This window comes from Orussus abietinus, unplaced genomic scaffold (assembly GCF_000612105.2).
Source record: "Orussus abietinus isolate OABI.00-Male unplaced genomic scaffold, Oabi_2.0 scaffold1, whole genome shotgun sequence".
Taxonomy (NCBI): Eukaryota; Metazoa; Arthropoda; class Insecta; order Hymenoptera; family Orussidae; genus Orussus; species Orussus abietinus.
In genome coordinates, this window is record NW_019396017.1 from 2,574,738 (window position 1) to 2,716,435 (window position 141,698).

The 141,698-nt window shown below is 47.9% G+C and overlaps 9 protein-coding genes and 1 long non-coding RNA gene across 13 annotated transcripts; 5 read left to right on the top strand and 5 right to left on the bottom strand.

The window, feature by feature from the left end:
• Positions 1-48,405: 48,405 nt before the first annotated feature.
• LOC105697930 (SUMO-activating enzyme subunit 1) lies at positions 48,406-50,220 on the bottom strand. The gene is made up of 6 exons (XM_012421672.1): positions 50,044-50,220; positions 49,736-49,907; positions 49,400-49,656; positions 49,110-49,282; positions 48,888-49,020; positions 48,406-48,808 (listed from the first exon to the last, which is right to left on the bottom strand). Exons 1-6 carry the CDS (start codon positions 50,139-50,141, stop codon positions 48,643-48,645), a joined length of 999 nt encoding a protein of 332 aa, XP_012277095.1. The 5' UTR covers positions 50,142-50,220; the 3' UTR covers positions 48,406-48,642.
• Positions 50,221-50,545: 325 nt separating this feature from the next.
• On the top strand, positions 50,546-56,356 carry LOC105697976 (mitochondrial carnitine/acylcarnitine carrier protein). Its single transcript, XM_012421746.1, has 5 exons — positions 50,546-50,873; positions 50,979-51,093; positions 51,198-51,512; positions 54,385-54,558; positions 54,785-56,356. The coding sequence occupies exons 1-5, from the start codon at positions 50,778-50,780 to the stop codon at positions 54,970-54,972; spliced, it is 888 nt and encodes a 295-aa protein (XP_012277169.1). The 5' UTR covers positions 50,546-50,777; the 3' UTR covers positions 54,973-56,356.
• Positions 51,540-54,357, bottom strand: LOC105697971 (carboxypeptidase N subunit 2). Its single transcript, XM_012421742.1, has 6 exons — positions 54,084-54,357; positions 53,756-53,890; positions 53,557-53,679; positions 52,656-53,485; positions 52,021-52,570; positions 51,540-51,920 (listed from the first exon to the last, which is right to left on the bottom strand). The coding sequence occupies exons 1-6, from the start codon at positions 54,120-54,122 to the stop codon at positions 51,747-51,749; spliced, it is 1,851 nt and encodes a 616-aa protein (XP_012277165.1). The 5' UTR covers positions 54,123-54,357; the 3' UTR covers positions 51,540-51,746.
• A 103-nt stretch (positions 56,357-56,459) lies between the features above and the next one.
• LOC105697973 (WASH complex subunit 1) lies at positions 56,460-58,511 on the bottom strand. Its single transcript, XM_012421744.2, has 4 exons — positions 58,388-58,511; positions 58,189-58,318; positions 57,574-58,114; positions 56,460-57,501 (listed from the first exon to the last, which is right to left on the bottom strand). The coding sequence occupies exons 1-4, from the start codon at positions 58,407-58,409 to the stop codon at positions 56,671-56,673; spliced, it is 1,524 nt and encodes a 507-aa protein (XP_012277167.1). The 5' UTR covers positions 58,410-58,511; the 3' UTR covers positions 56,460-56,670.
• Positions 58,512-58,786: 275 nt separating this feature from the next.
• Positions 58,787-76,021, top strand: LOC105697974 (28S ribosomal protein S9, mitochondrial). The gene is made up of 11 exons (XM_012421745.2): positions 58,787-58,999; positions 59,144-59,282; positions 59,355-59,458; positions 59,562-59,735; positions 59,808-59,893; positions 59,997-60,072; positions 60,145-60,270; positions 60,414-60,456; positions 60,538-60,653; positions 75,457-75,619; positions 75,728-76,021. Exons 1-11 carry the CDS (start codon positions 58,889-58,891, stop codon positions 75,817-75,819), a joined length of 1,230 nt encoding a protein of 409 aa, XP_012277168.1. The 5' UTR covers positions 58,787-58,888; the 3' UTR covers positions 75,820-76,021.
• On the top strand, positions 60,663-69,098 carry LOC105697967 (transient receptor potential channel pyrexia). 4 transcript variants are annotated; one of them, XM_012421736.1, is made up of 3 exons: positions 60,663-61,894; positions 61,980-63,378; positions 64,762-69,098. In XM_012421736.1, exon 3 carries the CDS (start codon positions 64,802-64,804, stop codon positions 67,739-67,741), a length of 2,940 nt encoding a protein of 979 aa, XP_012277159.1. In that variant the 5' UTR covers positions 60,663-61,894; positions 61,980-63,378; positions 64,762-64,801; the 3' UTR covers positions 67,742-69,098. The 4 variants fall into 4 exon arrangements, with proteins under 4 accessions (XP_012277159.1, XP_012277157.1, XP_012277158.1 ...); XM_012421734.1 differs by having other exon boundaries at positions 60,663-63,378; XM_012421735.1 differs by having other exon boundaries at positions 60,663-62,379.
• On the top strand, positions 70,244-75,375 carry LOC105697968 (transient receptor potential channel pyrexia-like). Its single transcript, XM_012421738.1, has one exon. The coding sequence runs from the start codon at positions 71,820-71,822 to the stop codon at positions 74,724-74,726; it is 2,907 nt and encodes a 968-aa protein (XP_012277161.1). The 5' UTR covers positions 70,244-71,819; the 3' UTR covers positions 74,727-75,375.
• Positions 75,825-78,349, bottom strand: LOC105697972 (probable arginine--tRNA ligase, mitochondrial). Its single transcript, XM_012421743.2, has 5 exons — positions 78,003-78,349; positions 76,687-77,851; positions 76,464-76,591; positions 76,176-76,399; positions 75,825-76,095 (listed from the first exon to the last, which is right to left on the bottom strand). Exons 1-5 carry the CDS (start codon positions 78,036-78,038, stop codon positions 75,945-75,947), a joined length of 1,704 nt encoding a protein of 567 aa, XP_012277166.1. The 5' UTR covers positions 78,039-78,349; the 3' UTR covers positions 75,825-75,944.
• A 1,006-nt stretch (positions 78,350-79,355) lies between these two features.
• LOC105697970 (phosphatidylinositol-binding clathrin assembly protein unc-11) lies at positions 79,356-116,439 on the top strand. Its single transcript, XM_023434705.1, has 19 exons — positions 79,356-79,801; positions 98,723-98,921; positions 99,406-99,423; positions 99,860-99,879; positions 100,575-100,677; positions 100,922-101,130; positions 101,272-101,378; positions 101,457-101,498; positions 101,999-102,093; positions 104,342-104,510; positions 104,692-104,814; positions 104,937-105,066; positions 105,525-105,611; positions 106,296-106,934; positions 107,876-108,059; positions 108,163-108,268; positions 108,899-108,964; positions 110,509-110,763; positions 111,504-116,439. Exons 1-18 carry the CDS (start codon positions 79,672-79,674, stop codon positions 110,752-110,754), a joined length of 2,673 nt encoding a protein of 890 aa, XP_023290473.1. The 5' UTR covers positions 79,356-79,671; the 3' UTR covers positions 110,755-110,763; positions 111,504-116,439.
• Positions 116,440-125,560: 9,121 nt separating this feature from the next.
• On the bottom strand, positions 125,561-125,945 carry LOC111674390. The gene is made up of 2 exons (XR_002762430.1): positions 125,823-125,945; positions 125,561-125,764 (listed from the first exon to the last, which is right to left on the bottom strand). It is a non-coding gene; the product is annotated as an uncharacterized LOC111674390 (long non-coding RNA).
• Between the last annotated feature and the right edge of the window lie 15,753 nt (positions 125,946-141,698).

A 141,698-nucleotide genomic window follows, 5' to 3' on the forward strand; every position in this document is an offset into this window, starting at 1 on the left:
GTAAGTGAATTTTGACATCGGCGGGTGCATCGGGGATGCTGCAGCCCCGAGTGCACGGGGACGTCCGCAAAATAACACGCAGTCCCGTCTGCAATATAGCCCCGCCACGCGGTGTTATAACGCTGTTAACACCCGTGATCGCTTTCAATCCGCGTAGTTCATCATCCCATATTGGCTCCAACACCATAACGGACGCCCTACACCGACTGGCGTGGACAACGGCGGTTTGGCCGGAATCATGGCCTAGGCCTCGGAATCATCGCCCTGGAGAACAGTCATCATCATTAACGGCGATCCCTCCACCCCCTACAACCAGTGATTGCGGTCCCCGGGATTTAGTGGACGCCCTGGATGAACGGACACGCCACTCGTTTTCTTCCGCCCGATTTGGACCAACCACCCCCGAAGTGTCCACCGACCATCGGAAATATGCGATTCCTCATGCGAGGGGGTATTGGGTATTCTAATTCGATCGTGGGAGCTCTAACGGCGTCCCGCACCCTGACAAGTGACGGGGTCGAAGCTGACCAGGGTGGTTTTCGACTCCATGGATGCGGAAGAACTCCAATCGAACTCGTTTCGAGTCTCCATCTCTTCCCATCTCGGCTAAACTGCACCCGTGTTTTCCCGTCCTGGCACTTGTTTATTAAAAATAGAGAAATAGGGAAACACAGGGAAAACAAAGCTGCGCCCCTGTTTGGGGTGTTTTTTGTTTTCCTTCTCTCACGATGCCTTCCGCAAAATGCGCCGCCAGGGGCGGTATGTCGTTGACCGGGGGTCGTGCGTACTCGCGTTTGTACACGCAGGGGTGCGTAGGGAGGCGTAGGGGTAAAAAATTCCGCGAAAAGTCCCGGCAGTTTTCACGCGCCCCCGGTGCCGAGCGGTGGCGGTTTATGGCGTTGCACTTTGGCTCATGGCGCAATCAAAGCGAAAATCGAATGGCGAGTGAGTGAGCGCAATTTCACAGGGCATGAAACACTGACTTCATTACCCGGTTGTTAATTCGGGGCCGTCCCGACGCCCAGGCCGGGATCCGCCCGCGACGCGCCGCGACGCCCATCCCACGTCAACCGACGCCGACTTCTGCGGAACTTCGCGATTGCCACGTCACGTCCAATCTAGATTGCGCATAAACACCCGGGTTATTCACCGGAAATACTCCCGTCGAGCCATTACGCCGCCGAAATTATGCGCCGCGTGCATGGCGTCGCCAAGACCGAAAAGAAAAGGATTACGAGTCTGTCTCGAGGCCGGGGACCAGGAACAGGGAATTTCGGATAAGGCCGATCTAAGGGGGAATTGACAACCGTGGCGAAGAGGCGATTAGGGAGCTGGGTGTCCCTTTCCAGGGTGCTTTCTCAGGCACTGAGTTCTCATCGCTCAAACTAGGATAAGATAGCAGTCGAACGGGTCGAACTATTCCTTGCTCGAACTACTCGCTCGCTCCTGAATTATGCGTTTCAATTTACCTATCCCGACATCGGCACTCGCCAGAAGTTGCCAAGACTTCCTGCAGTTCTCCAACTGCACTTAAGGTCAACGACATCCGGATCCTCGCCGAGGAGTTCGCCTTCGGAAGGCGCCGAGAATGTTTCACTCCGTGGAGCCGGAGAGATGGAAATTCCGAGGGGAATGTTTTTAGATCTAAATTTCTGAAATTAAACTTCATACCCCCATTTACAAATTTCCCTCGATTTTCCTATCACAGCGTCGAAACTCTCGATAATCGCAGTACTCGCTGGCATATCTATAATTATTAATCATTGTCTGGGAATTTAAACGCAGTACCTTATTTGCATATTTTTATCATCCCCCTTGAATTTCTAACCACGTCATCGAAACTCTCGATCACCCCAGTCATTGCTATACCTATATATTTTGAATTATCAGCTTTGTATTTAAACTTAATATATTATTCTTGAAATTTTCATCACCCTCCTCGATTTTCCGATCATGCAATCGAGACTCTCGATAATCACAGTACCCACTGTCATGCCTATAATATCGAGACTGCAGCTCGGCGACCACGGGGTGTTCTCCCCGAACAAAATTCCTGCCGAGTACATGGCCACCTTTGGACCGGCACATAGGAAGTAATAAGCAGGGTGAATGGTGGTGTATTCATAATGTATAGTCGTCAGAAGTACCGTCCCCTGCCTGTCGCATTATCCGGCCTGGCCGCCCCTCCCGAGCACCCCTTTCCGGCAACTTCCACCATCGCTCCCGTAAGACTGCACTTAGTGCACTCGCATTCATTGCAGGGCTCGCATTGACCGGATCAACGCACTCCAATGCCTACATGTGACACATAGACGAGCGTCGGAATCCCTGCACATGCTCCAAATTGACGATCCGAAGATCCATTTTACATGTAATTAACCCTTACTTAAGTACGCCCGGCAAGGTGGGGTGTAAACCTACTCAAGGTGGAATTACATTTAATACACCATTATCGTTCGCATTTTTCTGTTTAAGAGGAAGGAGAACCTCGATTTTCAGACAAATTATTAAATCTGAAAATGTCATATTTGCAAGTGGGGACCAAGGGTTGAAAATTCAATTCGCGGGAAAGAATGGCCGGGGGGAGATATTGACCCAGTTGTCGAGGAGCTGCATGCAAAATTCTTTTACGGAAATGTGTCCTTCTCCACGTGACCCAATTTCCAGGGAACAAGAGCAAAATACCGCTTCCGGCGTTTCTGGGATAGAGGAGGGAACGTCGAGGAGGACTTTCGATTTTTCATCTCGTATCGCGACCGGGGATCAAGACTCGAGTACTCCTATTACCCGGCAAACCGGCACTCGACCTAAATTCTTACAATTCTCCAACCCCGGCGGTGCATCCAAACCTCCTCCATGCATCTACGAGCGACTGCTTTAAGAACCATCCCTTAATAAAATCTGCCCCCGTCCTCTGCAGCGACTTACATGCGAAAATTTCAAGACAACTGGAATATTAACATTTTCAGATATACTCGAAGATCCATCCGATAATATTTTATCGTTCATTAGAAGGTGACATTGGAAGTGATATAAAGTAATCATCCCTTAATAAAATCTGCAGCGACCTACATGCGGCAATTTCGAGACAACTAGAAAATGAACATTTTCAGAGATACTCGAAAATCCACCCGATAATATTTCATCGTTCATTAGAACGTGACGTTAGAAGCTATACAAAGGAATCAGCGATGCAAAAAAAATCGAAGAAACGCATATATTTTCAACGCACAAAGTCCGGTTGTTAATTGTCTCGCCCCAGTTCCGTTGCCCCCCGTTAACCCCCATTTCGGAGCAGCCATGCATCAGCTGTGGGGTAAATCACGCTTCGGAATCGCTCCCACGACTCGTAGATGCGCCTGGAAGTGGGTATATATCTTGACTCCTCGCTTTTACCGTCCTCTCATCCTCCGGTCCTCCCGGCTCTTTCAGCCCTTCCCGGCCCCGCCTTGGAGCTCTTTGCGCACTCGGGAGCCACCCTATGTAAAATTCTCCCCAGGATTGCACGGTGCATTCTGCGGCCCCCACCGCGTTGCCCTCGTCGTCCGTGTGAGGACCTCCATATGTGTCTCACCAGGTCAGGTCAACGTCCTGTCCCTGACAGGAGAGTGGCACCAGGCCCGCAATCCTCCAGATATTGCGCTTCGACTGAATGCACTTCTTCTGCAGCAAAGGGTCCCTCCAGAGGGGCGAGGGAACGCGGGGCGAGGGTGCGATTGCGCGAATCCGCACGCACTCTATTATTCAATACCGAGAGAACGAGGAAGGGGGGCAGGGAATATAGGAGATGCTCGAGGGGCATCCCTCTCCCGAGGGATGAGAGGGATGGTCTCTTCGCACCGACGCGAGGTGTCGAACCGCGAGGATTGGTTCGTAGGGATTTTTTTTCTTCGCCTCGCAAAAGACCATTCACTCGATTTTCTGTAAATGAACAAACGCCCTGAGCCCCTGTACCGGCTTTTTCCACGGAGATGCAGGGGCGCCATATAACCACGTGCCCGTGGGGGTGGAAAAGGGATCGGGGTGGGTGGTAGCTGTGGTTGCTAGGGCTCGCTTCGCGGAGGATTTGTTGGAATTACTGACCCTGGGGATTGGGGATCCAGGAATTTTACGGAATACATATCTCAAGCATCCCTGCGTCCGCAGTCATAAGCAAGGCACTGTATGGACACCATGGAGCCCCGGGTGTTGGGGCACCAATCCCAAAACCGCGGCTTCGGGAAGCGCCCTGATAGGGGGTGACGCGAGTTTGGTCAAGCGCTGGCAACCGGTGGACAGTTCAATCCGTAATTGGTAGGGGACTATTGACGAAGTTGGACACCGACCAGCTCTCGAAACCTCAGGCCAGCCCACAATTTCCTACGAGTGGAAGTTGGGGACCAGCAACGAGCTGCAACTCGGTCGATGGCTCCGAACGCTGAAGACGAAGATGGCGGCTCGAGGTCTTTTCCTGAAATTATTATTATAGATCATCGGGGAAAATGCATCGGTAACGGCGCACTTGCACGTGAAATTAGCTCGTTATCGGAGTATTTAGGCGTCGTCGAGGAAAGTTCCAGCTCAACTTCCTCGTTCAAGGATCTCGAGGAAAGTATGGGCGCTCGGGGTCCTCGTAAAAGGTGTTTTAGGACGCCTTCTCCTGGTCTAGGACCAGTTTCAATGCGATGCAAATGTTTCCGCTCGACGAGTCGTGGCCCCCCCACGAATTCGATAACCAGCAGGATCTCGAATCACCCATAAAACCGACCCGGAAGGACGAGTCGACGAGATCCTCGTGATCTCCCAGAGTGCGCAAACTTTCCGGACCCACCCTGTAAGCCGGATCTCGATGTGTAACCCGTTAGAGTAAGCATTTCCATTTCGCGATTAATGTATAATCTTGCTTCCTTCCAGGCGCCGGGTGATTGCAGGACGACTTTAAAGAGCTTTTAAGAAGCTTTTAAAACATTCAGGAGCGCCGTGGCAGTTCCCGAGGACTCGTAACCGTGCACTCAAGGAAATGTTCGGTTTATGAACTATAATGTTTTACCATTTCGTTCGGTACCGGTACTTATAGTTATAAACGCTTACCGTTCTTATAAACACGCAATTACAAGGAGCCCCGTACTCAAGGTTGACGTGCGATTTTTCAGCCAGGAATAATCGTGCATTTCTAAATATAAAAAATTCAATTCTCATGATTTCCTTTTTTTATTCCCGCGAGAATTAATACCGCGGTCCTTGGTTCGTCGCTCCAGATAACAAATCCCATTTAAATCCTTTGGTGATAACCCAAAACGGTTTGAAGATAAATCCCTTAGAGATCCAAAATTCGTGGAAAAAGCGTCCTCCTCCATCGGACACGTCAACGCTGTCGGAGCCACATGGGTTCCGGAAACCGTGAAACCATGAACCCATGAAACCATGAAACCATGAAACCAGGCTTCCCCAGAATCCGTAGGACGCTGCCAAAGAGGCGGGTGAGCGCTCAACCGTCGGCGAAATTATGCGGATGCCGTTCTCTATGGAAACGGGTTTCTATGGGCTCGTGCGAAATGCCGGGTGTCTTGACAAGAGCAATTTATCATGCCCGATCTATATTTGCATACGTCGTCAAAGGGCTCGTCGTTATGCGCGCGACATCAGATAGTCGAGTGCCTTTTGAAATTTGCGTGTTTGCGAATATGCCTCTGCGGATCCTCTCGCTCTGTCTCGCCTGTCCCTCTCTCCCTCGTTTGCGCCCTTTCTCCACTCGGGCCTCCATTTCGCTTTTCTTTCAGCTTCCATAATTCTATTGAAACGTTCGGCCGTGTCCCGCGGCCGCGTTTCAATGCTACTTTTTGATACATTTCGCCTCCTTTCCACAATGCGGTCTGATAAGGATCAAGTGGCGCCTTTTAATGCGGCGCACTATCGCGACTACCGGGCGCTGCGATATTAAGGATAATGGAACGAGTCTTGAATTAACGTCCAAGTGGCGATTCAATGCGAAACCTGCACAATATCTTGAGAAACCTTGATCGAAACTGAATGCAGAACGGTCAGGTCCAAGTGCGGTTGCAGGAAACTGATTCTCTGTGGTCTGCGTCGCGCGAGATGGACTCGCCCGAACAAGATGGCCGCCGCCGAGATCCCACATTTCGCGGATCGCAAGACCCGTTGCTGTTTTTTGTGGGAAATTTCTCAACTCCCAACACTTACGAGCACGAGGTCGCAAATAAGTACTTCGTACTTCCCTCCAGCATCGATATATCGATACGACGAGCTCTCAGGATCTATTTTCAAGGCCGCAAAGTTCCTTTTCTGCGTCGCGCGAAACGAACTCGCAAAAACAAGATGGCCGCCGCCGGGATCCCACGTTTCGCGGATCGCAAGACCCGTTGAAGGTTTTTTTTACGGAAAACTTGTTAATTCCCGACATTTCCGAGTACGGAATCGCAAATAAGCTCTCCGTGCTTCCCTTCAGCCTCGATATATCGATACGACGAGCTCTCAGGGTCTATCGTCAAGGTCGCCGAGGTCACGCGGAGGTTCCCTTGGAACCGGTGTTCCCATTATTTGCCCTGTGTCGTCTCGTCGAGGAGGACGCCTCGAGAGGCGTCGTCTCACGATACAGATAAGTCATGCCCCGTCGTCCCAGTGCACTCTTTGGGCCTCGAACTCGTCTGGTGACTGTCTCGAGCACGATTCGCGCCGACCTAACCTCAAACCCATAACGGCGCCAACTCGAGCGGACAGACCGAGGAAGAAGTCCTCCACCATGGAAATTTATTACGAAACTATTATTTTTATTATAATACCACTGTAACCATAAATAAAATTGATGCCAGTAATTTCTATTGAATATAATTTCACAATCCTCCCCTTATCGTGTATTCCCCGGCCATTCTGGGAGTTTCGACTTTCTGGCGTCCTCGTGCGAATTTTCAGCCCTTTCAATTACGATTACCTCGCACCAATCGCCCGCTGCAATTAACGGCAATTAATTAACTCTCCCCGAAGAATGCCTAATTAAATGAAATTCCCTTTTCACCCTCTCGGCCTCCAGTCTTCGGGCAAGCGAAGCTGGACCTGTCCACGTACACCCTCGATCCTTCTCCTGAAGTCTTCTCAAGTGAGACCTCGACTGAAAAGGACGCATCAAAGGACTAGGAATCAGTTCCTTTAGTTCTATCAGACATTCTTGCCATAATTCCTGGATTTCCCCTCGTTTGTTGGGTTATTTCAAGCAGAACACCAGCAGATGCGGCCCCGTGCTCGTCGTATCGTCCTTTCGCGCGGAAGGCCAGGACTCTCGTCCTTTCTCACGCGAAAGGGTCAGGAGACGCGACCCACCGGACTTTTCCAGGGGCGCGAGTTTTATCTCGCGCTTCCACTCTTAATTTGATAAATCGAGCGGATTTCCACCCCTGGGGCATCAATCAACGGCACGCATATGCATACATGGGTCGCATTAACGGGCGAGTGGAGGAGAGCCGAGTGGTCATTTATAAAGCGACCTGCGGCCAGGCTCGGGAGGTTTACACTTGGCCCACCTTTCGCTCGGGGATTAAATTAATGGCGGATTAATTCGGCGATCGCGACCCGCCCCGAGGGCCTAAAACCCGCCTCGAGAGAAGGACCTCGCCACCAGCTGCCCGATTCCCGAAGGAAGCGCATTCATCCGCAGCCGATCGTCCTTCCCACTCGCCGGCGCCTCCTTCCTTAGTCCTGATTTACATCGGCTCTCCTTCTCCTCGACTCTCTTGTTGTACATGCATTGATTAGCCGGCCTGATTTCCCCGAGGGCTGAGATTACCACTTTCCACCCGCGAAGGCCCTTTGCAAGGATCTGCTTTGTTGCCGCTGGATGCATCACCCTTTCGCCGGGGAACACGGTCCGACTGCACTAATTATGCGTTTTGGCAGGATGCGGATGAATACCTAACGCGGTATCGAAGTCAGGCGCGGCCATTGTGCGGTGTACGAGTCGGAGAGGGTGATCGAAAATTTGGGAAATCTAGGAAAGAGGGCAGATTTGCATAATGCACGCGCAGGCTCGTCTGGAGGGCTAGACCTAAACCCATTAAACGGTCCAGCCGGACCCTCCAAACCGGAGCTGGCCTTGATTTAGTATCTGTTTGTACCCTTTGCACCCCTGGCCTGCATTATAACCGTATTTATACTAATAGCCTTGCTCGCGTTGAAAACCCCGTTGTGTCTCGCGTCTCGGGTACACCAGTAAGCTCCTCTCTATACCATGATTTATCGAAACCGGTGCGCGAGTGACGCCGACAGAAATGATCCTTTTTTCATCCCGGATCTCTTTCCACGGTCGCGCCCGCCATGGACAATGGCCGCTACAAAAGGGCAGAATGGGCTGCACTTCCATGATCCGACAGCGGACTCTAATGGCGACCCTCTGGACCTTCTTCCTTCCAGTTTGCTGACCAGGGCTTGAAAGACAACTCGTAAACGGGCTACTCCCCTGGCCATGACAATATTTTGACAAACGGAGACAGGGTCGGTCTGTCGATGTTCCGAAGGAACGATGCCGAAAAACGGCTTGCCAATTTTCTCATTTATTTATTTATGACCTCGGGACGATAAGTTAGGACCACGGGTTCAAGGGGAGGTTTCTGGGATTACAAGTCGTAATTAAGAATTCCATTCCATGGATTCGATCGTCGATGGTAATCGGTGATTGAGGGGCATCTCGAATCGGCGCCTCCACCGAGGTAGATAGGTGCCCACGGCTCGTTTAACTAATCGCGTTTACGGTAACAATCCCAGGGCTATCCCGTCACAATGGCGCTATCGACGTCAGGCGCATAACGTAGGAGGTGCATTTCCGTAATGACGAATCAAGCTTCGGCTCGTAGCTCTCCAAGGATCGACGGCATGGTCGCGGTCCCCTTTTCAGGGATGCCGGCGGACCGATTGAGCCATTTCACTAGTCAACGACGTGTCAGCGTCGGTAAATCAGGAGCGGAGACATGACGTAGGGCGGCCAGGAGGGCCGAGTCGAAGGGAGTGGTCGGCCTCCAGGAGGAGGAAGGTGCCCGGCGAGGGATCTCCGGTAACAGGATGTAATTATGATCGGTGAGATACGTCACGCATAGCCAGAGTATTGACGTCTACAAATCACGAGGTCCATGCGGTATCTCGCTACTTCGGCTCCTCTCCTCAAACTCGGCCACCGGGGGACCCACTAAATCAGCATTACCGGGCCTGCCAAAGATGTCGACGTCGATCTGCCCACCGAGGCCTCCGGTAAGCTGGGCTCAGCTCCGAAGCCGCGGATCCGCTCGATCAGCTGATCGGGAGGGAAAGATTCGCGAGAGCCGCCGGAGAGGCTGGAAATTTATGACGGGCATCGATGATCGCTCGATTCCCCGGATTATCGACGTAGCGACGGATAAGAATGAGGATTTTCAGGGGAGGAAAATTTCGGACGGTCCACAGTGGTCCAGGGATGCTGGACGGGGATCCTTTGGAGTCGCGTAGCGCTATGGTCCGATTCGGTGCATAGCGGTGCACGGCCCTGGGCATAATCCCGGACGGTAATTGCATTTCGCGATATGTCGATCTACGAATATGTCCCTGAGCTCTGGACCCAGAGTCGGACAGATAACCGGGGCTTCCAGACAGTGCTGGATGGACGTTCCTCTGCCTTGATAATGCGCGGCCGTGTGTGGGCTTCACCTATTAACTGCGATATAGATCACGCGGCGGTGCCGGTAACATCAAAGCCAAAGGCATAGTTGCACCCCCGGGACGCCCTGTGACGTCCCGAAGCTGCAGCCACCCCTGGAGCATCGTCGCCGATACCCTCCCCCGGCGATCTGCCGAATTTAACCCTAATGGACCGGACCGCGATACTGCCGACTCGTAACGCCTCTTCCATCCTTGTGATTGATGTTATTCTTGATATTCATAAATCTGGGATCGAAGCAGAGGTGAGCAGCGTCGACGTCGGTCTTGGTCTTGCGAAAAGTGCAGGTCGGACAAGCAGAGAAATATCGTTATGGAAACGAAAGACCCCTAATCGGATGTCGCTGGTAACTGTCTCCGGCAGCGCCTTATAACCCTTCCATACTTATTAAACCCGGCACCAGATGTCAAACACACGTGGCCTGACGTTACAATCCCGGTACCTACTCAACGGCTCTTTTACATACCCATTTTGTCTTAGGAGGAAGGAAGTGGTCGCTGAATTGAACGAGACGGTATGTTTAACCAGTGCAGAGGAGCATTGCATTCGACGCGCTCACCTTAGGAAGACAGGAATTTTGTAATCACCCCTTATGCGATGATTTATAAATATTAATCGATGTATGGGTTTCAATTTTTAGGCCACTGAGTGAATATCTAATGTCGTGGCACCCCTTGGGGTGGACGAAAATTCCACCGTTTTGGTGAAATTATCCATGCCCTGCTTCAATGAGGCCCTGGGCAATTAGTTTCGCAAGCCGAGAACCGTGACCTACCCTAAGGTTCTGAAAACGGTCCCGATTCCCACTTCCTGGGTTCCAAAGGCTCGATTGTACCCCAGGTAACGACAAAAGAGTAGACTTCGTTGGAAATGCGTGCCCCAACGAACTCCCGACCTACCGCAAGGCTGGCCTTCAGGGTTGGCCGAGCGCGCCATATTGCGTTCCTGCCTTTCCGGATTTTCGCACGATGTGCAACCCTCTACCCCTTTCCTCGGCACCTACTGCCCCTAGGTAATGTCCACGCCGCTAGAATCGTGCACTTACGCACTTCCGGTCGGAATTGAACGGCGATGTTTCGCGACAATAGGCAGGATGCGCGAAGGGTTACCATTGCAAATCACAATGGCGACCGCAAACGCGAGCGGCAGGTTGAATAGACACCGCTAGACGCGGCCCTATTATTAAGGGCCCTTTTATTCCGATTGTGGGAAACCTCGCGAGGGCGCGAGTCGCGAGCGAGTCGAAATCTTCATCGGGATCGAGAGCTATCCATTGTTAACCCCGTAATTGCCTTGAGCTCCCTTGTTCCCGAAGGAAAGAAAAGGCCATCCTTGGTCCCGGCGATTTGGTCCTATTCCCTTTTTCCTCCATTTTTTTCTTACGCGGTTATCCCGCGTGTTCTCAAGGACCAATTTTGACTATTCAATGCAGAACTGGGAACCGTTCCGCATGGTCAGGGTCTTTCTTCCACGAAACCGCTCAAAATGGAGTGGAAACCGAAAAAGAGATTCCTGGAAACCTTGACAAATTTCCTTGGATATGTCAATCTGGATTTTTTTAAGGAAACCAAAAATTCGAAATCGAATTTTCTCAAAACTCAAAGGGAAAAAGATCCTTCTTCGAGATGGAGTGGAGACCAAAAAAATTGGATCCTGGAAACCTTCGCAAAATTCCTCGGATATGTCAATCCGATTTTTTTAAAGGAAATAAAGAAATGGGAATTTTCTCGAAATTCAAAGGGAAAAGGATCTCAGTCTTTTAGAAGGAATTCTCACATCGAGCATGGAGGTGATAATGCATCGACGCACGCGAGAGTCCTGAAATATTGGTTTATGTACTCCGGCTGATTGCAACCAGACCCAGTAGTAAGGATAAAATCTGTAAGGTAGGCATATTGTAATAACGGGAAGGCCATCGTCTTATTAATTCCCTATCAGGAGTTACGATCGGTGGTGTAGGTAATGAATTCCAGATTAGCGCTAGGAAGCTTCCTGCATCGGATAGCCTCTGCGCACGCCCGTACCTTGCCAATTCCGTGAAGTAAAAATCGTTAATAACCGATGTACCAGTAACGCGAGATCAGGCAGTGGATACGCAGCCGGCTCCATAAATCCATCGAGAAATCGTTACAAATGCGTCGGTCGATGCCGAATAAATGGCCGTCCATGTTTTCGCTCCGATATCGACAGGTACAAAGGCAAACGAGTTCCCTCCAGAAATTAATTATTAATATCCAGATCCGCCAGTAAAGTCGCACTCTCGCGTCTCGTATAGAGATTAGGCTTAGTCTCGCGCCAAGTACATTTCTCGCCGAAAGAGTTTCGCGCCAAGTACATTTTTCGCTAAAAGAGTCTCGCGCCAAGTACAATCCTCGTTTCTCGTGGTGACACCAGGCCTCTCCCCGACCTATACCCCAAGAAATGGAGCACCCAGGAGGGTATTTCTCCGAAACGATCAGAGGTCTTCAATTACGTGGAGGGTAGTGCTCGGTCCTCCCGGAGAAAATTCGAGGAAATGAGTTTCCTCCCGGGTGGATTTAAGGATTTATCGTGCGTCGAAACGGTGGACCGGCCTTGACTCGGGGAGGAATAACATGGCGTACATGTGACCGCACGTCCAATTACTTTTCCCCGAGTGGAAACGCTCGGCGAGGGAGGCCACGGCACGTCGGCAAAGTAGAGCTCTACCACGGCTCTATAGTCGAGAATCCCGCGAATATCTCGCGTCCGGAGTTCCCGAGGCTCGGACTTCTGTTATGTTTTACAATACAACGAGAGCCGGGCCGAGAACGGCGGCAATGGGTGCAACCGCTGCACAGGGGTGCAATCTCGAGGGTGGTGGTGGCGCAATACGAGCCCCGGCAGAGATAACACTGATTTCATTAGGGCAAATGAACTCGCATCACGGCATTCGCCGCTCTGATTAAAAGTCATAAAAGGCTTTCGGCCGTCTTTCCGCGTTTACCCGCCCCCGGTGTCTCTTTTTCCGCCATTGTTTGCCCCTTGTGCCGCACCCCTCCGTTTGCCTTGATAAGGATTGGCTCCTGGATCGTATCGTCGAGTCGCCGGATATGTTCATTTTTTCTTGAACCACCCCTCCTCCCCTACAGGGGATTCGTAAATCGATGGGGAGGTATGCCCTTCCTCCTCGCTATGATTTTATATCAAATGAGGGTGATTTTGTTAGACAATTCTTTTTCCTGTTTATTAAAACGGGGCTTTCAGAGGGTGGACGAGGGGAATTGAGACTTTCCGGGGTTCCTAAACTCTTTAGAGAACAGTCACCCCGTCTGGACGGACCATTCGAGGGGGTGTGCGAATACCCCCGGGAATTCCACCTATGCGACCCCATCGCCGAGGGTCGTAAAGAGTGCATTTCGGAACTCGACGGTAATCGAGTGGCGAGTGTTTTCGGGCTCGATCGTTTCCCAGCATCTCGGAGGAAAAGTAGGTGAACGGCCCGGAATCGCGCGAAACACTTTGAATAATATCTCGATTCCGAGTCATCCCCCCCCCCTACCCCTCCCCTCCCATGGGAAGATTTCACCCCTTTCGCGGTTCGCCGGCACGCCCGTGCGAAACTGCTGCAACGGTGCCAGCCAGACCGTCTCCTGAATTTTTACAACCCTCCTTCATCCCTTCTCCTATTTCCCCGTTGTACCCATATCTCTCCCTCCACCGTCATTTTTCCCCAAAAATTCGAAAATTCCTCCTCGCCAAAATCTTGAGGCATAAAAAACGGGAGATCCCTCGGAAACCTCCACTCAGGGGTAATTAACCACCCCGTAGTTTCACATTCTCCCTTTGCGCCCTTCAACCCTTTCCGCCCCAACAGTGGGATAGGTCAGCACGCCCTTAGCGCGTGTTAATGCCATATTACCGACTTCTCCGAGTAATGGATCCTCCCGTTATCGACGGCAGCTTTACGAGGGAAAATTTTCAAGGGTCCCTTATCCCATCCCCTACCCTTGCACTTAATATCTAATTTCACGACTCCACTCAATTCATAGAGCGGTCGTTAAATCGGTATCTCCGTGATTTCCGGGACCCACTGTTAAGACCCTTCTCGCTATCCGGATAATTTTTTCCATGGGGGCATTTATCATCCCCTGATTACCTAATTACCCCTCCAAGTATATCTCAGAGACTCGCTGTCTACCTGTCCCTGTATCTACCTGTCCCTTGTCGATAAATCCATAAATCTTGTGTCACACCAATTATATAAATTATTTTAAGTATTACGAATTCGTGCATTACATTGTCAGAATTTCCCGTGGACCCAATCGGGCCGAAAGCGCAACAATGGCCGAGATCCGTCGCACTAATGGACAGGTCAGTCCATCAGCGTCGACGATGCGGCGTCGCGTCGGTCCCCTTCGTCGACGCGGCGCCGTCGAAATGACAGGCCTCCTCTCGCGATTTCCATATAGGTTGACACGAAACGCCATTGTCCGGCGTTTTGCTCGATAAAGGCGATCCCGGTATCGGCCGATCCCGCGATAGGTCCCTCTCGAGCCTAATTGAGGCGCGGTCATTTCCGAGAGTGGCCCTCGCTCTTTTTGCGCTGACCTAGGGTGCGCTGCGCGCGTGGGGCAGGTCAGTGTCGCGCCTGCGCACGCGCCGATGCGTGCTGCACGCGCGATCTTATCGGTGCGTCTCCTCTTTACGCACCGTCGAGGCAACGCTCCGTGTCGCCCTCTTGCCCCTGGCAGCCTTTCCAGTTTAATTACTCGCCCAGGGATCGCACGTTAAATTAGTTCACCAGACGCTGTCTTACACCTAACCTGAAATAACGATACACAAAAGGTACTCAAAATATACGCTAACTTTTTGCGGGACTTAAATCTCTCGACTCGAATTTCTATATTGTCACCCCGAGAAAAAAGTATCAACGAACCGGAGAAATATTCTGTCAAGACAAAGAACAATCATATGAACTCGGGTAAATTGCACGCATCTTCGAAATTGTCACAATTTATTTCAGATAGATAATTATTGGTTGGATGCATTTCTTTTTTTATCTCAGGGTAGCATGAAATAACGTGGTACCGATGCGACGTGCGTATGCCATTTGTTTAATAATAGCGTTATTTTACGGATATGCCATGATATAGTATCTAGAATAATCTAAAGAAATTAATTTTGGGTAAAAGTGAAGGATTTCGAAATTTTGACAAAATTTAGGGAAAATTTCGGATGCGTTATTCGGTGCGCTGGATGCAATCAGCACGCACGATTCCATCGACCGGTCCCTTTTTCTCGCCGTCGAAGTCGAGGCTCGTCTCGCCCTCTTACTTCCAGCATCCTTTCGAATTTAATTACTCTCTCCGTGCGGGATCGCCCGGCGAATCTCTCTAATGCTCGGTTAACAATCAAGAGATGCGGTAATTGAAAGACCTGGCACCCTCCGAAGCGAGCAGTCCGCGGAATTGAAAAATTCCAATTGGATTCCCTTTCGCCGCGACCCCGGTTTCTGCTTCAATTGTTCACGGTTCAAGGGGGAAAGAAGGGAGGGGGCAATTGTAGCGTGTGAAGTACTCGAGAGGGAAAAATTCTTGAGGGATGCATTCACGTATTAATTACCGACTTATCATTTCACTCGAATACCCTCAACTGGATTGGATGCAACATTTCTGTGGAATTATGACAATTTACTCGAGTCAACATTATTTGAATCGCCAAACCTCTATTTGGTGCAATGAATTCTGTTTTTTTTTTTTTTATAAGCGTAGTTTGTACGCTTTTATTCCGGGGTCTAGGAAATGCTGGCTCGCAATCTCCCGGGGGATAAAAATCACCGCGGATATCGGGATAGATAACGTAGATGTAAACCCGGGAAAATCCTGTAATCTGGTATATACACCGCGAGTGCGGTAACCCGGAGGCCATCTCGTAAGCACGCGGATTACAGGGCAATCCGCGAAGAGAAGAACATTAGTTAATTACCAAGGACATAAACCATATGATTGGTGATCGCATGGAGCCACAACTCACGGCGCGGTTAAGCTCGAAGTTATTGCCGGGATTACCGTTAAAACGCGAAATGTATCAGTCATGCGCGATCGCGGTGCACGCACTGCAGCGAGTACGCACCTAGATGCACCCGGAAATGACACTAACCGCAGAGGCTCTCGAGGATGCGCCGACGAGATCGATGGCTGCCAAGATGGGAATCTTTTTATCGAATCCCCCGATAAGCCGATCGATCGACAGCCTCCCGAATTGGGCACCGCTGATCGGAAGGCCGGCCATGATCGGCTCGGAATGATCGATCCCGTTGATCGATCCTCGACCGAGATGCCCTGCCGGCCCCACCCGGAAATGGCGTGCCGAGATGCATCTTCTTGTCTAACGAGTGCGCTCAAACGAAAGCAGGTGGAAAGCCTCGGTTTTTACCTTCGCAGCCATTCCGCTCCTTTTTGCCCCGAAGACCAGCCGCACTTACGGCTAAAGATCGGCCGCAACCGCGGATATTCTAATCGACCTAGTCTTCAGGGTGTAACCTTGGTCCCGATAATGATCCAAGGAACGGGTTTAATTTCCAAATGAATCCTTGGAAAGGAGCTAGGAAATTAATCGCCCCATTTGTCCCCTCCCCAGGTCACCTGTAATTACTTCCATACAAGAACTCGTTGACTTTCGCGAAAGTGTACCGCTACCCGTTGAGGCAGTCTCGGTGGAGGCGACAAAACAGGGTCGTTAAATTCCCAGGATTTTTCAGCGCGCCTAGAAAAGGGCTATGGAGTTTCCTGGCTACCCCGGAGATTTTAACGCGCGTAAACAGGATTTTGCACGGCGTAAGTGGCCGACTTTGCATCTAGCTTTTTGCGCGGTCCGATAACTCTTGAGGTCCATTTCCTGTGATCTAAGGCGCTTCTTGCCGAACCCCGGGTCCGTTTTAATCTACAGATAGTGCATGGAAGAAACGTCGGGATCATTGAAAAGTAATTCGACTTTAATTGGCAAGAAATGTTATTAATTGCGGGGAGGTCTTGCGCCTTTCTTGGGGACGTTGACGTTTAGTGTCGCCGGGGTCATTTTAATTTCGTCTACCGATTGCCGTATATTATATGAATTAGTGATAATACGACCTCGCGAGCTGATATATTGAAAGCCGCCCAGGAAATACAGGCTCGTTTAAAGATACTCTGCCTTGGAGCGAAATTAGAGTCGTAATAATTATTGCGAGATGTAACAGGAAGTGGTGCCTGTACAGTGTCATTACCGGCGAGTGTGTGCCAATATGTACGCGTTTCCTATACACGGCGCGGAAGGTAATCTCGCATTAATGGTGTCATTCGTCTTCTACGTCACCTGGAGAATTTTTCTCCTATGCGGAAAACGGGCAAAAAACCTCCAAGGTGTGCGTGAAATGGAGAGTCCCGAGTAATTTACCCGTTAATGAACTCACGAACCTGTCGATGAGTACAGGAAGCCGGCCCAGCACTCTTCTCGGAAGGAACGGTCACATTAATTGCTAAAATGCTGGACAATTTTCAAACTAACGCCCAGCCGTGCCCCATATCGGCAGAGGGAAATTATCCCGCAAAGTCTACAGGAAATGGAACAACATCGCGTGCCTTTTATGGACTATCGAATAACGCGCCACGGTTCTCCAATCCTCGAGTCGCGAAGAAGACGCACGGTATCGACTCTACCTCGTAATAATGTAGAATTTAACGGCAAGGCAAATATTTACCCCGGTAATTTCACAGGCATTTCGCTTATCTGCGGAGGATTTCTCTCAGGTGGCAACAAAACGAAGCTAACACCCGTTGCTCGAGGTCCAAAGAGAGCAACGTGAGGGGATTTCTCTTAGCGTCGTCGAAGAGGTGTCAATACGGATTGTCTACTGCACCGCTGCTCGTGCACCTGCCTAGACATCGTAAAAATGACGAGCCGGTAATTCGCGAGTAGTCGAGGGAAAATAATCCGCGAAAGAAAGGACAGAAATAGCCGGGGCTGTAAATCTCGGGAAAAAATTGCCCGGTAATAATATGTAACAACGCCCTGTTAGGAGCGAACGGACAAACAGCAGTTTCGAGTAAATGGAGTGCAGACGTCTGGTCTCTACCAGGAAGTTTCAATATCCTAGGTATGACTTATCGATGCCAAGTATACGAAACAATTATAAATATGATGGAATATTCTTAGTGGACAAAATAGAAATAAATAAAAATTAATATGGAGTACCCCAGTGGAACCCATTCCGGAATGAATGGGCTCCCTTGAATATCTACCAAAAATCCCTAGGATTCCCACTGATAAGGGCGGTCACGGGACCGTGTCGATGGTCGAGGGTAATCAGGGGTGGTCGGGGATAAAAATGGCGAATCCACAACTTGCATTCGCCAGGGACGGCATCGCGGCCGTAAATCTCGCGAGTAACGAGTTCACCGCGAAACCGACCCGAACCGTATCCGGTATCTTGTGACTTTTCGAGTTATCAAGGGGGTTTTATTAATGACAGCTAGACGGTGCCCGGGTTTATGGTGGACATAAACTCTAAACTGATTAACAGTAGCCAGTAGCCGCGGTGCGGCGATACGTAAGTACGTACGTAATACGTGTATATGTACCCGAGCTCGATCGCATATGTACTAGTGGGAGCCGTATACGTCCCTGTATGTACATATATATCATGTGCACGTGCACGAGTACGCAAAGGAACACGTACACGCACCTCTACTTGCACGCAGGGAGCCAAACTACCCCGTGCTGCGTCTCGTTAGCAATACCCGGTTTATAGGCCATCGTCGCCGGAATTAACATTGCCCAATTAAATTGATAGATGTCTCGGCCGACGTTAAATTGCGATCCCTAAGTAAAATTGCGCGTAAATCACGAATTCCCCCCCCGCGGCCGGGGGAGGGGGTCGAATTTTCCCCCGCGACGCCTCGCGGTAAAAGGGAGGATATCGATATTTCGCCCTCGATTATCGAGAATGACACTTTTGCGCTCGTTAAACCGCTCGATCGGCGATTTCGGTGTCGCTGTGCATCCGCGGGATTAACTATATTGTTTTCGATGCCGCCACCCTTTTCGCGGGGTTGAGTGGCCGCGAGAGTGCACCTCGAATTTTATACCGATTATCGGATTTTCGAGTCATGGGGTGAATTTTAGGGAGACTAAAGAGGGAGGCAGGTCTTCATCGAGTTGGTCCTCGGTCGCGGATATCTAAGTTTAACTCATTAAGAGATGAATCCCAGAATTTTGGGGGCTGTGGGGGTGCGTTTCGACGCGTCAGTTGGATGTTCGCAGGAGTGCACCTGGAATTTTATACCGATTATTGTATTTTCAAGTCGTAGGCGGAATTTTAGGTGGACTGAGATGAATTTCAGAATTTTTGGAGTCGTGAGGGGTGCGTTTCGACATGTCGGAACGGTCGGACGGTAATCTCGATCCGCCATCTTTCAGCGACCCGACCACCCCTCGGGCCGTCGCGATAAGCCGGACGGGAATAAATAATATCTATTAATTATGTTTGTATGCCGGAATCATCGCGCGTACGCGGACGGAGAGCAATAAACGACGGCACGGTTTATCACGAAACGGAATTAAACGGTTTACGACTGGACCGCAGATTAGTGCGGGAGCGATGGACGGACACGAGGGTGGACGAAACCCCCGATAGTGCGGCATCATTTGTGAATTCGTGCCTGCCAATTCCGAGACCCAGAATCCAGCAAATTCTCCTTCGTTAACGCCCCCCTGTCGCCGTTTAATCTAATTTTATCTCGATCTCCTTTCGACAAATCCACCCTCTCGCGACCCTTCCCCCCTAGACAGGTTAAAAAATGGACGCGCTCAAATTGACTATATTACCCATTCGCGTCGCACGATCCCACAAGTAAATACGGTAAAAATAAGGGTGTCTCTTTTTTAAATAACGCTACGAGGTTTCCCTTTCTCGAGGCGAGGGGGAAATTGCTACTCGGGGTGTAAAAATACCCCAGCTATATCGGGCCACCCTGGGAGACGCCATTCCGGGCGCCTTGAGTGTGCATCAAACGGGCACAAAATAATTTCGCGTTTTCCCTCCCTGGTAGAGCCACCCTTAGCGATAATATTTACTCCTGTCCCCGAACTCCCGACGCAATCTCGGGCCTCTTTTCAGGGACTCTTTTTGGCACGGGAACTCGCAACCCTCCCGGGGTCTCGCCGATTCGATTCTCCTACGGATCCGGCGAGAATGCTCTCATTATTCGCGGATTCAATCAGCGTTAGAGCACCGCCTTGGCGAGGAGTCATCCCCGCGCGATACCCATCTTCCATTTTCCCTAGTAATTCCTAGATCCCCGCTGATTGCGCTAGGCAGTTTGGCACGGTCTAGTGACACCGACGCCCGCTGCGTCCGCGAATTTCAACCCCCGAAATCGGGGCTGCAATCTGCACGGCCACACTCGCCGATCGTAAACGATCCCCGTCCAATTCCGATCCGAGCTTTTTACCCTCGCTACTTTGCGTTATCGTCAAGCCCACGTACACTGCCGAGTGTAATCCAGGGGGGTGACAAATTTTCGCACCCCCGGAAACACCCGAAAAATATCCATACTGACCTGGGCCACAGAACGGGTCAAGAAAAATTAAATTTCAGAGTGGAAATAATGATTAAAGGTAACCAAAGCACAAAGTCGGGCATGTGGCAATTTAGGTACAATTTTTCGATATCGAGGGATAGATGGGTAGGAGGGGGAGAGGGTGTGCGGTGGCCGCGAAAAATCGCTAAAACTCGCGGAAACGCGTTTGGCAACCCTTTCCGCTCCGGCTGCTTCCACCCCTCCGAGGGTGGTGCAGCCTCGTTATTCATAAATTTCTCCGTTTTACGAAGCACTTGAAAAAGATTGCGCGGTGCTATCACTCGTTCGATACGGTCCTCTCTCTCTTGATCGTTAAATTCGCGCCTCGCAACCCCCTTCGCGCGCATTTTTACTCCCGCCCCTAATTCCGGATCTCCCCACGGAGCGCGAAACGAAGATACGCGTCGCTTCGTCGGATTTTAAAATTCTACCTTTCGGAAAACGCCCCCTTTTCGGGTGCGCCCTCGATCAAACTTGCATCTCGCTAATTCACCCCCTTCGATCCAATTACAGGGGCGTAAAATCGCACGCCTCGCGAGGCTAGCTGCGAACTTGGCGAAGTCCCTCCTCGGGAGGCACGCGATCACGAAACGCGAAACGACGGGGTGAAAAGAACCGAAAAAAAAAAATGGTGATTTATTTTCAGGCCATTTCCCGAGTTCCTCTAGGGGTTACATACCGCGCTAATCCAGGGAAAGGTGCGATTTGTGAAATCATCCCCCTAATAAAATATAAAAATAAATAAATAATCCTGCAGAATCGCAGACGCGATCGCGGCGTCATATGTCGCGGCTCATCCCTTTCGAGCTAATTTCTCCAGCGAAAAGGAAGAATATTTTCTCATCTCGAGTTTCCCTCCAGCCCTCGTTTTTAATACCCTCGAGAGAAGTGCACACGTCACTTAGGTGACGTTACTTTAACGACTCTGGGTATCCTTGAAATTGCAACCTGCTCGACTGTGAGACAAGGACCATATAATTCCAGGAGTGGCGAGAGGCCGCAGGGCAGGAGGGGGTGGCATATTATATCTCGAGGCTGTCAAGAGGAGGTGGGGTAGGTGGAGGTACCTTCGGGCCATCTAGGTATATATTAAATTAACCCTATCGGGCTCCGTTGGCTGCCCTGCGTGTCGGCGGGAACTAACGTGGCCGCTAAGAATCCATTAGCCAATCCGCCACCCCCGATCCCATTAATCCACCCCTTCGACCACTCTTATCCTAAATTGCCTGCTATCATTTTACCTCGCAGTGCCGTCCAAATTCTCGAAAAAAAAAGAAAAAGAATCCTCTAAACCCTGTCACCTCCCTTACCTCCTTCCACCCTCCGAAGTTGAAACACCCGTTTTCAAATTTTCACGAGTATTCCCATATTAAATAACTAGCGGATTGTTGGTCCTTCGTGATTTTTTTTAACCGTTTAAATAAAAATCCTGATTTTATTTTTTTAATCATTTAAATTAAAATCCTGACTTTTCTCATGAAAGACTTTCAATTCTGTTGCAGATTCGAGGCCAGGAGGCTTTATCTCTTCGAGAGAGAGGTGGGATGAAGATGCCGAGGAACTTCGAGTGTTCCGATGGCCGAAAGCAAATTCGACTTGGTTCCTTTCCCATTTACTAATACCGAGGATGCACCGGTTGCACTTAGCTGATGAGCGCGTAAAATGCGGCACGCAACGCCACGCTGCGTGGGAAGCACGCGAGTGCACTCGCGCAGTTTCGCTCGCGCTAGTCGGGCCGAAATTTGAATCGACCGACCGTAAATTTGTGCGTGCGACGCTCTTCGCCGTTCCACGTGCAATATGCAGCGACGCAATTTGCATAGAGAACGGCGCGGGGTGCAATCGATGCATCGGCGCAGCGCGGAGATGGCTGACCCCGAAGACGGTGAATTTCGACGTTTGCTCTCGAAATAATTTCTATATTCACTCTCTGTAATCAATTTTACGAAAAGAAAGTACTCGAAACCTCCAATAAAAAGAAATCCTCCTGGATCGGTAACTGCGCCACGTGCGATGCACCAATTAATGCGCCGAGAGGTCATTATCTCGTCACTGGCTATAAGCGTTAATAAGTTCAAGGCCCAGAGCCAATAAATCGACCGGTAATGAAATTAATAATCCATATCGCTAACCATTAGCAAGTCTCGAATGTCACAGACGAGCAATTCACCAAGAATGTGCATCGACGCATTTAGCGAGTGGACATTAAAAGAAACTCAAGACTGAATGATTCGACGATTTGGGAATAATTCGAGATCTATCACGCTTACTGCCGATTATTAATCTGTAATATTAATTACATGCGAGGTATTATGCTTAATGCCGATTATTTACTTGGAATATTAATTACGCCTCATGGGAAATGCCGCTCTCTCGTTACGTTTCGTTTGCCGAAATCGAGCGGGTCAGGGGGTCACTTATGGGGGTGGCCAGTAATTATTGGGCATTGCTTTCGTGTAATCGCATTACTCCCGGCGAAAGCCAAGTGCGGGAAAGCGTAGTCGGAACCCGTCGTTAACTTCTGTCCGGTCACGTGCTCGCGGTGTTAACCCGCCCATTACCGAGCACACCGGCGAGAGCGCATCATAGTAATTTATTTCCAGGGATAAAACGCGGCCCGATCCATTGTCCGCGGCGTGTTCGACATAAATACCCCATGCCTACGATATTACGTTACACGGGGGGCACGAGAACACCTATTAGCCCGGTGGGCATGGTGGGACCCCATGGGCTCCGCGATTCACTGGCTGGGAACCCCATATCGGGACCTGCCCCCAAATCGCAGGAAATCAAACTCCCCACCGATTCGATTTCGATAAGTCCCCATATAAAAATTCCATGAAATAAATAGAACGCGATATAAACTCGAAGAAAAAAAAAAGAAGGATTGCCAGTGTTCGTCAAGCAACGCACCGAGGAAACGTAAATCCTGTCCTGCTGAAAATTCCCAAGTAACCCTGGTAATATATCACCTGCAAGAGCAACTCTCGCTGTTACTTTTAACCATTAACTGGTTGTTGTTGATATTATTTCCATAACCGAGCCATGTTCAAGCTCGGTTAACGCGTTCGGAGAGTGGCGACCCAAGTTGATGGGTGTCTTCCATCAGCATTTGTCCCAAGACAAGGTGGAGGAGCCACTTCGCCCGCGGACGAGCTTCTTCCCAAGAAGAAATGCCATGATGCTGACTTTAGCAAATCGCCGACATCCCAAGTGGCCGAATATGACACAGAAAGGGCGGACCTCACCTATTTTCGAGGAGAAGGGGCCCTGGGTACACAATATCGACAAATGGGGCACTTAGACGCCAGGAGTCATGGGCCTGCATCGATGCTCAAGAAAAGAAGGGGAATCTCCTCCAGCCCTCGGGAGACCATCGGACCTCCCTTGTCACGCATCGGGAGATTCGCCTTTTTCTAAGGACGACCCGGAAGTAGACCAACGTCGTCGGCGGTGCGTCGTTACGCGTATCCGTCACCCCGTAAGCGAGCCCGGGTATGGTAAACGGGGCTAGAAAAATGATGGGCCGCACAATGGTCACTTTATCCGCGTAATTGACTCAATGACCATTTAGCCGAGGCCGGGGACGACCACGTTCGCCATCGGGCGCATCATCGACGGTTTCTTTATCCGGCTGACCCACTCAGATTGCGCGAGCCCGAAGATGCGCGACGGCGGTGTCACACACACGACGCGTCGCCGCAGAAAAGACGACTTGCACCCGGGAAAGAGAGGGAAATAGGAAACTGCGTTATTATTACCAGGAGAAATGACTCATTCCGTCCTCGAGGCTCGCGGTCTGCCGGTTTGTTTTGCAAAAACGTCGCGATAGCGCTATCACGCGTGGTCGCCATTTATTCTACGCACTCGCTACGTATCGCGCGGCGATGCGGCCAATGAAATTCGATCTCCGATAAGTCGCCGGAAAGGAGGTGATAAGGACTGGCCAGCGATGATGGAGAAGCGAATTCCCCTTTAGCCGTGCTCCATGAGTCAAAATTCCCTCGAACCTCATCCCATATCTGTTGAATTATTTTCTGTTAATTTTTTTTATTCTTTAAATAGTACATTTAAAGTCGTACATTTAAAATCGAAAAAATGGCCACCCTCGAACTCATCATGTTTTTTCGTGTCAATTATGGCGGACCAATTTTTGGTACCGATGTCTATTTTGGGATTGGAGAAACTGTGTATCCAAGCAAATCGTAACTTCTCGGCGAGGTTCGATCGAGCGAATTTTCTGACATCTCGACGACACGTGTTCGCGATTCGCCAAGCTCTTTCTTCCTCGGTGCAAGAAACGCGCGTTACGTCTGTTACATCTCAGCGAGTCTCCTTTACGACTCGCGTTACTACGTCCTACGCGTTACGCACTCAGCTGGCTATTATTACGCGCCAGTGTTTACATATCGCAGAGCGTGCACGCGCATACGAGACGACCGTACGTAGGATCGCAAGTACGCAAGAGCACATACGCGTACCTCCCTCTCTCTCTTCGTAGCGGGTTCTCGGTGCTTTTCTATCGGTGCAACGGAGAGATTAGAGTGCAGTAAAATACGGCAAACTTGGCAGGAAATTCCCCCGCGTTACGGCGAGTCGTTATTGCGGTCATTTGGGCGCGTTTTGCAGGAGGCACTGCCGTGATAAAAAGGGCCGAAAGAAAAAAAGAAAACGACTTAAAAGTGGCCAGTAAATATTTCGCCACGACCGTTGCATGAGTGCAAACACTGTTGAGCAGCGTTATAAAAAAGACGAGGTTACGGTGCACGTTGAATAATTTGCGCCACTGTTAAAAACGGTGTTAAGGAAAAACCTATTTAACCAAAGAAATATTATATTAATTCAAGGAACAATTATTGTACTGAAATAAATCAAAATAAATTCTCATAATTGCGAGGAAACGTTGCATCCAATTTATTAGAGTTGATTTCAGTCAGATAATTATTCTTTATATTAACGAGATATTTCCTTGGTACCATTCGAAGACCGTTCTTTGGTTCAATGAATTTTCTTTCTTTCTACTGTAAAGAGATCGGATTTTATTGCGCAGCGTGACGATGAGTTATCGTTAGGCTCGGTGTTATAAAAAGACAACGTTGAGAAATCACGGGACGAGCGCTCGTCAACTTAATTCGAGCGGTGGCGGTATTATCAGGCGTGATAAGGCGAGTTAGAAAAGCAAGCCACGGTCCCCTGCGGATGGTTTATCAACGACACAGCTGCAGGATCGTATAATCGGTGCAGCAATGTTTTGCTTCTGACGATACTACATTTTTCTAGGATACGTTATCACACGCGGTTCCGTAAATCGCGATTGGGGCTCTGCGTCGTTCGTAAGACATAGCCATTCATGACGGAGCGATCCGCACGCGGTGTGCTCTCGTTACTCCGTTGTGTACATGGTAATTCTGCAGGTCAGTTAAGGTGTCATCGTTACTCCATGGTGCGAAGATAAAGAGACAGCGCGATGAGCGAAATTCGAGGCTGTTTGTCAGGAAAGCCGAGGCCCGAACTCGATCCCCCAACAGTTGAAAATGTAGTGCGATACGTTTGCCCTCGACCGGCGATTAAAGCGACTCTATCAGCCCAGCAAACATACAATAAAATCTGATCGCTTGTTTAAACACTTTTCGACAAAACGTTCGTTTCATTTGTCGACCAGATCCTGAGACTCGATCTTGATTAAAAAAGTCAATGACTCGGTCTTGCATCGACTTCACTCCTTTTCGTGCATGTCCTTAGATTAATCTGAATGCTCCTTTCAAGGTCTAATAAATTAATTGGGAATGCTAAATCGAAGTATCGAAGTTAGGGGTGTTGGGTATCGTTTGGCATCTGCAGGGAGAATATCGGATCCCATTATCAAAGAAGCCTCAAGGTATCTAGGTCGGCTCCTGGTGGGATCCTCGAAGTCCTTCGGCCGAGAAGGAGATCCTTCGGTTTTGCTGGCCCGATGCTCCTCGATTAATGGAAACGTCAAAATGTAACGGAGCTACGGGGCTCGGACAATGGCCGGTTGTTCTGTAATAACGCGGGTATTGTTGAGCTTATCAAGCGAGGCTAATTGGACGCGAACAGCTGGCCTGTCACTGGCGCGACTCCGCGTCGCTTCTACTTTACACTGATAATGTAATAGGCCTATCTAGAACACAAAAGCCCGTAATAGATTAATGGATTTGTCTTAAATTGTACTAAATGTCAAAACAAATCGGCGCCAATAAAAAAAGGGGGGGTCCCGCGGGGAGCGGCAACCCCAAGGGGAGCCGAGTTACCAGCCAGGATTTCTTTTTATTACCCCGAGGGAAGGACCCGTTAATCCTTCCAAAGGAGAGCTCCCCTACGAGATTCGTCCTGCTCGAAAATCCAGCCCCCAGGATCCTCTCTATCCTTTCCTAGGACCAATGGACCGAGAAAACACCCGATAGGGTCTCGTCCTTGATCCTGAAATTTTTCGAGATTTTACGAAATTTTTTAAAAATGTTTATAATATTTAAAAAAATCCCCCATCAGGAGCTGGACTTTAAAAAGATCTCCTTCGTTCAAATGTCTCCCTCTGAAGAGGTCCTCTCGAATCTTCCCAACTTCCAGGACGAATTTCCTCGATCCCGATACGTAGGAATCACTCGTGGCTGCATCCTCGCAAATCGCAACGACCGTTTCGAGAGCATACATACGAATCGCCCCCAATGTCGCGAGATACGTCGAGAGATCTCTAGAAGAGGCAGAAAATCCCGGAAGCCTCGTCACCGGGATCCCATTACTCGCGTTATCCCGAGGGACCCGTCACTCCCCGGGGAGGCGTCAGGGATCGTGCGAAGTCTCTCCGAAATTCAAATCGAGTCGATCGAGCGTTGTCTTCGAGAGACGAGGACCACCCACGTCCGGGTGACATCCTCCCTCGATATCGGTTATCAGTCATCCTGCAGAGGCGCTACCCCCCTTTTCGCGACCCCTCCTCCTAGACGCATTGGCGCAGCTCCGATTCCAAAGAATAAACCAATTTCCAAACCACTCGGAAGCAACACCTACCAACCCAATTCCTAAAAAGACAGTGTATTTTCCAATAAACAATAATTTTCTGCGACCTAATCCCTGAAGGAAAAAAAGAAAACACCTCTAAAAGGTCCGTTTCAAAACCCCAGATTAATAAAAAAAATTCCAAGTTAAGGTTGAACATTCCTTAAAAAATCACCATCATGGATCGGAAATACCTATTAATGATTTTCAACTATTTTCGATTAAGGTATCTCAGAAATAGTTTCATATTCTTCCTCCCCGAGCTTGAGATCGAATCCGCCAATGGCCGACTCGCGCCTCCTCTATCTCCTTCGGCACTTTTCTCCCCCCGCGCTTTTTCCGCGGTCTGTTACGTGTTACGCAGATATAAACTATTATTGTGTTCTCATTGCACCGCCGGCTCTCATTGCGGCGGCCTCGGTGTGTGCGTGGCTAAGTGCGTGCGCGCTCGTTATCGCTCGTACATACGCACGTGCGTGTAGTACGAGGCGTAGTACTACGCACCCTTCCCCTCCGAGTGCCGGTCCGCCCCCCTCGGCGGCCCGGCAGTGACTGCGCCCCTCCGCCCGCAGCCGGTTACCCCCACTCCGGCCACCGCGATTCGCGCTATAGCGGATCCTCCTCCCCTCCCCGACTATATCGGCCGGTCACGTGGTCAGTGACGTCGCGCGGTCACTAACCATGTTATGTCCGCGGCACTGACCTTACCTCGCGGTCTTTTCAAATGTTTCCGATCTTGATACGCGCTTTATGCCTTGGAACGCAGTACCGCGAGATAGCGCTCGCGCAGGTATCAGTGCGCGTGCGCGCCGGCGAGTCGGCCATCTCGCTGATACCGCAACGAGGTGAGAGGCGTCCTCTTAAAAAAACGCGATGGATGTATATATAAAGGATGAGCTATGAAAATGATATGCTAACGCGCACGCGCTTTTAGAAAAGCGGATGGGAGATTGAAATTGAAAGTCGAAGGAAAATTTTAAAGAATTACTGGGATTGGACATCGTAGGGAGATCGCGCTAAAAGGGTTAATACCAGGGACTTTTCTCGCAGATAGCGACGAGCCGATACGAAATGAACTATGTTAATGAGAACGCGCCTAAGAGGCGAGGGGGTCTTTTTTTAATGCTCCTTTTCGCCTGTACGGATTTCACGCGGCTAATGCCGGCCTAAGAGGCGGGATAGAGTCTTATCGGGAGTAAAAAGCTCTTATCCGCGACACTGACCTAACCTCGCGATCGTTGCGAGGCACTCGACGCACTTTTCATATGGTGCGGCTGCAATCGCCGAGTCGCTGACTCGAAATGCGAATTCCTGAGAGAGTTTCGCCGCGGGAGAAAACGTAAGACAAACGAAGACGGAGGAAGAAACGACAGATAAGTGGAAGAGACTCGCTGTCGAAACTGGAAACTCGTTAAAATGCGACTCGGTGACCGGGGTCGGAACTCTTCCTCGGAGAATTCGTTCCTTTGGCCGGCTCGAAATTGTTTCCCATCTCGGGGGGTTCTTGCGAAATGAGAGAACTCAATTGACGCGAGAGCTTCGAGCGAGAGGAGAGAAAGAGAGAGAAAAGCCCATTGTAGTCGACGTTCGTTGCACCGCGCTATAAACCACCGGCACTCCCTTCCGCTCGGTCGTCGCTTTTTAAGACTGATAAAGGAAACACGCCAGATGAGCGGTTATCAACGAGGCCGAAAAATACCAGAATCCAGAGATAAACCTAAACCCCACCTCTACCCTCTCGCTCTACCAATAAAAATCTAAAAAAAACAATACATTAAGAAATAACCCCGACCCACCCACCGACTTATCAAACCCTTGTATCGCGATATTTGGAATGAAATTGCCGAGGTCTGAGGTAAATTGCGAAATTGCATAATCTTTGGTAGTTCTCTTTGATAACGAACATAGTCTAAGAAACGAGTCGGTCGTTCGGAATTATCACCACTCGAGGGTCTGATGTAACGTATGTATAATATTCCCGGCTGACCACGGCCATTCTTCATCTACTTCCTCGGCATCCCTGTCGGGCCGTAACGGCGAAAATTATCAGCCGATCCGTTTAACGTCGCGGATCCTTCTCGCGGCACGGAAAGTAACGCGCGGAGCAAGCTCTGCCGGGCAGGAAACGATTTATCAGGAAGAATCGCATCGCTGATAAGGCTTGACTACCTCTCTCTTTCTCTCTCTCCCTTTAGTTAGCGACTCCCGGGTATCCGGTAGCCGGGGCGGGATTTAAAATATAAATATCCTGGACGTAGGCACGGGGTAGCCGGTGGCGAGTCCAGTCGGACGTTTATCGGCTCGATATTACCAACGGTCGCCGATAGACCGGCCAGGACGAGGCCGGGGACGTAAAGTGCATGCGCGATCGTCCGCCGGGGTAATGAAGAGGACGAGAAGTACCCGGGGCCTCTCTTCAGCACTCGGCCAATGGCCGTTCAACGGAGTCCCTTTACTCCCAACCTCCTCCTCGAGCTCTTCCTTTTATTCTTATCCCGATCGCAACACACTGACAAACCTGTTTCGTAATAAAATAATAAAAGCTCCCCCTCGGCCGAGGCGGGAGCAAAACAAGGAGGACGAGCTCTCGCGTACTATACTTTACGCAAGGAGAAAAAGAGACCGTATAACGGGGCCAAAAAGAGAGCGCGAGCACTCGGTGAGTCAGGGCGCTTTGGAAGAAATAAAGAAGCCGAGCTAGGGGTCAGAAGACACGTGTTCGACGAACACGTGTCTTCGGGGCTGACTCTCCCCCTCTCTCTCCCTCTTGCGCCTACTTTCCTAGGGACTCCTCCACTCGTCCTAGAAATAGACACACCCACCGGTCGACGTCGACTCTCGTCGTTATACGGGCTCGTTTCGACTCCTCGAACACCTTGAACACCTTGAACACCTTTCCCGGCGAAACGCACCCGCAACGCGTGGGACGGACTCGGCACGTGCACGCGGAAACGCGCTAAACCCATCCGAGGTACTAAACCCGTTCGGACAGATACCTTTATGATCACAATTCCGTTAATTCTTAATATATCTATATGAAAACCTTAAATTACGTAATAAAGTTAACCACCTTTTCTTTATAAAATACACATACATATATATGAAATTAATGATAGTTTCAAGTGAGACTGAATTATGAATTTTAATACGTGGCATTTTATATAACAATTTATAAAATATATATATTATATATGATACGTATCTCTAAATCACGCGCTAAAAGTGACCTCCATCCTCCAAAGAGTCTTCCTAATTTCCCCGCAACTATTCGCAACAGGACTTCCGGTTCGGCGGTTCCGCGGATCAAGTGGCAGAAACCAATCAGCCGATTTATACCGATCCGCGCGCCCGGGCGGTAATCCTCCGATTATAACGCACGTCTATGTCGGACGACGTGCGCTCACGGTCGCGCGGGCCGGAATGAGCGGACGCGGGGCGCGCGGTGGGTATATAGGTGCGCGGCCATGGGCGTAGGCTGGCCGGCGGTAATTGCCGTGGCGGCCGAGGTCCAGATGCGCCCCAATCAGCATCCCGCCCGATAAGGGCGTCGAGTGGGTTTCGGCGACGCGGGTGCGTGGGCGCGCACCGCGACGCCCGTGACCGGCCCGAACGCCCGGTTAGCTCCCGGGCGCACGCATGGCGGCACCGTTTAATTGGCACTGGACACAATGGATTATGGAACGGTAGGACGAGCCACTCGGCAGGCAGGAGTCCGCCACCTTTCCGGGTCTGAGCGGAACCCCCGAATTCCTCCGACGCCCCTTTCCCCGCACCCTTGGCGCCCCTGGTGCTCTCGTTACTACAAATAAAACATACTAGGCTGCCCAAAAAGTAACCACCTAGGGTTATTCCCTCGGGTAAACATGGATTTTAATGCTCGAAATAACGTGGAAATCACCTGGAAATCGATGAAAGATCCCAGACACATCGCTATAATTTAAAGCTCCGCCACTTGTTATAGAATTACGTTGTTTATCATATGAATTTTTATTCCGTCCCGTCAATCGCCATGGGTGATTCCATTGTGGGATCGGTTGAACGGACTGTGGACAAATTGGGTATTAATGTTTAAATTAGCCATGTCAATTGTTAAGACGTTGAGGTTAAGGGAGAATGATTTTATTTGAAGAGGATGCGTTTGAACGGTCCTAATTCGAATTAGCCGCGAAGTGGATTTCAGGGAGAATGGAGTCGCGGTCCCCTTGGTGCATGGCCAAGGAAGAGCATCTCTTCGCACAGGTGTCCAGAGGTGGAGTTGGGGGGTCCAGGGCAATCCCGAAGAGGCGCTCCCGCCTTCTTCTGTCGCGCCCCAGGCGTTTCCTGCCGGGGCTTTTCTTCGGGGAAAATCAAGTTGCACTCTCTCTAATTGCACGCGGTGCGTTGGCCCCGTCGAGGCGAGCATTCAGCGATTTCAAAGAGGTGCCCGGGTCCCGTTAAGCGAGATTGTCGGGAAATTCGAGGGAGTCCTCCCATCCTGCGAATCGGAGCTCCATCTCGCACCTCGCGCCTCTCTGGATTTCCAATCGGCGGTGACGCCATGACTCGCGTAGTACCCGCCCCTAGGTGAATAATTTCCTTCTTATTGTGCCTAGGAGCCGTCGTTCGCGTTAATGCACTCCAGTGTGCACTCCGATGTGCATTAATGCGAGTCCAGGGGTCGCGGGTTGCGGCAAAATCGACGGCGAAGTCTGCGTCGACGCTGACATAACCTCCAAAGACCCGACGTAACCTCCGCCCGGGGGCGGACGGCTTCGCCGAGAGGACGACTCGTCTCAGGGTCATTGCACCGTGCATTTGTGAACGGGGAAAATGATAAGTCATCTACGACAAAGGAATATCCATAAATAAGATGTCTATGGGTACCGTATAAGCGGGGCCTCGTTTTACGCGGTATCAAAGGGCTCTAAATTGCGCGTCTCTTGCCAACACTTGGAAGGCACTCCACGGAATAACTCCTGGTCTGCATTTGAATTGCAGCGGCTTGGGCGCGACATGACCACCTTGGCTGAACTTAACCTTAAGTCGGCGGAAAGCTCAAACTCAACCTCGCGGCCCGACTTAGCGACTTCCCAAAGTACTCGAACAAACGGACCGAGCCAGGCTTTGTTGGGCGATCCTCGTCCAGTCTCTGAAGGACCCTGGGAGGAAGATCGACCTCCTGGAGGCTGCTGGATGCTCGCGAGGGAACTTAAATCCAAAGGATGACCCTACACCTCCTCCTGGAAGAACCGTTTCTTCAACCCTTTCCTCACGGATGGAAAAACCCCGACAAAAATCCCCATAATATACGGCCCGTTCTTTAACGACCGAAGTCGCTTTTAGTAAATCTCTGGATTCACTTGACGCTAACGCGGAATATTGGCCGGCAAAGATCTTCCTTTTCTAGGATCCTCGACGGTCGGCGTCGTTCCAGCCACTCAATTTCGTTCCCCTGCATTAAACCATCGAAAAGCAGTAACCGTCTTAAATTTATCGCCGGCTATTCCAGCGTCGCTCTATCTATCGAGCTGAAAGAAAACCCGAGGAAAGGAGCGAGCGACCAGAAGAGCCGGAGAAGGGAGGAAGGAGAAGGAAAAAAAGAGAGAAATAGGAAGAACGGACACTTGCAGTTAAGCCACGCTAGACTGGCCCTCGACAATCGTCGTTAGCTATATTTTGAGAGTCTCATTACAGGATTCCAGGATACGTTCCGGAGGCTCCCCATCCTCGAGCTTCGTCGCCGTCCGGGATCGCCAATAAAACTTGGCCCTTCCTGTCCACGACGTCGCTCGTTACCGGGCCCACCCCCTTCAGCTCCCGCTAAAGAACGGAATAATCTATCGAGACCTCGTCGACGACCTTGAAGAATGTCCCTCCCTTCTGCACCCCTCCTTGGAGACGATGAAACGAAAGAACACCTAATAGACCCGATCGATCGCCGACATAGGAACTTCGATCGGCCTTCGATTAGACCTATCGCCTCTAAAGAGCACCCAAGAATGCAAAATCCTCCCTATCAGTGATAAAGAGCTCTCTTAAATTGTCAAAGAAAAACATTCCATGAACCAAAGAAATATTTTGTCAATTCATATCCAATATATTCGAGGTTTGGTTGGAATTCCTCGAATCGGTAAATAATTTCTTTGGTACCATTTTTCTGGTTCTTTTTCTCGAACGGAGCGTCCATATCGATATCTCATGGATCTCCAGAAATGTTCTAACCCGATAAAAGAAATATCTAAGTTTAGGGTAGTTCCAGGATGTCGACAAATCGAGGCGATTGGCCCTCCGAAGGGTCATCGGGGTGCGTCGAGACGTCGAGGCGTCTCATAGTTCAGAGGCGAGCGTGCATGCGAGAAGTAGCTCGGAGTAGCATTGGACTCGGTCCTGTTGGAGGCGAGACATAATTTAGCGTGGCCGTACCCTCCGGGAGGACCATAACTCGAGGCCCGTCCGAGTCTCGGTTCCATTTGGGGCTCCCTTATTCCCGTCCGGGATTTTCTCTCCCGCTCCCGCCGCCCTCTTTCGCCGCGCGGCGTCTCTCTCTCTCCCCCGCAATATCGCACGGTCAGACTGCGCCGGACAATGCTTCGCATTCAATTCCGCGCCCGCGGCCCATAGGATCCCGAGAACGGTCCACGGGCTCTCCTATAGGACACTCATGTGTCATTTAACTGAAATACCTCCGATGCGCCGAACTGATTTACAGCCGGTGACGCGTACGTACGCACCGACGCCGAATATGCCTCGAGTGAGCCGTTTTGTCGGCCAGAACGGCCAAGAGTTGTGGCCATCGCGTGGCGAATTTATTTATCACCCAGGATAGTGCGCAAAATGAAACCCCGAGCGCGGCGAACCGATCTCTATGCGTCAGCCGCATGCGGAACCGGAGACCGCTTGCGCGCCCCGTCATGGGGTGTTCCGAACATGGCTCCATGGCCCCATAAATGCTCGATCGGATTCGTTCAGATCGGACCAAAGAAATTCTAAGAGTTACTTCCGAAGCTATCTGCACTTTGTCGGTATTTTAACTTTTAATCAAGGAAATCAAGGATCCTTAAATAATTCCAACCCTTAAACAGGGGAAAAGAAGCATCACTCTAGTCAGTTTTCAGTTCCTGGTTTTTAACTCAGGATTTATGGATATAGATAAACATGAAGCAGATTTCGAGGGGGTCTCTGCCCCTGCGATTATGGGGAGAGTCAAAGTAGCACGTGTCTCCTTTAAACCCCCGACACCAGATTTCGGTTTCGCTTAAAAATCGAGGGCACCGTGGAAATCCGGGACCTATTGCGGGGCGGGAAGTCGAAATCAAGTATTTATTGCTATTTACAGAAGTAACGAGCGTAAGGGTCCCCAATCGGGAGTTCAGACGGAATTGCCAAATCGATCGGAAAGGGTTGCATCCTGGACCACGATCGGTCGAAAGTCCTTGATAAATCGGTTTTCAATTACAAAACTTATTACCCTAGGGATTAAAACGCCTCTTTATCGATTCGATGATTCGAAGATTTGAGATGTCGAGGATACGGTGGGGCCGGAAGAACCCACGAAGAACCCCATAGTTCCCTGTCGGCGCTCCCCGCATTGTCAGTAATACCCGTAATCAATATCCAAGTAAGCGCGCACACACGAGACCCTCGGGTTGCACTTAGCATTAGGATACATAACTACAACTCAGTTTGATGTTGTAATCAATTACCGGCACCTTAAGCCAGCGGCTATTTGCTTTTAGTCTGCTCGCGGGTCGGTAGGTGGTGAGGCCCCAGTAGGCAGTACGCGAGTACCCCGCAATACCGGTGATATCAGTCGGCTCGTAATCACGATACTCTCTACTTGGAAACCACCGCCTCGACGAGCTGTATACGTGTTCCTCCGAGGTGGAGCACGCGATCCCGGGTAACAATCCGGGGCTAAACTTGCGGTTAAGACGCGGTGCCAGGAAGTGAGTTCCCCCTTCGCGGAAAGGCGCGACCGTAATTGCCCGATCGGCCATTGCCGACTTGCAGGGACTTGATGCACATTTTTATTCCCCGACAATGCGAAAAAGAAAATATATCGTGATTGCCCGATCGACCATTGCCGACTTGCGTAGGGCTCGGTGCACACTTTTATTCTCAAACACGAAAAACGGGGTTTATTTTTATCTGCGGTTAAGTTCCGTGCACTTCGACCTCAGGATCGATTTAGAGTCGTAATATGAAGGAACAGACGTAAGTATTTGTGGATAGGGAATTATAATCCGAGGGAATATTCTTTTCATGAATTTTCTAGGGGCACGCGAGGGTGTAATTAAGGTATTATGGTGATTTCGAGGAGTCCCTTGAGTGACGGGCGGAGCTTCTCTTCGGCATCTCTGACAAGGGGTGACAAAGGTGACACGGATGACTTTTTACTGGCCCACAAATCATCTCGGAAGGTCAGATTAGGCGGAATCGAAGGAAAGTCACCCAAGTCTTCGCTGTCATGTCTCGTCAGGGTGAATAGACGTCAAACCTTCGAGTCGAGTCTCCGTCGAGCCCTGAAGAGTTATCAGAGGAGATAATCACCCCTTTCGAGGGACAAATTCCTATCATGTCCACGATTACCAGCACTTTCAAGAAGTCGAAGACCCTGTCCAAAATCTCCCCACGGGCGCGAGCGATACAAAGGACGCCTTTTACACGTCAAAGATTGATAATAAAAAATTATCACGGGTATAAAAAGTCTCGAGACAATTACTCCGATCTCATGTCTAGAGAAGTCTTGAGGGGAGTCGAGCGAAAATTCTCACATTTCTTTCCCGGTGGTGAACTTGACCCTCGACCTCGCTCCAGCGGAGGGCCATCCATTAGAGGGCATGTTTAATCAGAACTCTAAAGTTTCATCCCTGGGCAGAGAGATAATTGGCTTCGCTCCGCCGTAGTATTTGCGAGATGCTTTCGAGAGAGAAAAAGAGAGAGCCGGGGGGTGGGTGGGGGGAGAAAAAAAGGAAAAAAGAAAAGGAAGGAGCAGGATTGTATCGCCCTCCCTGAAAGAATAGAGAGCTCAAGGGGTTGTACCAGGGTAAACATGTCAAGCACAGTACTGCCATTAATTAGAGCCCTCCTTTCTCTCTCTTTCTCTCGGTGGTCCTTCGCGAAAAAAGATTTAGCCTCTCGCTCCCGCCTCGCAAATATCCCGATCGCAGGGACTCGCGTACTCCGGGAGCCCAGCCATTCGAATGCACCGGCACTCGAGGTCGGCCTGTGATTTAAACACGGAATCGTGTAAACGAAGGGTGAACGGCTCGAGAGTCCAGGTTTTATGCCAAGAAACCCATTGATCCCGACAGACATCGACTGGATGATCGCTGGATGCCCCGAGCCTCCCTCCGGTTAAAAGTCCAACCCCCTTCTCAAAAATGAAACAATTCACGTGAGAAAAAATGTCCATTAGAATGTCCAGATTATATAAAAAAATTACATTGAACGTTTCCAAATTAGCGGTAAGATTTTTTTCTTTTCCATCCACTGGAAGGACGTGTTTGAGTGGTGCGCTTGAAGAGTGGCCTGGATAAATGGTGGACTACAATTGGTACCTAGGATGAAATTACGGTAGATATAAATACATGTGCAGGTATATTTACATATAAATTATTGCATTTGCATATATTAGGCATAACTAATATATGGACGTATTATACAAGTGTGGTCTTAGAGCGCAACCCCCGCAACAAGTACCACAATGGACCTTGGCAAGAGTCGGGAGGGCAAGAGGCACGGACTTGGAGCATCCCCCAAAAGCAAGGGGGCATTGTGCCCGGCGAGGGCTAATAAATAATAAAGAGCGGTAATAAGGAGAGGGCGATTCGCGACCTCGAATCGACCCGCCCCGATCGTACTCGACTCGCAATCGCGGCCGAATTGCGGCACTCCTCGAGACGGAACAATCGAGACCGTTCTGGCGATCAGGAACCGATTGGGCTTCCCACGCGTCACCTGTCGGCAGATCGGAGTATCCGAGATCGTTTCTGAAGTGGTCCGCGGGAACAATGGCGGCGTAATCGACGGGCAGCGAAACCGTGCCGTCCCGTAATCAAAGGAGCGGGCCGGCGCGCGGAAAGCGCTACAAACGAAAGGTCGATAAGTCGTCGGGGACAATATTAGTCGTCCATTATTCTGGAGCACGTAATTACCACTCACGAAGGCCCTCGTGAAGGCACGCGACCGGGCCGCGACATATGGCGAGCCGGCCGGCCCCGTCGATGTCGCACGATGCACGGTTGACATTATCAAAATGGCCGCGGGCCCTCCATATCTGGGACAATCCCGGTATACGGCGGACCCGGGGTCGACGTCTGCCCCATTGTCCAGGTCTTTTCAAACGAGAGCCACGCGATCGCAAACCTTCGCGGACTGCCGTCCCCCGATCGGCCAATTCAGATTTCATGAGCCTTCGCGAAGCGGCCGCGTGGGCGCCGCCATCTTTGATCGGCCGAGACGCCGCGCGGTCTTCGGCGCGAGCATCTTGATTTGGATTATTTATAACACCGCGTGGCACTCTATAACGCGACTTCCCGTCGCTAAGAAGGAGTGAGACTGATAGATTGAATTTTAGGTTGCTCGTGCAGGGGAGGATTCCATCGCGAACGAGTTGCGCCGCGGGTACCTCCTCCCGAAAGATGCCGCCATTTTGGACCATCCTACCCTTCACTTTCGGGAGCTCGCTAGGGATTTTCCCAAATAATCTGGAAACGTTAGAGGCACCTAACCGACTCGTGATTCCTCGAGAATGCCGGGGGTGGAGTTAACGGAGAGGACGTGAGTCCGCCGGACAATAAAATCTTTGAAGCCGAGGAGCAGAGGAGCGCGAAGGAGCCCGAAGAAAGGGAAGGGCTTGTTTTAAGTCTAACAGTCGCCGGCGCGGGATAAATTCCTTGGAAGGAACCCTTTGGACTTTAAAGCGTCACAGCTCGCGGCTCATCGCTGTCTTCATTACTTCAATGGAGTGCGAGTGGAGGAGCGGACGGGAGGGTCGGGGCGGGACTCGGTATCGCTTTAAAGGATGTTATGAAATCGGGAGGATAATACTCCTCGTGGCACAAGGCCACTGGAAACGCGGCCCGAGGGCACACAGGGGGACGACGGAGCCCCCGACTAAGCGATGCCTCCTCTCCGTTCCTCGGGATTTCTCTCCTCTCCTTCGACGGTCCTTTCTTCTCCAGCTTCTTCCGTTCCTCGTGGAAGGGCATTTCCCTTGCAAGGGGACCTTAAAAAGAACCGGAGCCGACCGCGCGTCACGTCCTCCTCCGGCGCCACCCTAACAGCCTTTCTGCGAGCTTTCTAATATTTTCCTCCTCCCCCCCTCGACTTTGATTTTTTCCTCCTTGGCTCGCTGCATCTCCTTCCTTCCTTCCACCGTCCCTTAAAAGAAGGACCCTCTCTTTCCCGTCCTCATATTTTTTTTTCTTCGCTTTCCCTTCGCCTCTCCTTTTCGTTCCTTGTACCTTGGAACCAGGGCAGTTGTACCGTGCAGGACTTGGTTGAGAATTCCGAAACCAGGATTTTTATTCTAACTCGGGGTAACAACAACGAGACAGTCCTTTCCAGTCGATGGGGTCTCTGTCGGTGACATATTGCCGGCATCGCACTTACACCCAGAAAGTGAAGTCCCGGCTCGATCTCCCTCTTGCAAGCGCTGCCCTCGGCGAGGCGCCATTTCGATGACAGCCTCTTCTGCGAAAATCGTCTCCATTCGGATTCAAATGAGGCCTCGTTCGCGTCGTGCCACGCGTCATGTACTACCCTACATGGCCGATTTCGGAGTTCGACGTGACGGAATCCTCCACCAAGGGAATGGCGTCCTCCTTGCCCCGACTTAAGGTGATATGAAAGTTCCGTCAAAGAGGTCTTGTTTATCAAACTTCTCCGAACAGGGTGCACCTAATTATTTCAAACTCCACAACGTGAATACGAAGGCCGCAAGGAAAGTCCTACCCCCCGAGAAATTTCAATTTTCTTTATTCCTAGACGTTTTTATCATTTTTCAAACTCGCGCTTCTACTTCTGGGCATTTTTAAACACTCGGGCGTTTATGTTTATGTATGATTCCTAGAGTCCAGAAACAATTGAACTTCATGACGCTTCGTAGTAAGCACTACTTTAGAGCCGACCCAAATATGGACGACGTCTTTATATAGGGCTACTAATAACTTTGCGGCATTCTCCGGGCTATATCGTAAGGAGTAACATCAGATGCCGGTAATTACTGACCGGATATTGCGAGCTGCAATCCAGATCACAAGCATTCTCCTCTAAATTGCAGTCTCCGCGTCCTTTGTGGCATGAACTCGAGCATACACCGAGCATTACTACCATCTTACCACTACGTACCATACTTCGTGTACCTAAAATGCGACATGCCCAAGATTATGACCAACAAACTTGCCAAAAGTCTCATATCCATCGTAAATCTTTCCTGGAGAAATAAAACATCTAAATAAATATTTTGTACCATTTTTACATACTAAAGTTAATAATACCCTCTTCGGGCAAATACTATGTACTGCACGTACTGTATAATTGCCGTCTCAGACTTGACAAAGCAGCGAATCAGGATATCACGGTCCCTCAATTCGTAATGGCCCTGTTAACGCGATCCCAGGAGTCGGTGCCTCGGCGAATATCGACCTGTTAATTATTTAGTTAATTTCCGGTAAATTCTAAATTGCGGAATGTCTTTGAGATAGCTCGTACCGCACTCCGCGCCGGTTCCGTGTGCTTTCCGCGTGCATGGAAATAAGGCTTTAGTTAGGACGGTAACGGATCAGGACTAAGTACGTACTTAGCAAACCCCAAGCACAGCCGGGGGCGTCTTAATCACGTAATTGCTTGCGAAATCCTGGAGCTCGTAACTGGAAACAGGAGGAAAGCTCCGGCGAACTACAAAGTGCGCGCAAACAGCCCACGGCTCGATATCTTCTTACTTATTCATCCGCATTTCACCTCCGAAATCGAAAATTACCGCCGAGCGGGGAGAAAGACGGAGACTCTGGGCCTCGCCGGAAGGGCTTACTTTTAAGGGTGTAAAAGCTTTCGGCGGACGAATCTAATTCCGCCCATGGCGTCGCTACCAGCTTCTCTTCTTAAACGAATAAAAGCCATCGCGGGCACAGAAGCGGCCATTTTACGGCGTGGATGGATTAAATACTTTTGGAATTAAATTAGAAACTCTAGCAGGGCGAGCTTTTGTGAGGAAACGCCTTCTCTATCCCTACAAGGGGTCCATTACAACCGCGACGAGCCCGTAGAAATTTTGATAAACGTTATTAATCATTCTTAGGTCTTTATATTCTATTATCAATTTCTTAATTAAAATATATACGCTCTAATGGGGCATAGCTTAAGGTCTATATGGGGAGGTTTAGTGTTGGGTACCAAGAGGGGCATCCCTTTATTCTTGGCACATAGGGAGGCGACGCGAGTCTCGATGATTCCGAGCGATCGGTCAATATCAATAACCACTTCGTACCAGCAGAATCGATGCCATAACTTCTGGCGTTCCTTCGGTCGAGGGAACCCCCCGTCATAATTAATACCGCACGAATGATTTCCCGTCATCACGGGTGGTCACGGTATGTTGCGCATTGTCTTCCGTCGCCCGAATGGCGACGGTGACCATAAAGAATGGGGGCTACTCAATATTCAATAATTCGTCGGACCGCCGATAGAGGTCGAACCCTCGTGGTCGTTTACTGACCCCCTAGACGGGGCATAAAATATAACCGAATCAAATCGGGGACCATGAGACATTACGTCCGGCCAGCGGGACCAAATCGGGGTTAAGTTCTTCCGGTCCGGCGGAAATCGCGGAAACTCGCCGATGGATAATATTAATGATAGAATATACGCTAATGGCGAGCGCGCATTTTCGTTAACCATTCTCGATTAGACATGGGTGGGATACTATCCGAGACTCTTTTCCGTCGATATCCCGAGGACCTCGGCGAAGCGAACTTCACCGGGTCTGTTAAAATGTCCAATTAATTCGCGATATGGCCTGCGGAGTGCATTTGGTTTTAAACGAGCGATTTACGCGGCCGGGAGGATTCATTTGCGGAGCGTTACAAATTTCGATTACACTCCGTCGTAAACCCCTTTCCGGCTCATCTCTCGTGAAAACAAATTTCCGGCGTAACACGCAATCGTGTCCGCGTTCCCGTCACCTTTGGGCCGGGCAACAACGGTGTTACACCTTCAATTTGGCCCGTTGTAAATTTCGATTACAATGCCCCGGTAATACGCGTGTAAACGATTTTCCTGTAATTTATTATTAACACAGCGGAGCGCACGCGTGTACACAGCCCGTGGCCCGAAATACGCGACAATCGAAAACAACAACGGCGCGCCGACAAAGGAGTGCTCGGTCAATTTCCCGGGTACAATCAACACGTGACGAGCGCGGCCCTCTATCACAATTATTAACACCTCGGGAGAGAGAGAGGTCGATCAAACGGGAGGGTATACAAGAAAAACTCTTATCATAAAAACAAATTTAAATTAATACCCGCCGATCGGTAATTCACCGAACCCCTCTTTCGGTACAATGTTTAGGTACTCTCCTTGCAATCCGACGCCCTGACATGGAAAAGCTTCCGTTGACGATTTTTTTAAATTTTTTCTTCTGATTAATTCAACCCCAAACGAGGCGATCAAACGGATCAGCTGATCGCGTCCTCGTTAACCGCGACGCTCTTCCGTCAACGGCGTTTTCGCATTACTGGGCGAGGTTGGCACTCCAGGTCGGTGCACCGTTTGTCGCGGTATTAGCGGAAACTTACTTAGGCCTACATGGAGCTAGGTTGCCCGCTACCGAAACAAACCACGAGGAGTCTCGTCAGGACTTTAATGACAGGGATGCCGTCCGAGCGGCTGCTAACGGGGACACCAATTTATCCCCGTGGCCGTCGATAAGTTCCCGGAAGGATAACGCTCGCGCTATCCGCGGTAAATCGCCGCGGGTCGCGGGAAAACGCCAATTCCCTCGCGAAATGACAGCACTAAGGACAACGGTATGCGCCTCCACTATTATTCGCGCTCCCGAGAAGATGGACAACGCCCGCCACTTATCCCACCGAAGGAAAAACCGGATGGAACATATCGATAAAACCGCGACGCGGATCGACCGGTTATTACCAGCGGAGGTAATAATTGTCCCGGTCGCAGGACGCTGCTCGATAAACGCATTACGGGTTAATTGCCCGCACCCTCGGGTGGGGAGTAATTCCGCGTAATCCCCATAAACTGGACCAGGACTTGCAGTCGTCATCCACCGAAGTCATCCCCCAGGACTCGAACGCCGGTCCCAGGGTCTTCATCCCCCGGAGGATGACCAACGTTAAGAAGGCGTGATCGCGGACAAACCGTCGAATCGCAGAATACGTAAAGCCTGCCGAACGACCTCGGTAAACTCCACTTTGCATTTACAGCCGGGTATTTGCCCGAGAGGCTATTAGCATGCGAATAGCCTAGACAAACAGCGCGCTTAGCTTCACCTCCTTGGAGGCCATCCTTCCCTTGTCATTTTCCGGGGAATATTCAGGGGGGCCCCGAGGAAAATATTCTTCCCGTCAGTCTTACATTTCAATAACTCTAACGTTATTTCAGAGTCAGATTCGCCTGAAATTTGTTCCTTGCCGGGAACAGAAGCCCATAAATATGTAATACCTCCCATATCGTGAGCGTTGCTCTCGGGTTCCCTCCACTCTCTCTCTATCCCTTTCTCTCCCTCTCGCGCGCATTCGCAACCCCTTACGTGTTTTTGCGGAGCTCTAGCTCGCGGGCATACAAGGGGAAACGCGGTAAATCATTTGTCCCGAAAGAAAACACAATACAATATCCCGGAACGATGGGAGCCGGCCCGGGGTAACATGGGACTCTTTTCGGAGGGAATTGCCGGGGCCATAAGTCAGGGTTATATTACCAAAAATACTTTAAAGTGCCACTCAAAGCGGGCCCTGCGAGCCCAACCCTCGACTCGGGGGTGCAAGGACCCGCTCCCGGGTCGAGGCGTTTTAGCTCCTTCCAGGCGCTCCGTTTCCGGAAAACCGGGCCGATATTTCATCGCCATTGAGTCCAGCGGCATGCGGGGATGAAAAAACTTAGGGTGGAATACTCTCCTCCTGCCGAGGAACGCGAACGCCGCGTCTGCCGACGTTATCGCCGCGTAAAGGATGCGCGCTCTCGCTCGTATCGGCCTCGTAAACTCCTGCAAATTGTATTTCACGTTATTCCCCGAGGTAGACTCCTTGCTCCCGGTGGAAAATACTTCCCTATGCATTGCTTCCCCGAGTCCAGGGTTTAGGAACCCACGGAGACAATTCGGCGTCCGCGGGATCCTCCATTAAGGCCCCTCTTCTTAAGATCCATTACACGGACGGAGTACCAGGATCTCCGTAATAAAAGAAATACCTATAAATTCGGTCCAGAGTCGGTCCGAAATTCGGAGCTACTCCGGGAAGGCCGCAAATCATCTTCCTGCCGAGGGATGATAGGGCAAAAGCGAGTCAAGTGTTAAGTCGAGGCACAATGCACTTCCCATTCCCGGAGACCACCGATTCGGTCCCTTGACTAAGTCGTAGCCCGGCCCGCTTTCCGGAAGCGGAACATATTTCTCCGGGTTATAGAAAAAGGAGCGTGGTAAACCACGATCCCGAAAGCATTTCGCGACGTAACCTAAAATAATGCCCGACAGAATCGAACAAAAGGTTGAATTATGGCCGAACCGCCGCCGTAAGTCTCCTCCGTTCGGTAACTTATGATACATTTCCTCTCCCCGTATGTGGAAAAAAAAAATCCGACCACGCGTCCTCGATGTATCACGCAAAGATCACGTACTATCCGGTACAAGGACGGGAAAAGATAATTACATTAACACTTTTCGGGAAAGCTTCATAGCCCCCCCAAAGAAACAAAGACCGAGTGCAGGTACGCATCTTTGCGTGCACCGAGGCGGAATTACCGCGACCAAGGAAAATAGGGTAAAAAGTGTCATTACGAGAGAAAGCATCGGTCATATCGAAAAGTTCGAGGTTCCTGTGTTTACCCTGGCTCGAGTCACAGGACGTGTCCACGGCTTGCCGGCAATTTGCACCTCGTGCGCCGACAAAGTGGCGGAATTCATGAAGAATTCAGGCCTTGCCACGACTTGCCGGCCACCGCGTTTCAAGTATTCCCGTATATATCCCAGACAAGGGTCGATCGATTTACGTCTGGGCTCTTGACCCCTAACGACGGATTCCCTTAGTTTCTTCTCGTCGGTTTGGTTTCGTCGAAAGAGGGAGGCGAAAGAAAAGGAGAGCCGCCCTCCCGGAGGAGACTCGAGGTAAGGCCCGTAAAGCCGTATCCGCTTCTCGTTTCCACGGGCCGCGGGATTAATTGCAACGACCGTGTCTTAATTGATAACTAGGGGCATCAAGATTTCACATAATGCCCCGCAAGATGGATATCCTGGCGACGACGCCGAGAGCCCCTCGCCTCCCTGGTCCAGGATTCTGGTATAAGTACCCGCTGCAAGGGAAGTACTTCTGAAATAATGCCCGCCACTTGGCGACTACCGTATTTGCATTAAGAACCTCGAGACCCGGCGGAACCCCCTACCCTGAGAAACTCGAATACCCCCTAAAACGAAGAACGACATTTAATGATTAATTTGTAAAATGATTAAAAAACCAAGATCTTGACTAACTCACCCCCATGGTGTGTTATTCTCCGTGTTTATCCCTCTATTTCCTTATGGAGAAGATATCTTCTCCTGGTCGAGAATCGAGAAGGTATACGTCGCGAAGAAAAGTGCATTCGGTTCCGCGAGGGAAACACTTACAGAGACTCGGTAGACAGATTTTTACGAGGTCAATCCTTTCGTTCCTCGCGTGCTCGCTACCCGGTAGTTACCGACATGACGAATACACATTTGCCAGGGGCACAATGTATCGCATTTTACGAGTTACGGGGGCACTCAGATTTTATTACGTTATTTTGTTAATGCACTCGACGAGTCTACGAGGCGAAATGCCTCGGCTCGAAAAGTACCACGCGGGACTGGCGGCCAGAAACGAGCCATGAAATATTTTATAACGTTTCCCTTCGGTCTCCGCGATCTTTACGTTTCGCCCGGCGTCCGCGGAATCCGGCGTACGTGCGTGGCCGGTTAAAGGCCGCAGAAGGAAGCAGCCCAGGAATCACGGGAATTATCTGTCGGCAATAAGGGAGCCCGCAACCCGGGAGCGGAGCTAACCGATGGACCAAATAAACTATGATAAGAAACCGCCGACCAGGCCGGGTAACGAATTAAACGACTCGCCTTATAAGAAGTTCGCTCACGCTCTTCATCTACTTGCCAGGGGGAACACTTAACGCACACAAGAACAGCCATTCGGGCCATTCTACCAGGACTCGGGAGGTTAAACTGAACTAAAACATCCCCGGGACTCCGAATTCTCTCCCAAGGCGCACCGAATAAACAGGACTGATAACAGAAAAGCGACTTACAAAGCTGGCAATTCCCCGTCGCGGTATCCCTGCTCTCCTCCTGAAACACGCGTGCGGCATGGAAATATCAATTGGTACCAGTAACCAGACTTAACGAGACATCGAAATGATATCCCGGATAAGGTGATAAGACCAAATGACCAAAGGTCCAGATAAAACCTCACGAGAAGGTACGACCTGACTTCTGCCATCCTTGCGAAAACCTCCCTCGTCTCCAGGTACCTCCTGCGACGCCATTCTCGGATTAGCTGCAAAAGGACACGTAGGCTCCTTTACTGGGTCCGAACCCTGGGGAGAAAAATGTAATTCGGGGTCGAGCGAGACCTCGAACCGGTTAAAAAATAAAATTCCCCTCGGCGAACCGTGCCCTCGGGATATCTCTCGAACTCCGACCCGCCGAAAAGCTGTCCATCTCCTCGATTTTTTACGGGCGGCGTTTAAGCTCCCACCCTTAACGGCCGTCGTTAAAGGAGGCGCGTTTTCGAGAGGGCTGCGGTTTGTCAATATAATATATCCGAGTTATTTTAACGGCGGCAATAATTCCTGTCGCGAGCGATAAATCACGGTGCCTCCGCGGCGGATGGGCCGTGATATACGCGTGCCTTTTAGTGCCGCGCACTTAGTAAATCACGCGGCGAAACAACGCCGACTGTAAACCTGGAATATGTATATTACACCCTGGTTGGGCTCCGGGTCCTCGTTTCGCATTTGGATATGGAGTTCCTCGTCTCTTCGCCCAGGAGTTCGATCCTCGTCCGTGCAAACCACTCGCCTAATTGCTGCCGTCAGGCCTCGCCGAAGAATTTAGTGGGCCTGGTACCGCTCCACGTTTTGTCCCATGATTAATAAGCACCATTAATATACGGGGAAACTACGCCCTGATATCTCTATCATCTGCTAAAACATTCCGCAAAGTGCGCGCGTTTCCATCGATTCGCGGGTATACCTTGACTCAGCCGCGACCTAGCCCAACCTACCTAAGGTGAGCTCGTATATCCCTAGAGTATGATTCACCGGGAATACCTTAACGCTTGCAGTAATAATGCCTCTACTTGCAGGTCTCTTCCCACCCCCTCCCCGAAAATCACAATAAAAAGAGAAAGAGCAACTTCCACCCCACCCTGACAAAACTCAATATCGAGATCTACATAGATTTTTACCTCATAACCAAAGCTCTTCACGTAGAAAAACATTAAATCTAAAAAATTACAAATTAGAAAATTTATAAATACACCTAATGCCTATCTACCACATTAGTGCGGTTTTACTTGAATTACATGTAACGTTACAATTTTTATTAATCTGAATATCCAATGATAACGTGAATTTACACGGCCACTTTTATCGGTGCATTGTCATTTCTCGAAGAAGAAGAAGAGAAATTGGACATTTTTCGAATGATCGATCGGAAAAGCACGGAAGCGCATCGTCGATATTGTCTGTCATCGAGGAGAATGGCGTCCTCGCGCGAAGGGCGTCCTCGAGTAATAGCGTAAGAGCGAAAGAAAAAAAAAAAGCAACCTTCCAGGATGCCCTGTAAGGTCGATCGGATGGCCGACTGCCTCTCATTTTTTTCCTCGGACACTTCGATTCGATTTGCCCGATCGAACGTGACGACGGCCACGTGCCGCTCGCGCCGCCCCATGAAGGGCCCATGGTGAGGGATTCGGTTCTTCCTTCGGCGAAGAACGACTAGACGCCATGGATGGAAGGGAATCCCGAGGGTGCGTTTTCGCGGGAACGGCCTGCTAATGGTCTTTCGACGAGGAACATCGCGAAGATAATTTAACAACCGCGGAAGCACGTGACCGCGTCGTCAGCTCGTCATTGCGCACTTGTACCTGTTACACGTTGACCGCGAATCTATTAGGGCTTTTCCGCGCGTCATTCTATTTACCATGAATGGAATAAAAGAACGTTTAATAAGAGGGTACGCGGATGAGTCACGAAGCGAATCGAATCGACTGGTATAATTGCAAGTAATGCGTCGAATGGGCCGAATGAAATCCGTTTTTCCAGAGGGAACGCGCCGAATGGGAAGCGCTACGTTTTCGACACTTCGCGAATGAAACCCCCTGCCGGGAAATCCCACTTTTCAATCCGCGATATATAGTAGCTGGGAACGCAGGACGGAACCCTACGAAGTAATATCGGCCGCCCAATAAAGCATAACGAGCCGTGCTAAACCACCGCTCCGGCGCTTTTCAATTTTTCAATTTCCATTTTGCGTTTCCCGCCGTTTTCCACTCGACGGGACGCGAAAAATCGACAAAGCGCCTTTCACGTTGCTTTGCCGCGGCCAACTATTCTGAGTCATATTTCCGTGCACGGGAAATAAACTCGCGACGCAATTCGCGCGACTCTCATCCAACGAGTGGCGGACGCGACCTATGCGCATACATTGTAAAACTCGTGGGCAATTTCTCAAAACATTTAACCCCTTTACGACCCGGATAGAAAATCGCTCAGCCATTCTCGAGAGGCCGTTTGTGTAGAATCCATTTGTTTCGCATGAGATTACGTTATCGAATGTAAATGGCCTCCACGAAAGGCTGCTCTCGGTAGCGTGCGCTTTGCGGTTACTAAAAATATGCCGTAAAACGTGCTCTATCGTGGGCTGCTTTCATGACGTCACAGCCTTCATGCTTGAGGTATAGGAATTTAATGCAACTTCAGACTTCTGCAAATAAATGAAATTCTGTATCTTTACAAAAATATAAAAAAGAATGTATCTTCCGCACATGATGAATTCACTTTTTTTTGCACTGTACTTCAAGGATGTCGTTCAGCATAGTCGGGTCAAGTGTGAAGAGATGGAGCACTTGGACGTTTATAGTTCATTTTATGTAGGAAAAATACTTAATGGCGACGTGTCTTTGAACTTTAGGCATATCCCAGGTGCAGGATTTTACCACACATTGTTTGCGGATTGAATATAAATATATTATTATGAGGCGCTTCCTTCTGTGAAACGGTCTTAATTATCTCTTGTCCCATGACGCCACCAACTATAGAACACACTGGACTGGTTTGACCATAGACATCCCCCCTATGATAAGACATTAAAATTCCATTAACTATTATTGTTTATAGATATAAATATGTATGAACGATAGGAGGATACTTGCTCGGTTAAATAATTAATCGTATCTCCGAGTTCATATTCCTCGATAATAGATGCAATTTCATCCTTCAAACCCTTGCAATCCCGTTCACTTGGCAATGGATCCTTGCCATATTTTTCACGATAGTTCAACATTACTAAAAATAAAATTGAGTAACATATCTGACGTATTAAGAACGTTTTAAAAATCTTTGGTGAACTGAAATACATATCGGAATACACTTACTTCTTAATAAATAATATGTATCGCCATCTTTAGGCACCTTCTCTACTTCAAAAATTTGTTCAAAAGGTACAAAAGTTTCCTTTCTCTTGACCGTCGTAACAACATTTTGATACACGTCTTTACCAAGGGGTTCTCCTGCTCCAGACTGTACTTTCCTTGACTGTACTACGTCTCTTGACATAAAAAAAAAGTGAAGAGATAACGATTCTGGCTTATGAAATTGAATTAACCATATTTAACTGTAACAAATTATGCTAGTCCCAAATACTACCCAAAACTCTTCAACTTACTCAGCAAATTCATGGGTATCTAAATCAGCAAACGTATAACCAAACATGCCCCAGACATCTCCAACGAAAAACTTCACATTGTGTTTTCTGCATGCATTATTAATTCTCCTTGTCTGTGTGATAGTACATTCCGAAACACATACGACATCAAAGTTTGCAAAATACGAGTCCGGTTTATTATCTACTTTAGTGGTATCGGCATTCACAATAACCATTGGATTTAAATTCTGTGCTCTTTGTACTGAAGCTTCTGCTCTCTGAAAATAAATAACAAATATTTTTAATTATATTAGATTTAACTATAAACACCAAAAGAAACCAAGAGGTACAACGTACATTCTTTCCGATTTCAGTCTTTGGTGCGAGGAACTGAGAACACATATCTTCGGCAGTTAGATTTCTATGATCTAAAAAGGTAATTGACTTCACCCCAGCCAGTATAACATTCTTAGCTACTTCCGCAGCAAAACCATTCATTCCAACGAGCAAAACTTTAGCCGAGCGTAATCTGCAAGTAACAAAACAAAAATCAAGACTTTCCTGTTACAAAATTGTTTCCAGCAATGGTGAATGTACTTTTCAAATTCATTTTATATAAGATTGGCGCGTAATGTTAAAATGAGGTTAGAAAATCGTAGCTTTACCGCTTTTGTGAATCAAGACCCCACAGGCGAATTTGTCTATCGTACAACTCGGCTTCCGCATCCGTTAGCTCTGCGACGGCGTCTTTTTGTTCGACCATCTTAAATTATTAATAAATATCAACGACCTGTTAAACACAAAAGCCGGCTCGTACACAAAATTAATCACGTTGATCACGATCAATCACGACCAGGAAGTAGCAAAGAATCTAGAAACTGAGATGAGTTGGAAGATTGCTCAAAATCAGGTCGCGCGATCGCGTCCTGTGCTGCCTCCTGGTGGAGGATGCAAACGGCTAATGCACCTGTTACCCCTCAGTGACAGCGCAACACATTTTAATTTTAAGCGTATCAGGAGTAAGAACTGTAGAAACGTAAAGTGCCGTATTCATGTAATTTACCTCGTGTATGAAATTTGTGAAGTAAAATACCTAGTAAATTACTGTAAAAAACTACGTAAATTACCTAGGGTATTTTACTTACTCGACCCTGGCCACGAGTGCTCTTCTGGTGAGAATGCCACCGAATGGCCAAGTGGAATGGAATGATTTAAGTAAATTGATTGTAAGTGATTGTTTGCCAGAGTGTATCGACTATTTTACCGTGCGGATGATAATTAGATAGCATTGTGTCCGTGTACTTCGACCACGGCCCGTGGCTTTCAGTTGCAAGCAAGGATCGATTTCACGGTTGCACTGATAACTATCGCCGGTCCCTTTAAATATTTATAAATCAAAATGTCAGAAAACGTGAGTCCTATTAAGTATTTTCTGAGCGGAGGCTTCGGTGGAATCTGCACCGTTGTCTGTGGCCATCCACTCGATACCATCAAGGTGAGGTTATCCTGTGTTTCCTAACTATGAATTTTATAAAAATCTGAGGAAGTTAATATTAGTTTTGGCCCGATCAAGATAATGTAATGTTATGATATTCATTAGGTTCGGCTTCAGACAATGCCGAAAGTTGGACCGAAAGAAAATCCATTATATTCAGGCACATGGGATTGTGCAAAGAAAACTGTTACTACAGAAGGTATCCGAGGACTATACAAGGGTACGATGAATTAATTTATGCAGCCGTGATCACAGAATAATTATGAATAACATTTAATTTTGTTTCTATGTTTATTTATGCATGTGTTTGCTTTATTTATTTAGGAATGTTAGCTCCTCTGTGTGGTATTGCTCCGATATTTGCAATGAGTTTTATGGGATTTGGTATGGGAAAGAAGATTCAACAGAGGCACAAAGATGAAAAGTTGACACCTATTCAGTTGTTTTATGCTGGAGCGTTTAGTGGTGTATTCACTACTATTATAATGGCACCTGGTGAGAGGATAAAGTGTCTTCTACAAGTTCAACATGGTAATACGAAGCCTAAATATAATGGTCCTATGGACTGTGTAAAACAGTTGTATCGGGAAGGAGGAGTTAGAAGTATATACAAAGGTACCTGCGCTACATTGTTAAGAGGTGAGTTTTTCATGCAAAATCAATTAATACTCTTTTACTTATATTTTCGAGTTCGTTACATTTTAAACAATGAATTTAATTCCATTAACACGTGGACTTTGGAATTATGGTGTAACCCATCTTTGTAATATATAACTACGATGTCCTAATCTTTTTATGTGTACTTTCATTAATACTAATCTTACTGCTAAATATATAATACTTTGTAATGTAAACATCACCGTAAAAGTACAACTAACTAATTTCATTATTGTCAAACTCAACCGTTTTTGTGTATTTACGGTTAAGTGGTCGCCTTTTGGGACGTCTACACTGGAGCCCACCTTTGCGTAATGCATGAAACACACCCCAATTCAGCAACCTCTTTGGTGTAAAACATCTCGGCGCAGTTTCTCGCACCCTGTTGACCTGTAATAGTGATGCCAAAGATTTATCGAAACGATATTGAAATGATTTTAACGCTGCTGAACAGGGATCCTCAGCTTTATTGTTGCATTACTGTACATACCAAGTTTGGATTCCAATTAGCCATTGCACATGTACAATCCCATGGGTTACCATCCAGTCTCACATTTTGTATCTGTGGTTGCCTATTAACAGGACGCAGGTTCTTAAAGAAATCCCATGGCAATGTAGTCAATCTATTTTTACTAAGTATGATTTCTTTTAATTCCTTTTGTTGTTGCAATGTAAATAAGCCTGGCGGAATGAATTCCAGGTCATTGTAGGACAGATCTATTCGTTTAACTTTCTCCAGTCCATAAAATGCATCCATTGATATTTGACGAATATGACAAATGCTTAAGTCCAAGTCGACAAGCTTGTTTAGATCCAAAAAGGCGTCGAAGTCTATTCTGGTAACGTTCCCTCGCATCTTCAGTTCCAACAAGCTAGGCATGCCTTGCAAAATGAAACGTTCCAGCACAGGTATTTCAAGATTAAACAGATGTAACAATTCCACTTGTCGAAGACCCAGCAGAGAATTCTTCTGAAGTTTAAGTTTCGATCCATTACCGCCCAAGTAAAGCTTCATTGTTGTATTCATAATTTCAAATGTGCTGAAACAAAGATCACGACAAGAAAAATTATACACCTTTGTAGTTTAAAGTTTCGTAGGTAATTAATCATGTACTATTCGTTTACCTAGGAAATACGGCATCCAAAGGATTTTCCCTAAAATCCGCTATTCTCAGTGCTGGGAATGGAGGAAATGAAAGTTCCGACAAGAAAGTGAGATTATTCCCTCGGAGATCAAGCTGTTCCAGCATCAGTAAACCAGCAAGATCCACGCTCTTCAAAGTTAGCAGCTGATTGCTTGCCAATGACAAAGATCTGAGACTCGGAGTGCCATAAAAACAAAATTCGGGAATAAATTTCAAATCGTTCCTCTCGAGTGACAAGTAGACCAAACTTTCGAGGCCATCGAACATGTGCCAAGAGATGTCTTTGAGTGCACAGTCGTAAGCTCTCAAGTGAGTGAGCACGCTCAGACCCGTGAAAAGGCCACCGGTTTCTCTGTAGCCTTCAACCTCTTGCTTGTACACATCATACGGTAGAATTTCTTTGTCGTCATTCTCACCAGAGTTTTGCTGACTCAGAAAAATCAGTCGATGCCCATTTCGATTACTACTGTTCGTGGCAGTGATTGCAATAGTTCTTTCTTCATTGCTTGGTGTGCTCATAGGCTTAATTACCAGATTGGCCTTATTCCGATTAGTCAAGCTTAGTCCAGTGAGTGTGACTCGTTCCAAGTTTAAATATAAAAGTGTCATTCCAAGGGGAAGAAGTGTGTCGGCTGACAGGACGATTCCTCCTTTTTTTCTTGTCTGACTATCAAAAGTGCCAGTTGACGTAGTTGGTTTATATTCGATACCTTGGATGTCCAGTGATATCAGTTCCGTAAAACGCTGTAAATCAACTGCTCGCAGGATGATCTCAGAGTTTCCATTCCCTGACTCCAAGATTGTAAAGACCTAGAATTCGACTCGATAAGAGAAAGAATTCTTCCTTTCGGATACAATTAGATAAGTTTATTCTTGTTTACCTGCACATCGACAGGAAGTTTAGATAAAAGTTCTTCAGGGCTCTCGGACACGATGCAGGTGGCTGATTTTAATAGTTCGGAGAACATGGGATGTTCAGGATCTACGTTGGTATAGGTGTCAACCTCCGAGTTTCGAAAACAAAGGGGTACTCAGTTTTTGTTAAAAATTACTGTCACATAAAATTAAAAAAATTAATACCGGAGTCCCAATTACTGGGTCGATCCACTGATGCAAGGGCAGGTCGGAAAATTGCAAAACTTGGCAGGAACATCCTTGTGGACATTTTACTTCCCACACGCCACCGATATCTATTACTTGACCAGTACTGCATCCCTGTTAATCGAAGAAAAATTCAACTAACTAAAATTAGAAATTGTAAAACAAAACGGACGTAATCTGTCGAGTTTAAATGTTATAGAGACAATTTAATGTCTGGTTTTAAAATGAACTAGCTTCAAACCACTTTTATGGCGGTCTTTTTCAGACAATATTTATGTGCAAAGGATCGTACACCATGTCCACGTACCAAAATGAGAAGAGTCCAGAAAAATGAAACTATTTCCATAGTAATTCACACTTTAAACGTAGGAAATTCTAAGTAGGAACGGTATTCAGGATCTTGATTGGGATGCTGGTCCGAGGGAAACTGAATTTTGTTGGCTGCTATCTATCCAACTTGATGCCTCCTATCAAACAGGATGCATACTATCTTCTCGGCCCACACGCGCTACTCGCTATTATTAATTATTGTATATAAACTAAACTTGCAATTCTGAATTAAGTTTTGACTGTACCAAAGGTATAAACTTATCATGAAATCTTTGCAGATGTACCAGCCAGCGGGATGTATTTCATGACGTACGAGTGTCTGCAAAGAGCGATGACCCCGGAAGGCGGAAAGCTAGGACTTCTTTCCACGATTACAGCAGGCGGTTTGGCAGGGATTGCCAATTGGATCGTAGGGATGCCACCAGATGTTCTAAAGAGTCGACTTCAAACTGGTAACTGTTCAAAACCACTGTTTTAAAAGTTTATCGAAGCCACCTATTTTTTAAATTCATTATCTTTTGAAATATTATTTATCAAAATAATACAACAGAAAAAATAACCTATTAATCACATTTTTAGGTTACCTAGTTTATTGAAATTATATATGTATTAATTTTGTATAGTGTAATGTAATGAATTCTGTTTTTTCTTTTTCTTTTTTTTTTTTTTCAACCAAAGCACCTGAAGGCACTTACAAGAATGGTATCAGAGATGTTTTCACACAATTGATGAGAGAAGAAGGACCTCGGGCACTCTATAAAGGCTTTACTCCTGTCATGCTTCGAGCTGTTCCAGCTAACGCTGCCTGTTTCTTAGGATTTGAAGTGGCCATGAACTTCCTTACATGGGCTGCACCAAACTTATAACATCGATCTGATGTTACCAAGACTGAGAGCTACCTTCGTCTTAACAGACTTACTAACGTAGTAAAAATGTAGCGTAAAGGTGGATCTTGATATCAAGTATCGTCACCGCAATGCTTCTCGATAATACGTGCTTCTTGACCAATTTTAAGAGGATAGAAACATACTGATTTATGAACATTATTTCCACTCAAGTAAATTTGTACAGGTCATTAAATTGTTTCTGTTATTGCCACTGCTATTTTTATTGTCAATTTGAACAAAAATGTACATATTCCCATAATGCCTATTTTTGTGAATTAATATTAGGTGGGGAAATACCTTTAAACGTGAGGTATAATTTTCGTGTATACATTATTAAAATCAGTGTTAATTTTGATAGACTAGCCTTTTGCAATTTTTTACTGATAAAAGTATAACGTGTTGTTGGGTACAGGAAATAATGTTTGTAAATCAATACAGAATTTAACTGCTCTTAATATGTAAGGAAAATATGCATCCCAAAGCTGCCATTAAATTACTAATCCACAGGAACATAGTGATAATATGAAAGTATAGATGTAAGAAGGATCTTAAGTGTCATTCAATGGAAAACATTACATCAAGAAAGGTGTCAGGGGATGTAATTGATAAGCAAAGTTTTCCTAATACATATCGAGGACAAATACAGGTCACGTAGTCGTGTTCAACTTATTGCGTCAAGGAATTACACCTGATTTCATTATTAAAAGAAGTACTTGACTAAGGCTAACTTAAGCAATGATACAGTGTGTGTATTAATTGAGTAAAAATGCAAATACTATAGTGTAGTGTATAATACACGCAATTGTTAATTTTCTACAAAAATACTTTTAATGTTAATATTTTTTAAAAGATTTGTATTTTTGTTGTTGATAGTGAAGAGAGTGAATTATTGTAATAGACTTATGAATACTGGCATTTTATTGTAATAATTAATACTTTTTTCTTATGAACTTGAAAGTGATTTTAAAAATCACACATAAAAACATTTTGTATACCTAATACTTTAGGTATAAAAATTTATTTAAGTTTCAACACTTTACATATCAGCTGATAACAATTAAGTATCATATGATGAATTGTTTTGCGAATGGCAGATATAAATTCCTCAATGGTCTCTGCCGGCTATATACGCACAGAAAATGCATGCAAATAAGTTGTACGGTTTCACCGTCATGTGGGTTATAATCAAAATGTACTATTTTGTAATTTTTATGATAATTGTTTGTGTATGTATTAACGCTCATTAAACTGAACGTTAAAAACACACAGCGATATAAGAAATTAACTTAATTTATTACAGTAACTTAACGAGATAATGTGTAAAAGGACGTTACAGTTGATAAATAAAAAGAATTCCAGTTTAGTCTTCAAGGTTGAAGATCGTAGGAACAAGTAACTCCATGATTACAAAATGTATCTCATGAAAAAAATCAATTTCTGAGAAATCTCTATAAAATCTTGATTTTCCCACCAAATTCCAATGGTACATCAAAACATCTGACAGTCATTAGACTACGGTCGAAATAAAAAATCTGTATGTAGAATAATCTTGGATTTGCTTTTTGCAGAGTACAACTGTCAAGACACATTTTCACAGTGCACCGATAGATAAATACACGACTGGTCTTGGAATGGTGGCACTTTATAACAGCATTTAAAATTATTCTCACATAAACGTCACTCTTCCCAGTCATTTTCATCTGGCTGGGAGTCACATTCGCTCGTGGTGGAGTTTCTGTCAGAGACTGCCGAATCACTTTTCTTTGGTGGGGGTGGAATTAAACTCGCCATTCTCTCGAGAGCTCCAATGCTAGAACCAGCGATACCTTTTCTCCTGAGAGATAATTTCGCATGAAGATCAGCCATAAGGTCACCGCCAACAGAAGCCGACGACCAATTTCTTTCTTTCTTTTCCGCAGGAACAGTGTGCCGTAATTTTGCCCTTCCAATTCCACCAGCATCACGAATTGCTGCCATCAAATTAGAGTGATCATTTCCAGTATTCACTACTTTAGCTGCAGGTTTTGTGGATATTTTTTCTTTAGCTTTTGTATCAGATCCTTCCTGTAACTGTTCAGAAGCTGTAGGTTCTAACATTGGAGCCGGAGGAGGCGGTGGTGGTGGCGGTGGTGGTGGCGGCGGCGGTGGTGGCGGTGGCGGTGGAAGAGAAGGTGACAATTGCACAGATTGCATTGGCTGAACTTGCACTTTGGATGGGGAGGAAAGTGTGGATGGTGGAGGTGGAGGAGGCGGTGGCTGTAACGAAGTTTCAGATGAAGAAACTGTTTCTTCTGGGAGAATTGGCAGATTCAGAGCATTATGCTCAGCCTTTGTAGATATATCTTTCCCATCCGACGGTGGAGATGGTAGATTGACTCTAACCGTTGGGGTAGTAACCGATGAAGAGGGTGCAATCGGACTTTGAGAACTGAGGTCTAATTCAAACTGCTCGTCGTCAACGATGCCTGGTAAATCTGGTAATGTCAGTGGAACATCTATTTGAGGTACCTAAAAGAACAAAGACAAAATTAATGAGTTTAAATCCATGAGACATTTACATGAAATGAACATTTCTGGTACCTCTCCTAAAATTGGTGCATAAAGGTAGGTTGAAGGTGATTCCAGACTTGAAGAATACCAAGGCTGCACAATTGAGTCAGGTGCATCTTCGAGTTTTTGCTTTTCATCTTTTTGAAAAAGAGGCTTAACAGACGTCTCATATGGGCTACCCAGATCATGAAGTGCCAACAACGAACTTAGTGAGTTTATATGCGACGGTAACATATCTTCGACCACTTTATGCATTTCATCTCTCTTGGATTTGGATTTAATATAATAAAATTGCAATTTTTCTTGAAGGCTCTCAGCAATATTGTACTCTCCATCTTTCAGTCTATTGATACTGGATTCAGAGGGTTCTGCAATGGGTGTCGGACTTTTATAAATCGATATAGGCCTCTGCTTGAATGAACGCTGTATCGCTAGTTTGTATTCCCTATATGTATGACTAGCTGGATATTTAGCTGGCGAAATAATCTTCACAGCTTTCAAACTCATATTAGTCTCTAAATGGTTCAACCATCCTTCAAGTTTCACTGCTCTAGTTTTAATACTTGCTAATCTGAAAGTGGTTTAAATTCAACAATTTAATAATTAAAATTAATCAAGGTTCATAATTAAGTGCATTAGTATAACCTCTCCCGATTTTCTGATATTCTAACATCGATGCATTCAAAGATATGCGAGACAGCTGAGTTTAATTTGTCCAAGACTTTGGCTATTTGGATAATTGTTTCCTCCTGCCTCAGATCCTGAGGAATAACATCTAAAAATCAAGCAATATATGGTTTAACTAAGAGAGTAATAAACATTTTTATACGTGAAGAATACTTACTAATTTCAAGGCAGTCCGTCATCTTTTGTTTGGGAACTGGTTAGAATAATCACTGATATACCGACTCGCATTAAGCGATAACAAATCTTGAATAAAAAAGAATTTCCTGAAGCGTGTAAAGGGCCAGTACGTATACATCACCAGGTCGTAACGAAAAGCATTTCTCAAGAAGACTTTCTTGTACTTAAAGCCTTACATGTAGAAATTCGTGGAATGATTAGAAAGAATTTCTCTAAAAGTAACTGACTGAGCATAATACGCACACAAAAATATAATTCCTGCTGACTTTGACAGGTTAGGGATCGTCCGATCCAAGGAGTATTAGATCTTATAGAGTGGAAAACTAATATGACATTTCCATTTTTTAAAATTGACACTTCACAACGCCCTTTGGAAAAACTGGTGGATAAGTTTCGTTAGGGAGTCGTCAGGTCACAGCAACTTGCGCAGACCTTCTAAGCGTATTGCTATTCATCGGTCTGAGATGGTCTGAAATGAAACATGGCGACTCCGGGATTTTGTGTTGTCTTGAATCGGCTATTTAATTTGAGAACCGTTACTGCACGTTTAAATAATGTATGGAATGTGTCATCAAATACAGCCTCTTGCTCGGTATGCCTGCTAATATACTTAATTCAATCTGTCATGCTTGAATATGTTCTGAATATATAATTATCAATTCTTTTGAATAACCTCAACTCTCGCACAATGAAAGATGCGGTAAATTCATTTTTTAAGTCATGTTTGCTTGTTTAGGCCAGCATTCCACGATTGTATAGTACTGAAACTGAGGGCAGTCAAAATGAATCAAATGAAGCAAAGAATCTTGTACAGCAAGATGGAAAAAAGCTCAGTAAAGCGATGAGAGCTTACTTGGAACGAGCGCAGGCACATGGTTTGTTTAAGAATAATTAATGTAAGATAGTACTTATTTTAATGATATATTATATGGAACTATTTCTTTAAGATGAGTTTATACAAAAGGAGAATTATGAATATCAAATCGGTAAACGCCATTTGGCAAACATAATGGGCGAAAATCCAGACTTGTTCAGTCAAAAGGATATCGATGTAAGTAATAGGTATACAGTAGCGTACAAAGATGGAATGACATCTGCTTAACATCCAAACATTTTTATTATACATCAACATTTATCAAAGAATTTTTTTACAGGCTGCAATTGAATATTTATTTCCATCTGGACTTTATATGAAACAAGCAAGACCAATCATGCAACCTCCAGAAGTTATTTTTCCTCGACGAAAAGCGGCTGAATTTGATGAGAGTGGTCGACCATTTCACTCAATGTTTTATACTTGCAAGCCTAACTACTATGAGAGTCTCTATGTAAAATAATTTCTGAATACTTTCAAAGGTAAAGTGATATACTTTATTATAATAAACTTCATTTTTGTTCAGGAATTAGTAGGGCATCTTAATAATCTCAACGCTTATGAAGATGAAATGATAGGGAAAGGATTACCGCCAGTGAAGGAAGACAAAATGTATGTCTATGTGTACATTATATTTTTTAATGCTTGACATAAAAAAATATTTTTATTCATGTTACTATTCAGTTTCATATTAATACTTTCCAATTGTTTTTAGAAACTTGGAAAATTCAGAATGGTTGAGCAAGTCCAATTTGGAGCTATTACTGCTGGAGAATATAAACGATAATCAAGTGAGCATATTTATCTTTTGCGTGTAGTTACAATTCTTTTGCTTATTTATTAATGACTATGTACCATTACAGTACGACTACTTTATAAGTTCAGTCACAAGACTTGTGGAACATCCATATTCTCAACGAGCCAAGGAATTTATCATGAAGTTCAGGAAAATACTGTCATCCGAAACTGATCTTACTACAATTCCTCCGGTATGTATATGTATGTTCCATGATTTTTAGAATCTATTAAATATTTCATGCAAACTTTACTTTGGGAATCATAGTGTACTTCATGTATAAATCTTAGTTTTCTGCATTCTTTTGTCTGTGCTAATATCGTATACACATTTCAGTTAGAAGCTGATGAAAATGGAAGGCCATTTGCTATTGTCAAAAGTAAGCTTTAATGTTTCATATTTCTTTCTTATTTACCTTTCTTTTGTAACATCATTTTATTTTATTTTATTTTTTTTTCAGAGTCTAAGCGGAAAACCGCTCTTGCGTCTGTGAAAGTGTGGGGCAATGGTTCAGGAAAGATCACAATTAATGATCAAAGTCTCGATTACTTCTTCAATGTTCAAGAACGAGAACAGGTAAGACATAATGTATTTCCTTAATTTTCTAATCGAACATGTATATAGTACACAAAAATTTCTTGTGTTCACACATCTACCATTCCAATGTTCTGATTCAAAAATTGAAGAACATCAAGGCGAGAAGTTTTGTTTCTTTCTTGCTGGAAAAAGTGACTCAACCTTTCAAAATATGACTCAATTATCACATAATGAGTAATATAACATGTTCTTAATAACGTTAACACCAAAAGATACATGTGAACATTGGTCGTTCTTATGTTAACCTTCGGTTATCAAGGTAGATACAGTGAAATGGTGAAGTGTAGTGTATCAGGTAAGTGATAACGATTAAAATAAATCATGTAGAATATTTCATGATCGATTCATTAATAAATCAGGTAAGTCCATTTTTGAGGAATTATTATTCAAATTACTTCTGTTACCCATATCTACCTTTATCAAATTTGAAGATCGAACAGATTTATTCGATACTCATTTCCGAGTGAAACGAGCTAATTTAATGCAAAACCCCATATGGCTAACGTCGAAGGCTTGCAAAAGACTCGTCACGCAATCTTTCACCCTTACCATCATTCTCACCTATTAAATCTTGCAAGAAATATTAGTTGACGTCACTTGATTGAGAAAGTATCTAAATAGCATGACGCGAGCAGGAAAGCGCGAGGCTTACAAGTAACGTGATAAAAATAAATAACGTGCGTTAACGCCACATTTCTCCGACAAGTCTCTATTTCTAGGTCTCACATTTATGTAAGATTTCTCCATTCTAGTAAAAGCCGATGGAACGTCCTGCCTTGAACTCACCGTCTGCGTATGTCTCGAGCACTTCCAATTTACATATCCAACACCGCCACGATAAGTCTAACTTCTCCAAGGAAAACTTGAGTGTCATCAAGAGGTTCCAATTAATTCCATTGCCTTTACACACCCCGTTAGAATACATTATCACACACTCATTCCTCTTCTATCGGTCGTTTTCATTCCATTTAGACCGAAGCCGGTCTTCGCAGGAATTCCGCCAAAGTGAAAGGTTCTGCCGTCCAAGTAGCCATTTCCCTCGAGCTAACAATTGAAGAATTCGCTGCGGAAAAGAGAGAGAAAAAAAAATGAAGAAAATCACACGTTCTCCACATCCACCATGCAGCCAATTTAAGTCATTTTTGCAACAGGAAGTTGCATCGTCCTTGGCCGATGATTCAGGCCACAGTTTCCCACGCAATGCCTGATCCACTAATGCGGTAATCCTCGTTTAATTACCCTCGATATCTCATCTCCTCGATTGATGGATAGATAAAGCTCAACATTGATTTGCGATCTGCTTAGAGAGGATGTTTCAGTGCCGTTTTATCCGGAGGAGACGAGGAGCGAGATCGAGAGCCTGTTTTTCTCGGCGTGGAACGCCCTCAAACGGCGGCGATTATTCCGCGATCGGAACGAGCGCCGTTACCGCCAATGAATTCGACGTGGCGAGGTGCATTTGATTGCTTAAACGGCCGGCCAAGTAATGACCGTAAATCGCGATGATTCCCCACGAAGCTGGTACGCCGGCTAAACCAATGAGAGACGCCAGGAAATACCGTAAGCACTGTTATGTGCGGAGCGCTTGCAGTGGGAGTGGATCGTCTAAGTTTCGCTGCTCGGGTTCGGCCTCTTCGCCGGCGTCTCGAGGTTATCACCGAATCTGGGTCTTATCACGAAGGGATCGTGCGCGCCTTCCCGGGATGTGAGTACACCCGCGACTGTTATGAAAGAAAGCGACAAGAAATAGAAAAAGAAAAAGAGAATCGCGTTAGCCTCGACCGGTCGGAAGAACAAGAAGAAGCGTCAAAGTAAAGATGGAAAGAAAAAAAAAAAACGTGGCACACGGACGTGCACATGTCTCGCACGGCATCGAGAAATGCGCACTCGGTTACGTCTTTTAGATTAAATGAGTCCTACATTCGTGACGATACCTTCGATTTACCGTCAAGTTCCTTTTTATAGTGCGAATAACGCGTTTAATCGGCCCGCGAGGAGAACGCGTTACGCAGAAAATTCCCCGGAATTCGAGATAGGTCGCTTTAATAGCAGATATCAATGAGCGTCTTGCGAATTCCGAATACCAGGACCCTGGGAGGTAATACCGTATCGATTATAATTTTTACAAGGGAAGTCGTTCGCCAGGTGGACGCTAGTTAGAATCCGTGCCTATTCGCGTTCGTATTTTAATCTCCTAAAGAAGCGTCTTGGTTTTTTTCCAGGTTGCGGATCCTTGAAAATTCTTGCACTTGCGGTGAAGGTCCGAGTCCTTGGTGACATTTTATTCCTGTTAGGCTGCACTCGATTGAATGTCAGATCGCGAGCTCAGGAAATCACCGCTGGGACAGGTGTCCTTCGGGGTCCTCTCCAGGACTTTGTCATCGACGCGGTGAGCGCCCACTCGATGTGCAGAAGAATCGCGATCCCACTCCGAAGGAGGCGATGCCTTCCCCTCGAGATGCACAGTCGCTCGATTAAAAGTCACCAGTCCAGTGGAGTCCGCGATTCCAACCGGTTCCCGGGATATTCCGGGGATTCCCTGGGCCGATTCCACGACCCTTCTTACATCCGTATCTCTCCCAGTACGTCGAAGAGCTCCCGGCAGTGCGCCTCGCTTTCGCTCATCGGCGCCTCCACCTACCAAAAGTACACCCAGCAAAGATACTCTTCAAGGATTATATTGAAAATTCCGAGCCCGTTAGAGGTACTCTTCTCAGGAGAGAAACGTTCCCCCGTGACAGTGATAACCAATGGACATAAAGATCCGGAGCAAACTCCAACCCCGCGGAAAGTGTTCGCCACTTTCTCCAGTACTCGGCCATCCTGGAAGGTCGATTCCTCCCTATTTATCGAGGATTTCTTCTCTGTTGGGGAACGATATCTTCTGTCAATGTTTCGTTATGTATCCACTTGTATCGACTCCCAATATCACGAGGGCAGATATGCGTAGGGTGTCGACCGAGTCCTGTTGTAAGAAAACGCGGCACGTCCGATTCTCGATCTTGCTCCCGAAGAAGGTCAAGTTCATTGAACAATCGGACGTGTCGCTCGTTGCCTTCGACCCTTTACATTAAGAGGACTTCGCGACACCTCGCTCGGATGATTTATTCTTCCTCGGCGCGTCCACCTCTTGACACTATTCAATGCTAGATTATAATTAATTCGAGTGGCCTAACCGAAACGTCCTAAGACATTTGTCGAACTCGAGGGGCCTTTAACGTTGTCAGGATTTTTTATGAACACTCGAATGTCGTTCTTCGTGGTCGGCAAATCGCAGGGAAACAGGTGGAGTCGCCTCGGAGAAAGTTTACGACCGAATCTGCGTAGAAGAGTCCGCTCCAAACTCGTCCGGTCGCGGGAGTCATGTATTTTGGCTTCGACCTTGCCTCAGAAAGTCGTCGTAATTTTCCTGGATAAAATTTCCCCGGACCAAGGGGACAGGCCTGATCCGGGTGATCCTGGATCTGGAACATCGCCGAGCTGTGTTTTTTTCCTTGGGCTGTGCTCGAAACAACTCGGCGGACGTGAATGAGAGTGACGTCTGCAATTTACTCGTACGATTTACCAATTGACATTCACAGTGTTACACTTATTCGGTGCCAACAAATGCGGCGTGCACGCGTCGTGCTGAAATAGCTCCTGCAGTATACACTTGGCCACTCGGCTCTCTGGTATCGTCGGTATCGCATTAGCAAATGTGTCACGGGGCTACCGTTACACATTTCCACATACATACCCGGTGCGTGCGACATAAACGGACTTTGTTTTCCTACAATCTCGTAAATACGACTCTTCTTCCGCGTACGAAATCCGGACGCTGTGTCGTAACCCCGCGAGACGATTTCTTAAACTTCCTGCTCGGGAGCCTTCCAACGAAGATTCCCAATTTTCAAAGTAATGGGGCCTCGATTAGTTCCGGCAATTCACTCGGAAATTGGAGGAAATCTGGGAGAAATCCGATCGACACCGGTTGAGCCGGTCAACCGGCGTTGAGGCTTATCGACCCATTGTCGACAGCCAAGGATAAGCCGGTTAAGTGTAAACGCTTGGGAATTGGCAAGATAGATAACGTGCTCGGCATTTTCAGGATGCTCTCCGATGACACGACCCCGAGGTGACGCCCCAGGATGGGTGATGGCTCGAAGCGGAAGAGCGTACCGACCCTGACGCCGCTGCAGAAGAGGATCCACCTGGAGAGGACGATCAGCATGCAAATTCCCCCGATTTCGCCGATTTCCCCGCCAGTCGGTCAGAGATGTAAAAGGACTACGTCCATGCTGCTAACGCGATGGTTCGCCTCCAAGAGGAACCCTTCCATGGACCCCGACGAGGGCTGGATCTCGGAAGATCGGTGTCTGGAGTACGGCACGCCGCCACCCATAGAAGAGCCTCATTGTTACTCCATGTGCATCAGCGAGACTTCGTACACGGACGAAGGGAACTGCGCCTTGCAGGTGACGAAGGACGGGGTGAGGGGTCTATTAACGGAGCACACGAGAGGCGTCGGCGGGAGGCTGCAGCTCCTAGAGGACCTTGAGACGGGCAGGATAAGCCCAGAGAACGTGGACCGGCTGGCCGTGTCCTGCAAGCCTCAGGAAATTAACGCTCTTTTGTTGCACGCCAGTTTCCTAGGTCGTGGCGACCTCCTACCTGGACTACACCGGTGCGGAGCGGACCTGAACCACTGCGAGCAGGAGCAAGGTCTCACCGCCCTCCACCTGTGCGCCTTCAGCAATTGTCTGGACGGCGTTCGCTACCTTATCGACAACGGGGCCAACGTGAACTCCCGCAAGGTGCACACGCCCTTCCACTATGCAGCCTTCGGGAACTCCTACCACGTCGCCAAGTACTTCCTGGAGCTGGGTGCCTGCCAGCACATGAGCCAGAGCGAGGAGTCCGTGCTGCACTCCGCCGCCAGGAGCAATGCCCTGGACGTCTTGAAGATACTGGCGCCGAAGAACCCCGCGTTGGATCGACTGGACAGCAACGGATTGGCGCCCATCCACCATGTCGCCGATAGAGGAGACCCTGCGTGTCTGGCCGAGCTGCTCAGAGCGGGCTGCCAGGTGAACTTGCCCACGAAGAAGGGCGATACCGCCTTGCATCTGGCCGCAGAGGCAGGGTGTGCCGAGAACGTGGATCTGCTCCTGGAAAGGGGGGCGAATGCCAACTTGAAGAACCACAGGGGCCAGACCGCTCTTCATCTCGCGGCACGGGCGCATTCCTTGGAGTGCGTCGAGCTGCTGCTTCGTCAGGGTAGGGCCGATGCCAACGAGGAGGACAACGACGGGAGGACTCCTCTGCATCTAGCCCTGGGCAGGTCCCTGTTGGCCTACGACGTCTCGGACTTCCTTATCACCTGGAAGGCCAACGTAAACAAGGCCGACAAGTACGGGTACACCCCGCTCCACGTGGCCGCCTTGAACGAGTTGTCCCAGTGTGTGGACATCTTGATACAACACGGAGCGGATCTCAGCTCGAAGACCAAGGGCGGCACCACGGCCCTATCGATAATTCTGCGAAAAACACCCACGTCCTTGAACGTCTTCAAACAACGATTGGACTCCTCGATAACCCTCCACCAGCATGGCTCCGCGGCCGGCGAGGTGGAGCTCAGGCTGGACTTCCATCCTCTGCTGCAACACCAACTACAGGGCGAAATCGGATATCTGGGCACTTTCGTGAAGGAGGGGTTCAAGGAGATCCTGGAACACCCTCTGTGTCAGTCGTTCTTGCACCTCAAGTGGCAGAAAATCAGGAAGTACTATGTAGGCAGGTTGTTCTTCTACCTGGTCTACGTCCTCGTACTGACCGCGTGGGTGATGACCGCGTTGGCGCACAATTGTTATAACGAGTCCCATGGGCAGATGGACTACAAGGCACCGCTCTGCACCAATTCTTCCAGCATCAATGGGTTCCTCTATCGACACCCTGCGGTGATGGAGGTCGAGTGGTACGCTCTGGTCGTTCTCACGTTCCTGGAGGGGATGCGGAAAATCGCTGGCATACTGACCTACCTCTCGGTCAAGCAGTTCTTCACCCAGGCCGAGAACATCGTCGAGTGGTGCGTCATCGTCAGCGTCTTCGCCACCTCCTTCGTCTACACCGGAAGGACCTATGCCTGGCAGAGCCACGTTGGCGCCTTCGCCGTCCTCTGCGGATGGAGCAACCTCATGCTGATGATCGGCCAGCTGCCGATGTTCGGTGCCTATGTCGCCATGTTCACCAGCGTTCAAGCCCAGGTCTTCAAGCTCCTCCTGGCGTACGCGTGTCTCCTCGTAGGGTTCACCGCCAGCTTCTGCGTGATCTTCCCCAGGTCCAAGTCCTTCAGCAGCCCTCATACAGGACTCATCAAGGTCCTCGTCATGATGACCGGCGAGCTGGACTTCGAGGAACTCTTCTTCCCTGGGGAAGAAGACGGCGGCAAGGCCGTCGACGTCGGCGGCGCTTCGTGGATCCTCCTCCAGGTTTCCGCGCAACTGTCCTTCGTACTCTTCCTGCTGTTCGTCACCATCGTCCTAATGAATCTCCTCGTAGGCATCGCCGTCCACGACATCAAGGGCTTGCAGAAGACCGCCGGCCTGGCCAAGCTGGTGCGACAGACCAAGCTCATCTGCGACGTGGAGACCGCTCTGTTCCTGGGACTCCTTCCGCACAAACTGATGAAACTCTTGAGGTGGACGGCCTTGGTCTTGCCATCCCCTCTTAGAGCCGTCCTCACGGTCAGACCTCTGAATCCGAGGGAGAAGAGGCTACCTAGAGACGTTCTCGTCGCCGCTCATAAAGTCGCCAGGGACAGGAAGTTCACCTCCGAGACGTTGTCCAGCAAGAGGAGCAACGGTACCTCTTACGCATACTTCAAGAACGCTGGCTGCTACTCTTCCATTCGTCGACCTCCGAACGAGGACGAAGACTTCCTCAACGAGGGTGACAAGAAGGTCAGGGACGAAATCTCCGAACTGAGGAAGATCTGCGAGAGCAATCAGAGACTCATTCAAGACCTACTCACGGCTCTTACGGCGGACAAGAAGTATCGCAGCTCGCAGGACGTGGATGGAAATCGTTGAGATGGTATCGCCCAGGAGTCGGAATTAATATTTCTTTGTTTTGTTATACGGAGTCTCTTTTATTCGGAGATTCCTGCCGGGTGGACGCGGAAGGAATCGTTAAGGTGGCCGACCTTGGGCCCACTTGTTCCGACCTAACGGTAGATTTTTAAGACCTTGAGAGGAAAGACTATTGGGCGACCTTGCGCGAGCTTATACGGCTACTCGGAGCAATAATTTCACATATGAAACTCACTCCGCAGTAAGAGAAGTGATATTATCGTTTCTAGGTTATGAGGGCGTACCAGGGAGTGCGAAATCTTCTAAAATACTTGCCGCTCTTTGTGCGTCGACTGCGTCAAACGGGATACCAAATGATACTCCGATTTTGCATGTAATATTTTTTTTTCTTTTTTTTTTTCATGGGACGCGGTTCTAGAATCAAAAGTACCTCCAGGACCTCGCGATGGAGGGATAACGTCGTATACGTTATAGGCGTGTTAATCACGGATTTTGTATGTTAAGTCAGCTCTAAGGGATGTATTTAAAGATAGGATTTAACGGTGTCATAGAATTTCGATCGAGGAAGGGATAAGAATGGAATAATCTCGCGAAAGTCGCTAGTCAGGATGCAGCCGGACCTGCAACGCTTCTTTTTCGCGTGATCGTCTCCGCGACCAAAGCTTCGAGGACCTTCGATTTTAGGGACGGATTTTCTATTAGGACTATGTAAATAGTACAGAGTATTGTCTCTGATAAGCGGTGGGATGCGGTAAATCCGGGCAGCTCTAGCGACTGGCTTTTTGGGTAGCGCGTGTCAGCTGATAACAGCTGTAAACTTCGTCCGATTTTATGGGAACGTAAAACGTACCTATCGTGAATTGCTCGTTACGACTGTCGATTCAGAACGAAAGGGAATTATCGGCACGGCTTTCTTGCGCGTAGAACGATATGCCTTTTAACGATACTTCTAGTGCACTTCAGGTATATGGCCAGTTAGAATTTACATTTACAGTCAGTCACGCGAGTCTTCCATTACTATCACCGGGGAATGCATTAAACCCTATTAAGATCGAATTCCGTCCACGATATTAACCGTGCTGCGAGTAGTCTTGTAAGCGTCACTTCTTCCAGCGGCTCTCCTAGATCCTAGATATACAATTGTAAATAAACTTTTGTAACTGAGATCCACCGCGACATAGAAAGAGATTTTATTAACGAACGTATGTGTTCTTTGTCCCGCGTCCTTTTCGCGGAATCGGCGGCTTTGACACGTTTCGATTCCTTCAATGCGATGAAAAGTGGTATCACGCTGTTTTTGCAGCTTGGGAATGTCTCCTGATACAATGCGACGATATCGTTCGATAAATTCCTACGATGTGGGTGCACGTACGTGTACGACGCGGCGGCCATCTTGGATGGCAAGCTTTCGCGCGTTAAATGCGTCTAATAATCAATGCGGTACATTAAATGTGTCCAATAATCAATGCGATGCATTACATGTGCCTAATAATCAATGCGAAGCATTAAATGTATCCGGTAATTAATGCAAATCCTCATGCAGAGCGTAATGAGACCGATATTGGATGTGTCATTTTATCGGCCTCGGAATAACTCACGTAAATGTGAAGAAAGCAGTGGCGGATTGAGATTTATTTAACGAGTCGATGTCAACAGTAAATGCACTCGTGAAGGAAAGAGATACGATAGTGTCTCGCGATAAGTACATCCTTGAGGATATCTCCGTGGCGGTTTCTGTACTCGAGCTCGAAAATTTCCACAAAATGGCGGCGCGGAACGAAGGGTGTCCGCGGACACCGGTGCGTCGTCTCAGGAAAATAATTTAAGCAACGAGGCACATTGTTTGTTTTCTCGGCACGTGTGGCAATTGGAAAGAATGTTCTTGCCCAATGCCGTGTCCGAGGGGCCTCAGATTTCAAGGCTCGGGGCGTTACTTCGAAATGTCGAGCAGGTCCGCCATGTTTGTTAGTCTTCCCTCGTGATGGATGAGACGCTCCGATTTTCGGATGGCTGAACAACGCCTTCCGGTATCCTTGGGCCAAGATTACCCGCAATAATGGTTTACATGGATGTTCCTCGTAAATTAAGACCGTTTTTCGTCATTTTTAGTGGCGGGAGGGAATTAATTCTTAAGGCGAGCGCTCAACCTTTTCCGCGTGGTTTGAAAATGGCGGGAAAAAATGAATCGATCTCTTGTGCTAAAAAAGATCCACGTGGATGGGATGGAAAGACTTCTCGGAGCTGTTTTGGACCGGTCTCGGAACCGGTCCATGGGCGAAAATCTCAAAGTCACTTTAAAAATTAGGCGTTTCGGTACGAGTCAGGGTACAAGGTAACCGGCGACATCGATGCGGAAAGACGCACCGGCTAAGCAGCGGACGCACCAGAATGTTCCGTTATTCATTCACGTATGGATACCTCGTGATATTCTCGGCGCGTTAACTGTGAATAGTCAGCAAATCGGAACGTAGGCGTTCTCGTCGTACGAGCCACTTTGCGATCCTCGTAATTTCATACTCGGCAGATAATAAACCCGGCGGTATCGACGTCGCTCTGGGAAAATTCTTTCGCTACGCGAGGAGCCTTCGCGGGCCAATTTGTGGGAATTGCGGTCTCTAAGGACCTTTGCAAGTAGGATGCACCAGGATAAAATGGCCCTCGGGATCTGCACAATGAATACCGTGCTTTGCTTTATTGCAAGTACATTTCATCGCCTTACGACCATTAACAAATCCCTCGAACGGTAGATTTTTGCGCTCGCGACTTTATTACCTAAAATCTGAGGTCTAATCGGGGGAAAAAAAAAATCTCTGATCATTGCACTTAATGTCAATTAACATGCGGGACGAGAGGCAGTGTTTCACTCGAAGTCGGCGCCGTAAAAAACGACGAAAAAAGGATGTTCACGTACTCGCTTATCCTCAACCTTCGATCCTGTCAGGTATACACTTTACGTAAGTGCACTTTTTCTTCCCGAGCTATCCTGAAGGCTGCAGGCTTAAAAAAAGAGGAAAAAATAAAAAATCGCAATTCGAGCCTTTCGTTTCCCCGAGGTCGAAGAAACGCACTCGGTGCTTCGCCTTCGGATCGTTTCTCGGATTTGTTTATTCCTCTTATCGATCGCCATTCTCGCTCCCACCGGTCGCACCTGCCGCGAATGAAGTAATCTTTGACCGGTTCGGCAATGGGCAAGTCATTCCCGCGGAAGTCCGTCGATCGCTGAGGAGCATTAAAAGTGCCGCGAGGAGACAGGCGAGAAATTCTCCCGAAAAAAAAGGCCGTGACAAAAATCGGGGAGCCTTTCAATTTCACATCTCCCGCCAGACCAGCGAGTCGCGAAAGTGGAGGAATTATTATCGCACATAGGAGTGCAGGAACCATTTGGAGAAGATAACCAGTTCCGCTACCCCGTTAAAAAAGAAAAAAAAAAAAGAAGAGAAAGATACCTTCGCATCTCTCTTTTGGAAGCTATACTGGGACTTGGTGTATTTTGATAAATCTTCGGGAATTTCATTTATATACATTTGTTATCACGTTACGAGTACCGATTCAAAATCAAAGCTCAAAAAATAATCAATTCAAAAAAGAAAATTCTAAGCAGGGTGGCGGGGTCACATCATTTTTAAGACCTGGTACCAGAGGTATAGGAATCTTGATAGGAGGGCCCAATTAAAAATTCGGATCCGGCCAATTTGCATCGACGGAGTTTCTAAAAAAAAATCGAGTGTGTGAGTGTCGAAGGGGCCCTGTTACTTAGGCTCGAAAAGGCGGGGAAACGGGGAGAATTCGGGGATATCGGGGATTCGAGAAGCTTTGAAGGCAGTCCCCTGAAACTTCCAAGGCGGCCGAGTCTGCCAGGAGTAGCGTCCGAGGCTGGTGGTGGCGCGAGGTCGCCGCGTGGTTTACAATGACAACGGGTCTCTAAAGTGCTCCAAACGACTCTAGGACGTGACGGTGATAGAGAACGATTCGCCGCTCTCGGAGAGATTATGCCCAATGAGGCATCGCGGCGGGCCGCGGCGGGACGCAGCGCTGGCCCTTTACCTCAAGACGGCGCGTCCACCGCTCGCGAGTCGCCATGAGAAAGCCGGACATTGCCGATCCGGACGTCACGGCAGATCGGTCGAGAGCCGGGGAACGAGATGAGTGCGGAATCGCACCGAGTACCGGCGATCGAGACGAGGGTGGGACCGCATCGAGGAGCAGTGATCGAGAAGAGCGCGAAACGGTACCAAGGAACCGTGAAAACGACGATCGGCGCGGCGAAGAGGCCCTCGAGGCCAACCTCGAGGACGTCCCCCGAGTCATAATTGATCCCGAACCCAGGACCGACGGAGCGGTCCAAGAAATCGGCGAGATGCGTGACCTGCGCCCACCCTGCGAGTCGAAGCTGCGGCATTATTCCCTGACGACCCTGGAGAACCGTCTCAGCACCTCCAAGGAGCCCGTCAGACTGACTCCGGTGTACCGCTCGGCAAGGTGCACCTACGGCCGCGGCGTATCCGAAAATGGGATCCAGGATGTCGAGGACGCCTGCGGGAAGAACGTGGAGATCGACGCCGGAGAGCCGCCTCCGGTCGACGAGTCTCTGTTCTTCGATAACCTGGAGCCTCTCAGGAGGTTCCCCATCAGCGACCGCAGCATCAAGCAGGCGCTCTGGTCGGCCATCGGCGCGGTGGAGATGAAGACGTTGCTGGACATGGAGAGAGGATACTTGAAGGAAGAGCCCGATGGGAGTCTGCTGGCAGGGAGTAGCCCCAGGTTGAAGAACGTCGCCTACGTCTGGGCCTGTTTCAGGGGGCTTCCCGCGCTGCTGCCGAAGCTGGAGAAGGCTGGAGCCGACCTGCAGTACGTGGAGCCCTCGACAGGGGTCAACGCCATCCTGGCGGCGTCTCTCTCGGGGAACCTGCCGTGTCTGGAACACCTGATCGAGAAGGGGGCGGACGTCGACTTCGTGAAACGCAAGAGTCACTGTACGCCCTTACACTTTGCAGCGATTGGGAACTCCGCCGATGCCGTTGAGCTGCTGCTGGACAAGGGAGCCAAGCTGTACACGAATTGTCAGGACGTGGAGCCGGTTCTGCACTGCGCCATCAGAGCGAAGGCCGTCGAGGTGGTCAGGGTTCTGTTGAAACGTGGAGCCAGCGTCGCCCTGAAGAACCAGCTGGGAGAAACCCCTTTACACGTGTCCTGCTTCGTGCAGTCCGTGCAGTGCGCGGAGCTGCTGCTCAGCACCCCAGGGACCGACGTCAACGCCGTCGACAGGACTCACAGGACCCCGCTGCACTTCGCCGTGATGAACACCAGCTCCTCCGCCGAGCTCGTCGAGCTGTTGCTGAAACATGGGGCTTGGGTGAACTCCAGCGATAAAAGTGGCCTTACGCCTTTACACATTGCTGCTTTGAACGAGCAGTCTCACTGCGTGGACACCTTGATCTGGGCCGGGGCAGACATGAGCGCCACCACGAATTCTGGACTCTCGGCGCTGAACGTCGTCCTCAGGAAAATCCCCGAGTCTCTTCAGGTATTCCGGCAGAGGCTGGACGCCTCCATTCGCCTCAGAAGACCCGTGCCCCATAACAGAGAGTTCGAGATGCGGTTTCACTTTGACCTCCTCTTCCCCAGCAACAACGAGTGCGAGACCAGCTTCATCAACACCTTCGTCCAGGAGCGGCAGAAGGACCTGCTGTCGCACCCCCTCGTGGTGGCCTTTTTGCACCTGAAGTGGGAGAATATCAGGAAGTTCTACCTGGCGAGGATCCTGCTCTACGCCATGACCGTCATCTGCATGACCACCTATGTCCTCACCGCTCTGGCGTACAAGTGCTACAACCACGGCGAGGCCAACTACTCCAAGATCTGCGGCAACAAGAGGATGTCCGCCTTCCTCTTCAGGAAGCCCGTCATCGAGCTCGAGTGGTACCTATCCCTGGTCCTCACCTGCGTCACCATACCTAGGAAGATATTCGGCTTCATGGTGTACAAGTCCGCCAAGCAGTACTTCTCCAACATCGACAACGTCCTCGACGCGATCGTCATCGTCAGCGTCTTCGTCACGTCCTTCGTGTACACCGGAAGGACCTACGACTGGCAGAATTACGTCGGAGCTTTCGCGATACTCTGCGCCTGGACCAATCTGATGCTGATGGTCGGCCAGCTGCCTGCGTTTGGCACCTACGTCGCCATGTTCACGCACATCCAGTTCGAGTTTGCGAAACTCCTTTTGGCGTACTCCGGTCTGCTGATCGGTTTCACCATCAGCTTCTGCGTCATCTTCGTCAGCGAGCCGTCCTTTGGTAATCCCTTCACGGGTCTCATCAAGGTCCTGGCCATGATGGCCGGGGAGCTGGACTTCGAGGGGCTGATCAACCAGGCCGACCAGAACTCGGATGGACCCCTCGTCATCTATCATCCCCTGTCCGTCTGCTCGCAGATCCTCTTCACGCTCTTCATCGTCTTCGTCACCGTCATCCTGATGAATCTCCTGGTCGGCATTGCCGTCCACGATATCCAGGGTCTTCGGAATCATGCCGGCCTCACCAAGCTCGTTCGCCAGACCAAGTTGATCCTCTTCACGGAGATGGTTCTGCACAACGGGACCATCCCCTACGCCTTCAGGAAGTGGATGTCCGAGCACAAGATCGACGTGGAAAATCGGAAGAGGGTCCTCGTGGTCAAGCCCTTGAACCCTCTGGAGAAGAGGCTCCCGAAGGACATTTTGAAGGCCGCTTACGAGATTGCCCAGAAGAACGCTCCTCTTGTTAACGAGGACAATATCAGTCTCAGTGAACACGTTACCTGGATGAAGCAGCACAGCGAGGAGAGCGTCGACGCCGAGCTGAGACTCGCCGTTGAGAATCTGTCCTTGAAGATGAGGACCAACGAGGACGAGATCAAGTTCATCAGGGAACGACTGGTCGAGACCAATAAGATGCTGGAGGACATTTTGACGAGAGTCACTGGAGATGATAAGACTCTTAAATGACGAGATATCACTGCGGATGGTGGAACTTTATTGAACTCTTTGCACCCTCGAGTGACGGAATTGTATAATGTTCCTGAAGAGCGGGTTGAGCTGACATGAAATTAGGTGTAACGATCTAATTATCGACCAATTTGCAATCAGTCGATATCGGTCGCATTACGACTCTTTGAAGTGCCTCCGATTATTCCTTAGACTGCTGATTACCAAGTGCCAATACTCCCAAGATATTACTCTTTACTTCGATTGTGTTAAATTCGTCATTTTTTGTTGTTCACTGAATATTCTCAATTTTACGTAGAAGAGGTCTGAGGAGCTGTCGATGCTTTTACTCGTGAATGCATTGTAATGTCCTACTTGCGCGGTAGAACGATCCATTGTTGCCTTTATGGTGTTCAGTTCATTAGAGAATAGAGACGTTATTTATGTCCTGTAAATTATTTAATATACGCGTTTACATGAGGTGAATCCGATTCGTCGAATCACTATATCGAGAAATTGTCTGTTTTATTAGATTTATTATACAGATGTTACTTTTAATTCGAAGATAGATACTTAGTAGCGCTAAGAATTTAATTGACGTCGTCGTGTAATTTATCGTGATGTATTGTAGATATTGCATGTTTTAATGATATGAATAAAAATATTTGTGAAAAAGATTACTCATGGAGTACATTAGTCGGAGTTAGGATGAGGATGCGGATGCTTTTAGTTAATTAATTCTGGTTTACAGATTTTATTTCCATTGACGTTTACGGAGATGCATGACAAAGTCGATGTTGAAGCAACCGTTAAAGGTGGTGGACGAACTGGACAGTCCGGAGCAATACGATGGGGTATTTCATGGGCTCTCCGAAGCTTTGTTAATATCGAAATGATAGAGAAAATGAAAGTTGGTAAGCGAATTTGTCTCACATTAAGAAATAGAGTGACATTAATGAAATAAAACTACGACAGGAAATAGTCACTGGGAAGATCGAATATTAAATAACAATTTGTTTTAGCTGGACTCCTCCAAAGAGACTACAGACGACGAGAAAGAAAGAAGCCAGGTCAAGAAGGTGCCAGAAGAAAGTTCACGTGGAAAAAGCGTTAAAAAAATTGTTAACAGATGTTCACCCTTTATTTCATACAAATTCTATCATCGTATGATTTATATGTAGATAATTATAAACCTACTGAGGTAAAAAGATCTGGTGTGACGTAAACATTTGAAATGATCTACATTTTATCTAAGGGCTGTATTCCAAGTAATTTCATTCCTTGGGCTAATACATTTTTACAAGCATGGAAAAGAAGTAATCGCTGCGAAGCAACATCCGTTGGCTCACCCTTTACTCGTAGGAGTTTGATAGCCTTGTTCGTTACGTTGCTGTAATGAAGTAATGTTGCATTAATGAGTCAGTATATCATAACGAAAGCTAAATTAATTTATAACTAAGTTTACAATACCATAGTGCAAACAGATATATCGTCAGAATGCAAGGCTCTAATGTTTGATATGATTTAAAGACACTCTCTTCAAATTTTCCAAGAACCAGAGCAACCTCATCGACGACAGGCTCCATTAAAAGAGTTGGATCGCACTCGTGCACGAGTTTTACATTGCAATTCTTTTCCAAGTTTGACAGGCGACAATGAACGTACTGCATTTTTACGCCTGTATCCCCCTTTACCTAAATATTGGGTAATATAAGTTTTCATTGCAGTGTTACGATAGTTAGAACATGATTTACATACATCTAAAGCTGTATCCCAATCAAACTGGTAGTCTTTCTGTCTTCTTTGCTTGAAATCGTTAACTATTACAGCAGATATACCTAATATATCGGAAGTATGGTTGGATACATCCACATTAACTTTTGTCGCTGCAATCAATTATGTATTAATCAGTTATGTATAATTTTCTTAACATTAATAGGTAGTCAGCACTTCATTACTGATAATCAATGCAATTACTTACTAGGAGATTGTATTTGCTTTTCCTGCATGACATTCCTCATCTCATCTAAAAAGTCATCTAAAAAAACTGCTGTTCCCTTTCTAGTACTCATCCCTTGTATTTTCCCAAATTTTACATGCGTTAGTCTGTCCATCCATGGTTCTTTCATTAATTTTAAAATTTCTACTAATTTGTTGAAATGTTCAGTCTGACCACTGTCCACGACGTAGTACATATGGTCAAAGTTATATTTGTTAAATCTATCTATTGCGGCTGCAATATCTCTTGTTATGTACAATGTAGAACCATCACTTTTAATGATAGGTACCCTCATTTTCTTTATGGACACGACTTTTCTGTTTTCTGCATCAGTTTCCAGTAATCGCAACTGCTCCATTTTGGAAATGAGATTATTTACTGCTTTGGCATTATATGTTGACTCCCAATGATATTCATCAAAGGTAACTCCTAATCTGGCATAGATCTTTTGTAATTCCTCTATCGTATATTTCTTATAGGTTTCCCATCTTGTGAAGTTTTCACTTTCTCCATTTTCTAACTGTTTAAATATTTCTCTGGCTTTGTCAGCAATAGTGGGGTCATCTTTGGTTAACGTATTCGCATGTACGTAAGCTTTGTATAACTCCTTAATAGGATTTGCTTCCATGGACTCTTTTGAAACATTGCATAAATCAATTCCCAGTTGCACGTAGCCAAACTGGGTGCCCCAATCTCCTAAATAATTAATTTTTTTAACATCATTTTGTACAAAACTGTTTAGATTAGCAATATAATTGCCTAGTATCGTTGATCGCAAATGCCCTACGTGAAATGGTTTAGCTATATTTGGAGAGCTAAATTCAACTACAACTTTTTTTTCAGAATTACTTAATTTAGGTCGGAAAACGTTCTCAACGCTGTTCAACAACAACGATTTAATAAATTCATTCCTAGGAACTTCAAAAGCCAACGTATCTTTCGAGGATTCTTTAACAACTCTGATATTATTTACAAAGTCGTCGGTCTGATGCGACGCATCATGAATATCATTTTGTACGTCATATTCCCTCGTCCTGAGAGGAAGGAGGAAACAGAACATATTAGCATCCGTATTCAGTCTCAACACTAAATGAGAAGCGATGAAGTTGATGTCATTAGACGTTCCACTTCGCAGGACTTTTGCTACCTGAAAATGTACATAGAATTTATTACTTTTATATCCATCTTAAAGACACGCACAAATAAAGAATTCTTTAAAATCATGTAGCAGAGTAATTTGAGGTTAGAGTAATTTCCTCGCTATTTACCAGAAGAATATAGCATTGAGAAATGTGTACCTTGTCATGCAAAACAGACCTAACTGCGGCACTCATGTTTTTATGCTTTCCAGTTTAAGTGACACTTGTCATTACTGCAATTTACAGCAAATTCTCAACTTGAATCCCACGATACCGGTTCGTCGATTTAAAACAAATCCGTGATAGCTTATAGCGTGAAGAACGTTCCACGCATGTGCAGCAAATCGGTCGTAAAGCGCATGAATCTTTTTATCAGTAGCGTATGCACTAAACACTGTAAAAGGCTCTTTTTTATCTCGAATGCTTTCAGACCGGTCTTTGGTAAAATGAGGTAAAATTAAGTAATAGCGGAGGAGCAAGAAGACGTGAAAGTAGACAAGGCGGAATAGAAGCACATAACCTCACACAGTCATCTCGCCGAGCGCTATTACGAACTGGCTTCTGGATAATTTCAGAAAGTGAAAGGTGTAATACGTATATCTAGGGACTCGCCTGAGCTAATTACACTACTGCTCCTAAAAATAAACCGCGCATTTAAATGACTACATGAGCAAGAAAAATTTGCAGACTTGTCGAACATATTTTACAAAAAAAATTTTCTCGAAATGACGTTGCAATTTTAAGGATAGGTCACATAGCAACTCCTCCACGCGTTTCCAATAAATCTAGTATTACTATTTGTCAGTAGGAATAAAATTTTATTACATTTCAATAGAAATCTCTGATACATCGCTCCACACGCACGCGATCCGAATAATCAATCAGCCAATGAGAATTCCTATCACGTGCCCTGAAATTCCGCGTCCACGATTCAATTAAAATTTAAATGCCGTTTAAACATGAAGAACACCACATTCCCATCCTCGTGGATTCAGCAGCCCGAGGGACCGAGAGAGGAAAGTGAACAACTCGTCCGCGCCTAATTGCACGTTGTTAATTTACCGAGCAACGAGTGCACGCCGAAAGTAAATTTCATTCATTATCCAAATTCACCCTTTGAGGGTAGACGTCTCGCCGAGCAAAGCCGGCGTGACGTCACGCGAGGTTCGTCAATTTCCAGGGAGGGTGCGCAGTGGAACAGGTGAAGTGTGCCGGTAGGGTCAGAGCCCGAGGGCCTGCCTCATGCTCTGCTCCCACCCCGCCCGCTGGGAGACCGCGCTATCTCTCTCCCTCCCACTACCCGCCCACGGGAACGAGAGAGACGTCGCGACTGGTCACTCAAGCGCGGCTCTCTCGTCCTTCCCCTCCCCTCTCTGCCCTCCTACCGGCCGACCGGACAGCCCGCGCAGGTTTCGACCTGCGTAATGCGGGTACCTGTCATGCGCGGGCGCCGCTGCGCGCGCGCGCATGCAGCCACTGGCTCGACCGCGCGGCGGCCATCTTGGCAGATCGTGGGAGCCCTCCGTCGCTGCTGGTCGCTGCTCTGCTCGCCGCAGGTCACCGCAGGTCGCCGCCGTGAGTGCCGAGTCGTGTCCGGAGCCGCCCGGAGTCGCTTCGGAGGGAGTGCCGCGTCGCGTTCCGTCCGTCCTCGGTGCGCGAGGGGCGTGCGTGGCTCCCAGGAAAGGGTGCGTCCGCTCCGGAGGCAGGAAGTCGCGCGCGACCAGAGGGAGCACCGCGGTACCGGGTGTCGGCGCCGCGCTTTCGGCCGGCTCCGGAAGTACCCGCCCCCTGGGACACCGTCATCCCGAGGGAGCGCACCGTGGCCAGCATGGCAGGCCAGACCATCAACGACAGGCTCCTGGCCGCCAGGCACAGCCTCGCCGGTCAGGGCCTCGCCAAGTCCGTCTGCAAGGCCACCACCGAGGAGATGATCGGCCCCAAGAAGAAGCACCTCGACTGTAAGTCTTCGACTTTTGCCCCTACCCCACCTGCCGCCGCGCGCCCTTCCATTGGAAAGGCCTGCGAAAGTGAGGTTAGGGTCGGCCTAGCTCGTACGGCTAACCACCCGGCGACGGGGCAGCACGTTAAGTATCGATTCGCCCGAGTATCGCTCTCTGCCCTTCGCGCGGCGGCTCCCAGCTGTTCTCCGAGGGAGCGTCTCTCAGCGACCAGAAGCGGGGAGAGTTTTTACGAGCCGAGTCCACAGTAACACGCAAATGCCATCGGGAATCGCCGATGGCATCTCGCGGTCATCGGAACCTGCGCTGCTACTTCTTTTTTAACATTAGTTTTTTCCGGAACAGGAGATACCGAGAGACGTTCGCTGAATAATAAAGGGCCTAAATATTCAAGGAGGGTCTTATCGAGATCCTGGAGTTGTTCTCATGGACTGTACCCGTTGAATCTACACGATACCCTGGACACCGACAATGGAATACTTCATCAACCTCATTATGTTTGTCCTTAATCCAGATATCATCCTCCATAACACGTAAAACACTTTCGCTTTACACGTTACACCTCACGTATGAACACACAGGTATACCGGTTAACGTGAATCTGCACTTTCGAGCAGATTAGGCGAGGTGTCGACTCTTGACTCAGCTGCCTTGGCCTGTGCCGCTCAAATCCAAGGATGTGGACGCAAGTTAAATGTGAAAGTTCACGGCACCTCTTGCTTAGACTATCTCTTTTGGGTGGTTTAATGGTATGCTTTCGATGGATTCTCTGATTTATGAAGATGCACCGTGTCTTTAGGAATAATGTGCATTGCAGCCTTTTCTTTGTATTTTCTTTTTAATTGAGGCATTCTCTCGCGTTCAGGAAAGGTGCTACCGTGTGCAGTTGGCTCAACAATCGGACACTTGTCCTGAGACAGAGTTTCGATTATAATCCCTGTCTACGTCCGGCTACCTATTCGTGTTTTCCGGTGCGTGCGAGAAACGTCCCAGATAGGAATCTGTGCGAGGGCTTGACGCGAAGAAAGGAAAGAATAAACGCGACAGGCGTTTTCTTCGTCCTTGGGGCTGCCCGAGAGAGGCACGAATCGACTATGAGGAAGAAAAAAAACGCGAGGGTTCGACTTTGGACCGATAATCAACAGGGTATAGAAATCAATTTACGAAGCCTTAAGGCGATGCGATGGCATCTAAGAGAGCTATCTTTTTTTTTTTCACTTTTCCCTCAACTGGGTGTACCGATTCTTATAAAATTTCACCACGTCAATGTAGATGCTCTAAGGACCCTCCTCGCGGTCATAAAATTTGTTCTTCTTAATCTCCTGTTTTGTCAAGAATTTTTAATTCATTTCATGAGAATTTTTGTAGGGCTTCCATGTTTATTGGGGGGGAATTTCAAGCGATTCGGTACACCTCGGAGAACAAACAATCGGCTCCCTCTTTAGGTGCCCTCTTCACGTCGCCTTGACGCTTTACGAGGCAGGTAAAATTACCTCGAGAATTCGGAGATTGAATTTTCAAAGTGGAATTACGATGCGTCGTGACCGAGGTCAGGGTCGATCGGCGCCCGACCGCGAGTCGCGCCGATCGAGCGGAAATCGAACCGCAAGCGGCACCTCGGCGAACCGGATCATTTTGGGGAGAATGTCTGTCCTCCGTTTGGAAATTGCATCTTGGGTACGCGTAACCGACGGGCGAGATTTCGTAACTCGATATACCTCGGCACTTTCGGGCACGTACGCCGTGGTGTCCGCACCCACGTGTTCGCGAGTAGCCACGTGTGAACGGGTCCCGAGGAATTTCACCGACACCCGGGAAACTGGTCTCAATTGAAAATATCCCCTTATTTCTCTTTCCTATAATCCAGTTGTATTAAACCCGGTAGAGTCTCGCGCCAAATATGTATGTAGAGGCGCAAAACTCTGATCTAGTAATTAGCCACGATGTTTAGCCCGCGTCAAACTGGACAAAGAAATTTGACACATTTTCACACCAATTGAATGAGTTATGTCAACTTTAACCGAATCATCGAGATTGGACTAACTTTCCGTGTACTTTTTTTTATTTTTTAAGCTATGAACGCAATTTTAAAGATTTCACATCGCGTTCGGCTGCTTGAAAGTTTTCCGTTCGAACTTCGCCCATCCGAAATTCGCTTTCCTTTTTCGACGGTGCATTTTAAATGCTTTTAGGCAGCGATTTGATGGCCCATTAGGACGGTCGCGGATTCCGACAGAGCTTGCAGGCATTGCTCGCGGAATAGGACGCCATTGACGTCCGGTCTTGCGTCGCGACGCATGTCTCTGGTGATCAATGCCTAGTCGATTTCACTTGGGCTCTCGCCTGTATGCATCGCGGGGAATAAACGTGAAAGGTCTCACCTCCTAAAAATAGCGCGGCGCGGACACCACGTGGTCGATATTGCGAAAACGGGGCGCGCCGCGCTTTTGGCAAAGACCCCCCGCGGCGAGGGGGGTAACGATTCGATCTCTCGACGTCGGTCACTTGTCATTTTTTACCGTGACACGGGGGGTTGAGAGTCGTGTTCAAAGCGAAACAAGAGGAGTCATTCTTTTTTCTTTTTTTTTTATATCTAACGATAATTACCTCCGAGCCGTAATGGGAGCCCAGTCAATCTGAAAGCGGTTTCGTCGATTTCCGAGAGCCGGCCGGAAGGCGATTTTATTGCTTTACCGTAAGCTCGTTAATTTATTCCAAGGACTGCGAGGGGAAGGGGCGAGCCCACGTCGCGGACCGGAACGCAAGGGTCGGCGCGATTTGCATCGCGGTTTCGGTATGCTCTCGTACCTGAATCGGAAATATTTCTTGTCATCTCTATTCCCCCTGCGCTTTAGGTCCTTCTATACCGTTTAATTAGAGGATAAAATAGATAAGTCACGATTAACCGGCGAGAAGAAAAATAATTTCCCTACGAAAAATTGTTACCGCGCCTTGTCGCAGGATTTCGAACCGACCGTGGGAATCTGAGGGTCTCTAAGAATTCGCCCCGTGATTTTGGCACTTTCCTCCAATTTTCTTAGAGGATAAAATAGATAAGTTATTGTTAACCGGCGAGAAGAAAATGTCTCTATCAATTATTGTCGCGATTCGTAGACGATTTTCATTGTTAATTCCGTTGATTCGTGAGCGTCACGAGGGTCCTCGATTTCTCTCCTTTCCGCGGATTTCCAACCGGCCGTTTTACCTCGGGGAAGGTCAATACCGTCGCGTGTACACTGTCCGGCTTCCCGGCATTGATTTTTCCCTTGGATTACACGTCGCGCATGGACTGTGTACGCTCAGGCACCGGGGAGATGGAAAAGAATCGTGTCCTTTGACCCGAAGCCCGGCTTGCGCGATGGGCGGGTGCAGTGTATATTTTTTTTTCACTCTTTTTTTTTTTTTCCTTTATACCTACTACCAGTGGAAGTCGGGTCGCCGCATCGACACCGAGACCTAGAAAGCCTGTGTGGACATTTTTGCGAAGGCTTACGGTGCTATTGTAACGCGATGCGATAATTATATCTCGTGCATTACTGTCCAGCCCGAGTTCGGACACTATCAGGGCTATACTCGTTACGCGGATATCGACCGAAAAAAAAAAAAAAAAGAAATTATCAGAGCCTATCCTCGTGCAGCTTATTACGCGTAAACGCGCGATTATTGGGAGAGAATTTTTTTATGGGCCCTGGGATAGCCAGGAAATGATAGGGCGGATTTTTCTTTCGGTTGCAAAGCAAAGATACACCCATATATGTATTTCCTGAGTGAATGGCGCGTGCGTTATGGACGCGGATTATTAATTCCGCGTTTCACCGGATTCTTTTTTCTCCTCGGCAACGAGGCTTCCGTCTGTCTCCCACTCTCGATACCCTCGAAACGAGCCGCGACGATGTTGGGCCTTTTCTTATTTTCTATTTCTTTTTTTCTCTTCTTCTTTTTTTTTTTCCTTTCCCCCCTTTTCTACCGCGCCGCGAGGATTTCTCAAACGCGAGGCGTTCGCTCGTCCTGTCCGTTTATTTTCCCAATGGCCGCGGTTTCCACAAACGAACGAGCGGACGCATTCTTCGGGCGGAGATCCATCCCTCCTGGGGATATTTTTAACGCCTCCGTTTTCCCCAGGAAACGCTTCCGCGAAGCACTTCGTAGGTGCAAGGGACGGAAACGCGCGTTTATTTCGAGACCCTCGTCGCGGCGTCCACGGTGAGAATAAAAAAAAAAGGGGGGGAATTCATCTAGCCAAGGGAATATTTTACTGAACGATACCTAGGAAATATATGTCTAAATTGAGACATATATATTAATCGAATTGACCTGCCGAATTTTGGGGTTAAGTATTCGTTGCCGTTCGCGCAGCCTTTCAATTGTACTTGGCGCGAAGCTCTACCGAGTTTCCCGAGTCGGCTCGAATAAGTCGTCACATTTTCCGAAGAAACGTCGCATTCGATTTATTCGACTTCGAGGCGAATACTATTCAAAGAAATATTTCCCTAGGTGGATGGATTTTTTTTTTCTTTTTTTTCCAATGCATCGTGGAGATCATTCAAGCTGCGACTTTTATTGTTTTTCATGTATTCATCCTTTTAAATTTTCGCCTTTTATATCGGGGTGTAGAACGGTAGTATCGATCCGGAATCGTCGAAGGAACGCCATGGATGATAATCGTGGGAACTCCAAATATGGACCTGGAGGCTCTTCACGTGGGCGAAGTCTTCCGAAGGAGAGGATCCTCGTCTCGGGTTAAACGGGTTAAATCGATGGCGTGGAGATTACGCGAAAAAGAGAGTAGGGACGATTCGGGAAACCGCAATCGCGATAACCGCGACCATTTTGCAAGACATCTTATGGGATTATCGCGGCCGCAGGTCGTGGCAACGTGCGTAATGTTCTGTAAGAAAAAAAAATAAAATAAAAATACACCCGACGTTAACCGTGTGAAACGGTGGCGTGAAAATTACACGTAAAAGAAAAGGGATGACGGGAAAGACCGCGCGATCGTGATAACCGTGACCATTTTCCAAGGCATCGTGTGGGATTATCACGTGGCAACGCGAGCAACGTTGTGTAGAAAACATGGCAAGGGTGTACTTCCGTTTACCGTAATCCCGTTTAATGTTATCGTACGTGTGCATTATCATACACGGACACCGTTGTAGGCGCCGTTCCGCCTCGCGGTTATTTCAGGGGCCGCGGAATGCCGAGAAAGTCCCGCGGTTGTTTTTCTTTTTTTTTTTCCTTTTAATTTCTTTTTTTTTTTCCCGCAACGCACCGCACGCGCGCCTTTTAACGGGAGGGACGAAAAACCTCCCGCGGTACTTGCCTCCTCGTGCGTGGTTCAACGGAGGGAAAAACCTCGACGTAAACGCGCAGACACCCTTGGAATTAAGAGGACGCCGAATCGATACTCGATGCTTACGCGATTTCACGGATATCTACTCGCGGTGCTTTCGCTTCCGGGTTCTCCACCAGAGAGACGCCGACACGAGGGGAGCAGGGGTAGTGTGCTTTTTATGGGGATGGATTTGCCAGGACGCCATGACGTGTCCTGGAAGTCCTCGCCAGGGGGACTTTTTTTATAGCCTTCCCTGGGGGGGAAATGTGAAAAATTATCGACGTATGGTTGGGGTGGAGGCGTCGATTTTTACAGAGAAGGGGGGATTTTCGAATCGCGATAAATCGGCTTTAATACTTAACGGTGTTTCATGCCGAGCGAGTATGTGGTTATAGGAGCGGAAGGGTTAAACGGGGGCTTTTAACGATGACGGGCGATCAGCTGATCGCCGGGGGCATTTAAATGCCCCCCGACTCTGCGACCTCCTCCGTTCGGCCTCGAGGCCGTTAGTTTGTCTCTTGTCTCCCAAAATGGAGACGAATCGTCGTCGGATGACCAGGAGCAATGAGGGGATTTCGTAACCGCTCGTTAGCGATCTTCTTATGGGCCTTATTCGCGGATTTAACGATGCGCTCTCAGCGGGGCTTCGCGATTTCGACACCCGCTGCGAACCGGCGACGGTCGACGCGATCGAACCCTGTCTCGGGTGCCTCATACATTTTTTTTTTTTGCAAATTATCTCGACGGCAACGAACACTTGGCTATTTTTTTTTTAATTTTGTTTCTTCTCCCTGCGGCGATTTTCAACGGCAGGAAATTCCCGAGCCCAGTGTCGGACGTTTTATAAATTTTTATATTCCGAATTTCTTGACGAAAAATATAGTTTTTTTTATTTTGAGACCTTTTCCTTGCCGCGAACTCGAGTCGCAGGATATTCGCGGCCTAAACCAGACATCACAGGTACTTGTATAAATCTCGGATCGTCCATTGACAAAGAGGTCAGATCGAGGTCCGGCGTTAATCAAACTTCTCGGCGAGGAGATCGCGGGTCGGGAAAGGACTTCTGCCCTGGTGTTGACGCCGCGTTATCGGCCCGGGTGATAATTAGCCTCTAATGGCCCGAGTGTTTTTCATAAATTAATTTCCCCCCCCACGCTCCGGCAGAGCCGGGTATGTTATTTTAATTTAATCGCCGAGCGGGCGCAACAGTGCCGGCAATCGGGCGGGAGAGGTCGTCGGTTCGCGGGTGATAAGAGCTGGTCTTTTGTCATACACGACGATGCTCGGACTCGTTCGAGGCGGTCGCACATGCTTCGTTTGTGAACCGCGCCTTTAATCACTTATCGGGAAGATAAATAATGACTGTATATTTAGGGTTTGTTGTGCTACACGGGGCTTTGCACTCGACAGCTGATTTCGTAATGTCAACCTTAGGTCGTCCGAGTCCGCCACTCGTTATTCCCCCGTCGACCACGGTCACGATCGACGGTCCCGTCACTGAACTTGCGAGCTGCGTGAATCTCTACTCTTATCGGTAATGAGTCCTTGATAAGTCTCCATCGGTACCCGCCTCCTAGGGTGCGAGGAAACGCGGCGACCCGCGAATATATTCCCGCTTTTCGACCGAGTTGATATACCCTGAGGGAAAAAGTACCATTGAGCGAAGGACATATTTTATTGATCGAAAGAACAATCATTTGACATTAATTAAACTCGAATGGATTGGGTGGGAAGATTTCATTCGAATTGTGACCATTCATTTGAGCCTGATAATTAATCTTCGAATGAAGAAAATATTTCTTTGGTTCGATGAATATCTTTTTCCTCGGTTAGAATGAATAGAAAAATTCATTTATGAGTAGTGAAAGGAAAATTTTGGAAAAATCCGGAACTCCCGAGTCGCTGGAACACGACACTTAAAGAAATAGATTAGGATAAATTGATGAGTCGTAAATAGAGGAATTAAGAGAAAATCACTGCATACCGCCTCATTTTAGGAGTTTGCGTAAATTGGAAGAACATTTATACGAGCGATACGGTTTATTTTCTTTTTTTTTTCGTTTTCACTCGTTTTCACGGAAGCGCCTCCACCCCGAGCTTTTATGGGGGAGTTCGAGGTTCCCTTGAATAGGGGGAAGGGTTTTATCGTTCCTCGAAGTTGCTGGCAATTTTCGTTGCTCGTTCAGCAATCCGCTTTTGCGGCGGAGAAGAGGAAGAGGCTCGACTCGAGGTCTCTCGCTTTCTCTCTCCGTTCGATCGCTCCCCTCTTACGATCCACTCCTTACGAAATCTTCCGGCGAAGGGGAAGTCGGACTTTCGTGGTAGGTGGATACTTTTACCACGGCGCTTCCGGTTCCGCAAGTTAATTCCTGCCGCATGTGCGTACACTCTTCATACACGCTGCATACTCTGTCGATTCTTTTTTCTCCCCCCATTTTATCCGAAGGAACAATCAATTCTAGGGGGGGGAAAAAAGGAATAAAGGAGAGGTATCGCCGGTAACTGGCGAAGGATCCTGCCGACACGTATGCAACGATTACGCAAGACCGTCGGAAGTCATCGGCTCGATGCAGATGCGTAATCTCGGGGGCCGTGCAATTAGATGCAATTCTATTATCCTCCGCTGTGTGACGAATCCCTCGGTTATTTTTTTTTTCTCTCTATGTCTCTTTTTTCCCCACGAGTTCAGAGGTCCCCTGACCCTTTCAATCCTCACGCTTTGCATCGCCGCGAGATTTTCGGCGGTCCCCCCCGCGATGCACCTGCACTTCCTTGCACCTGCATTTTTTTCAGGGACCGTATTCAGCGGCCCACTATCAATGATCTCGTCGAATTCTCGATATTATATACCGAGCATGTTCTCTGGGGTCGTAACGGTACAGGCTTGTCGTTTTATTTTCTAGCCGAGAGGTGCATCGGCTAGGATGCACTCTGTATGCAGCCGCCTTCCCGCGTGTGGCTACTTCCCTCTCGGTTTTCTTGCGAAACGGGTATTTCGAATATAGCAAAGTCGGTCGGAATATCGAGAGATATCTTCTCGTGTCTGGTCTCGCGGAGAAATCGCTCACGGGGTGCGCGGCGGAGACGCCGCGGAATCGGCCGTGGCCGATTTAGATGTTGGGGAACTCGACAGTCCTGACGCCACCCGATCAGGTTACCTTTATCTCGCGATTATCGCGGACTTGCCGCGTTACCTGTCGAAATGGCACTTCTTATGCAACGGCCCATTACGCCGCGCGACGTCGCGCCGACGCCGACGCCGTTAAACGGCCGGCAGCGCCGCTCGAAAGTGCACTCGGTGAATGCACTCGCCGTAGCGATGCAACCGAGACCTGGCGCGATTCTCACGGTGGAAGATTTAGCACGAGATGCACCGATAGGTGGCCACGGATTTCCTCGCCTTCCATAAGACCTCCGCAATTTCTTGTCCCGTTTATCTTAGCCGCTTCCATGGCTGGCCCTTATCATTTGGTGCATCTCTCTGCGCAAAATTGCAGATTCCTCCTCTGAGAGGAAAATGTCACGGATCTAGAAAAAACGTTTCTTTGAACATCGCCAAAGAATAATTAGACCGAAATAAATCCCATTAAACCGGATGGACACGTTTTCCTTCATTATGACAATTTATTCGAGTGAAATAATTATTTCGTTAGGGTGAACTCGATATTGATGTTGAAATTAATGTAATGGCAATGGCAAAAATGATCTGGTAACTTCAGTAAATTTTTTTAGACTCTTTTGGGGGAGGGTTTTCGGGGGAGGAGATATGGCGATCTGGGAGGTGCACTTTTCTTTTAGTGGACGACTTGGAATCGGGGGAGGATCGGACTGGGGGATGGAAATTTATTCGGACGCTGGATGGGAATATCTTGGCGCTGGTTCCGGATAAATATGCGAGCCCTGGTATATATTTATACGGGGTGGAAGAGGGGCGAGTAAGAATGTGGTTGAACCTCTCTTAAGTCGAGTCGGTCGTCGAGCCGAGGTCGTGACTCGTGACTGGTCCAGCCAGCTTCTCTCTTTTCATCCCATCCTCTCCCTCCGGCTCGCTCCGTTTTGTCTCCGCCTTTATCCGTTTTTCCCGTGCGTTCTTTTCCTCTCCGATCGCTTCCCTCCTACCGTTTCGGACCTCCGAAAAATTGTGCGCCGGTGATCTGTGGAGGGAAAAAAAAAAAGGAAGGAAATAGAAATCGAATCCCCATTTCCGAGGGAAATTTTTGCCTCGTTAAGGCCGTTAATAATGGTGCCGGTTACGCGGAGAGATTCAACGGCGCACCTTCGTAAGGCGTTAATAAGCAGCCGCGATAAGGCGGATTTCCGTCTTTCCGGGCGATAAGAGGGATTCCTCGCCTAGCGTTATTAACATGCGCGGCTCCGGTGGCTTAAACGAACCGTGATATTTTTTCTTTCTTTCTTTCCCTTCTCTTCGTTTATTCTCTCTGCGCGCGGAAAAGAGATTTTCCTCCGTGAGGAGAAAAAAAAAAAACATTTCAATCGTATCTGAGAACGTAAACACGGGGGAAATAGGCCTTAATAATTCTCTGCTGAATTGTCACTCATTGTTGGAGTATGCTTTACCAGATATTACGTTACAGATTAGTAGTATCCCTTTTTTCTTTTTTCGCTTCTTCTGTTCGGACCCTCGCGATTTTTTCACCATGTCACTGCAGAGCTCGGTCTATGGGGAATTCTGTCGATGTTGATGGAAGAGGTGACACTCCCAGTGCCGTTGTAATTTTCCGGTGTTACGTTATAGCTATCCGGTTGCCAAAACGCGTTATCACTCACGCCCCCGGAGTCTGGAGATAGGCCTCGACTACGTGGACGCGTCCACCCTCCGGCTCGCTGATAACGCGTTTATTTATAATCAGCCTCGGGCGCTGCACTACCATCGTGGAAGCCAAGGATGTGAAATCCTCCTATGGAAATAGGTCGTTAAAAGTTGACGATCCAAGCACCTCAAGGTGTTCAACTCGAAGAGTGACTTTGTCTTTTTTTCGACCTTTCATGTTTTATTTATTCCTTTTTTTTTTTTTTAAACAAAAACGCTCACAATTTGCGTAACTCGTACAGGCCACTGCACGCGGGATACATACACCGAGCTGCCATTTATAGCGCCGTAATTGTTGGAAGGGTCAGTACCACGGAAGGAAGTCGCGAGTCGTAACGGTGCGTGCATCGGCGCCATTAGGGGAAGGCAAAACTTCGACTCCTAGTTTCTCCGTTTACCCGGGACAAAGGAAACCTGGTCCCATTGAAAATGGGCCCTTGGATGAATTTTTATGCCCAGAAGTTATCCCTGGAACGTCGCCCTAGTGGACGAGTCTCTATATTACATTCTACCCTGCATTCAGCCGTGGTGCGTACTTTCTAACAATTTATTTACTGTCAGGAAATTAGATATCGGTAATTTCTCGTCACTGGTGGTCCCTTTAAGTCTTAATGCGAGTATTAAAAAAAAAAAAAAAAAATATGGTGCGAGTCGATGATACACCATTGCAGGTGAACGACTCTGGCATAACGCGATCGCGCGAGTGCATCGTTGCATCGCGAGCGGTGCATCGCGAGGGGGAAGTGAGATGCACTTTTTGAACGGGTGCGGTATTAGCCGTGCAGTATGATGGATAATCGAGGATGTGATTTCGTGATCTGGACTAGGAGGGGAAAATTTTTATTTTCATCTCGATTAGTGCATTCGCGGTTTAGACTGCACGCCACCGCGAATATGCGCGGCTTCGATGCTCCCCGTCGAGGCGAAGATTCTTCGCAGCGTCTTCTTCGGTCCGGCGACGGGTCTAAATTCGTGTCTGTTTGGGAGGGTATAATTAGAACGGGAAGGCTGACAAGGTCGAGCATGCACTACTCGAGACGGATTTAATGCCGGCCACCGAATCGCTCCTCTCACTCCTCATCAAGATCATCAAGATCCTCGGGATTGAGCGACCCTCCCCTCGGCAGAGTCGTCCGAAAGGGGCTTTCGGGCCTCCGGTGATGCTGCCGATGTTTGCACCCGACACCTCCCCCTTCGAAAGGAATTAACATTTCCCAGTGTTATTTAAATAAATTTTTTAAATTGAATGCACATCTTGGAATCCCTCCTCGAGGGCGCTAGGTACTTGAAAAGGTACCGCTCGAAATTGTGATTAATTGACATGTCAGGTAGATGTTGACTTTTAAATGAACGGAATAGAGTGCCTCGAAATTAGGGAATTTAAGACGTCGTTTTTAATAATTATCTCAAAGGATTAAAGGTTGGGGGAGGGGAAGTTTATCTTTGGAAAGAAGGAAGCACTGACGCCGGTGGACCGGCGTTGCCTGGCAACCGACGACGCTCTTCGGGCTCTCGTAGTGACCGGAAGGAGAGGTTTTCAGGAGTGACGGGGAAAATGACGCGTCGTTCGAGGGACTTTCCTCGGGGCGGGGAGGACGTCGGCTCGGGTGCAATGTCGCCGCCCTAGCTCTTCAAGGTGAATCAATACCTATGCCCTGAAGTCGGCAATTTCGACTCCGAATACCCTGCACGAGGATAACGGAGCCGTGGTGGCGTTCGTGTTAATTAGGATTTTTAAGGATTTTTAACGCGTTAATTTGAGTCGATCGCGCTCTTCGGGGCACCCTGCCTGATCAAAGGCCAGGCCAACACCACGCCTTCGGCTACTTGATCAATACCGGTCGACGGGCAAGACGGGCTCGACGGTGTCGGGGAAATTTCGCCAGAGAGTTGGGCGTCGAAGCGATGTCGAGCTAATTGGGCGCCCGGAATGCTCCCCGGAAGTGGGAGAGAGGGGGACCCACGGTGGCGAAATTTCGACGTCCCGTGAAATCGTTACCGCGGCCCGACAGGACCGCCATAACCGAGAAACAACGTCATTACAGAGATGCAACCTCCTTACATTGAGAAGAAAAAAAAAAAAAAGTCGGTCGACGAAGAAGACATCGCGACAGTAAAATCCTCCAAATACGTCCAAGATATATGTCAGATGGAGGAAAGAAAATTCGTTCAAGCGATGTCAATTTTTCCTCTCGAGGAAATAATTGTTTCTTGCAATTATATACAACAGCAATAATATACATATATACTTGTTTCGCTCAAGTTATATTTTTTTTCTTAGGGTATATATGCTGAATTATCCGTAATTATGTAAGTGGACTAAGTGAAAAAAAAAAAAATTGAAATCGGAATTTATTTCATGTTATCTGCCGGGATATATTAGAAGGCAATAGTGAGGAGTTTTTCGAGAGAGAACATTAATCGGGATAGTTTGGGGTTTATGGGGGGTATGCGCGTTTAGGGTGCCTTCGGGCGATGGGATGTATGTGGGGAGATTTCAGAGAAGAATTGAAGGGGGACTTATTACTGGGAATGTGGGGAATTGAATATTTCGAGCCACTTCCGGTTTTACTCTGGGTTAAGGTTATCTCGAGTGATCTTCGCCCATGGCGTATCCGGCGCGTTCAATGAGCTGCCTGCACCGCTATAGTGTCGCATCATCCGGTGCAGTCGTCGAACCCTTCTATGAACTCCTGCACCATGAAATACCTTGCACGGTGATAACGCTCTTTCCGGGGACGCTCGCGATACTACACCGAGCCTTTCGAACCTCTTCTTTTCCCCTTAAAGTGTCGCGGCTCTAATTACGGGGGGAAACTCAAGACGGAAAGTGCATCGGTGCATCGCGCGGTGCATCCCTGCATCGATCACCTGGGAGGAGAAATTTGAGACGCGAGCTCTGCAAAATTCAAAAAGTTATCTAAATTGCTCCGACGATCTTGTCCTTTTCAATAAAAAAATTACAAATATCCCATTTTGTAAAAGGGACCAGAAAATTGCTTTAAAAAATTCCGTACTTTCGACTTAAAAATTCGCAAAAANTTTTTTTTTTTTTTTTTTTCCCCCAACAAATCTTAAATAATTTTTAGAGAGGCATTTGTTCCCTCTATTTATGACTATTCGATTCCGTGGGCAATTATCGATCAGTGAGACTCGTAATTCCCGGCCACTTGTGTAAATGTTAAAATGTAGAAATGGAATTTAGGAGGAATTTGGGATGCGAAGAAGAGATGCATATAGAGTGGCCCGGTATTTCCTTTTTAAGGATCCTCCGCTGATTTCGAAACTCGGTCATACACACGGAGAAGGGCACGCGTACTCGTGTATGTAACCTGTATCTCGTGAATCGATTTCTTGCCGAGTTCGGGGGAATCTTAAAGAGGAGGGAAGAGCTATCGGGAATTCGAGCTCTCCCCGGGCTGCTTCCATTATCATCTCTGGAGATAAAAATTTAATCGGCCCTTCTTAAACCCCGTTACCGGGATTCTCCGGATCCGGATTGAATCTCGAAAGGATATTAATGCGAGGGGAAACGTTATATTTGGAGGCACTCCGGGTTCCGAGGCACTTTAACGCCCCTCGGAGAAAGTGGATGGAAAATTCCCTTTTCGACCCTTGGGCTTCGGATAGCCAGATAACCAGATTATCTCGAAAGGCGGAATCTTCCGTGATCCAGTCTCTAAATCGGAGCTTGGGACGTTATCGATAGCTACGCAGTCTTGACAATTGGCTGCAATTCTATTCCCGGTCAATGATCAGGCCGAGCAATCGATCGGCCGGGTTCGATCACTTGACTCGCGGGATCGATCGATTAGTTTCCATGGGAGGCCTGCAAGCCGTGTAATAATTTCCCAACACGTCGAGCCTATTATTGACGTATCGACCGTCGTCCATGGTACCCATGAAACTTGACTATGTACCACGTACGGCTGACTGGGGCGAATTATCCAGCCGATTTTACACCAACTCCGTTTTTTTTTCTTATTTTTTTCACGGACATTTTTTTTTCCCTCCTAGGAGCATCATGGGGTGTTACATGAGGAGATGATTTCGAGGTCGTGTGCTCTGGACGGATAATCGTTAAAGAAATGGGGTCGCAAAGGGCGTTGATACGACCAGCTGTTCGCTCGATATCGTGCACCCTCTCCTCGAGGGAATTACATTTTTCACAATTTTTTTTTTTTGGAAATGTTATCATGGTATTTGGTATCAAGGTGCTTGATATGTTGGTATAAATCAATACTGATCGATACTCCTCGTCTTTCTCGATCGACATGGTTTTTTTTTTTTCGAATTATTTTTAGTACTACCCAAGGTACTCGCCCTGGGGTAATGATGTGTGTACCTTTAATTTCTTTATTCCGCCTCTTGTCGCCAGGCGTCGGGGACTATTTTCGAACCGGATTCGGATGTCGATCGGTTTATCAAACAACCTAGTTTCGGGAGTTAATTCAGACGCAAATCCTCCAAAATTAGTCGACTCGGGGGAAACTACTCGGGTATTCCGAATTCGTGCTCTGGGTGTGGTACCCATCGAGAATTCGTACCGGAGTCGCTGCCAAGTGATTTGGCACGAAGCCTCCTCGTACATAGTGCTCGAGCCAAATTAATCTATCCGCGATTTTTCACGATTTTTTCTTCCTTTCTTTTTTTTTTCTTTCTCACGATTTTTACCGCAATTTTCTCGACCACGGTGCGAGAGACTCGCCGAGGAATGCTCGGTCGTCCATCTTGAAATCCCATAATTGAGGATCGCTATGCCCTGCGCTTTTCTGGATAACTCGGAAGAGAGGGAGCTAAAGGGCTCGCCGTAAATACGAGGCACTGAAAAAGCCTCTTCAACTGGCCTTGACCCTCTCTGCAACTCGTGGAATCCGTACATGCACTTGTACGCGTCCACGTCCAAGTGCCAAGTGGAGTGGCTCGTCTTCGGGTTGCTTGCTTCTGGGTCGATCCCCGATAGGCCTCGATTCTCTATCGATCGATATCTCGATCGGCCGAATTTTCCGACTAGGTGTCGAAAAACGTCGGAGTAAAGCTCCTTAGTCATATATATATTCGAGGAATCGCCACGAGTAAGAGTGGTCGCGGTGCATCGTCGACGCCATTTTGAATCTTTCATCCTTACCAAACTTACCGAAAGGATGTTGTATGCGCTAAGAAAAGGAAAAGATATACTTTTAAATCGAGGAATAATTATTTATTATTAAAATTATCGGAATATATATTTTTGGCACTATTTCTCAGGGTACAAGGTTAGAGATTTATTTTTTTCTCATTTACGCATGCATAAAGATATTAATATTTTTTTTTTTTTCCATTTACGATTAGTAATGCGTGGTAAATATTTTGCTCGAGAGGGAGATCTTATCGCGCAGGTTCGTAAAAATTACTCCCGAGGACATGTAAACCTCCTTGCATGCCGCCTTGACATTGGATCCATGTATGGGGGGACCAGGGATTAATATTCGATTACTCCGTTATCGCAGTCATAACTATATGTACGCAATGACTCAGATGGCGGGCAAGACCGACTTCCGGGGGGGCATTGAATCTAGTACTATACTACGGCGAAAAGTAATCGTAAGTTCATGTGACCAGACCACGTGGTCTCTTGTCTAGACGTCAATTTGTTCAATGCGACTCATCGACGGGCGCGTAAATCCGCGAAAGTGCCCAGAAGACGAGAGCCGTCGTTGACTTTGCATGTTTCAGGCCGAGTCGCCGTAAAAATCTCACCGTAGGGACATCTCATGGTTTATGGGTTTTTATATCGATACTCGAAATCACCGCGAGGTACGAGCCTCTCGCTAAGTACCCGGTCGTTGCGGTGCGTGCACATAAAAACGTCATAAAATTGCATAACAACGACCCGACCTCGACAACCCTGTTTATTGACTCCGCGTATGTGCGGGGATAAAGCGGCTCAGTTTGCGGAATTAACGCGGAAAATTAACGCCGCTGCCGCCCCCTCCCTGCCGTTAATATCCATTCTTTATAAACGCGTTAATTCGGCCGCTCGTCGAGAAAACTTGGATGGTCGGCCCGTAAATCCTAAATCCATATTCCCGGCAGTCATTGCGCATTTTTTCCTCGATCCAGAGGTGCACTGACCGGACAAATCGATGATTTGCATGCGCTATTACGAGCGTTAAATTAACCCCCTCGGGGGCAAGTCTGGGTCGCGACTCTCACTTTATTCCGCGGAGATCTTTCCCTTTTTTTCTCTCCTCTTTCATTTTTTATTTTTTTCCACCACTCCCGAGGATCGACGAGATTCCTTGAATTTTGGGGAAGTATCCCGAGGTCCTCCAAGTGGCCTGGAATTTATTCGAGTAGAGGTTCCTCCGAGGTAGTTCGGAATTTTTTTTTTCTCCCGCTTTTTATCAGAGACCGCGTCATCGACTTCCTTTGTCGTGGACAAGTCTAGATGACACACGTCGAAAATATTGTTATACTGGCCTGCCACGTGTCGTGCCGAGCACGTGTCCCTAGATTGACTCGAAGGTGTTATTTTAGAACTAATAACTCATTTTATAGTGTATAAGTGTCCAGTTGAATTTAAAAAGAAAAGGAAAAAATTCTTTTCTGGACTACGGTCGACGATCGAAGTCGTTGATTGAAGGCGGGATCCTCAGGTTGAGGCGTCGCGACGTGCGCGACCATCGCGTGAGATAGGCGGGTCTTTGACCCCGGCATTCGGTGGATATTAATTTTATTAGGGCGGTCAATCGGTGCGATTGACTCGCAGACTGTCATCCGTCAAGTTTGGTCCCGTCTGGCGAGGACGAATCGGCCCATAGATTGACAGCGCGAAGCGTACAATAGTCAATCGTATCATCCTGAGTCTCGCAATGGGGGGAAAAAAAAAAATCAAATTAAATCTCATGGCACATGAATTGAAATTCCCAAAATGGGGGGAAAAATCCCAATCCATCGAGTCTATGTCGCGGTAATATAATCTCCATAAACTTAAAAAAAAAAAAAAATATATGAAACAGCTGTTGCGATAGGAAACGGACATCGATTCTGGTAGAGGCGTGCAACGCCTCTCTTGCTCGGGTTATCAGCTGGTGATATTACTCGGCATGGGCGTTCCCTTTGAGAGGCGATCCTCGATGCCGCTCGGGTTGGGTGGATTGCGATGAGAGATGAAATAATCGAAGCGTAATTCATTATTTTTTTCCGCCCTTTGTGAGCGATTTCCTAGCGTCTCTTTCCGTCCGGATGGCGAGCGACGACCCTCCGGCGGAAACCGGATATCTCGGATGTTCGGTCGGAAAAGAGAAGCAACGAACTCGTCCCCGAGAGCCGTGAACTCTCTCCGACGCGAATGGCAAAGTCGCTCTCTCGAGGCCGAGGAAGAGTTAACGAGAGAGTGCCACCTACGCGCCAGGGCGCGTTTCTCCCGTGAGAAACGGTCAGACCCGAAGCGAGGGCGTTATTTACGGATTATGTACCATATCAATATATTACCTCCTCCTGGGAACGAGATATCCCCGAAGATCCCTGGAAAGGGGCACCTCGAGACCCCGGATGCTGTGGATTTCGCCAAATCCGGGGAAAAATGGCGAGGTACCATGATACCTTGAAGAATACCATGAGGAAGGAAACAATCCCTGGAGTGCTCCTCTTCCTGGGGCTCGATCTAACACACTCTTCCTGAACACACAAAGAGGAAATGGAGATCTTTCGTTCGCGTTGTTTATTTTTTGTTATATTCCTTCTTTTTTATTAATACCCGCGGATTTTTCGGCGGTCTCTCGGGTGGAGGAGAGGGAAAAGTGCCTCCATTTCCCTGGGCCCTTCCGACGTTCTCTTCGGCGCTTTGTGCCTCGCTAATGACGACCCTTAATGTGGAAAGTTGACGCCTCATTGAACCACCAGAGGTGCCATTGTTGGACCAGAGGCGAGTTTAATGCTTCTTACCCGCCGTCGATGTCGAGCCCTGAAGAGGGGAGGGTGTACCGTGACTTCTGGGAGGAAGGTGAATGCGTAATTTCTGGTACCCTCGTAATTGCGTTTCTGGCCTCCCTGGGGCTGGGGATTCGGAAAATCCAGCATTTCTGCACCCTGAACGCCGGGAGTTAATTTAATTGATTCATTTATATCAACGAAACACATAATGTAGGATGAGGTTTCTCTCGTACCTCGCGGTACTCCATGTCCTACCGGCTGAAATCGTTCTCTCTTTTTATGGGAAATTCGTTTCATGGGAAAGTCGAATTTTTACCAGGAGAGAGACCCGCAGAGTCGGGCCTGCCAGTGGATGCACCTTGAGAAATTGCAGTTGCACGATTGTTATCCGATATTCGCCCGTCGATAACCCCCTAGACAGTGCCCCTTCGTGACCCGACGTCTCGCAAGGATCGTTTTCTCCTCTTTCCCGGGTGCATCGACCGGGAATTCAGCGTATTGCGGAACAGCCATTAGTTTGCCAGCCCCAGTCAGGTGATCCGCGAATAAAGGAGATTTAACCGGACCGGATTAATGCACCCGGTAATTCGATCCTCCTTGCGGCCGCTCGAGGATGCATTTCTATCTAAAATACATATTATTAAAAAATTTCACCAGGTCTACATCTCCCGGAATTTAATTGTAGATCCCTTTTACCTTCCAGATTTAATACACTGCACGAACGAGGCGCACGTGTCGATACCGCTCGAGGATGCATTTCTATCTAAAATACATATTATTAAAAAATTTCACCAGGTCTACATCTCCCGGAATTTAATTGTAGATCCCTTTTACCTTCCAGATTTAATACACTGCACGAACGAGCCGAACGTGTCGATACCACAGCTTGCGAATTTGCTGATAGAGCGCTCGCAAAACACAAACTGGACGGTGGTCTTCAAGGCACTCATCACGGTTCACCACATGCTCTGCTATGGCAATGAGGTGAGTTTTCCATTCTTTTTCTTTTTTTCCCTTTCAATTTCCTTTTTCTCATCCATGCGCTGTACCCACGAAAAATTCGGGAAATTGAGGGAACTTTCGATGGAATTATTTTTTTTTATATATTACAATCCCGGAAAATTCTCTCAATTTTCCCGTGACGTCCGAACGACGTCCTTAACGATCTCCGACGTTTTCGGGTCGCCGGCGAAACTGTAATGGATGACGATTTAAGTCGTCCACGTGGACGGATTTGAGCTTGCGCAAATGAAACCTCCACCTCCGGCACGCCTACGCATATTTAGTCGGGGCCAAGATTCATTTCTGCGAAATGGAAATCTCAATTTCCCGGCCAAGGGAAATTCACTTCCGCCATGACCGCGGAAAAGCGCCGCGTTTCCGAGGAAACGCGATATGCGAGTTTAACGCGCCGTTTATATCGAAGGGAGATTAATCACTTCAATTAGCGATTACAGGTAATTAGTTCAGTACTTTTCCGTGAAATTTTTCGGATGAATTTTTCGGACAGGCGTCAAAATCGAGGCTCGATGTCTCGTGGCTGTGCAGAAAGCGATGACGGTAAATGCAGTTTAATTCTCACGATCTCCTAGCTTTCTCTCGGATAATCGATTGCAATTCGCAGAAACGATTGTTTTATTACCTTCGGATATATATATACCCCGAAANATTACTAAGGAGTAAAAAAAGAAAAGAAAAATGAAATATTACATTTATTCACTTAATTGATTTCATTGCCCCTGATTTTGATCCTCTTATCTGAGATTCTGTGACTTACACCGCATGTTGATTGCGCTGGATATTAATCGTAATGTCGATGCGGATGCTGATCGATACTAATTATTATTAATTAATTCGCTGGTATGACTAATCCCCTGCCTCTAGCCCTTAACTCGGTAGAAATGGCTGCTTTCTCTTTTCCATGTGACCGGCTATTTCCGATTTACTAACGTGGATTAACCTTTCCTCTGTCTGGGAGCGCAGCCGGAGCACGCGTTGGTGAGTCGCCCTAATTGGAACCGGCGAGGAGTTGACGGAAACGGCGGAGTGGCTGCACGTCCTGGGATTTAACCTAATCGGAAACCTCTCCTGGTTGATGAAGACGCCGGCATTGATTGTCCGTGTTAATATACCCTGACGTCTTAGCATGATTTAACCAAATTCGAGACCTATCCCGACCAGAGATATCATTGCTCAGCCGTGATAACAGTCGAACCTCCAGGGCTCCTATTCTGACGTTCACATGAATTTTTTTTTTTCACATAACAAACAGATTCACATTGCTGCGATGTCGCGCAATTAGTCAATATTTGAAAGTCCTACATGAAATTATCAATTTCCCATGCGAAAGTTGATAATAGGAACCCTGGTGGGGTTTAACCGAATGCGTTAACGGAATTAAGAAAATCGAGTGGGGCGTCTATTTCACGGGCATTCTTGCTCGGGGAGCATTAACCCGGAGCTGAGAGATACTTTCGCGTTAATTGCTGCACTAACTCGATAATCGAGCCGGTACCTGATATGCACCATCGCTCGTTGCAATGCCGTCCCAAACGACGCACTCCGCCGCCACGTCGCTTTAGCCGTAAACGGCCGTTTAACGGGCCTCGATTTGCCCAACTCGCGCGGTCGATGCGGAAACTTACCCCCTGATCGTCGTCAACCCTCTCGCTAACCGTAATCCGTTTATCCAGGGTACGACATGTCCCCGTTCATCAGGCGGTACGCCAAGTACTTGAACGAGAAAGCCCTCTCCTACAGGACGGTGGCCTTCGACTTCTGCAAGGTTAAGAGAGGGTATGTATACGTACTCATTGATAACAGGAGTATGTAAGATACACCGTATGAAAAGGAAAGCACTTTCCCTTAAAAGAAAAAAAAAAAAAGAATAAAGGATCTTGCGATAAAAAAATTCCTACTTGCTGTTAGCATGAAAATAAGCGATATTGAGTTTTATTTCTGCTAGTTTCATTAAATTTTCTGGGTACATATCCGTCTTGGAATGAACGGTTCGTTTTTACGTTTGGGTTTCAATCTCTAGGAAGGAGGACGGCACCCTCAGGACGATGAACGCCGAGAAGCTCCTGAAGACTCTTCCTGTACTCCAGGCCCAGCTGGACGCTCTGCTCGAGTTCGACTGCACGGCGAACGACCTCACGAACGGCGTCATCAATATGGCCTTCATGCTCCTCTTCAGAGACCTCATTCGCCTCTTCGCATGCTACAACGACGGCATTATCAATCTCCTGGGTGAGCATTCTCGTGTTTACGCCGGTGACGAATTCGTCTCGGCGTTAACGTTTCACTCCCTTCAAGGGTATAGAGAGACTTCCTGAGGTACCTCGGGCAACCTCGCGGCTTCAATCTACCAACGGACCTTTTTGCTTTCAGAGAAGTATTTCGACATGAACAAGAAACAATGTCGCGACGCGCTGGACCTATACAAGAAGTTCCTCATACGGATGGACAGGGTCGGGGAGTTCCTCAAAGTCGCGGAGGTGAGTGAACGAATAAATGGCGGAAGTATCTTCTTTCAACTCGAGCTACCTTTTCTAAGTTCTGTCTCGTTCTTTCAGAATGTCGGCATCGACAAAGGAGACATTCCCGATCTCACGAAGGTACGTACACCCAGGGCGAGCGGGTATCTCTGGAGATTGCTCCGAACTTTCACTTATCGAAAGTTGTACCTTACCTACCGTACAATGAGTTTTCCCAGAGGGGTTGGCCGCCTCTGATGGCTCGTTTAGTTTAAACGCGGGAACTTTAGAGATCCTCCCACTAATACTTATTTCTCCTCTCTGTTCTCGGATACACCTGAAAGGTAACGCTGTACTAACTGCGCGTAGAAGGTCTAGAGCCGTAGACGAGTATTCTTAGATACTGCTCGGGACGACGCGTAATTTCGACTTTTCACGTGTCGGCTTTTTTGTCGTTGTACGGCGTCGCTGATTCATTCCTTTCTTCTTCTTCTTCTTTTTTTTTTTATCCCTGCCAACTGCACAGACGGAACCGCACCGCGCGCACTTTCGCGTATTTATTTTCCCTTTATTTATACGAGAGCCATCCTAGAATGAATTGTTGCACCTAGAAATGGGACTCAGTGAATTCTCGGTTGTAGGCTCCGAGCAGTTTGTTGGACGCTTTGGAGCAACATCTCGCCTCGATGGAAGGGAAGAGGGGCTCTGCTGCGAACACGCCCACGCAGTCGGCAAGGTTGGTTAATTTTCACGATTTTTTTTTTCCTTTTTTTTTCTCTCTTTCCACTCGAATTTACCGATTATACTTTTACGTACAAACTCGAGGGCGATGAGGGGAAAAGGGTCCCTTTCCTCGGGATGTTCGCCGAGGGTCTTCCACGGAGGTCGAATCGAAGTTCCTCACCTGGACATCGAATATTTATACCTCATCCGTTTCTCTCGTATCCCACCACGGGCTGTTTTCCCCTTTTAATCGCCCTCACGTTAAATTAATAACGCGTCAAATTTACACGGCTCGGATGCATGCCTGCCCAACGTCGCTATCGGGCAAACGATTTCCCCGAATTCATGAGGGCTTAACTGACGTTAATGTGACACGTAATTAATTCTTTCTACCGAGCTCGTCAAATTGAGAAGGTCAACCGGGGAGGGTGGAAGAGGCGACCTCCTCGTCCGTCCGCTTTCCGAATTTCTTTTCTTATTCTTTTTCTTTTTTTTTTTCCCCCCCGACGATTCTTGCGGCCGTCTCCTCCAATGGTTCGCCTTGGCGATTCGACGACGTCGCTTCATGTGCATCCGACCTTACGACATAATTGGATTCTACGTTATTTTTTTTTTTCTGCTACTTATGAATGCGCTCTACTATCGCTACAGTTCTTGAGTTGAATACGAGGAAATATGAGAAAGGCGATTCCACCTGCAGCGTCCGTTTTAAGGACAGTTCCTACGCCGAGGACACTTTCCCCGGTCTTGTTATCGCAATTTCTGTCACTTTGTACTCTGTACTGCAGTACGTGGTACGTCTTTTGGGGCTACCGTTTCCAAATTACACCGCTTACGTCAGCTTTGTACATGTAGCGTCGAGTTAATGTTCTGTGTTACGAGATAATGTGGCGTGAAGACACCGGACAAGTTTACTCCCAACATTAGACCGCTCTCGGTTGTTAATTGTCTTTTTCTTCACACGATAAGAGATATCTGCGTAAGATCGCGTACTGCACAGCCGAGAAATAGACATTGCGAGTTAGCACCCATCGGTAAGAGGTCATAGGTGTAAAACGTCCTCTAAGATTCTTGTTCTTGTCACCGGTCAAGACACATTTGACGACTCTTTGGAGTTTTTGGTTTTTCTTCCTCCTTTTTTCCCTGTTTTTTCTTTTTTTTTTTTTCTTTTCATTTGGACCGTAACTGCGCATCCTTCCACGCGCACCTATAGTAAATGAACTATTGAGATGCTGCGAGACGTAGATCATTTATTTTGGCTGATGCGTCAGCCCCGTTTTATCAGTTACTTTGCGATTAGCCGTATAAATGTATATCCGAGAACCTACATGTAATCGACACGACACTGTCCAGCAGAGTGTACAAGAAAATCGGCTCCCCTCATTTTCTTCCAAACGTGGCCGCGTGGACGCGAAATCTCGCTCGTCCGATCGATCGATCGCCCTATCACGTATCCTGATAATTAATACGAGGACAAGATCCGCACTTCGACACTCTACCGTGCAGTTATTGCGAGTAGTTCGCACATTTCGGCAGGCCGATCGATGTCGCATGCGACGAGGTCATCGACCTCTTCGATGACCCAAAGAGTAGAGTCGCGAATTCAGGAAGTAGAGAAACCCGAGGGGTCATTCACCCGGAGTTCAATGAAAATGATTTTTTCCTTCCCTTGAGAACCGATTGCCCGACTTCACACGACAAAAAAAAATGCGATTTGATTTGTTAAAGTGACTTAATCGATAGGCAACAATGCGATCCGGTACAAGTGGCCTTCGGCCTTATCGTAACGACGTTTCGGTGACTTCTGCCGATCTCTAATGATTTCCAGCATCGAGATCCGCGATATACCGAGTGAATTTCCCCTCAAGACAAACCTAGCTAGGCTAGAAGGCACATAAGACAAAGAAAGAGACACTAGTGAGCATGCGACACTCGAGGACCGACACGAGCGAGCACACTTGACACACCGTATATACCGTTTAGTTCGTACGCATCGTTGCATTTGTATGTACTACACGATTTGTTTGTTTTTTGTTTGTCTTCTCCTTTGTTTTCAATTATCAACTTTCCTTTGGCCTCCCCCCATCACCGCACTCTCGCCGACGCCAAAACGATCTCTCTTTTTCTCTCTCTTTTTCTCTGGTCCCCGTCCTACGATCTCTCTCTCTCTTTCTTTCTCTTCTTTATCTCTCTCTCTCTCTCTCTCTCTCTCTGCTCCCGTCCGCCGACACGCACCCACGAACCCATCATTGCCCAAGCAGCAATAGAACGAATGTAAAGTCGGGAGTGTCCGCCCTGTCTTCCACCAGCACGGCGTTCGGAACGGCAGCCAGCAACGCGCGTCTCGATCACACCGGAAATGGCCACATCGACGAGGCTTTGAGGCAACAGGCCCTCGCCGAGGAAGAGGCCGCCATGAACCAGTACAAGGTACGAGCTCTGGAACCTGAAGAAACCTAATTAAAAGGATAATCACTCTTAATGCCTATCCAAATTCCACTTGGAAGCGAAACAGCGCTCGAGGTGTCGCGAGGTCGACGCCGCTCCTCGAGCCTGGATTTCTTCTACTTCTTTATCGTTGTCAGACCTTAATCCGTGACATTTTTAGCAGGCTAAAGTACAATCTCCGTCGTCCAGTGGACCCAGCACGAATCCTTTCCTCAGCTCGCCCACTAACAACGCTAATCAACCCATTGTGGACCTCTTCGGAGCGGCACCTGCGACGGACGGACAGGTATGGCTAGAGAACTTGAATTAATTAACATGGATGTCTTTGGGTCTTTGGAGTTTAAGGGTAGTACATAGGTACTGGTAGACTGATAATTATTATTTTTTTTTTCTTTACCTTCATTACAGTCACAGAAAGCATCCGATGATCTGCTGCAGCTGGCCGGCAATCCGTTCGCGGACATGTTTGGTGGACCGCAACCGACTGCTGCCCAGCCTGCCGCGGCCCAGAACAACATGTGGATGACCAACGGTAATGGTAAATGCAAATCTCGTTCGTTCCTTTCTCTTTGGTTCGAGGAGTTCACCGAGGCTGCGTGAACCTGGAGTATCCAGTTCCGGCACTAACAAAATTAACAGGCTCATTGGAATGTTTCCGTGATGTAGACGTTGTGTCATGTTGAGTTCTTTGATTTTTCCACTCTAATGAATTCTCTGACGTTAAGAAAATTCAGAGCCTCCCAGAACCTCCAGAAACGTTAAAATGGTAATTCTCGGAATTTATTTATTTTTTAACAGCTCTGGTTTTTGAAATAAAAAAATGGCACGAACAAAACTCAACATGGCGTAGACGTCTACATCACAGAAACATTCCAATTAGCCTGTTAATTTTGCTTCTGCCTCAAACTCCAGGTTCCGTTGCTCCGTTGGCGACTTTGCGGTCTTTTATGATTTCGTTGGGTTCCGTTTTTAGGTTACTTTATTTTCTTTTTGTAGGTTTCGCCGCGGCGCCCCCGGCATCTAATAACTTTGTTACAGATAACAACTTCTCGTCCGTCTTCGGTAGCCAGGATCAACAGTCGAGTAAGTGTACCGTCAGGCCGTAAATTATTGGAAGGGGTGTACCGGTGATCTCTTCGAGATCCTGCGCGGCACCGTGTCCTGCTCTTCTTGCACCCTCGCCGGTTCTGCACGGTTATTCCTCGACCACGGGAGTGTCGCGATCTCATCTTGATATCTCTTCTCGACCTAAGTCCGACTAATCCCTCTGCCTACTAACGCGGACGCAACCGCACTAACGGCCTACGACCTAACGAAGAAATCGGCATTGTCTTAACCGAGGGCTTTAACTAACATGTGATTCACGTGAAATGCATCCACCATCGAGGACGTTCACAGCTATCGTGACGTCGTTCTAAAGTGCCCGGTCCTCGGAACCGGACCCAAAATATCGGGTCGTTCCAAAAATTCACGGGGAACTAGGTAGTCTCCAAACATGAATTTTCTTTCTTTTTTTTCTTCATCAAGAAGACCTACCATCTCTCTCCGCCATTTTGGTACCTCCATATAAGCGCGGAATTACTTTAAAAATGTCTTCGCGAGGTTGTGGAGCGACCCGATATGGCGATTGTTAACTTCAATATGAAATTACGAAAAAAACGAGCGGGGGCATCCAAGATCTATGGGAGGACGGTGCCGGGTTTCGAACCCCTCGCGAGTCCCGGATCGGAGGAGAAATAACGCAGCGGGTAACCCTTTCTGCGCAAGCAGCCGCAGGATCGGCCGGGGCCGTGGCGAACCCCTTCGCGTCCGACTTCCCGGGGGCGCAGGCGCCGAACGCGGCCGCCCTGGGCCTGTTCGACCAGGGTGGCGCGCCCTCCGAGGCGGCGGGGGCCCCGGGCAGAGACCCGTTCGGCGCCGGCGGCCAGGGGGCGGCGGATCTCTTTGGGGGCGGCGAGCCGGCAGCGCCGAGGGCCGCGGACGGGGCCGACGGAGACGGTGCCCCGGGCGCGCTCGCCCCCGGGGCAGCGCCCTCCGGGGGCCCGACGCCCGGCAAGTCGAGCGCGACGCCGCCTCCCAGACCGCCGCCTCCCGCGTCGGCCGCGGGCGGCACGCCGCGCGCCGTCTCGCCCGCCGTCGGCGGGGCCCCGGCCCCGGGTCCCACCCCTGCCAAGAGCGCCTTCGACGACCTCAACGATAGCATTCGCATGGCGCTGGGTGGCTCCCCCGCGCGACCGCCTCCCATGGGGCAACATCAACCGCCGCCCCCCGTGCAGCAGCCTCCCGTCCAGCAGGGCTTCGCCGCGTTCGACATGGGGCCCGCCACCCCGGCCTACGCCCTTCCGACCGGGCCCCAGGCCCCGCTCCCGCCCGGCTGCGGCTCCCCGGCCAGGCAGCCTCTGTCAGGTGACGCGAGACCAGCCGAATAGCGAGCTGCATGCCCGGGCGCGAGAGAGACGCCCGAGCCCGAGAAGAGACGTGGACCCCTTCCCCATGACCACCCTCCACCACCTTGGAGAAAACAAAATTTCAACTATTAATACACTTTCAATGAAGCTTCAGATTAACTTCCTCCGGAATCCCCATAAACGGGGATTTTGCAACGCTCGGGTCAGACCCTGACACCAGGATCCCAAAATCCCGGGATGAAGTTCCACTGCTTTGCATGAAAAGAAGAATTTTTGAATACCAAAGTTCCGGGCATTGATTTTTCAATTTCGAGATATGGGGTGTCTCGCTCGGGCGTCTCTAATTGTGTGTATGTACATCGTGTATATATATGTATATATGACGCGGTTAGAGTCTCGTACTCATAGTCGTCGTCATTGTCGTCCTCGGTCAGTCTCGTCGTCGTTGCCATGGTCATCGTAGTCGTTTGTGCGCCCATGTACTCCTTGTTCCCTTCGGCTCATCGTCATCCTCGTCGGTCGTCCCTCCCGGTGCACGGCTTAGTGTTTCGCGTCGTTCTGTGGCCATGTCATCCGAGTACGTGGCTTGCGATGTCCGAGTGTTCCTGACAGCATGGTCGTATTAGAGATGGTCGACCTCGCGCCCGAGGAAGACCCCTTTCCCGGGAGACGATGTTCGAAGTAGGCTAGCAGGGTGCCTGTTTTAGACCTTTGATTTTTCGCTAAGTCGCTCGAAAACGGTAGCGCCGAGTACACTGTTTCCGGTTACGCTTTTCCGGGTCGGTGGGGTCCGTCCACGACGGTGCCTGCAGGTCCCGTCGACCTCTTCCAGGTCTTTTGGGCTGGACAATCGGCATCCTCGTCGACCACCTCTCTTATGCTCTCGGTACCGGTATTTGGTTCCGCTTTTGGGCTTTGGCTGATGTAGGTGTTGCTTAGGTTTTGACGGCTTGGACTCGGTCCTGATGCCCGCCACCACTGTGTCTGGAGCTAATAACGTTTCAGCAGCGGGACAGCCGGTCAACACGGCCAGCACTGGCAAGGTCCTGACCGGCGACCTGGACAGCAGCCTCGCCAGCCTCGCACAGAACCTCACCATCAACAAGAGCGCACAACAAGTCAAGTGAGTACTCCCAGGAACACGGCAATCTCCTCGTATCTACACGAACGACCCCTGATAGTGGCGTTCCATCGACATCCTTTACAGCATCCTTTCGATGTTTCAGGGGCATGCAGTGGAACTCGCCGAAGAACACCGCCAAGACCGGAGGTCCTGCCGGATGGTCGCCGCAGCCGATGGCGGCCACCACGGGAGCTGGTTATCGCCCCATGGTGGGTACCCCCTTACAAGTCGGCCCTAGTTGCTAATTCTTACTTTTAGCGGCACATCTGTATACCCAAACGCTGACTAGAGCGGCCAAAGGTGGTACACCTAACATCGGTACCGGCAGACCCGGTAATGCGACAAGGTTGTACATACACGTCACGCAACGACCCGGGCACACGCACTCACGCCTTCCACGCGACTCGTCCTCCTCGTTCACGCACTAGATCGGAATGTTTGCCCCCTTTTCTCGAGATTCGCTTGACGTCCCCTACTCCGTTAAGGTAAGTGACGACCAGGACCACGCGATGAGCACCTTGCAACTCGATCGCTGATGGTCCCTGGCGAACCGCACTCGCACCCTGAAGAATAGACTCGTCTCCTCGGTGAGAATTGAATTTCGAGGAGGGAATCAGGTTCGACCAAGACGTTGGGTCCTAGTACCTGGTTATATCCCTAGCTCGCATTTAGGACCGATGGGCTGGGTAGAGTCGGTATCGGTTCGTCGTGGAACCACCCTCCGAGTAGCACATCTTACCTCACTTCGAGGCGAACCTAGGGCGACGTTTCTGTTACCGATCAGCCCGTTTAGTTGAGTGATGCATGCATGGCATATGGCATGTTGCCGGCTGTTGCAGGGCCAAGGAATGACGCAGCTTCCTCCGGCTACCACCCTGGGCTTTCCTCCCCAGTCCGCACCACTGGTGAGTGTTTCCCTTTCGTGCACTCTTGCTACTCCGGGGAATTCACTGTCTGCCCGTCTGCCATCTTGAATATCTCTCGGCCCTGAGGGCCCCATAGTGAATTACTCAATCATTCACCCCGGGCAGACCCTGACTTCCGGGAGTTCTCCCTCGAGGTCGAGGAGAAGACTCTTCGAGGCTGCGAATCGAACCGGGACATAGAAAGAAAGAAAGCAGCTTTCGTTTAGCGACCTGCGTGCGTTCCTTTTTTGGCTTCTGCATCCGTGGCCTCTCACCCAGCCACGAACCCCTCTCATATCGATGCATTATTTTCTTTAAGGCTGCCTAAGTGTTTCTTGACAATTAATGCGCACCTACACGTACGAGCACATCTATAGACGGTGTCACACGGTGAACGGGTTAAATTCGACGGCCCGTCGAGCTAAGGAAGTATTGTGCGCATTTGGTGCGCACTCGTGATCAGCTGGTACTCCTGGATCACACATGGCGACATCTAGATCTTAAGGCGTTCCGTAGAAATTTAGAAGGAATTTTTTAAACGTTCCTAGGACGATCCACGTATTGATTATGCACATTAATGCTATCGGCGATGCGATATATCTTGAGTATAGGCTCTAATTCGTGATGCGTTCTGCAAGGTGTCTCCGCGTTGCTGGCGTTATCGCGCCAAGTACACCTCGCAGGTGCAATGTCACGCTTCTCTAAGTCTTTATCAAGTAGTTGGCTACTCTCTATGTATTCATTCATTTAATACATATCGGGAACGTGTATTGTAAATACCTGTTGTCTCTTTCTAATCGTACTAACTGATGTTTAATGATTTCCTCAATTTCTCCGACCCATTAAAGCCTGTACGATCGCAAAACAGTCCTCGTCGTCGTCTGTTAAATTACAAGGGACCTGTAAATAACGTTTATAAGTCCCAGGAAATCGTTGTACAGGCATTAACGAGTCGATTAATCGCGTAGGCTCGCAATCTTTACAGATCACTGTGTATGCACATTCTACTGCTGTACTAATGTCCTTCGATTCACACGTGGACTAGCTCTCTGGGGTGTAACGAAAGAAGACGTCTCTATTTCTCCCTTTTTTTTTTCATGGGAAATTTCTACCCCCTCTTGTTATCAATGTTTATCTGAAATGCACTCGGCAAAATTATCGCCGCTTAATCGAAACGTCGGAATATTTCATTAATCGTGCGCGTCACAACAACCGGGTGAGGATGGGAATTGCATCCTGCGGTGGATTAAATTAAATTAATGAACGCGCGTCATTCGTCCGGGGTTAATTACCGAAAATCTCATCGAGAGGCGGTAAATTAACGGACGATCCGATAGCATTTGATTGGCGGTACAGAATATCGGAGGGATTTTCCCGGTTTAATTTCCGGTGATTTCGAGTCATCTGGCCGGGTTTGAGAATCCTCGTTTTTCATGTTTCGGGGGGTCCTTCGAGTCCTTGGGGTCTCCTTTCCCGAGGACTCTCCCCGGAGAAGCTCCCACTTTTGTACATAAGTCTCATTTCCTGCTCTCTGGTGTCTGTAGGGTATGCAAGGTATGCCAATGGGCATGCAGGGAATGCAGGGCATGCAGGGCATGAGGCCGATGATGGGTGCAATGCCTGGTGCTCCTGCCGCCTCCGGCGGCATGATGGTTGCAGGGGGTGCGGCACCCATCGGTATGGGAGGCGCGAACCCCATGATGGGTGCTCCCCTTCAGCAGCAGCATCCTCAACCCGCCGCTCAGCCGCAGGGCAATGCTGTCCAGCTGGACCCCTTCGGTGCTCTGTGAAGGGACTAGGTATCTATCCACCTTATCGGCGTAGAGGGGACCCGATAGGACGTCCATCCCTTCGAGATCCGCACTCTTCCGCATCCTCTTCAGGATCTGGCGCTTATTTGACGCGCAAGGCACCCCGGATCCCTGTTATCGGGCCGTCTAAAAATTATTTACCATTTTTGCCGTTTGATACTTCACCTCGAAGGAGAGGCCACTTCGCTCGAAGGAGCGTCTCGAATCTTGAACGGCAAAGATGAGATAATGTTTTTTTCTTTTTTTTTCTTTATATGTATATATAAGGACGACTTCTTGATCCCATCGGGCAAACCTTCCGTACACGAGTGCTTCAGTGTGACTAATTGAACCCTCGACTAGGCACCGTCATACTCTCTCGGTGGTTGGTCCGACAAGCTTTGTGCTTTGCCAAGAAATGGCGCTTTCCCCTAGACTTCACCCTGTCCTGATTCTACTTAACAAGTGACATTTCCTTCTCCGGTGTAGATGTGAATACGCTCCTCTAGGTAGCTAATGTTAGGGTAGTTAATGCATATATGCACCGAGGACGTACGTGTATTTTTGGTATGAGTATGTAGCGTGGTGGACCACTTGGTACCAAGGAGGTGCAGGTCCTGAAGACGAGGCTCGTCTGTGAAACCCTTCCTGGTATCAAGTGCAATTCGCGCAGACATTAATTCATAGTTATCCTCTAGCTCCCGCCCCTTGGGGATCAACTTCTGAACGCCATTACTGATCTGTTTCAGGAATTTAATTGGAATTAATCGGACGAAGCACCAATTCTGTAAATACTGTGTAATAATGCCTACGAAAAGCGCCCAGCTATCCTCCGGTCGATCTACGTCATCTCTCCGCCTTAACCCGAAGTGTACCGTCTCCGAGCTCTACATCTCACCATTGTGAATAAGGTCGAAGCCCGCCATCATCGTTTCCACGGCATTCCAGGATGTTGAACACCGCGCCGTTTGCGATTTAACGGCGGTGTAGAGTCTTCACGTAGATGTGTATAAAATTGTATAAGATGGCCCGTAGTGCTTATACAGGATTATATAGATATATATATATAAATATAAATATAAAGTAGGGTCGCGCTAGCAAAGGGATGAAGAAACGCGTCCGAGGACGCCGCGGTCGCCGAGTCGACGTCGCTCGTCGCGACGAGGAGGTCGACGTCGGTCGAGGTCGCCGCGTTCGCGACGACCAGATCGAGATGCTTGCCAAGAGATGTATTCGGGATTTAGGACGTTAAAAAGAGGGACTTCGAGGGGGGTCCGATAGCGTACAGGACCTAGGAGGTCGCCAAGGACTGGAGGACTCGAAAAGGCTTAGCTCGCGACGATCGGCCATTGCGTTTGTTAATATATGCCAAAACCGACAGCAGCACGATTGGACGAGCGATGTGTCGCGTCTTATTTAATTAAGGGAAAACCAGGTCTAACGTGACCGACGTTGTATATTAATTCGTATGGTGAATAACGAAGGGTGGAATCCCTCGGTCGAGAGCCCTACCGAGCGAGGCAACGTGGGTAGCCCATTGTTGAAGTATTATAATATATATATGTACATGTATTTATATATATATATATCTGCATTTATATATATAAATATACGTACAACCGATATTGCATTAACGTATACATACTACATAGTCGTACGGATTTACCCGATCATTAAAACGAGATACGCGTAGGACGAGGAAATTAATAGGTGGTCCCCGTTAATGTTCTGTCGCTGTACTGTTCCGATATATCTTAATTAGATAGTTAACGAATCATGTAAACAAATTAAGGCTACGATACTCATATTATTATGGATGTAACGCGAGTCGAGGAATCGCGATATGTTACTATGGATATAGTTATTACGATACTGTTGCAAGGTCTAATGTGATTTGCTTCGCGTACGCAGCTGGGTCGGTCGGTCGCTCCAAGACTGTCGATCGCGGTTTCAGGCGAGGAGTTTCGACAACGAGCTGGTACTCTTGATTATTCGTAGTTAATTGCTGGCCATGGTATCGATCGCTCGGCGTTCTTCTACTATCAACGGGGGAGGACGCCGTCGAAAAGTACGTTAAGACGCGACAAATCTAGGCTTTAAGGGATCTCGCTCGGCTTGGGCGCAGCTGCGTACTTCTAGCGATCTAAGAGTGTTACGAGAGATTTGCTGTGTACAGGGGTAGAGGGTAGAGGGTCGTAGTTGGGAGGTCGAAGCAGCGTGCTGTGCTAGTCTGTCTAACTCTATATCAAAATGTTACTGGAGTACAACTCGGACGAGCGGTAGACCAAATTGGGAGGGGGCGAGTCTTGCGTTTAGTCGGATTTTTAGCGTCGTCGAGAGTTGATATTCGCCGAGGTCCAATAGCTGACGTTAGAAATGTTCTACGGTTGAACGGAGATATTTCTAGGATTTTCCGGAGAGACGGGGGTGACTCGTCTTTCCTCGCGGTAACCTTGTCTCTTTCGGAACGTCGGCCGCGATCTTCCCACCAGTTGTTTTCTTTTTTTCTACGAGTTTCTAGGTTCTCCTTTCGCGCCTCACTATTTTTGTATTACTGTCCCCCGACGACTGATGCGTTGCAGTTTCTAGCCCTATCTCGAGTACCGAGGGTTTCTCCGGGAAGTCGAAAGTCTTTTCAGGCGGATACCGATCGCCTCCTGGGAGATGTCCTTTTCACTCGGGATTTCGATGCAGGGATTGGAACTGCTAAATGGGGCGATGGAAATGCCCGGCGAAATTTAATCACGGTCCATTATACTAATTTATCTGATTCTGGAATTCACCCTAATCACTTTCCGTTTAAGCGTAATGTATTTATAGTAGACGTTTGGCTGCAACGAAGGCGATCCATTTCGTGATCCCGGAAACCATTTCTGGAGATATCCGAGCGCGTTCGCAGTCGATGGAAAAGATTTATCTTTTACACCTGCCGGCCATTTTGTTTAGCAGTTGCAATCCAGTGTACGTCCCTTAGATTACTTATATTTTGCGTTATACGGATCTGGGGTTCCTTGGTGTGATTGTCAGGAGAAATTAGCTGAGAAAATGGGTAGACCTGTAAGTCGGATGCTGAACGTGAAACGGTACAAGGAATAAGTAACCCCCAGTAGGTTTAGCATAGCAAACGGTTAATGGTGCATTCGTATGGCTACCTGGAGATGTAATATAAATCATAATTTAGCGTTAGGTAGGGAAATGATGTAGTCTCTGTTTAAAACGGCCACTAGAAGCCAGCGGAAAAGACTCGACAACGTCTGCCTCCTGTTAAAGTCCGTCAGCGTATTTTCACCGTGCACGTACGTCTGTACATGACAAACTCATTACGTCACTTATCCGTCATATCGCGTTAAATTAACGACGAGCCGCACCGGTTGGTCAGATATTTTCCGACATGTTGAAGTCGTTGCATATCCGAGATATTATGCCGTCCGGTCGGGACTCTCGACCGGCTAATGGCCAGTTTCAGGTAATACTTGCTATAACATTTGGTCGGGGAACAGATTTATCAATACAACAAAAACGTTGCACCTCGAGATGTCAAGTAACTGTTTTGTGATCCTCTTTGCACTTTAAATTCCGCCTTAAATGGTTCCACATTTACTGCGGTGTAAATTCATACGATATCGTTTAGTGCGACAACAAATCGTGTAACTAAATCTTCGCAATATGATTAGAAGTTAAGAACGAACCAAATGTTTTTTCTTTTTTTTTTTTTCTTTTTCTCGGGAGGTAGGAAATTGAACGATACATGTGTATATATATATATATTTTTTGAATTAATTTTTTACCCTCGGTCGCTACTACGGAGGTCGGGAATTATTAATAATAAGCGGAGAGAAGCTGGTAGCGATTTTCAAATGTCAATGCATGTCATCGATTAATTTCAGCATGAATTAAGTCTTTCATTACCTTTCACGTCTTCCGACAGTTTATCGTCAACCGCTGTCGCTGGAATTTCAAGGCAGTTTATTTGATCTCTCGAGACACATAGGTCCGTATTAATAGATATCTAAACCTACTGGTTATTAAGTGTAACAGGACAATATTACGTGTACTATCCGTATTCTATCGCAAACTACGAAATCTTGTAACCTGTACTCTATAGCGTAATAAGTTACCCCTAGAGACGGATAATAAAATAGAAAATCTATCGGCTAGTCGTGCAACGACCATCGGGAAAGGAAGGGAGCTCGATGATTTCCCCTCGATTTTTCAGTTTACACGTGCGATTTCCTTTTACGAACAGTTCTCCCGACGATTTCCTTTGTTTCTTTTCGGTAATACTATCAGGCGACGAGTCCATTTGGTCCGTTTTCCACGACTAGCTAATCGTGCAGAGCTCCGGGAAAAGCTTCACTGTTAATTAGTTTTAATATCGTACACCGTCTATGCTTGTACATGAATAATATAAATACGAGATGAGACTAATATAAAGGAAGAGATACGATGTCTCGCTATGTATGTGCATACGTGCATACGTACTGCACACTTAATGCTACGCAATACGTGTCTACGTGCGGCCGCCTCGATTCCTTCATAGGGAGTACTGCTCGCGTTAGAAGGTGCAAAATTCGCAAGATATGCTTTCGTGTTATTAATATTACTTTGCGGCCAGGGGGAATACCAAATATCGGGTGTAACGACCGACCTGTCTGAAAGCTCTATGTTAAATTATATGCGACTTAAGAAGCGCGTCAAAGTTATTCCGCGCGAAATCCAAAATGGCGGCGCCCGACCTGCGGATCCAAAATGCCGTCTCGCGAGTTCTATCAAAGATATCTCGCCCGTGACGAAAATTCCTGTTTCTAATTATCAACGCGACTATATATATATATATTAATGAAAAATCGAATTCGAGCATGCAAATAGGGTTTAAAGTTCCAAAATGGCGTGAAAGTCGGCCGCCTCGCTTCAGGCTTTACTTGTCCGCGCTCGGAGGGGAGAGTAATTGTACATTATACATTGCATATTACGTAAGTCGGTAATTATCGAGGCGAGAGATTGTGCTTGAATTATTCGGCGCTTCTCGTTAGCCCGCGACGCGACGTCGTGGATAATGGAATAACGCGTCGCGTTATCACGAGCCCGAGTTACGCCCGATATCTCGTTCCCCCCTGTAATCTGACGGCTCGTTTAGCCATTGCTCGGATGCGTTGAGTTTGCTATGTTTTTGTAAAAAGGAAAATTGTTAGTGTATGCGAGGGCGGGAGTCCCTTACTCCAGTGGGAACGATCGAACGGAAATCGACGTATGTACCGAAAATGGCGCGAGGACGCCACTTGACATTCCAATTCGTCCGTTTTCGAGGCGTATATTGTATTAAGCGGTGCATAAAACGCCGCGCGTCGGAAACGGAAGTTGTGACGAGCGAATCTTCAGGGCCGCCATGACCAATCGGAATTCGGGCTCCGATTGCAATCGACCGCCATTCGATTAATCTCTTTGCATGGCTCCAAGTGCAAATGGCCGAGGGCCTCGAGTTTAATGAGAAATTACATTTTCGCCTGTAATTCTTCCCGACGAGCTGCGTCGCCGTCGGACCCTACCGAAAGGCATACTTATATTAACGATCACGATTATTTACAATTATTTTTTATCATTACCATTAATATTATTCTACGGATACGTTGTAATATTTACTGTGTAGCACATCAATGGCGTTTAATAGAGTATTTATTGAAATCATTTACCACGTTACGGTGAACGTGCCCCGCTGCATTCTCCATTTGCAATGCCAATTGCAACTTTTCCGCAGTTACAGCCTCTCCGTCGCCTCCTTGTCCGCTTTCCTTCCGCGTATAACGAGGTCTGCCCGATTACCTGGTAATTCTAGGATTCATTACGCGGAAAATGCTTTGTTTAAGGGAATGCGTGGAAAGAATCGTAGCTAAGGAGTCGGGTTTAATGATTGAGCGGAGAACGTATTCTCGGGGTCTTCGACTCCGGTACCGCAAGCGGTTGCGGACGCCGCAGCGGCCCTGAAGAGGCCAAAGGTCCAGAGAGTTCAGCCGATCCGCGGAACACTTTCTAGACCGACCGTATCCTCCTCTGTCATTCTCATAAATCTTTCTAGCACGCGAGAGCGGACGCGACTCGATACCAGATATCCTTTCAAAGGAGGCCGTCGTCGGCCCTAAGACGGTCTCGCTCCCGTCTCTCCTTCCCTCTCTTTTTCCCATAAAGAAGACGCACGGGGACCTTTCAAAGACTTCTGCATCGACGATCTCGTATCGGGTACGGATCGAACGCTCTCGGGATGCATATACTTTGTACATAAAAATTATCATCCATTATTTCGGAGGCGCCGCGACTTCGTCTTCGAACCTTCCGTATATTCTCACGATTTTAATTAAGATTTATGTAGCAAAATTGTGAAGCCAAGTTGGGTGTTGAATGTTGCGGGGTATTCTTTCGTAGTCCGTCAACTTTCTTAGCGAAATTTGCGGGACAGATATGTTGAAAATGCCGTGGGAACCTGGTCCTCCGTAAAAAGAAGATGGCGGGTCTAGCTCACGTCTCTCTCGAAACTTATTCATTCTCTCGACTCGTTACGTCCACGTACGCCGCAGACGCACCGAGAACCGCAGAACGGCCTTTTCCATCGTTATTAACCCCGAGATGTACGACCCACGTTCCCGGACAGCTCGCAGCGGATTGGCCGCAAATTGCAGTCCACGCGAAAATTAGGAGTCGGGGCTCCTTAAACGTCCGACCGCGACTTACGTGTGCGGACCACCTACTCGGTGCATCTTCCTGTTTTCTATCTCCCATGTGAAATATACCGACCCCCCACACGGCTCCTTTATGAAAATAGAAAGTAAGAAGTAGGAGATAAAAAAGAGACAGTGAAATCTTGCCCTTGATTTTTTTCTTAAATAATGGAATTTTCTTAGAGATGGGATGAATCCTGGTTTCGTTTTCGTTCGGCTCTCGCTTCGGAAGAGGAAGGCGTTTCAGCCGATGGAATCTCGAGGCGTGACATTCCATTATCTCGAGGGGAGCATCCGACAGTGAAAGCATGACCCCTGATCCGGCCGCCACCCTTTCGCCTTCGTGCAGTAATGGACGATGTAATCTGTACCGTTATCCGGCAGCCAATCCTGCCTGAGCGACGAATCGGCCGGACGAATCCTACCCGGGGCTACTCTAATCTGTACCCGAGATAAGGGCGCCAGTCTTAGGCGGAGGCGGACGGTGAGTGCGGTCAGTACGAGTCCAGCCGCCGTCGAGGGTGGACCGAGCCAGAGGGATCACAGAGGGCCATTCCGACCTCTACTCTAGATAGGGGGCGCGGGTCTTATATATAGAGGCGGACCCTCGCCCCCCGTCAGTACGGGTCCAGCCGTCGTCGAGGGAGGATCGGGCGGACCGAGCCAGGGGGATCACAGAGGGCCATTCCGACCTCTACTCTAGATAGGGGCGCGGGTTTTATATATAGAGGCGGACCCTCGCCCCAGTCAGTACGGGTCCAGCCGTCGTCGAGGGAGGATCGGGCGGATCGAGCCAGAGGGATCACAGAGGGCCATTCCGACCTCTACTCTAGATAGGGGCGCGGGTCTTATATATAGAGGTGGACCCTCGCTCCAGTCAGTACGGGTCCAGCCGTCCCCGAGGGTGGATCGGGGCAGCGCGATCCCAGCCGGGATAAGATCGATCGGCCCGAGGGATTCTTCGGAAATCCAGGCCGATTGATTTGATGAGACTCTTTGCCCCGAAGAGAGCGTCCGAAGGGCGATGATCGCCAGCGAGGAGCGGTCCATCCGGGCGTCGTAAAGGGGAGCCGTAACGCAAGAGCCACCTGGCTACCGAGCGAGCCGTAATTTACTGCCAGGGCCTTCCATTTTATTAACTCGGCCGTGAGTAAGGGCCGACGAGACTCCCAACGACGTACGAGGTCGTTCGCCGGGACCGTTTACGGAACGTTGTAGATCGGTCCACCTGATCGTACGGTCAGCTGGGACCAGGAATATAACAACCTCCTATTGTCCTTTCGGATGAGAAGGTGCCTTGGTCAAGGTACACCGGTTTCGGCCGAGTCATCGGCGAAGTTTAGTCACGATGATGAGCCGTGATCATATCTCGATATTTCATATGTACCATGAGAATAAATTTTCATTGAACCTTAGAAATATTTTGTTAACTCAAAGAATAACTATTTATTTCAGTTTATTCCAGTGAAATAATTCTCTGGTTCGATCTATCCATTTTTTCCTGGGGTAGGATAGGATGTCGACCGGAAGGTACTCCTGGAGGGGTCTTCTCGAAGACGGTGCTCGGAAGCGCGGCGACGGGCGCCGAAAAAAATGAGGTAGAAAGCTAATAGCGGGGTTCCCGCCTATTTGGACGGTTCCCAGGGGCCCGGGGATTATACCGATGGGTAAAGGCGAGAAAGTAATCGCGCGCTATTACGCGGGGTCCCCCTCGATACGTCCCGCGGCGTGGGAGTGCGTGCCGTTTAATTGCTCTTACGACCTCTCTTCCCGTCTCCGGCCTCTTCCTCTCCTCGGTCGAGGCGGTTACATTGTTCCGCGCGAACCGGCGGAATATTAAAATGCCGGAAGGATGTTCGGTAGCTCGTCGCGGTTACGTGACTCCAGGAGGACTAGGGCATTGTTCGGGGCCCGAACACTCCGCGCCGGAACCGCCGCTCCTCGTCAACGTCTTCGTGCTCCGAAATCCCGGAGTCCTGGAATCGAGAAGCGGTTTTGAAAAATGAGAAAAATTATCCTCACCGGATGTAATCGCGAAAACGAGGAAGGTTGGACATCGCGGTCTCCTCTTCAAGGTGAGGACAGATTCTAACAATTTCAGGTTTTAATTTCATGCTTCGCCTTCCTTGCAGGACAAACAGCTTCGCTGGACCTAGAGGGTCGGGGTGGAGGCTGCAAGTGGGGAGCCGCCAATTCGCAGTCGACTTTTACTCCATCAGGAAGGAGGGGATGCACCGGAGATGCACTTGGACGTCCCTGCAACTCTTTTCAAACGATACGAAGAAAAAAATCCAGGTGTATGGCCTCTAAACTTCTTCTCTTTCTCTGAAAATCGGGAGAATGAGAAAATCCGAAATTTCAGGATTTTTTTCAAGGACGAAAGCGCGGTTTTTGGCTTCTCATCTTCGGGGTGGGAACTAATTAACTCCCAATTTTTTAGTCTCTATGGGTTTGAGAGGGGATTCTGGAAAACGGTCAAGCACCCGGGTTATCCAGTTGCAGTCGGAGCTGAGGAGGTTCGACGGATCGGAATCGAGGAGATCGACGTCCTGCTGCATCAGGGATATCGGGTGACTGCATCCGCGATGCACGTCGTCGTCCTTGCATCTACTTTGACTGCATAGGAGACGAACGAGCGAGAGTTGGATTTTCCTGCAGGCTGCTTCGGGTAGGACTCTCACAAGGGACGTGTCCTTGTGTCGGTGCATCCGTGCGAGTGCATCCGTACACCCACTCGAGGTTACTTCGGCCGCCGTTTACACGGAGATGCATCTCTCGAGGTCTCTTACTTTCGTTCGGGGCCTCGCCTGACCTTTGAACCGCAATCTTCAGGCTCGACTCTTCCTGCGAGGACCGTTCGCTTTTCCGCATTGGAAAGTTGGACGGATTTTTACGGAAACGACGCCCAGGGCCTTCCTTTGCATCCGCCTGGTGCGATCCTCGGTCGATCGGTGAAGAAAAATCGATGGAAGAAATTAAAATGCTAGAAATTGTAAAAATGGTAGAAATAAGGAAAAGTGTGAAAATTGAGAAAATATCCGCGAGAATTCCGCCGCGCGAAAAGCCGAGTCGGTGAGAGGCTTTCCTTCGAGGCGTTTAATTAGTGCGTTGGATCGAGTAACGTTCCAGTAATGACGGGCTGAAAAAGTCGAGCCGGGCCTGTTTCTTCGAAGCGGTAATTACGCCGCGGAAAGTTCGCAGCAGCTCCTCGGGAACTTCCGAGGACGTCCGGTTTCTTCGGGCCCGAAGCATCCGACCCAGTTTTCTAGCCTCTCGGCACGGTAGTCTTCACCTATTATTTTGTCAAATTTTTCTTGAATACTTAACGTCCAAAATCCATCAATGGAATTCATTCGATTTTGAGCGAAACAATTGTTCTTTGAATTTTTTATTTTATATTGGAGGGTCCTTGGATGAATCTATATCGATGAATTCAAATTAAAGGTCGCCTCGGGTGCGAGAACCAGTCTCATTGTTGCACTTCCGATCTCTGTAGGTAATTCCTGCGTACTCGCGTAATCCCGACTCATTGAGCGGCTCGGCGGAGAGCGAGAGAGAAAGTCAAACGAGAATGAAAATGAGTTGGAGAAAGAGAGAGAGGGATCGAGGATCGGAGGAACTCCAGGAATTCCCGGCATCTGCCGTGAGATCCGAGATGAAGAAATGCGGCCGATTCCTGCGGGAAGCTCGCGTTTTGAAATTAATTTACCTATTCCAGGGAATATCGAGAGGTCCTTTGAGGGACGAACGTCCGTCTGGAATTGAGTAATCCGATGATTTACTCCTCAAGCTTTGTCGGCCGACATTGCGGTGTAATTTAATGGTCCATCTGGAATCTCCTTTTCCAAGTTATTCCGTTTTTTCCTTTTTTCCCCTCCGGGAAAGGCGCCTCCCTCTGGAGCAATTCCCTGTTTCTTCCGTTTCCTTCTTGTCGGCGGTTGGACCAAATAATTATTCTCCCACTGCCGGGGCAAGCGATAATTGGTTCAATTACCGCCGAGAGTTGTGCACCTCGAATTGTCTCGTTACGAGCCCCGAAATTGTCCGATTTCGATGTCTTGAGTTAACTGAGGATCGATAACGAACGATGCACTATTTTTAATCGAATTTATAAATCTTTATGACTCTCCGCGATAATTGGTTCAATTACCGCCGAGAGTTGTGCACCTCGAATTGTCTCGTTACGGACCTTGAAATTGTCCGATTTCGGCAATTTGAGTTATCGAGAACTATCTTCAGTTATTGAGGATCAATGATTAACGATGCACCATTTTTAATCGATTTTTTAAATCTTATCACTGGATGCTGGAAATTCATGAAAACCGAGTCGAGGAATGAACTTCCGCGGTCTTCTTTATCCGCGACATGGCCTTCTATATATGCAGGCATGCCGCACTGCATTACCTGCACCAGGGGGCCCCGGTGCATCGCGCAGTAGTACGAACTGCAATTCTGCAAGTGGTAACAACTATGACGTGTCAGCCAGGACGGTCGAACTCTGTCCGAGTAAACCGGAAGTCGGAAGCGATCCTTCGGAAAGTTCGCACATTCGAAGGCACCGCGGAGCTTCCAGTTCCCGAAAATGCGGAAATTTCGTGACGCATCCTCGGAAATTCGAAAGTTTAGAAATTCGAGATAAAATCTATTACACCTCAATTTCCACGGAGTATCCGTTCCACGTGGTTTCGTTATGCGCGAATGGAAACCCCATAGATAAAGTCTGCCAGGACGAAAGAAAAATTATTATAAACATAAGCTAGTACATATCAGTTTCAGAGATATATACTTATTTCAGTAGCTTAAGGAAAAGAAAAAATAATGACGTTACCGGGTAAATTGTGTTATAAATTACCGTGTAAACTGAGGGTGGAGGGTATTTCCGTTCTTTTTTTCTTGTACCCTCGTATTTAGCCATTCTTTTTATGTCGTAGTTTCGAGGCGAACACTCCAGGCTGGGATTAAACTAGAAGGAAGTAAATGCTGGGACGTCGCGGGTCCGCAGTAACGAGATTACCGTCTGGCAAAGGATGAGCGAGATAAAGGAAGAGACTCGGACAGGTGAAAGCACCTAAGACCGCAGCGACCGCAAGATGCACACGGTGTCCCCGTGTTCCCGTCTCCATCTCCCGAATAATAAATACAAATGGTATTTACAGCCGACGAGGTCTCCCCGTTCCTCCCCCAGACCGGAATTGCTCTCAGGCGAGTGTAAAAGTTCTCCTTTAATTTTTATTACATTTCTTACACCTCGAAGAAGAGCGTCCCTCGTTGCCCTGGGAACCAGCCGAGTCACGGCGGTGTCATCGGTCATCGGCGCGATCGGTCGATCTATCGATCGACTCGCAATTGGCCAATCGAACCTCGATCCCGCGAGTCGGCCGGTCTCCCTTTTCGTAATTTCATAAATTCATAAGTCGACCTTTCCGCGGGAGACACGCGAGCGCGATTGCAGTCTCAATTACGACGTAATTGCCCAATACCGGGCACCCTGGCGAGATGCACCCTGGGATGCACTTTTCCATCTCGAGGTCGAAACGGGAGCGGTGAAGCTGCATTTCGAGGATGAAGGTGCACGGCGTCATTAATATCCTTCCCCCGTGAGTTACGTCCTGGCTGCGCTTCGTTCCTCCTTCGCGTCAACGAGGCTCCCGAAAAAGGAGAACCCGGGAGTCCTTTTGGATGCTGCAAGGATATCGCATCTCCGGACGCTCTTCCGGGCCGTCCGTAAACCTGCACCGATCCTAACGATATTTCAGAAACAAACTCCTTACCTGCGATAACCCGGAGTTTGTATACTTATGAATATTAAATAATATTTAATAATGGATAGAAACGCCTAAAAATTCGTCCTTTCTCAGGATGCTCCAAGAAGGGTGCATTCGACGGTACGGTGCATAACGTCGGAGCTGTCACCTGAGAGTTTCTCAAGGATATCCTATTTTCCGCCGCTGCTTTCGAGTTACCCGTAAAAATGCACCCATACTTAAAGACAGTTCCTTGTCTAAGGTAACCCTGGGAATGCGGGATTATGGATGTTTATACATGTTTTAAAAATCTGGAAAAATTCATCCTGTCTCGGAATGAAGCAAGGAAGGTGGCCAGAGGATAAAGTCGAAGCTGACATTCGAGAAATCTGCATAAACCGTGCATAAACGAGCGCGAACCCATCCCCTGTCCCTCACCGAGGCCTGATCATTAACTCTCAAATCTCCGTTCTAAACCGCGATAAAAGTGGAATTTTCTATCGACTTCTCCGGCGCATTCGACGTCTTTACGAGGCCTTAACGCGCACCTGGCGGAGCCACGTTGGCATTAAATGACCCGCGTAAATACACCGTAAATGATTACCGAGCGGTAATGCATCTACAAACGGAGTCCATTGTCGCCGCTCTGAGTACGTTCGCCTCTGAACATGGAAACATTCCCAGCCTCTTCCTCGGCTTTTTCCCCAAGAATCGATACATTGTCATTCGCCTCGATCTGCATAAATACCGCATAAATAAAGAAGCCTCGAGCCCTCTCCTTATCACTCCCCGCGGTCTCGCCTCCCGGACCACCAGAGCTTGATTACACCTGTCGCCCCTGATTACACGGTGGTTAGATGTAACACCTGACTTCCTTCGGTCGTTAAAGGCCCTGGGATCACCTTTCCTGCTGGGGGACACAGGTGCATTGGGCAATCTCGACATAGACAAGCGCATTGTAGTAGGGGCCGCAACAAAAAGGGGAAAATGTGGAGAGGGTAAAAAAAAAAACAATTCGCGCCGTTCTTGACCCCGATGACACACCGCGGCTGACCCGAGCCTCGGCTCCCATCGGAGGAATAATCCTAGGAATAATAATATAATATTATAATCGATAGGTATCGGACCTTTCGCAAAAGTGCGCCGACCGAGCCGATCGATCGCCGCCGAATCGGCGATAGATACGAGATCGAGAGACAGCCGCCGATTGATGAGACCGCGATGAACTTTGTGCAATCAGGGACACTCGGATAATCGGTCGTAATATCATCTCAGCATCGAGGTAGGCTGAGGAAAAAAATTCGATGGACAGACCCGGTCAGCCAGACGAGAGGCTTGCGGAACTCTTGGAGGACGCTGATCTAGGGATCGCTGGACCAAGGATGGGGCATTTCTCGATTTTCTTCTAATCGTCCTCCGAGTGTGACATTTGCGGACAGAAGTGACGGTACTCTTGAGTAAGACACCTCCGTAGAGGTGCGAGGTGAAAGGTCGCGTTTCAAGACAAGGTCCTCGAGGACTTTTCGCCGATTTGTGGGCAACGAACCGACGAGGTTTTCACCATTTTTGCAAATCTTCTCATCGCTTTTGTTGTCAGGAAATTCCCGAAAGGATATTCGGTCACAAATCGGGGATTTGAATGCCGGGAAATGCGTGGAAATCGGCGAGAAATCGTTATCGACATTGTTCTGCCACGCAACTCGATTGATTTAGTCGAAAAAAGAGATAGGGACATGAATGAAATTTGTTAAGGATTATTTAGTAAAAAGGATATCGAGAATGGAGGGTTGGATATCATTGGGAATTGGCGACAGGCGCCGGAATATTAGTGCAGAAATTTTGAGGCCGAGTGGAAATAGTGACTGGATTATGTTGTTGTTTATCATTTATCAGTTAGAATCTATGGCAATTGGTTCTCAAAGAAGGACATGGTTTCGCATGGTTTCCGAGCGAATAGCCCCTCGGGAATTCCATTATCGCCGCGGAATTTGTCGTCGAATCCGCGCATTAACGATATCAAAGGAGAGCAACAGGCATTGCTCGCAAAACCCGCGAATCGATCGATAACCAATCCCCATTTAATCGCATAATTCGCTGCTTTTCCCATTTCCTCGGATCGTAGGATTTTCCCCCGTGCCGGTTCGAGAGTCGGAATTCGAAACCGGGACCATTACCGTCCAGATTGGACGAAATTCCCCTAGGAATTACTCAGACTCGAGCAAGACCCTAGACCCCGAAGAGGTCCAAGCAGAGATTCATCCAGTTTCGGATAAATCTGTAATTACTAAAAATTCATAAAATCCCTCAAATTGTTATTCCACCCCCTCCGTGGATAAAAAATGAAGACGGTAATTCGGTGCTTCAAGTGCGAGTACAGTGTTCATATTAAACGTACAGGGGTTACAAACTAGAAGACTTTGCTGAGGACGAGTGGATTCCAGACATGTAAAAAATCACCAACGACAAAGTCTGAGAGAATTCCGACGAGGGGGTCCCGGGTCCACGACACGTGGGGGGTCTTCAGGGAGTGACAGGAAGTGGTAACCTGAAAATGCCCTGTCAAAATTGACCTGTCAATGGAATGGGAGGTATTTACAATTTTGGGGGATCTTACGAGCAATATGGGGAAGGAATTTTGTCGGTCCAGGTTCTCCGGATACCCTGAAGAGCTTCTTCAGCGGCCCCTCCTCTTGCCCTTCTTCGCCATTTTTGCGTACTTCATCCGCTCGCAGTCGGACATTTTCCGCCAACGACAGCCCGCTATTTGGGCGACCTTCGTTACATGACAATTCGGCATACAGCGCAAGACCGTCAAGTAGAAGACGATGAATCCATTCTTCTTTCTGCGCTTCCGGGACTTCCTCCCTCGATAGCTCTTCTTGGCCATTTTTCCCTCGACCGGTCCGCCGAATTTTTGGGGCCTGCAACGATGGGTTACATGGCATCTGCTTGAGAATTTTCCTCGACTTTTCCCGGGTTTTCGGCTCACATCCCTCCCGCCACGGATGGGAAGGACCGAGTTGAAGGTCGTGCGTTCTCGACTGTCCTTTCGGTCGTTTCTATAGGTACCGAGAGCCACCCATCTACTGGGGGAAAGCTATTGACAAAAGTCTGGAGACGTTGCGGAAATTGCCGACCGGCACTCCCTTCTCGCGCTTAAGTTGGATATTCTGCCGGGATATTTAAAAGCGCGTTTAATCATCTCTCGAGGACCCTCTTCGTCGTCTCGCGTTTCTCCACGGACGAGTCCTCGAGAACGCGGACGCAACGCGGAAAGACCTCGAGGAGGACTCTCCTTCGTTATTTCGTGATATCGCGAGATGACAAAGAGATTGAATGGCCCCCTAGTCACGGAATTGTGCGCCTCGTATGTTAGAGCCGATTTTACGCTCCCGAGAATGGCGCAACGCTTTCGCCAGCTGATGAACGATCGACGTAATCGGTATCTTCGGGATCTCCATGGGTGCTTTCTCCAACCTGGACCTCTGATCCAGCCCCAGGATTTTTATCTTCACTCTTAAAACACTGGAAATAATTTACTTGGATTTTAAATAATTATCCGACACCCTGGAGAGAGTCGAGAAATTCTCCAAGACCCCATCACCCCTGGGACTCCTTTCTTTCACCCTCTTAATTTTCTTTTATTTCCTCCTTCAATTTCTTCCCAGTTTTCACGGTGGCCATACATTTATTTTAATCTTGCTGGAGGTTATATATTTATTTCAGGGGGTGTAGAGATAGTGGAACATCCGACTGTCTATCTTCCCTTTTCCAGGGTGGACCTACATCACTGTCTACCCATCCGTTCAGCATGACGCTACCTCGACGGAAGGACGCGCCACCTTATTCCATGGGCCGTCCGTATCGGTGGCAATTCCGTGCTGACAATGACTAAAACGAACGGGAGCAGCGTGCTCGTGCTGGAACCAATCGTCCATTGTCCACATGGTAATGTATTCCGGCGTTACTAAACGCCACCTCGTCGTGGTCCCGGCCGGCGTTCGCTCTTGCCGGTGGATTATCCAACCACCGACGTCGCCCAAATGAACTCCGTCGACGGTGCGCTTTGAATAAATTTCCTGCCTCCGAATTTGCGGGAATCCCACTACTTGTACCACTGGTACCACCGGTACCACGATTACCAGAAGAGGTACCGACGGTACCAAATTGGTACCAGTCGTACAAGACCCGGGAGGTCCCGAATGCCACCCGACGTTTAGACGCCGCGACGTCGTGTCTCTCATTTCGGGCATACCGACGCGTTTCGACGACTTCATTTCTGGTCCCCGGGGTCAAAATTGCGTCTCAAGACGTGAATTACGTGAATTAAAATGCACACTTGTCTGGCTGGAATGGAAACGTGGTCTTGGTAACGCATACCCCTGGCGGCGCCATTTTGGAGAACCGTTTTTCGCCTCTCCAGGGATCGGCTTTGGTCAAATAAAAATTTCTATGGGAGAGAAAATACTCGCAAGAGGCTACAGTATGTGTTGCTCGGTGGTATTTATTGGGATAATGGGAGTGAATGGATGTTCAAGTTGAAATAGGACTTGGACGCGGTGTGGAGATCGCTCCCTCGTGGGCCGATTGCCTCGTCTTTGAAAGAAGTATCCTTCGGGGGATCCAAAGAGCGTGTCAGGATAAATGGAGAGTGGTTACGATAGTTTATGATACCCCAGGAACTTCGCGGTCTGCGCTCGCTATGAGTTCTCAAGGATGATCCCAATCTCACGTCGAAGTGCGTGAAACTCGACTTCGGGTATTTCTTTTCAGTCTTTCCGAATCAGCTGGGACGAAGGACTCGTGCCTTCTTCATTGCGCGGATTTATACGTATTTAGAATAAATCAAAATTTAATTGTAAATCAATTGTAGGTGATGCAAAAAATAACACGGATTCTCTCGGTAGCCGACCGAATTTTCCGGCGAGACTGGGGAAATCGCATTACGGGATTTCCGGAGCGAGGTCAGGTCCTTCAAAAAGCTCCCCGCGAAGGTCCGCAAGAAAGGTTTCGGGGAGCTTTTTGAAATCCTTTCAGGCGGATTCAACCTATACCTACCTACTCGGAAGAATTCTTACGGGGCTCGGATCCGCTAAAATGTCGCGACATTATTTCCCGAGAACGGGCTGGTCGCGAAAGCGCCGTTTCATTTGCATGCGTCGCAGCCGGCCCTGCACAGGGCGAGTGTACTCGCGAATAACACATATTTCACGGCTACCATGAAAACACCCCATTCGTAATCCCGTCCGAAGAATAATACCTGCCGGAACGCGGATCGAGAACACCCCTGGAAAATTCGGCCCCTCGGCCGACTTTTCCCCCTTCAAGCCCAGCAATTCCATTTTTTCTTTTTATCAGTTAACCAGACCCGCTTTTATATTCATTAAACCGCCCCCAACGAGATAACTCTCCATGAAAATATGCAGTTACGATCCAATACTTCTGGGAACAGTTGAATTTTCCTCGAATCGCTCATTCCCAAAATCGATCCCTTCTCCTGGAATTTCCTCCAGAGGTGCGCAAATTTTCCTCGAATCATCCCTCTCTGGAATCGATCCCTTTTCCTGGGATCCGTTCCAGAGATGCGCAAATTTTCCTCAAATCGCTCCTCCCCAAAATCGATCCCTTCTCCTGGAATCTGCTCCAGAGGTGGGCAACACTTTTCGCGAAATTCAAGGGACCTCGCGAGTCCGACTTTTTTTGCATTCTTCCTCGCGAGGAACTTGTTCGTCCAGCCCTTTGAAGTTTTTCTATTTCATTTGCCGGGGGTCGCTCTGTGTCCGGAATATCTGAAATTCCGGAGGTTCGCTCGCTATAAACCGGAGTAAGGTGGCAGGGGGTCGGCGAAATTTTCGGAAACGTCGTACCAGGCGCCCTGAACGGCTCCGAAATGGTCCTAGGTGTACACAGCTTTCTGGTTTATCGCCGGTGTAAATTCGGCGGAGGCTAAGCTTTGGAATTTAGAGTAACCGTGCCCTCCCTGGTGTACCCAGTTTTCCCGTATCCGGATTCCGGATGCACACGTACCGGCGTTACGATCCTTACATACTGATCCGTTGCTACCGATTGCGGAAAAACACAAATCCCGTAGTTAGCCAAATTTCGCAAAACCTCATTCCGAGCGAAATTCCCGAACATCGCCCCGTCGCAATTAATCATACCGCTTAACAGTGGGGGGAGATGAAGCAACATATTTCGATAATTTAAGTAAACATTTGGAAGGTAATTCTCGCCATTACATATTTACGCACTTGGGGAAGCTTTCCAATTTCACAGAGGGGCGTACATCCGAAACCGACGGACGTACACGTCGATTTCCAATCAGTCTGTCGCGTAAATAAAAGACCACGTTAGGGGATCCTTTTTTTTGTTTCCTTCGGGGGTATCCGGGAATTTCTCCCCGATATTTGCATATGTCGGGGTATCGGTCGAATTGAAATCGATCGCGGGGAGATCGGTACTCTCAGCCTGACGAGTGGATTATCCTACTTAGTGGGATGCGGCGAGTCGTACGTAATCGTAAGTCGTAATTACACGGAGTGGCAGTGGGACCGATATGGAATCGTTATCGGTATGTGGAGTACATGGTATCGGTCATGTAGGTACACGAATTCGGGTTTATGGGTACTTCGGGTTGACATCGATCACCGAGTTAACGCACTGGAGCATCGGACCAAATATCTCGGTAACGAGATCGTTGTCGACGCGAATGGTCGGCACAGTCATTGAATACCATTATTTGTCATTATCAGAAGAGGACGCAAGACTGCAATATATATTTTTTTTAATAACTAATTATTTAATCATTCTTCCGATTTAATTCCGACGAAATGCAGCATCGAGTGACTTCCGCGTGTCGGCGGTACTCCACCTGCATTAAAGGATGCAGCTCCAGGATTAATTTGAAAAGCGTTTCTCCAAGGAAGAGGAGTGGAAACCGCCGGACCAAGGAGGCTTAACGAGCCCAGAGATTTATTACTTTCTCGGGTACTATTGCGACCGAGTCCCCTTTTTGTCTTTTAATAAGGCCATTGGGACGGAATTCATTGGCGGACGTCAAAGGGTTCGAGATACCAACTGGAGGAGCAATTTCCCCCGGGAATTCTGATCGCCTCGAAATTATGAGTCCTCGATTTTTCACCTTTTCTTCGAGAGTTTATATATGTATGGTTATATCTGAGATTCGGATCTGGCTATAAATCCATTGACGTTCATTGAGCGTCCTAAACTATATTCCAGCCGATTGTCACTGGATAGGACGGGAGGCACTATCTTTACGCCGTAATCGGAGGATAATCGTCCGTCAGCGTTTCGCAATGCGACTCCAGGCGAACGTTGCGGTTTCGAAGGAGAGAGAGAATGCCGCGAGATGCGCCGTGTATTAATAATTCATGCTAATCGCCTTCCATTCCTCCCGATTGGTCCCTCTCGATCTCTCCTCGGTCTCTACCAGAGAGACGAAACGTCGCTTTGGACGTACCTCGAAAATCTTGTAAAAATTAATCAACGATTATTTTTTAGAAATTTAGAAATAATTATCATTGAAATTTCAGTATCGAGGAACTAGATGCGCTGTATATTAATAATTCATGCTAATCGACTTTCATTCCTCTTTATTGGTTCTTTTCGATTCTTCCTCGGTCTCGACTCTACCAGAGAGACGAAACGTCGCTTTGGACGTACCTCGAAAATCCTGTAAAAATTCGTAAATTATTATTTTTTAGAAATCCAGAAATAATTATCGTCGAAATTTCAGCCCCAGAGGACCGGGGAAGAATTCCTTGATAACGAGAGAGCGAAAAATCGAGATTTCAGGGGTTTTAATTTTACCTGTCTCATCGACTGCACCTTCGACTTTATGCACTGGATTATACCCACTAGATTGCTCGTACCCGGAAAATCTCGATTAGCTTTTTACTGCATTTAATCCATCTCCTTTTATCTAAAGGAGTCCGCGTTGGCCTTCTGCTATAAATCCTCCCGGAGTTTCCTGACTCCGGTGATTATCGTTTTAATGCCCGACTTCGAGATACCTTGTTGCGTTATTTCTTTTTTTTTTTTCTTCTTTCTACAAACAGGGAAGTAATTCTCTTGACATCGCGTCCTTACCGAAATCCCGTGGGAGGAATAAAAATGAAAGAAATCGCTGCGCGAAGTTCGAGGCGTTTCTCGTCACTCGCGACGCATATTTCTTTTTTTACTACAAAGGGGCCCATTTCTTTGTTTTTCCTTTGAGGCGATTTTTCAACTTCCATTTCGAGCCACTTTAGGCAAAATAAAGGATTCTCTATCCTTGGCAAATATTTCTCCAAGCAACACGCCAAAGCCCTTTGGTCGATCTCGATTCGCGACACGTACGTCGGGATCGATATCGCGAGTTTGCGATTTATCCTTCCGAGGTCCTTCTTTTTGCTTTTGGGATTTTGCGAGCAGGACGATGGTCTTTGCAATTGTGGACGAAAGACGTGGGAAAAGGCGTCCGGGAAGCCGACTTTACGAGGACCAGCGAAAACGCTTTCAGCCCAGGGCTAAACGTCATCGACTTTTTTGCGGCTTCCGGAAGAGCTCGACCGATAAAATTGGGAAAAAAGGTGAACCGACAGCTGACTGAGTTTTCCGCGGAATTTGTGGTGGACTTCGATTCGATGACGGTCCTCTCGAAAGGCCGCTGGAACTACTCACTTTTTCCAGTTTTGTTTTCCTTTCCTTTCTTTTTTTTTTAGAAAGGCCACTCTTAATGGATCGTCAACGCTGGAGTGATAGTCTCACTTAAGACCACTCAGCATTTCGTTGTTGGCACTCTTGAGTCGTTGGAAAAGGGTTTGAGCCTTAAATCGATTTTTCGAGTCAGGTGACGAAGTCAATATGGAAGTGCATTTGTTAACCAAGTGTTGGACTTTACGATTTATTTATTTATTTATGCCTTGGTAGAGGTCTGCCTGATTTTCAGGGCGAAGCGTTGAGGGGTCGTTTCCGGGTGATTACGGCATTTGGTTAATTAAATCCTGTTAACATCGAAAGAGGGCCCGATTATCGGATGCAAGTCTCGATAGTTCTCGATTGGTTCGAAGTTCGGGGCGTTTTCATCCGGAATTAATCGACACGTCCATTTAGAAGTTCCCGTAAAACCGACGAATGGGCGGCCAACTCCGAAATCGAATTGCGAAGCAATTACGCCCTTATACAAATATTTCGGGGCTCTTGGACGCGCGAATGGCTCGAATCGAAGTAATTACACGGACCTCCATTAACGCGCACCTTTTGGCCTGCTTTGACAGTTCGTTTATCTGCATTCAGCCCGACGTGGAGTGCATTTACCGGGCGCAATGTGGTTGCAGTATATGCAGCGCTTCCCCCCTTCTTTTCAATTTTCTAGCCCTCCAAAATTGTACGCGTGGGGGTTAAAAAATGTACTCCGGGAATAGATTAAAAGGATATTTGTCCTGGAAATTGTAAAGAGTATCGAGAAAACAGCCGAATCGCATATCTCAAGTGGAATCTCTGAAGTTTTCAGGACGAACGCATTTTCGGATCCGGAAAAGCGGCGACTTCTCTAACTTACTAGTTTATCGATTAAAAAAAAATGTACTCGGGGAATAATTAAAAGGAGATTTGTCCTGGAAATTGTACAGAGTATCGAGAAAACAGCCGAATCGCATATGTCAGGTGGAATCTCTGAAGTTTTCAGGACGAACGCATTTTCGGATCCGGAAGACCAGGCGACTAATCTCTACGTAGTAGTGTATCGAATTAAAAAAATGTACTAGGGGAATAAATTGAAAGGATATTTGCCCTGCAAATTGTGCAGGGTGTCGAGCAAACGGCCGAATCGCATATATCAGGTGGAATCCCTGAAGTTTTCAGGACGAACGGTTTTCCGGATCCGGAAGGCCGGGCGACTTGTCTCTAATTTAGTAGTTTACCGATTCAAGTTCGAGCCGACTCTCCCTCTCTTTTCTTCCCCGACGTTTTACTTCTCAACATACATACCCGAAACTTTCCTCCTCCCTCGGGCGGAAGATCGATCGCGGCTTCCCCTTTCCGCGCCATTTTGTCACGGAAGTAAATATTTCACAGCTTCGAAAGCCCCGCAAGCCTCCACCTTCGACTCCTCCAAATCCCCCAAGAATCTCTAAAAAATGTAAAACAACCCAATCAAATCCCCGGAAAAAAAAAACATCCCGCCCCATCCCCACGAGATTTATTTCGCTCCCACGATCCGTATTTTCCAGGCGCATGTAATAATAAAAAAAAAATAAAAAAAAGGGAACGTAATCGAAAATTTCAATTATCACATTCCATTTCTTTTGCAATGTGAAAAGGGGATTTATTTCGCTCTCGTGCCCGGTATTTCCCAGTGGTGCATTTTTATGGAATATGCAGTTGGTTAATTTTGCGATGCCATGCCATTTTCGAAATCGCTGCACAAAGCGAGGGGAAAAAAAAAGATGGGTCGCTTTTGAGAGGCGGTTTTCCTTCTCTGCAAGGTTGCTCTCACTCGTTCCGCTACCGATGACCTCTTCAGGGTTAATGACGCGGCTCTTCCGCTGGAATGATGAACGCTGAAATCATCAGAGTGCAGCAGGATCCCCTGGATATCTCGGATGAAAGTGAGCCGAGCTCTGTGCAAACGACAGGATGCATCGAGTGACTGCAGCCTCCTTGGTCCAGACGTGGGAGAATGCATCGTTTACGGTGCAACGGTATCGATATGACCGGAGCCGAGAGATGCATCGCGGTCCTCCTAGGAGCGGCTTCCAGGCTGGATGCACCTCAAAGGAGGAGGCAATCGGCTCCCTTTGACACGACTTGACTGGGCCAATTGTCGAGGGTTTGTCTACCGACCGGAAGCTGCAATGTCTCGGCTGGTTGGGCCAACAGAAAGTTAATAAAAAATGAAAGGGAAAAATGGAAATTGGGGGACCGCTTAATTTGATTTGCACGAGCCGTAACGCCGTCAATTATTCCGGCCCTAAGAGTCCTTTGCTTTGGGGTGGTATTTTATTTACACCCTCCGAGGGAAGAGTGGAGAATTCATGAATAGTGCATAGGACGAACTTTCAGCTGGAAGCGCGATTTTACACGAATAATGAACGAGATAGCTCCTTTGCATATTGTGCCTCGTGGTTGATGAAACGGAAGAAAAAAAAGGGGAAAATTAATCCCAGGTAACAGTTTTCGATTTTGAGGTTACAAGGGAGGGTGAATTAAATTCCAGTATTTTAGACTACACCCTTGGAGGATAGAAATGGGATTATTGAGGAACCTCTGTTTTATTTTTCAATATTTGTTTGGCGTTCATGTTTCGGGATTGGCGATGGGAAAATTATTTATATGGGGGGGGAGGTTGATAGGGGGCTAATGGCTGATTCCTCGGGAAACAGGTGAAAGGCTCTACAGAGGAAAAATCGGAAAACATGATTTTTACCTTCGAGTGGCTTGATCGATATTCGAAGTGGCTCTCGAAATGCGATTCATAGCGGCGATACGAGTGGTTGAAAATTCCGGAGGGTTATGTATAATTCAACTTCGGTCGAGTTTTTCGAAGCTCGGAAAAAGGACAAAAAAAATCGAAACGGTTCCCCAATTCATTTTGATCTACCCACGGGAGCTTGGCTACTGAAATTTTCGAATTTTACGGCACTTTAACCTCGGACGAGGAGGTTCGCGTCTGAAAGGGAAGTTCAAAGTCTTTGAATTAAAAAATACCGGATTCCGCGGAAGTTCACCCCTAAGTAGGGTGGGTCGGGGGTAATGCAATAAGCAGTTTTGCTTTCTGGCGGAAAACTCATTCCTGAGGGGTCATTAAACTACCGTTCGGAAGTTCCCGCAATTATTAGTTATACACAAATTGCTCGTTAACCGCGCGAGATACGGGGGAACTTTTTAAATCAAAGTTACATCGCTTTCAGGGATCTATCAAACCAGGGCCGGAAATTCAAAATGGCGTCGGCCGCTTTGTAACGCTTATAATATCCTGGCCGGATTAAGAATTTCAATCCAGACGTAGTCAAGCCTTCCAAATTAAATCTCTTTGAACACGAGACCCCTCCCGTAAAAAGCCAAGATTAGAACTTAAAATTCCCTTTCCAGCTTTCACCGGGTGCACCGACATCAACGATACATTCACCCCCAGGTGGGAAAATGTAGCGAGATTGCCCTGAAAATTTGCCTGGCCACGTCGAAAAACCACAAAAAGGAATGAAACGGAGGAAAAAAAAAATATAGAAAAACAGAAAAATGCGAAAATGTCTGCCGAGGATTTTCGCCCCGCTCGGTCGAAATTTTGCGGAACGTGGAATAAAAATTCGCGGGAGGTCCCGGGGGAAAAAGATGAAAATGACCAGAGCCGTTAATAATCGGATCGAGGATCCGTGATCTGTCGAGGGATTTGTGCGGGAGTTGAACGTTCATCAACGGCAGCCGGGGTGTATGGTTCCTTTTTTTAAATAGTACCAGTCGCGCGCCAAAAGATATAAACAGTTACAATACTTTAAATTGTTTTTCTCCTTTAAAATCCGGGATCACATCGAGTTTCATTTCATCAAAGATCCAGGCTCCATTTTTTTTTCTTCACGGATCCAAGCTCCATTTTTTTCTTCACAAATTCAAGCTTCATTTTTTTTTTCACGAATCTAAACTCCATATTTTTCTTCATAGATCCAAGCTGCATTTTCTTCTTCATAGATCCAAGCCCCGTTTCTTTTTATGGATCCAAGCTCCATCCTTTTCTTCATAGATCCAACCCCCATCCCATTTTTCGCGGATCCAAGCTCCATCCCTTTCTTTACGGACCCTCGCTCTGTTCCTTCCTCGCGATCCAAGCTCTGCCCACGTGGGATTCAAGGAGCGAGCGAGAGGGCGCTGGGCGGTGGGTGCGCGCGCACCGGGTGAGCGAGAGAGAGGTGGAACCCCTTTCGCGCGGCATGAGGTTTCCACGCCGCGGCGGCAGCTCCTCAGTATCGCGCCGCGTCTCTTCCGCGCAGTGTCTTGCGTTTCTCTCGAGTCCCGGAACACGCGAGTACGACTCGCGCGAGTCCGCGCGATTCGACTCGACAGTCCTGGAGAATTTGGAGTCTATCTCTAAGGAAGGTGCCGGACGCCGCGGATTCCGGTGAGTGCCGCGAGCCGAGGCGCGTGAAGTTCCGCCGAGTCGCCGGTCACGTGGTACGTACTCCCACGCACTTAACACAATTCGATCGGTTAATCGCTTCGATCTCATCGAGTTTATTTTCCTCGATTTTACACCCGATATCGACCTGATAAGGGTTGGGTAGATACGTTACATTTAATATACCTGCTTTTCTACGTGTATATTACAACGAATAATTTTATGTCTGAAGTATATTACCCTCATCAGGTTCTAAATAAAAAATAGGTCCAGTCAGAAATTTCATATTGAACAGGGTCGAGTCGAAAAAAAAAACAGAAGCGCCAGATTAATTATTAAAAATGTTTACCTGTTTACACGTGCGCTAAAAGACGCTTATAAATACCGGATACGTATATCATATTTCTGCGGCATCCGCCATATTGGAAATGTAAATTTCTTCACAATTTTCAACTCGAGCGCTAGATTAATTTATTACTCCTGCAAAATATTTACGTGTTTACGTATGTGGTTAAAGACGTTTACAGTCTAGCGGAGGCTGTATGTACTGGCATATTGGAAACGTATTTTACTGTTTTTTACGATTTTCTACGGCAAATTATAGAGTTTACGTAATGTACGTCAAAAACCTCACAAAACGGGAAATTATTCAACCTTGGGACTGGGTTGTTAATTATCATAGTGAAATGAACGTTGGTTTTGAGAATTGGGAATTTAAGTCATTTTTTAGATTATTAGCGTTCGATCCGCAAATCGAAAGGGGTGCCTCGATAGTTAGGTATGGTTCACTTGTGATAATGGGATGTAAGTAAGATTTTTTAAATTTTTATTACAAGTACCCATAAGTATCCCTCGTCGCGGTAATTCGGTTCCGTTCTTTTATGTTTAGATAGGAGTGGATAGAAAAATAGATAATAATAGGAGGGGCGCTGTAATTGCGTATCATCGCCCTCGACCAGGAAGCGGAATTTGATTACGTTTGGCCGATGAATTATTCATGCGCGAGCTGAGCGAGTAAACAATTAATTGTTTACTCGATAATCAGGATGCAGCGGTAACATTGGCTCCGTGGTTTGCTTGAATATTGGGAATGTAATGCCGATATCTTAAGTAAGGAAATATACTTTTGTATGATATTTTAGGGGAGGTGGAAAATCGTTACCCGGTCTTCGGATTAAATTATTATGCCCCTTATTTTGTATCGACCAAGGGGGCGTGATTTCGAATTAACACGGCAGGGGCTATTGCCTGTAATTATTTCATTTAAATTTCAGTACCCGAAGGTGGAATTAATTCTGGGCGGTGGAGTTTGAATTTTCGTCCCTCCAATGGCATTGCACGTCGGGATGAAATTTTAACCAGGTGTACTCACTGCGGATGCATGTTTCCCCCCCTGCTTGTATGTGTACCGAATAAACTAATTTCATTTATGACATCCGCCTCCGTTCGCGGCGTGATTACATTGTCGGGGAAATTTTAATCGCGAAACACTGTACAAATCTGGCCTAATGATGTCGTAACCGAAGGGGTGGGAATGGAGAAGATTCGCGAATACTGCTTAGGCTGGATCGACCGCATTAATTATGGCGAAAGTCCCTCAAATGGCACGCTTTCGAAAGGGAATTGCATTTTGCAAAAGAACCCGACCTGCGAAAAAAAAATGGTAAATCCTATTAACGGGTAACGCTTCACTTAAGTAATGTTCGTTCGACGCGTGTTTGCAAAATGCGTGCCAGTACAGCGTGAATTTCCAGCCGCAAAAAAAAAAGGAGGGAAAAAAAAAAGGTGCACTCTTTCCAAACCACTTTTCCTGCACATTCGAACCGCAATGTCAGTGGAATAAAAATTCATCCCGGGGATGGCCCTTGCCCAAGATGTATAGGGAAGCAATATCGGGAAGTAAAAGCATACAAGAATTTGAGGAGCAAAGAGGAGTCGCGGGAAATGTAAGTGCAATTTTTCAATTCGACCGGATTAGATCGAGCCCCTGAATGTCCTGTTCAATAACGAAATTCGATTGGCGTTTTCATCGGAAGTCCGATCCGATCGAACCTCGAGAGTGGCATCGATGGTTTTGTTATGGTTTCATGAATTTTTATTCTCCGCGGTAATAGCGAATATTTCGCTTTGCCGGTGTTTCAATTTGAAATGGCCACAGGTGGAAAAGGAAGGGAAATTAAAAATGGGAGAATTGTCGGGGGTGGTAAATATAGTTGACTTGATATTTTATTTACAGCGGCCGGACAAATAACATGGTTCCTTCGTTTCCGAACAATTCGCTTTCAGTTTCCAACGTGGTATTTCGTTCCTCCCCGAGGTATTTACAATTCTTTCGTCTACATCCGTCCGCACTGGAAAGCAATAACAGCCGCGATAAATCCTCGGCCCCCGAGCTGCGGCGTTATGAACAATTCATGGTTTACAACTCACTCGGTAAACAGTCCCGACCGTGGGGGCGGATGGAAGTGTAATGGAAGTTCGACTTATCACTGCAGTTGCTCTCGATGACATACGACGTGTACATAATTTATTTTCAAGGCAGACCGAACGATTTCCTCCGGCGATCCCTACACTGAAATAAGTCCATGGAGACTTGCATTACATTTAACACACTTCATTACTTAAGCTTGACATGGAAAAACGTAAAATGGAATTAATATATCATTTCACTCGGACGGTGAATGCGATATCGCAGAGACCGTGTAATTTTATTGTAATTTATCGTGGCATCAAAATAATCAATGACTGGGTACGTAAATTTACATCGGCATGTTTATCGGTGTATTGCTCGCGTTGGTCGGTACCTAGCACGTAAATGCATGTCGTTCCGTGCCACGTACTGCAAATTTCTATGTAGATCTAATTTTTCTACGTTTTTATACAGTTTTTTTATCCGAGCTTTCTAAACTGTAGATGATCGATCGGTATTCCATGGATCGTATTGATCCATTTGAGCCGTATCGTCCGCTCGTATCGAGTCGTTACTACTAGCCGTTCGTTACGGGCCGTTGGCTGTAATGTCCGTTTAACCGAAGTCAAGTGCTTTGGAAATGAATTCCGTTAACCGTACAGTATAAACATGACCTGGCTGCGAGAGAGTACTCGTTCGTTAAACATTAACGGCGAGTGATTAATTTAATTGGGTATTAATTCGAGGCGGAGGAAGTTCTCGATTTTATTCGACTTTCAGGGTGGAGGAGATTCGACTCGTAGATGTGAAAATTTATCGATGACCTAGGAGGGGTGGAAATAAATGGGGCTTTATCTTCCCTGAGTCTTATCGAGGCACTGGAGTGATAAGGTCTGACCATATCTCGCCGTTACTACTCGCCATGAGGCTCGCTCGTTATTGGCTTCGATGGATATCTTTTAAGAGGCGAAAATCAGGATCCCTCCCCAGAATTTAACAAAGGACCCCCCGCGACGCTAAAGTCGGGCGCGATTGAAACGCCCTCGAATTATCTGGGAGAATTTCTCGGCTCAAAGCGTCCGTGTAAACGGGGCCTCCCTTTCGTAGGGAAGAATTTTCCCCAAGGAATTCCACGGGGAGCGTCTGTCCCCGGTTTTTACACGGGAGGAAAATATTTTTCCTATGTGGCTAAAAGCCCCGGCATTTTTCAATGAACTTTCGCCCGAAGTCTCGCTCCTCTCATCCCCTTCCGCAGTCGAGTCTCGGGATCCGCAGTTTGATATAGAAATATCCCATCCATCCAGATTTTCGATTTCCTTCCCTCGCCACTTCGGAAATGCTCCCGGCGAGATGAAATCCGAGAAAAGGGGGAAAAAACCACCCCGATGGCTGCGCAACCCTTTCGCGCTACGTCCAATCCGCCGCGGATATTCTCGACGATCTTTTCGGGAATCGGCCGGTTCCTTCGCGAGATTATCTACTATTTTACCCGACATCCCCGTCAGTTAAACTTAGTTTAAATTCTCGTACGTGTTTCCTACCGAGTTGTCCCTAGGATACCCCGGCACGTTTCCGGGGGCCGTTTGGTTTTACGACATGGCGCGTTACACTCTGCCGGACCGAGACCGGGGAGGGCTTTTCCGAAGATTGTCGGCAGTCGTCGGACAAAAGGAAAAGGGCCAATTTACGCTCGAGTCCCGGTAAATCCTCGGGAAACCACTTCTTCCATCTCTCGGCCCCAGTCTCCGGCCGGGAGCGGCTTTCGCGGATCTCGGCTTCCCGACTTTTATCTCGAGCTTATATTCCCCACACACGTGGGGGAATAATTCATGGTGATAATAAAAGGCTCTACTTGTTTCGGCAAATCTTGAAAAAGAAAACCGACAACAGGGCCGCGGAGAAACATTTTTCCTCGACGAAAGGAAATATCACATCACCAGGGCGACGGGAATTGTAATCACGCTTGCAATATTCCCAGTGATAAGGAAAACCTCGGGTCGGTCATTCGATCAAATGCTAAGGATACCTTATTTTTTCCCTTTTTCTTCTTGACGGTCGGTAAAAAATTTGTCCGCTGATTTGAGAATTTCTTTTTAAAAAGTTGCTCTCCAATGGTTGAGAAAATTGCTCGCGCAATTGGTGATATGATAAGGGCCTTGGTGGGAGTGAAAATGTCCGGTGTTTTTCACGGAGGGTTGGACGTGCGTTAGGCTTCGAGGACTCTCCAAATTGGAGGTCGGAAAATCCATCGGGAATATTATTCGGGTGGGGAAAAAGAAAGGGGACGTTCGATGGCGGGGATCGATCAATTTTCCCTTTTCCCGTCTAGCGCCGTCGACGTTCTGAAACTTGGCCGGACTACCGTGAAAAGCTCCTCCGGGGCCGGGCAAAAAGCCCGATTATATAGCGAAAATCGACCTCGACCTCTTCCTCTCTTACCCCCTTCTACGTGGGAGTCGAGTGCTTTTGTCGCCCCGGCCAAATAATTTGCGACGAAATCACCGCGGACCCGGAATGGCAACGAGACGCGGGAGGGCCCGGAAAGAGGGAAAGAAAGCGAGAGGGAGAGACCGGGAACGCTAACGTGGGAGGGAGAAAAAGAGAAGAAACTGTGTTTGGCTTCGTTTAATCGAGCGTCGCGTGCACTTGACGGCCTCAACTGCACGCGATCTCGCGAAGGCGAATGCAGTCCTGCAGGGGGAAATTCCCCGTGGGATCTCTTGACGTTGTCGTGAACCCCGAAGGACGTGGCGACGTACGGGGTGCGACTAAAGGGCAGGGAAAAATATTAGGGAAATCCACCGACGAGGAAGACACCCTTGACAACCCTGTGACTGCGGAGCGCTTGGAAAAAAAAAAAAATTCAAAGGATATTCCAAAAAATCTATAATTAAAAATGGAAAGTACCCTACTCGTACGAGACATTCGTGAGAAACAAGCGAAGAACGCCCTTGTGCAATTTCACAGGC

Bases quoted from the DNA above. Each gene is read 5' to 3' on its own strand.
- LOC105697930 (XM_012421672.1), bottom strand. From the start codon at position 50,141: ATGGTCGAACAAAAAGACGCCGTCGCAGAGCTAACGGATGCGGAAGCC. The intron at 49,657-49,735 runs GTACGTTGTACC...ATTTATTTTCAG, and splicing joins AGACTGAAATCGGAAAGAAT to AGAGCAGAAGCTTCAGTACA. The intron at 49,021-49,109 runs GTAAGTGTATTC...TTTTATTTTTAG, and splicing joins TACATATTATTTATTAAGAA to TAATGTTGAACTATCGTGAA.
- LOC105697976 (XM_012421746.1), top strand. From the start codon at position 50,778: ATGTCAGAAAACGTGAGTCCTATTAAGTATTTTCTGAGCGGAGGCTTC. The intron at 50,874-50,978 runs GTGAGGTTATCC...GATATTCATTAG, and splicing joins ATCCACTCGATACCATCAAG to GTTCGGCTTCAGACAATGCC. The intron at 54,559-54,784 runs GTAACTGTTCAA...TTTCAACCAAAG, and splicing joins AAAGAGTCGACTTCAAACTG to CACCTGAAGGCACTTACAAG.
- LOC105697971 (XM_012421742.1), bottom strand. From the start codon at position 54,122: ATGGAAATAGTTTCATTTTTCTGGACTCTTCTCATTTTG. The intron at 53,891-54,083 runs GTACGTGGACAT...TTCGATTAACAG, and splicing joins TCTGGACTCTTCTCATTTTG to GGATGCAGTACTGGTCAAGT. The intron at 53,486-53,556 runs GTAAACAAGAAT...GTCGAATTCTAG, and splicing joins AACTTCCTGTCGATGTGCAG to GTCTTTACAATCTTGGAGTC.
- LOC105697973 (XM_012421744.2), bottom strand. From the start codon at position 58,409: ATGACGGACTGCCTTGAAATTA. The intron at 58,319-58,387 runs GTAAGTATTCTT...CTTGATTTTTAG, and splicing joins GACGGACTGCCTTGAAATTA to ATGTTATTCCTCAGGATCTG. The intron at 57,502-57,573 runs GTACCAGAAATG...TTGTTCTTTTAG, and splicing joins ATGCACCAATTTTAGGAGAG to GTACCTCAAATAGATGTTCC.
- LOC105697974 (XM_012421745.2), top strand. From the start codon at position 58,889: ATGGCGACTCCGGGATTTTGTGTTGTCTTGAATCGGCTATTTAATTTG. The intron at 59,283-59,354 runs GTTTGTTTAAGA...TATTTCTTTAAG, and splicing joins GGAACGAGCGCAGGCACATG to ATGAGTTTATACAAAAGGAG. The intron at 59,459-59,561 runs GTAAGTAATAGG...ATTTTTTTACAG, and splicing joins TCAGTCAAAAGGATATCGAT to GCTGCAATTGAATATTTATT.
- LOC105697967 (XM_012421734.1), top strand. From the start codon at position 64,802: ATGGGTGATGGCTCGAAGCGGAAGAGCGTACCGACCCTGACGCCGCTG.
- LOC105697968 (XM_012421738.1), top strand. From the start codon at position 71,820: ATGAGAAAGCCGGACATTGCCGATCCGGACGTCACGGCAGATCGGTCG.
- LOC105697972 (XM_012421743.2), bottom strand. From the start codon at position 78,038: ATGAGTGCCGCAGTTAGGTCTGTTTTGCATGACAAG. The intron at 77,852-78,002 runs GTACACATTTCT...GTACATTTTCAG, and splicing joins GGTCTGTTTTGCATGACAAG to GTAGCAAAAGTCCTGCGAAG. The intron at 76,592-76,686 runs GTAAGTAATTGC...AATTGATTGCAG, and splicing joins AAAGCAAATACAATCTCCTA to CGACAAAAGTTAATGTGGAT.
- LOC105697970 (XM_023434705.1), top strand. From the start codon at position 79,672: ATGGCAGGCCAGACCATCAACGACAGGCTCCTGGCCGCCAGGCACAGC. The intron at 101,499-101,998 runs GTACGTACACCC...TCTCGGTTGTAG, and splicing joins ACATTCCCGATCTCACGAAG to GCTCCGAGCAGTTTGTTGGA. The intron at 106,935-107,875 runs GTGACGCGAGAC...GGTGTTGCTTAG, and splicing joins GGCCAGGCAGCCTCTGTCAG to GTTTTGACGGCTTGGACTCG.